Raw genomic sequence first — 144,179 nt, 5'->3', positions numbered from 1 at the left:
GAAGCATTGCTCTGTGGTCTATGCCCAACTACCAAAGCATCTCCAACACACACTATGATGACTATCCATCCAGTCAGTATGTCTACCCACCAGACAGCAGCTGGAAGCCAGTTCCAGTACGCGCTGAGGACAGCCACTCACAAGCTCCCTGAAGGCATCCACATCCAAGCCATAGTCCTAAAGCACATGAAAGCAAGGGGTGGAACAACTATTTAGTGTAACTCATACATGGTACAATACAAAATGAAAGAATGGGCAGAAGATAGGATCGTCTCAGCTGTTAATCTGATCAAAATGTTGTGATACTTTACTTTATTGACTTTATTATTTGTTTATTTAGAAGGGACAATTTCACGTGCATATTCAATACATGAATGTGAATTCAATCATGAACATGCTATGAACATGCCGGATTTAGCTAGAAGCTCATTTTCATCCACAGTCCCCACACATAAAAACTACTACAATACAATAACATCATAACAAACACAGAAGAGAACATACATACATTTATCTTTACGAATACCATACAGTACATAGTTTAAGCCTAACTAAAAACCTTTATACCTACTACGAAGTCTAATACCTAAAACAACAAAATAGGTAATGCCTAATTTGATATATTAAAGTTAATCAGTGTTCACATGTTTGGATGATTTTTAGCCATTGGTGTAGTTGTTTATAAAAGGTACATAGGGTGGGGCTTTCCCTTAGATTGACTGGGAGACTTGATGGACAGGACATTCTGGCCTATGATGGACTGCACACAGTCCCTCCTGGTGTCTGACCTATGATGGACTGCACACAGTCCCTCCTGGTGTCTGACCTATGATGGACTGCACACAGTCCCTCCTGGTGTCTGACCTATGATGGACTGCACACAGTCCCTTCTGGTGTCTGACCCATAGACTGTGGTCTGACCTAGCGCCCAGTGACTCTCTTGCTGTGGAGAAAATCACACACAGGAGGAGGAGCCAGTCACTGCCCCTACCTAGATTACGCTATTCCCTGGGTCGTTTGTGTTTTTTTCCCCTTGACACTCATATAAGGACTGTGTTCAAAAAGATAAACAGATCACCCCGGATATTTTACTCATATGGATAGGAAGCATCAACTGAAGGTGGCAATATATCCAAAGACTAACAAAATAAACAAATCACAAATCAAACAACCCAAAGACTACATTTCCAGGCTGTGCTCTTCGCACACTACATGCCCATGTCTTGACGGAGCGTGACATATTTTAGTAGAGACATTCATTTCAGACTTTTAGATTTCAGATTTTTACGGCAGAATTAATTCAATTTTCTCCAGAAACAGGCTGTATCAAATATGAATTAACATCATAATCAATGTAGAGCCATCTCCCTGGCAGAAAATCCTGGATGAGTTTATTTTGGAACATAATTCGTATATGAGGTGATCTAAGATCCCCCGGATTACAACACAAATAACAAAAACACAAATCAGTGGAACAGTGACCTCTAGCGGCAGTGACGTCAGACTTCAGTGGTCTATAACAGTAGTTCTCAACCTGGGGAGGGGGTCGCCAAATTATTTCAGGGGGTCCCCAGCCAAAAACATTAACAACCCCTGGTCTATAATAAAGAAAAGTGAAAAGTAGGGCATTGCTGTAAAAGACTTTCTCCAAGGTAAATACAGGTAAAAACTCCACCTGTGTTCTGGGCAGTATCTCTGGGTCAGCTGGGATTCTGGCCAGTATCTCACAAAGTACAATCCCAAAGGAAAACACATCAACCTGCCAGTCAAACCATGCAACACAATGTCAGTCAGTAATACACAAGGATATCGGTGCTGTCAGGCAGAAACCTCATAACTCCATGTTTCTACTTCTTATATATTTTCGTAAATTAATGCAGTACATTGTCATACAAGAGTGTCAGACAAAAGTAGTGAAACTAGCAGATCTAGCAGAGCTTACAACATTGTGAGCTTGGCTATTTTCACTTTCTTTTTAATTTAAAAAAAGGAACAGTTTTGGACATACAAGGTTTCCAACCGACAGCGACGTTATGTCATTTTCAAGATATGTTTATACAGTACGTAGGTTAAATAAAATATGTACAGTATGTGTTAGCAAGACACATGCATTGATCCATCCATTATTTGATCTTAAGTGCCATTCACACTGAACACTATAACCATAGATATTTAAAAAAAAAAAGATGCCTCATTGGCTGCTGCATTTCGTTGAAGCTATGTGTGTCGCCGGGAGGGCGGAACAATTTACACTCTGGGGCAGAAGTGCGCCGAAAGTGAGGAAGACACACTACGCCATGCTGCCACTGAAGTGACTACTAGCCAATTACAGGCGCAGCGCATCTTTTCCGGGACTTGTCAGACCTGAACATCCACTCTGTGATGGAAACTTGGCAAGCTTCGTGCTTCCGCTATGTTTCGCAAAGAATCTCGGGAAATCTTTTGCCCCCTCTCAAGAACACACACCCCAGAGCCGGAAGAGGCTTTACATAGACCTTTATATGTGACTATATATTAAACTATAAAGAAAACTATAACTACATCATTCACCATTGTACTTTTTATAGTCAGTGTGAACTCTGCCATCCGCTTGACTTGGAACGTTCTTTTAAACTATATTTTTATAGTTTTATAGTAGTTATAGTGCTCAGTGTGAATAGCCCTTTAAAGAAGAACCCATTTCCATATCTTCATATAATTTAGTTTAGTTACTCTGGTTTCTGAACTGTCCACTGAGACGAGGAGAGAGAGAGTACACAGAAATGGTACCATCTTTGAATGAGGATTAATGAGGACCAATTATATGAAAATGCATGAAGTGGTCCTTTAAAGGACCACTTCACCACTTTTCAACATCTCTTCATATAATTGGTCCTCACTAATGTTCATGATAAAACACCACCATTTCTTTCTACTCAGTCTGTGTCTCATAGGAGAGCTGTGGGCAGTTCAGAAACTCGTCCACCAGTGACATCATCGGTAGGCAGATTATTTTTTAAACAAGATTTCAGGAAAAGAACGCCTGCAGCTTTTATTAGCTTGGATGCCCCATCGATGATGTCAGTGGTGGATGGGTTTCTGAACTGCCCATGAGACATAGACAGAGTAGGAATTTCTTTTTGGTATTTTATCATGAACATTAGTGAGGACCAATTATAGGAAGAGAAGTTGAAAAGTGGTGAAGTGGACCTTTAAGCTTATCGTATCAGGCCATTACATACAGCCACATAAAACAGTGGAAAAAAAGTATTAAGTCAAACGTTGCATCATAACACAGTTTTAGTAAGTCACACTAATGAGTCCAAGGAGTTTTGTTCAGTACCTTGCGGTCATATGGCTCCCCACGGAGCATTTCAGGGGCCATCCAGAAGGCAGAGCCTACGAGGGACAGCTTTCTGCCAGGATCTTTGACTGGCGCTTCCACTACCTCCCTGGCCAGGCCGAAGTCTGTCAGCAGCGCCTCTCTGCCTACGAGGGACAGCTTTCTGCCAGGATCTTTGACTGGCGCTTCCACTACCTCCCTGGCCAGGCCGAAGTCTGTCACCAGCGCCTCTCTGCCCCGTGATGTCACGCTGATCAGACAGTTCTGGAGGACAGAGACAAGAAGATATGGTCTGGGTATTGAGTATCGTGAAAAACGCAATACAAATAAAATGTATAATTTATTATTATTATTACCGGTACTAGTCCATACCCGTTCTGGGATATGACATAACCAATCCAAACTCTCTCTCTCCCCCCCCCCTCCTCTTTCTCTCTCTCTCTCTCTCTCTCTCTCTCAGATAGGCGGACAAGATATACAGACGAATATGCAGAGGACACATTTCACATGTGTTCTAACTTCTTGTTTGTCTAGCTTAATGTTTATCACCAAACAGATCAACAAATAGTCCTGTCCTCACTTTACAACAGGGATTATTACAGTGGCTATTTCCTGCCAGCAGAGGGCAATGTACAACTGTGGAAATTGATTTGGAACATGGAGGCGAGTTATCATGGTTTTGTATGTTTCTACCAAGCCCCCAGAAGGGCTGGCCCAAGTTGAAGCGCTCGGCCCTACTGGTCAGAGCTGGGACTGCAGGCGGGCCCGTGCATTTAGCACGAGGAAACCCCGTGCAGGTGGGGTTTAACATTGAGCACTTCTTTGCACTTTTTGATTTGGGCAGCATAATTTGGTGCCCAAAATGGCACCAAATTTTGCTGCCCAAATCAAAAATCACACCTGTGTGACTATGAACTGAGCGGTGCAACTATACATTTATTTATAGTTACTGTACTGTGCTCTGTATACTGTATTGTAGTGTACTGTGCTCTCTACTGTAAATATCCAGATCCCCAGGAACGAGCTCAGGGTGCTGGCCGTCCCGTGTCCGAAACGGTCGAGAAATGACAGAGTTACCGCGTGGGGGTCCCCCAGTAGTAGTGCCACTTTACGCCAGGGCTCCACCGGGCGCGTTGCGTCTCCGTCGCGTCCTGCTCGCGTCATGACAACGTCAACGTCACACTAGAGGTGCTCCACCGCAGGCTTTTGAAAACTGCGCGTCAGCAACATTCTTTTATACATGACTGGACGCGTGCGTGCGTCAAAAAACGAACCGGGGCAATTTTTGAGTCACCGAACGCAGCACAACGCAACGCAACGCGGGCAGTGGAGCCACCCTCCATTGATTAAAAGGGAACATTCCCGACGCTGACAGAGACGCGACGCGCCCAGTGGAGCCCTGGCGTTACTCTGTGCTGTACTTTACTGGCCACTTTAGGTGTTGCAGCTGTCCGTGCTCGGACATACAGACAGACACAGAGACATACGGACACACATAGCTGCGTAATGGAGCGGAGGCTCCACTAAAAAATGCGGAAGTTCTTCCGGGTGCTTCAAAATGCCACTGAGCAACTTCCATCGAAATGAATAGCAGGGGCCCTCTATCCTTTATAACTCTACATTATGTAATTAGGATTCTGATTGTCCTAGAAGAAGTTACTCTTCGTATACAACTGTTGAGATGAAAGATACCAGGGTGAGAAGGATTCTAGACAAATCATGGGTTTGCTATGAGTCATAATCTTCCCTTTTTTCTAACTGTGTATGATGATTTCTATTGTTTTGCATAGATGTGTATATTTGTATGTCTTTAAATGTTCTGATGAATTGAAAATGGAGGACCCTTAATGTAAACAAGTCCCATTCTGCACATTTTCAATCAATCAATTCGAATGCAATTTTTTTAAATGTTGGTTTGTTCCACCCCCTCCCATCACAACTCATGTCCATTTGCACATAGCAGATAAAGGCGTCATGCCTTGTGGCCAATCATTATAATCTGTCGATAAAATGGTCGCCATTCAGCTTGAAGCCCACAGAGATGGCAGACAGGAAGCCCGGTAGGCTCGGCCATCAGTCAACACCTTCTCACCACACTAAATAATTCAGCCCTAACCTGGCTAATGGACAGTCCACACAACACAACAGAAAGTCTTAGGACAACAGCAATAGCATCCCACCAAATACCACTCCAGCTGATTAGTGTCAAGCTGTAATGGAAACCTACAGGGCACATAGCCCTCCATGGCACATGACTCACCTCCACAACAGTATGGTCAAGGTTTACTATTATGTGGAGAACTGTTTACTCACTCACCTCCACAACAGTATGGCCAAGGTTTACTATGTGGAGAACTCATCGTTTACTCATTGCTATTCCAATCTTGTGCACTTACTTTCTACTGCTGGTGGTACCTATTGTACTAAATGGCCAAATTAAGTAAATCTACCCTTGAGAGATTAATCTTCCATGATTCCATGATTAATCTTCCATACCATAAAGTTTAAAACGTATCATACTTTAACTACCCTTATTATGTGGAACTGAACTGTAAAATGGTAAAAAAGAAATACCAAGATTTGACCGATATTTGAGATCTGGTCATGGACTGGTACTATTGTTGATCCATGTTAGTTAAAATACGTAAAATACGTGTCAAAGTTCCTCTCAATCCTCTGACTTCCCCATACATTACTGTCCATACTCCCAGGAGTACCACCATGGCCATTGGCCAATAGCCACGAATTGCAGCACTGTGGTCAGAGGGGGCTGGATGTCTGCGTATCAAGAGGTTTGAGTCACAGACGGAGAGGCTGAAGGCTGGAATGCAGGGCAGAGGGAAAAGGACAGTGGAAGAGATGGATGGAGAAACAGTAGGAGAGAGAAGAGCATAAGATGTACACAGGCAAGCATCGAGGGACAGATGGATGGAGAGAGTGGTAGAAGACTGGAGGGGTTGCTTCTCAGGTGTATGAGTGTGTGTGTGTGTGTGTGTGTGTGTGTGTGTGTGTGTGTGTGTGTGTGTGTGTGTGTGTGTGTGTGTGTGTGTATGGGGTCTCAAAACAAGACGTGCTTATGAGTGAGAGCAGGCTGACGGGGGCACGGCTGGTTCTGGCGTCACAACATCTGGCCTCTATTACAGTAGCCACTAAAGGCTGTTTCACTCTCTCTCTCTCGCTCACTCTCTCTCTCTCTCTCTGTAGTATGTCACTCTCGGTTTCTCTTTTCAATAGTACTTTCCATTCAGTAGCCTGTCATTACGCAGCTCTGCTGGTGCAGTTCCAGTCCCAAGTCTGACCACTAAATTTAGCTCTGGCTTCTCGACTCGCCGCCAAGGAAAGCAACAAGTTTCTGGGAACTAACAAGGAATAGCACAATTGAAATTGAAATAGCATTTGGTCCTGCAACAGATTCAGGAATAGTTTGAGGGATATACAGTAATGAATATCAGTGTGGCACAGTGGCTCAATGGTTAGACAGTTGCCCTGGGTTAGAACATACTGGAACCTTCTTTTCCAAGTTGATGTGGGTTTCTTCCCATGTTAGGGCCATACTTCTACCAGTGCCTGTGGCTGTGACCAAGGCACTGGCCTCAGGGCTGGAGCTGATCCTCAGGCACTGCATGACTGAGGACTAGATTGAATATCCATATCGGGATCAATAGTATAACTTCAAATAATTGAGAATTAATAGAGAAAAGCCAAAATCAATAAGGAAGCATCCAAATTGATATTGGTATTTCTATTTCGTTTGTTTTGATTGACATCTGACTGTACTTGGGTAATTACACTCAGACATCCATGGCACATAACTGAATATTACTGCCTAGATTCAAGTAAGTCTGCATTAGTCATGAATCATCCAGAGCATCACTCATTTGATGTATATACATACAGTGAGTACATAATCATACTCATCACCATCATTATCTGTTTTTACGTCTGGAGACTCCCATCTAGGACAGATGTGCCTCCTGCTGGAAACATGGCTCAGATCTGAACCCATTTGATTTTGGCGTTCACACTCCATTGTGACTGCATGCCCTTGCAGACGAGAAAGACGTCGACCACAGGCAGTGTTCGAACCCACAACCTTCTGATATGTTCAAAAATCACACCTGTGTGAAGTGATCATCATACATCATCTCGTTCCGGCCAATCACAATTTGCGTCCTCACTTTTGTCTTCAATGTTTGTGTTTACGTAATGTTTGTGTTTACACAAACACTCAAAAATGGCCATTCATTATCAATGGAATTTAATGTTTGTGCTAGGACAATGTTTGTGTTTACACACACCCTCAAAGCTGGACATAGGAGGGGCTACCTACTGCCCCTCGAAAATAGTTTAGACTTAATTCCAGACGAGAAGTTAATCCTTCCATTTAGGCTTGAGATGCATGCTGGCATGAAGGCTTGTGTTGGTCCGTTGTACCTTCATATAAACTGTGCCATGTTCCTTAAAACAATGCTCTCACTAAACTCCAGCTTCAAAGCGTTCGAGTCCCAAAGCCCTGCATGGCTATGGTAAACACATGACAAATTCAACAACACTTCTTCTGTATGAGATATTATGAGAGGCCATAGATGTCATAGACATGCTGGCTCCCAGTTAACTGAACCACAATTCTTTCCAACATTGAAAACATGGGAACTTGAGAACTTGTGTTAATCCTTCAGCAATTAATCCCCACCATGTTTTGCTCATTTGGACTATACCCAGACCCGCCTGTGAGCAAAGCAATTGTTTGTTAGTGTGAAGATAAATGGCTACTTGACGGTTGCCAAGTATAATGGTTTCAGTACGCCGGGGATCTGAATCTGGGGGAGACAGAAACGAGACTTGGGAAACACTTTCACGCAGAAAGGGGGGGGGGGGGGGGGGGGGGGGGGGGGGGGGTTGGTTGCGGGGGCAATTACAATGCCACAGTTGAGAGTAGGGCCAAATCAAATGTCAGCCCTTCCCTTCGCTGACGTGGTGAATGTCAGTAACCGAGGACAACATAATATTCACTGGTCGTTTACGACTGAATGCGAGAGGGGTTGGGAGACAAATAGGAAAATCACAGGAGAGAGGGAGAGATAGATTGAGAGAGAGAGAGAGACCGAGTTAGAGAGAAAGAGAGAGAGAAGGGGGCGAGAAAGAAAATAAGTGAAAGAGAGAAGAGGAGGAGAGAGAGCCCAGAACCTGGGATATTTTTTGATGGAATGTGTTAATAACTTATGCTCCAATCTACATATTTTCAATCAAGAAAGAATTGTGGATCTGCTAAATGCCTAAATTGTAAATTGTAAATATTCATTTCAGTAGCCTATATGCTAGAAATAGATACGTTCTATACCATTACTGGTATTACATATTACATATGTTCTATATATTTTTATTTGAATAATAGAATTTTAGATGATAGATGATAGTGACAGTTGAACATTGTTTTCTTTCACAAATAAAGTTTTCAAATTTGGCCAATTTAGGTTTTATGATTAGTTCAATAGATACAATTTAAGACAGTGGGGAGAGAGAGAGAGAGAGAGAGAGAGAGAGAGAGAGAGAGAGAGAGAGAGAGAGAGACATGTTATTAGGGACCCATTCAATTTCCTTGGAACACACTTGAAAACCACTACATTGAAAACTGTTCAACATCACTGCTGTTTTGGAAGGGGCCTCTACTTTCTCATGCAAAGCGAAAATGAGACGGTGTGTGCGTAATGTGTGCTCATGGGCTTGGTGTGCAGAGAGAGTGACTGAGGGCTTCAGTGTCCAGTGACAGTCTTACCATATTAACATGACAATAGGCTGGTCTTGTTTTCCCTTATTCAATTACCTGGCAACTGGACCCAATTATATATGGTTCTGTGATTGATTAAATTACATACCGTACGTTGTTGTCTGCGTATTAAGATAATTACTTTTTACCATTTAACAGATAATACCGGTATATTGAAACCTGCTGGATTGTGCATACCTAATTGATAAATATATATATATATATATATTTATATATTGTTTAATATTAAAATGTATTTGTACGTTAGTATGTTTTCCGCACTGTCAACAGAGAATACTGAGTTGATCCATGTTGGTTAAAATGTATCAAAGTTCCTCTGACTTCCCCCTAAGTGACTGCCCATACTCCCCGGAGTACCAAATGTCATGGCCAATAGCCACACATTGCAGCAGTGTGGTCAGAGGGGGCTGGATGCTGAGAGGTTTGAGTAACAGACTGGGAGGCTGAGGGCTGGAATGCAGGGCAGAGAGGGAAAAGGTTGTGGTGGGGTTTTGTTGTTCGTTCGTTGCTCATTATACTTGTTGAGGTTGGGTTGAGGGGCTGTGTGCTCTATTTAGTGACCTGTTAATTATGTATCACGCCAGGGGATTCAGTCAAATGCCCCTCTAACCATATACTGTACAGTAGATAGCCTGTTAGATGGCTCAGGCTGTGAGCATACAATTAGAGTTACAAATACGTAATTACATTGATTTATTTTATGTGCAGACTGGATGAAACGTGTTTCCCATGCATCACCTTGTTAATAAATGTTTTGTTTTATTTTGTTTAGATATATCTTATATTTTCAATTTGGCTCAGGGGGGCATATTTTTGTAACTGCATCAGCATGGTCTTTTTCAGACAACAATTGTGCCAAATGTATGCATTTTACATTTAAGGTGTCGTTAGGGGATCCAATTATTCAGTTTGGAAGATAGGCATACTTGTAATCTGTATAAAATATACAATATCATATAGATAAAGATATTACATAGAAAATCATAGAGAAATATAAATGCTCCAAAGGGGGCAGGTACCTTGGAGTTGAGGTCTCTGTGGTAGATGTTCTTGTAGTGCAGGTAGATCATTCCCCTGATGATGTCACAGGCCAGATCAACCTTTTCTCTCCAGCTGAGGGGTGTGTCTTTCCTGGCCAGCAGCTCTTCCAGACATCCCCCATTCACATACTGGAAATGGTTCAATCACATTCTGTTATACAGTACAGTGTCACACACCCTCGACTCCAAATGTAATGGAACAGTCCAACCTCATGCTGGATTATATATACAGTAAATCAATCAAGCAAATCTATATTTACACATCATATTTAACACATTAATATGCAGAGCAATCTGTTGCCGTCGACACAGTGGACATACACAGAAAGGACTCCCAGGACTCACCTCTAGTATGGGGTAAAGTTTGTCCTCCTTCACACAGATCCCCAGATATCTAAAGGAAATGGGAAAGCTATTTTGAATATTTAAATCCAAATGTATTTTATTTAGATTTTCCTCAGACTGGATCAAAAGACAGACATCATGATATTTCACATATTGATTGATTGATTGAATTTTTTATTTCACAGCATGGAGAATTCAATACAAAAACAGGAAATCATCATACAAAGAAAGTAAAAAAGTGAAAAACATGTACAGTATGGGGAGAAAGGGATGGGGGGAAAGCGTAGACTTAATTTACAGGGACCAGTTTTGAATTGCAGCCATCCGTAGGTGCTCTTTGAGAGCGGTTTTGAAGGAGTCAAGGGATTCTTAATGGCTGTTGGTAGGGCGTTCCACATTTTAGTGGCATAGGAGCGAAATTAATTTAATTCCTTGGGGAATTGTAACCCCACTGGGTTACAATTGACAATGTAGGCATTTAGCAGACGCTCTTAATCCAGAGAGATTTACATGCCACGTGGTTTGTTGAACTCCCTCTGGTGTTTGTGAGTGTGGACTTCGTTGACATAGTATTTAGACAGGTACATGGGTATCTTGGTGGTGTAGCGGATCTTGTAGACCAGACCCATTGCAAGATGCTGTACTCTGTCCTCAACCCTAAGCCATTCCAGCCTATGAAAGTGGGCAGGGGTGAGGTGAGGTGGGTTCGGGGAGTGAGGCCAAGTAGTAGCCTGACCAGTTTGTTTTGGGAAGCCTTGTTTTAAGGGCGTAGTCGAAGAAACCTTGTACGAGGGCTCCTGTTAAGGTCTTCACGGTGTTTTTGTTGACAAGTGAGGAGATCCTGTACAGGAATCTTGTTCTTTGGTTGACCTATTTGATTATGTTGGTGGCCATTTTTTCACCGGAAAGATTTGCCTCCAGGATGGAACCCAGATAGGTAATTTCATCTTTTCATGTGATAATATTGTCACCTAGTTTAACTGATTACTAATTTGATCCAAAGAGAATGGATTATGTTTTTCCCAGGTGTAAAGAAGGTTTGTTATCAGCGAGCCAGGTGCAAATTCTACCCATCTCTGGTCTCCATGGACCAATTGGAACAATTAACCTGGAGGATGTTATTCAAGACCAATTCAATGCTTCACTTAAAGTGGGACAGTGACGTTGAATCCTAGGCAACGCTGGCTTCTACAAACACCATTTTTCACAGACACGGATATTACAGCCTCATTATTCGATTACTGTGGAGGCAGGATGCTGGGTGCCAGGTACCGCTTGACACCTCAGGCTTACACAATCACCTCTCTACGCAGGCAGCTTCGCACATGCACCATGCTGCGATATGCAACCTGCCATGACCTTGCTAAATGGCTAAAAATAAGATTGCTTAGGTAAACATTCCGCCTATCTCACTTCTTATCTTATGTAACCACTGTAGACAGTGGGAGCGGTGTTAAATTGCATTACCAAGGTCCCGTTTCATTTGTACTGTCACTGTAACTCTCACCGTCAAGAACAAAAAAGCTGCACTTCTGCGGCATTCAAAATTACAACAAGATAATGTAATGTAATATGGTACATCCAGTTTTCATTCTGTGGTGAATATTCCAGTCCATATGCTGAGAACTGGCTACATCATTTTAACTCATTTTAAAGATTAAGTTATAATCTGTATAACTTGTCCCCCCTCCAGACGGAGAGAGGTAATTGGAACAATGTCTGAACTACAGTCAACATGGTGGCTCAACGGCCGGCTATGACCCTCTGCTTTTAACGGGCCTGCAAATTAAGACCCGTCCTGGCCAGAGTAAGAGAGAAGGAGAGAAATGAGAGAAAGAGACGGTGACATGGTTGCAGCGAATCAACGTCTAGTACGTTTAGTAGCACACACCCATACGCCTAACTAATAATACATAATAATAATGACATGTTATAGGTCTACTGTTCTACTTCTATATATCGTGCACACACACACACACACACACACACACACACACACACACACACACACACACACACACCCCCCCAACTGTACCTGACGATGTTGGGGTGGGAAAGCTTCTGTAGCAGACTGATCTCTCGTACAATGCTGTCCTGGTCCACATCGTTCTTATATATTTTCACCACCATCACCTTACGACTGGTATTGTGCACCACCTGACAGACATACCAATATCAAAAGTTCATTTTTAATAGCAGTGGAGATTGTCCGAATGAATTGGGGGAGAGCCCGGTATACTCCGTGTCTCCAGTGAATCTGGGGCAGTGAGTGACAGTGGGAACGGAGGGTTACACTGTAACCCAGGTTCTCTGAGTGGAGAGACTGGCTCTCCACTACATATTATTCAATATGTATGGGAACTGACCCCACGGGGCAGTGTTCATGGATATCTCTTTAAGACACATCCTCTACTGTGGCCCTGCCCAGATGCCAATCAGCGGGCTATTTAAGCCCCATCTGTGCAGTGCCACTTCGATTAACTTGATTGACACGAATTTCGGAGCGGCTCTTTCGTGGAGAGCCAGTCTCTCCACTCAGAGAACCTGGGTTACAGTGTAACCCTCCGTTCTCTATCGTGTTCGAGACTGGCTCTCCACTACATATTATTCAATATGTATGGGAACTCTCTAAGACACACTGCGAGGAAATAAGCAGACCAGCTGCCCCCGCGGCAGCCCGAGGCAGTTTAACCTGAATTCCATCCGAGCCTATAAGTGGTGAGTGCCATGAGTCACAGGCGCTTGCAAAAATGCTCCAAAACTTCAGTATTCATACCAAGTAAGTAATACTCGTGGCCTAGGCGCAAGACGCCACCTAGGCCCTGCTGGCCCAGCACGATGCTAGGCCAGTGACCACCGGGGTGAAGGGCTGCTCAAGCCAGCCCGTCAGATGCCCGGCCGACCTGACCGGTCAAGGTGCCGGTGACCCTACCGCTGAGTAGCACGCAGGAGCGACTCCCACAGGGGGAGCGGATGCCACCACGTTCCATCGGTAGGACAGGGTGAATGTACTGTCGACAGAGTCGACCATGTCACTGCTGTGTAGATCTCTGTCAGAGATACACCATTCTACAGCAACCAGGGGGCTGTCGTCTCATGGGCAGAGTGTGCCTGCCTTCCAGACGACACTGGCACTCCTGCCTGCTTGTCCCTGTTGGATCACCCCTGTGATCCGATGGGACAGTCCAGCCTTCGACCATGGTCTACCCGAGCACCCCTGCTAAAACACACGAAGCGCTGGCCCCTTCACTAAATCCTTCTTTACAGACCTGTCCATACCAGGCAGGGCAGGAAAGAGGTGGAGCCATAGCCTGAGCTTAGCTCGCCCAGCTCTGCCAACCTGGGACAAGGTTCAAGGTAGTCTTTATTTGTCTCCCTTGAGAAAAAATTGTCTTGGAGACAGAGTCACAGCTGTATACAATTAGCATACACGTTCACATAAAAATGACATTTTTATGGGACATTTTAGTCTGTCAGAACGACTGGTCTTTTGCCTCTAAAAACAGGCCCCCATGGCCCCTCCAGCTTCAGCTGGAAGGATGAGACCATTCGTACCGGGGGCGGGGTCCTCATACCAGGGCCCCCGCAGGACACACACTGGTCATGGCCATCCTCTGTGGGCATGTGAGCTCCACATGCAGCCTGAGAAACCCCTGCTGTTTCCATCTCCTCTTGTCTCTATATAGATATATTCATATACCTATATTATTTATTATATGTGTACCTATATATACATACACATCTTGTATTGTACACCATATTTTAACTGTTCGGACTGTGCTCAACAGGGAGTGGGCACATAGTAATTGCTTGAACGTGAGGGGTCATAATCTACCCTTTGCAGAATCTCACAATGCTGCATAAACGAATCAAGGCAACAAGGTACCCTAAGACATCCCCATGACACGGATTCTCAGTGTGCTCTCTCTTTGTTAGGACAGAGTCCATACCAAATCAATGTCCACAGTTTGTTTTGTGTCACCAGCAGAGTTATGGACCTCTGGAAGAGGTTGTACATAAACTGCTCAGCCGCTCTGAGGCGCTCTAGCACAAAACAATCTGACATTAAGCACACTGGAGGCTTCCAAACTTTTGTATATCATTCCAGTAGGCCTACAAGTCCACATGCATAGTGTGTTGTTGTAGCCATTATCATACTTATAAGCATATAAGTATATATTAACCAGAACCAATTGTGACAGAGTAAGCAATTTAATTGCAGCGCCTGACACGGTGGGTCATCGGGAGTTTTTGTCTCCTGATCTTTGAGCCACACCGCCCTCTTGTGAACCATGAGGCACAGTGCAGTCTGGGCAGCCGTCCCTGACGGGCATCCCTCCTACACTATGACGCTCATGTCAACCTGTCAATGAGGAAGTTGGAACACGCTGGAATTGTTTGTTTACACTCTCTGCCGTGTGGTCTGGCCGGACCGCGGTGCAACGAACAACGAACGTAGATGCCTCAGAGTACACCGACTAGGTCAGCTCCTCTGGGTTCTACCCCGCCGGCCGCTGCCGCGGTGTACAGCAGCGATGACAGACCCGGAGGTCTCACCGCTTCTGCAGCCAGGGAACCAAGGCGTCGCCAACGTGGTCGGCTTCGCGCTTGGCTTTGGCCACACCGAACGCCGTCTCCTAGTTTCCCCCAACGTGGTCGGGTTTCACTAGGGACGGACGCACGGACAGGCTCTGCACTGCAGCTTGTTGCTGTTGTTTTTTCCAGTGGAGCTACGCGGCGCCCTGAGAGGGGCCGTCGAGACGACCGGCTCTCTTCTTACCTATGGTAAGTGGACTGTGTGCCACGCACTGCAGCTGTATGTTCTAAATATATATACATATATATTGTTTAATAATAAGTGTCAAAACTGCTGAGATACACGAAACGTCTGCTCGTGGAAATCAAAAAATCGAAGTGGCACTGCACAGATGGGGCTTAAATAGCCCGCTGATTGGCATCTGGGCAGGGCCACAGTAGAGGATGTGTCTTAAAGAGATATCCATGAACACTGCCCCGTGGGGTCAGTTCCCATACATATTGAATAATATGTAGTGGAGAGCCAGTCTCGAACACGATAGAGAACTTGTGTTACTTCACAGAACACCCACCATGCCAGCTGCTCTTCACTCTACAATCGCAATTCACTGAAAAAGTATGTACTGTCAAATGTGTCCGTGTCTTTTTTGTGTTGAGCGGCATTTTCTTCAGTTGAAATTGTGTAATTGTATTGTATTGTCTTAATCCCTCCTCGCTCTGAGAGTTTCAGACTGTGACATTAATATACTACATTAAAAGTCAAAATGATCCTCCCTCATTCCCCATTCTCTCATGTAACTAACCCTATAACAATCCCAATCCATCCATTGTACTTGCATCTCTTTCTAGCACGTTCCACCAGACACAAAGCCTGAAACTGACAAAATTTTGAAAACTCCAATGGAAATTTGATATGGGGGCTATGTGAGTTATGTAAGACCTGAGTGGGACATGGCTGCATAATGTGGCCAGCAGGCTCAGGCCTCCACTGCTGCTGCTGCTGGCTAGAGGGGGACAGTGGAATGAGAAACATGTCCCAATTAGGATCCTCAAACAAAGCAAACGTTGGTGTCGGCACCCATACGTAGGCTTCCTGGCACGGAGGACAGCTTGAGGCTTGAGAGGAGGCCAGACAAAGGTGAAGGTTAAGGTTGGGCAATATATCAACATTATATCGATATTTATTTGTAACATGAGACTTGACCATCTAGGATTTTGGATATGGTAATTATTGTGATATGGTATACGTGTTTTAATCAATGTTTAGAAAATAGTAGAAATAGACAATTTACAAGCTGACATATCACATCATGAAGCGATGTGAGCTCAGCTTATAGATCTGCTATTATCGTCATCGTTTGATGACATTCTGGTTGCAATACAATATTGTGACATCAAGGTATTTGGTCAAAAATAATGTGATATTTTATCCATATCACCCAGCCCTACTGATTTCTGCACCTCTACTTTAACCTTCCTTGAGAAGATATTTTTGAATACAGTAAGAGGTAAGAGTAAAAGGTCACAATATTAAGTAAGTCTTTATTGACAGTATATTTGTATAGTGTCTGAGAGTATGCATCCAAATTGACCCGTAAGGATTTTTTCTGTGCAGGGCATCTTACAGTAATAACCTCATATGTCCACAACAGTTACCTTTCAGAACTAAAACATCTAAAAAAATAGCATGCAGACCGGATATTTTTTGAGTGACACTGTAGTAGAACGAATTAGAGCATTCATTTACACAAAACGATAACATGAAAAGTAAGAGGTTTCTGCCCGACAGCGACAATAAGCAAAGCATGCGTGGTTTGACGATGCTATACCTTATAGACTTTGGAGAAGAAGCCAGTGCCAATGAGCTCGGCACTGAAGTTCTCCCAGAACTCAAGCTTGCGTACGGCGGTGCGGAGCTTCTGCCAGCGGTCCACTTGGTAGTAGCGGTCAGAGCTCTCGCCCAGCAACGTTGGACTGGCCGGCTCGGAGGACACATCCACGTCACACATCCTGGGGATGTCCGCTGGAACGTACGTACGTACGTACGTACACGCGCGCACACACACACACACACACACACACACACACACACACACACACACACACACACACACACACACACACACACACACACACACACACACACACACACACACACACACACACACACACACACACACACACACACACACACACACACACACACACACACACACGCACGCACACACACACAAAAAACATTGTAGTTTTTGATAATTGCATCATACTATGCTGACCAGATAATTACCTGCAACACAAAACACAATAGAGAGAGGCACTTGAAATGCATTTGAAGAGAGACTGTAAAAAGTGTTGGTTAGATGAAAGAGAAGCTAACAAAAGGCCTAATTTCAAATCACCCACCCATAACTATCTCATCTACCTTTCACTAGATGAGATTAACAAAGCATCTCCATTTTATGGGATGAAAACAATGAATTGTGAATAATGTGTTGCCTAAAATAGAGACGGTGAATATGGAGAGCAGGAGCTTGTCACTCAGAGTGTCCAGCCCAGTGTTTAACCCATTCTGACCGGGCACCCATTTTGGTGTCGGCATCATGTTATGCTTTAGCTATTGAAAAATAGCAGATCTACAAGCTCAAATCGAAGAACGACTGACATTTTTTTAATCTGATCTCAGGTCAGAATGGCATATAAACAAAACAAAAATGTACCGTAAGGGTGCTTGTTAATTTGCACAAACACTCAAACAAAACTACTAACATAGCATAACAACAAAATAAATAGATGAAGCTTCTAGTTGCGTACATTAAACTTTCAGCTAATGCTCTTATCCAAACAGATTTGCTGCGGGTCACCATGGCTGGGGAATCATCACATCTGACTTTTTCCATCAAAGAAAAACAAAAAACAGTATCAGAGTGGTCTGAACATCAGAGCCCGGGAAATGTATTTAATCATATGTATTTAAACTACCTTTTTATTGAGCATACAACTTTCCCAAGTTCACACACGAATGGGCTCAACCCTACGACTGATTGGTCACAGGATGATCTCTCTAACCAGAAAACCTTTCCATCACTACTACAACTATGTTTAGCCGTTGCACAGTTGTGACACTGTATTTACCTTGCTTAACGTGTCACTGGTAACTAAATGGATGCTCCTTGCACATCGTGATCTAGGCCAGCCTGACCCTGCATAGTTCCTTCAGGTTTTCATCAAAAGTGGACAGGCCGGACCTCAATTCCATTACAGAAGACAGCAGAATACTCCAGGTCCTTCTATTAAACTCCTGTTACCGGACAACCCCTCGAACAAATGAGCCACATCACCAGAAAAAAGGTGATCTTTATGGGTCTGTTCTAGTGCTGCTTTCTAGGCCCTTTGGGCTACAAAAACAATGTTATTTCTCAGATTAGCCTGCAGAAACAAGCAGGGTAATCCTGACCTATATTTACACCACAGAAGGCTGTTCTCCGACATCTAAAGTCACTTTGTTTTTGTCAGGACAACTGCCCTCTGGTCTGACAATAATGCTGGTGTAAAGCACGCGCTGGCACGCTGACACAATTGGCAAGGCTTTGACAATCGAGTGGGAATCAACCCTGGCTATTCATCGTGGGAGAGAGCGCACACACACACACACACACACACACACACACACACACACACACACACACGCCATTGTTTGCCCTGCACAATAACAATCACTTCACTTTGAGCGCATCTACGCCATACAGTCAGAGAGAAACGCTTACAGCGCAGCCTTCTCATCTCTCTGTTTCTCTCTTTGCTTCTCTTTTCCTCACTCTATTGCATGCTCCCTCTGTCTTTCTTTCACTCCTTGTCCTTCTCTACCATCTTTGTCTTCCACATCCTCTCCCTCTGTCTGTCTGTCTGTCTGGCTGGCTCATCATTTCTCCTCTTCTTCCCATCTTTTTTTCTTAGGTATTTCTTACTCTGTCTTGCTCTGTTCAGCAACTAAATCAACCTGTTATTTTTTTCCACAAAAGTGAACACCAACAAGAGTTATTAACTTGACTTTACGCTGCAACGTTTTACAAGTTACGGTAAAGCAAGGTGAAAGAATAGACTTCCTATGGTTAAGGTTTGCTATCACACACACACACACACACACACACACACTCACACACACACACACACACACACACACACACACACACACACACACACACACACACACACACGTTTGACCTGTGACTAAACAAACAGACTTTCAGAGGAAATATCACAGCCCCAGAATGACGTCTGCACAGCTGAAAAGGAATGAAAGAGATAGTAAAGTCAAGTTTGCAAGGAAGTGAGATTTTCCCCCCAGAGCTCGGGTCTTTCCCCCAGGGCTCAGGTCAGGGCTTTGATGTGTACGCACTACGCATATCTGTATTTGTGTGCAAAACTGTGCATGCGTGTAGTTAGACAGAGAGATGAGCACGTCATCTAGTGTCTCAGTGTGTTTACAGGCCCTTGACTTGTGATTGAGAAGTTGCACCAAGACCAGAGTCATTTCCTGGAACCTCATCAGCAGCCTACGTCATGAGAATAACTCACAGACATCTAAATATTTAGCAGAATTTGTATGCAAATTCATACTTAATAGCGTGTCTTCTTAAACACTAAAAACTTAACAACAAAGGTCTCACAGGGGTCCATTATTGGCCCACTCCTTTTTTCCCCTCTAAACCAAATATTGTCACCAAAAATAGCTGATCTACACGAAAACATCTAAGCATATGGCTTGCTGCTTAACAGAAATGGAGAAATGAATGCATTTTAAATATTTTTTTTAAATATAATTTCCGTGAACGGAAATGCCAGCTTCTTTACTCGGATTTCGGGAGGTGTAGTTCCAGACTCTATATAGCATTCGGAGATTGTGGAATAGTTGTCTGGCTATGCGAGACTATATATAAGTACTAAAGTACTTGAATAGCAAATCATATTGTGAGTCAAAGCTTGTGATATGTACTGCAATTTGTAGAAATTATACATCACACTTGGTTTTAACCACTCACAAGTTAAAACCAGTGTACACGTTTACAATGATTTCCCAAAATGTGTGCATATAGCCTACAAGCAAACAAAATGCACTCACACACACATACGATCCGTCCCCCTGTCTCACTCTCAACAATGCTTTCTAACAGATGCCACACATGTATGGCAAATGTACGTTCACCACACATGGCACACATGTATTATACCTTTGAGGAGAGTATGCCAACTCAAGATAGGATCTGATCATAGATCATACATGATCTATAAAAAAAGAATATCATTATTAAAGTTAAAATTAACACTATGGATTTGACTGTGTAGCTACAGTATTCCCGATAACCTGGTTATCACTCCAGCTAGACAACGGATATGAATAGATGCTCCAGCAGGCTTAAAGCACAATGATGCAGCTATGCTTTCAGTATATCATTAATCTCCCTTAAACAGCCATCTATGTCGGGACAGCTCTGGCTCAGCAAACCTTGTGCAACAGAACCCTGCACTTAAATTGCCTGTCAAGTGCCAATTCAGTGATAGGCTAATGGATACTTTCTAACTGCTTCAGGACCACGGGGCCACTGTAGTTTGGGGTCTGTGTGTGTGTGTGTGTGTGTGTTGCAGAGCAGGGACAGCAGGCAGAGATCATGTTGTTTTGTGGGTCAGTGTGAAATCGATAAGGCCAGGCTGGGCCAAACCAAGCCTGACCACACAGCTGCGGCTCCTGTCCTCGTTTTGCCACAGCCACAGTGGAATGACATTACAGAACATAATGTAACCTCTGTGTGGAATGAAATTACTGTACCTCTGTCTGTGTGGAATGACACCACAGAGCATACTGTACCTCTGGATCACGCCATTGAAGTACTGCCCCATTGTTGCCGGACCAATAAAGAATCACATACCAAATTATGTGATGAAAATCTGTTTTTCTGGAAATAATTAATTGTTCTATTTTTGCTTGCTAGCTTCATGCTGATTCAGCATTTCTGTTATGAAGTTTAGCTTTAACGGGTTTCAAGGGCCACAGAAATGTTACTTTGAGGGAGGGGGGACGAGAGCAGAAACGTTTGCGGTTATATGGTATTCCTGCGACATCATGAACAGTACCCTATAGCACATGCTGTGGAGTGACATGGCTGCGATTTGGATTTCCAACAGCCTATAGTTTGTGGTGTGGTAGCCCAAATCCAGACAAAACTTAATTATATACAGTACAGGCTGCCCTCTGAAAAAAGATAGAGCGCCAGTGGGAGAAATAGCTGAAGAAATATATCTGTATATATATATTACTAAAGAACTGGAAAGAAATGGGAAAAGAAAAGGAATGAACCTTGGGGAGAAGGGCACCCCCTCCAGGGCAACTCTGTGCACAATAGGGGACTAGTACTGTGTGCACTGTGTAATTTCACAACCTTCCTTGTACGACCAAGCGTCAGAGGATACCATTGACTAACAGCAGAGGATTCAAACATTAATCCCACATCATCATCCACAGTGCATTTGACGGGGTCTAGCCCTGAGGCACTGACCAGCCCTATAGAAGCCATGAGGACAAGCACCATCAGTCAATCAGCCTGAATCAATTTCAATTTCTGAATCAATTTCCATTTTTAACCCACTGTGGTTCTCAAAGTGGGCTCTGGGGAAAAAGAATAGTGACCAGGCACCAAAATACGGCTTCTTCCACAAATATAACAAACGTCTGAGTACTTTTTGGATCGTAATATCATTGCATAGGCTACCTCAACAATGCTCAAACCAATATCATATATTTACTTTATATGTTCTGTTCTCAAGAATTATGACATGGAGGTAAGTACTTGGTTACATAAATCAGTAACTTGGGGCAGAGGTTGTTCTTTGTGTGGGAAACTGTAGAGACAGAAACAGGAACCAACTAGACAGATGCGCTCCTCAGAGCACAGGTGTCCACCAGGTCGGGGGCCCGCAAAATTGGAAGGCAGTCATAATCCAATTGAAAAGGAATCTGACTGATGTCTTGATTACAGGACTCCAGAGATAATGTTTACGGATTTGTGTGAGTTTTGGACAGAAAAGTATCAAAAATGCAAAATGGCAAAAAGAAAATCTAGTCTGGTTGGGCCCTATATGGGGAGTTGCATCATGATCCAAAGAATCCAGGGGGATAAGAGTTGACCTACTGTTCAAGAGTTATAGACGCCTTAACAGACGACGTCACACTGATAAGCACCAGCATGCGCGCGCATACCGGCAGCACAAGAACCCTTCCTCTCATAAGATGCAATGGAAAAGTTCTAACTGCAAGTGTAAAAAATGCCCCATCAAACTTTCAGATGCTGTTTTTCTCCGAGTGTGGAGGAAGAATGATTAGGATTTTTATTGTGATCTCTCGCCCTTGAAATATATAATCCTTGGTTTCTGTTGTGTTTGAACAATAATAGCAATTCGAAACAGTTGTCCTCAAAACCACACCTCCAGTCGCTGTCATAAGAATGGGAGGTGCGTTCGTGAACACGGCAGCAGAGCCTATCGTCCCGCGATGGTGTCGCGCACGCAGACCTCTACGCTCACAACAGTCGCATCTGCGATGCGATGTGAGCTTGTATATCAGCTGTTCTCTGTGCGCAATACTGTTGGGCTTTGAAGTATAAATGTCTCCTAGGGTGCATCTCACTAGGTTGAATGAAAAAAAAAACAGCGCTCCCCAAAACAACAGGTTTGGAGATCTGTTGGGAATTGATTATATGAAACAGTCACCTGTGCCCAGTCCCTATGTTTGTAAACAAATAATTTAAAAAAATTAGGTTACAGTTTCTTTCCTTGGCCCTTCTCAAGATTAGCTGCTCACAGGCACACTGCCGGACAATCAGGAGTGAAAACAGGAGTGAAAACATAGTCTCCGACCTGGCGCTAATGAACCATTCTCCACCCACATGAATAATGGAATGGGCATTAGAGTAGATTACACATTTTAGCACCCTCTTTGTAAAAGACGGTAACCTTAGACCATCTTAAACCTAGTTTATGCTGTGTAAGACAACCCCTTTAAGCCAGATTGTGTGGCTGTGAGCCACTTGGCATATATACCTCCTCCTTTGGCTTGTTTTTTTCTGTAAAGTTGCTGTAGTTGCGTCCTAATTAAACATCACTGCCTCTGACACTTGTCATTCTCTTTTCAGTTTGCAACAAGTAGTAATCCGGCCACCTCCATCCCCAACTCAACCTTGTCCAAATCATCTAGTGTTGAGAAGTGAGGAAGGCGGTTCATCTGCACTGCCACCACCAGCATCTAGACTCCAATGGGGGATTCTCCCCATTAAAAGCTTATCTTATACATTCATTGTAAATGGAGTCTAATCACCAAAATGTTCTCTTTTATTCAATAAAACTGTATTCAATAAAACATATGCTTGCTGTATATAAAGTTCAAGGGCATGCGTCTGGATTATGCCCAAACATGTCCAAGTCTGACATCAGCGCAAATCTACGTTGCTAGGCAATGGTTGAGGTCAGGGCACACCGCTATGGGCAGATTAGGATTTTGTTTTTTTACACAACAAAAAACTGCTTGTACAGTATAAACTAAGACTGACCTTAAAATAGGGTGCATTTTGCATCCCAAAACGCAGTTTATAGTTAAGGGACGCAATAAAACAACGACCTCTGCATCCACGGGATGCACTACTGTACTGTTGTTTTATTCTAGTTTATTTTGCTAGCTTTAGTTATAATAATTTCTTCTTCTGTTTTCTAGATGAATATAACCACATTATAACCACATAAAATGAAATGGGAGTTAAATGCTGCAATTTGTAAAAATGGCAAAGTATGACTCCCAACGTCGTTGAACTGAGACTCATGAAATGTCCCTGGGACTCATCTAAAAGACCATCCCTGCATCCCAGGACTCATTACATTGAAAACCTATTTACATCAGCCTACAGTAGGAATGTCACTGTCCTTTGTCTGTCATAGTGTGATCAGGTGCCAAGCACAGTAGCTCACCATCTGCCAACAAATCATCGACTTTCAACATTGTAAAGGACTTGTCAACACTGGAGCACTCCTCTTACAGGGATTAATGATCGTAGGGCATTCTGAGAAACAATAGTGGTTGTGGAGGGTTACCTTATTTTATCTCCTGCTGTGTAGTCGCTCAGTTTATGTTAAAACACCAGTGACTCTCCGAGAGTAGAGCAGGAACACAAAATCATATTTTGAAACCAGGCATGGATCTGATTTTTATATGACATATGTATGTCTAAACTGGTAGGAATCACCACCATCAACAATCAATATCTTTAGCCCAATTTGCTTAATAATTTTTTTTTCCAAGCAATTAATTATCCCTTTAAAGCCATACAGACTACACAGTTATTAAATATTCAGTAAAAGATATTCGGCGACCAAGGCATTCTTGTTTGCCATTTGTCTGGGATGGAGGGGAGGGTGGGCGTGATAGAGTGTTGAAGAGGTCATAGATGATGAAAAGAGGTTACAGAAAATATGGTTAACACACAATGCGTCTCTGTCCTCCTCTTCGCAGTTTCTCCCATTGACAGCATCGGTTGGTTTAACCATGCAGGCAACCACAGTGTTTGTTCAGGTCAAGTTCTTGTTATCGTGCTAACGTTGGTGCTAACAGTAAACTCAAGGCCCCACCAACATCAGCATTCCTAAATGAAGCTCTCAGGGACGGCGCATACAGCCCTGCCAAGCCAATGTCTGATTTAAAAAAATAACTGGATATTATTTTACATGAAAAGAGCTGGATTGTCGAAGGGACAACAGCATGCTTTTTGTTGATATTGTCTGCATAATAACAGCCAACTACTGTACAGCAGCACACTGTAAATCATTGCTCTTAACAAGGGCAGGGAGGAGTTATGTTACTGGTGGGTTACACCCAAACCCCGCACAGAGTCAGACATAGCTGGAGTGTTTGAATTCACCACTCATACGTCAGTAACAGTTGTTTCTCAATTCGAACACAACAATGAGGAGACCTGAAGTTACCAAAGTACAGCGGACAGACAGTACACAAGACCTTCTGCGAGGTGAGAGCTTAGAAGCGAACCGTACACAATGATACATGTGATCATCATTGATTCCAGACTGTGAGGAATCCCATCCTTACTGTACAACTGCAGCATTAGAATTTCTAGTCTAAAGCATCTCTCTAACTATTCCTCAATCCCTTCATCCCTCAATCCATTAATCCACTCCTCCATCCATTATACTGAAGGCTACAGCACAAACTCTGCTTCTTTGACTTCTGTATAGCCTATAGCAGGCTGCTTTCCTTGGAGAGACAGAGAGGTAGCAAACACAGATGACTGGCTTGGAACAATTTACAAAGGTTTCACACAATCTACACAGCTACTGCAAACAGCTGCCTTGTAACTAAGCAGCTACTCACGAAGGGGATGCAACAATGCTACCACTTTTTCACATACAAAATGGTTTGTGAGCAGTGCACTTTCAGCATAAAAAGTAAGAGGCGAATATAGCAGAAAGACACTAGAATGAGCTTTGAGGAAACATTACTAAGATATAACCATTGTTCTCATGTAAACCCTAACGTTCCACTCTTTCTATTGTACTGTACAGTCAAAAAGTATCCCACCTTTCATTTATCAAGCCATTTTCATAATCCTACCTCCTTTTACTTTTGATTTACATTTTAATTCATGAATAGGCTATGATGTTTTGGTTGATTTATGTGGTTGTTGTCCACATTGTGAACTGTAGTTACTATTTGTATCACAATAAATAAGTGTGGTTCATCAACAGCTGAGGGTTCCCCTTTTGAAAAGGAGTCACATTTGGTAAACAAATTAGCCTATAATAATCAGATTTAACAATCAACGTATTTTACAGTTTACACATATTTGGTCCCTTACTCCTCCTAACTTTAAAGGACAACACTTGGGTGCCAGTGGGAAGCACTGCATTACATCATAACATCCAGTCTTAGATGGAGGATGGATGAGTAACAGGATACTTTCCTGACACAACAAGGTTGCACAGTTAGCCAGGATGCCGAGCTCAGGGTTTTCTAAATCAGGACAATGTCCAGCTACAATTCTACACACTTATTGCACGTTAGCTAGCCTACAGCATCTGTGTTAAGCTTATAAAAGAAAGAAAAATATATGCATCATACTTATTAGCCTACCATCAAACATCTGACATGAGAAACTATGACTGCAATAAATATCATATGAGATTCTGCTTAAGATGCAATCCATAACTTTTTTGAATGAATTAAAGATTTTAACCAATCAGTGTGGTAGTGTAATCTCCATGTAATGCCACGTCTGCTGTGGTTGGAGGTGGTCTCACTCTTCCATTGAAGATTTTAGACCATGGTTGACTAGTAATAAATCTTGGTTGACTAGTAATGACTAGAACAACTGTACCTGTAGCTCTAAGCTCTAAGAGGTGCCCACTGCCCACTATATCATATTACCATTTAAACTGTACATTTTTGAACGCTCCACAATTCCACTCATTAACTTGAGCTGGACTTCCAATCCTACAGTGCAGTGAAAAACTTGTTTGCAGCAACAAAAACACAATACTTACTCCAGTGATTTAACATGCTATTCATATGCATCTTGGGGAAGGGTCGGCAAAATATGCCGTCCGCTGACAATGATCACAAGATCTGGTGACCAGCAGTCACCAAGTCCAGACACTGGGGAGACACACATGCAACAGACAAACAATGAGCAAGCGCATACGCAGTAGGCCTACAACAAAACACAATTTGCTTTCATGCAGGCAACAAACAGGAACTATTCAACCACACCATACCATAGCCCACAGGTTAATGAAAATCTTTCTGTCAAAATGATATAGTAGCCCTATAGGCTAATTTCACCTGTTGCATTTTAGTTGCCCTCTCCCTCCCCGTTTGTAATCAATAAAGATAAGTAAACAAATGTTATGTTAAATTGAGTAGTGTAGTTAACTTAACAGAAATAGCAATAGACTATATGGACGGAAACAAATCAAACTATTTAAGTTAATACTTACATTCTGTGTAGGCTATAATGGATAAGTCCTTATTGCGTTTAAAGATGAAAAGTGCGTGGGCTGGACTAGGCTACTGCATTGCTCTATCTATATTTATTGTAGTTGTCTGTCTCTCACTCAGCATCGCAGCAGCGATGTTCTTTACCTCTCCAGTAGACTAATGTTTCGCAACAGCGAGCAACAATTTCCGTGCACTACTATCGTGTGCATGTGCAGCTTCAGAGCTTCTGCAACATCAATGCGCTGGTTGCGTGCTTGCAGCCGGGCTCCCACACACTTTGCGAAAGAAAAACACCTCGCTACATGTTTGATGGGTCGTCAAGCAACCAACCTCATTACGTTGGTAGTATTAACTCCGCCCACAGACAATATAGCGTATGAGCAGCCTACGCTTGACAGAAAAGGTAGAGAAATAAATAAATACTTTAGTTCGATCAGTGGTTCCCAAAGTGGGGTAGTCAGAGTTATTTTTGAACTCCTACTTTTAATAAGTAAAACCATTGCAAACAAAACAAACTAGTACAAACTATATATATATATATATATATATATATGTACACACACACACACACACACACACACACACACACACGCACACACACACACACACACACACACACACACACACAATTCAATTCAATTCAATTCAAAGGGCTTTATTGGCATGAGAAAACATACGTTTACATTGCCAAAGCAGAAAGAACAATACAACAATACAGCAATACAATCAAAACAAAAATTATGTACTTTGTCAGAATCTTCAATAGATCAACTTCTATGTACCAAGATCACTCGATGCAGGTATAGTGCAGGAATATACACAATGATTAGTCTTTACGGTGGTTGTGTTCCATTTGATATCCTTCTCCTATCACAGCAACTCACAAATCTTGCTGCTGTGTTTGCACATTGTTGTACTTCGCCCAGCAGATATGGGAGTTTTTTGTCATTGGTCATGTTTTAAAAATCTCCGTGTGTGGTTGTAATCTGTGGGAAGTTGTGACTCTGATGTCTTGGTACAATGGACAGATATAGGAAGTGTAGCTCGGTTTCCACTTCATTTAGTGTGCAGTGGGTGTGGGTGCATAGTCTGTCTTCTCTCGGGATACAGGTCTGCCTATGACGACACGACACACACACACACACACACACACACACACACACACACACACACACACACACACACACACACACACACACACACACACACACACACACACACACACACACACACACACACACACACACATACTTTTGTAAATGGCCAGCTTTAGCCTGCCTAACTGCCAGCCAAACTAGGTTTAGGGCAGCTATCCAACTCCAGTCTGCTGTTCTATAATTTGTGAACAACAACAAAAAAATCTGAACGTAAGCTATTTAGAAATTATACTGTATGCACTGTAATATTGTTTTACCCGTTTATAGAGAGGAGACAATATGTCATAGTTATAGATATTTTGAACAGTGTGTAGGCCTACAGTATAGTTTCAAAAGTGCTTGAGCCCAGAGCATATAAACTCCCACTCACAGTGAATGCACACAAACAGAAGACAAAGGAATTATTGATGGCCCAGTCATGGGCAAAACAAGAAAATGTAGTAGGCTGAAAGAGGTGGATTAGCCTAGGTTATCAAACATTAAACAAAGACATTGATTGAAACGCTCACTTTAAACCTTAACTTCACTGAAGACCAGGCATGAATTGTAGCCTACACTCTTATCCAGGGCGAAGGTGTGAGCTCGGATTAAGCAAAGTACAAGCATGAACTCTAGTCAACAAACAACAGGATAAACAGTCACACGCCTAGAGTGCAAGGAGAACAATGTAGTGCCTCAAATAAAGGATACCATGCAGGCAATATAACCTTGCATCGTACAAACAACATGCTATCTAAATTACATTCTTAACATCAAGAAAGCATGCAAAGTAACCAAAGTATATGTATAGGATCAGTAGGATGTGTGGAGCATTGTGCCGAGTGTTTAGGGAAGGCATAAACAAGCAATGCCGCCTACTGTAAACCTATTCTGCAGACTGACAATCAATCAATCAATCAATCAAAACACACGCACCACAGCACCTCAAAGGCCCTTAAAACAAGGCTCCAGACCTCCCAAAACAAACTGGTCAGGCTCCTACTTGGCCTCACCCCCCGAACCCACCTCACCCCTGCCCACTTTGACAGGCTGGGATGGCTTAGGGTCGACGACAGAGTACAGCATCTTGCAATGGGTCTGGTCCACAAGATTCGATACACCACCAAGATACCCATGTACCTGTCTAAATACTTCCTTAATGTAAACGAAGTCCACACCCACAACACCAGAGGGAGTGCAACAAACCATGTACAACCCAGATTCGGCACAAACAAGGGACTAAATTCTTTTCGCTCCTATGCCACCAAAATGTGGAACGCCCTACCAACAGTCATTAAGACATGTGAATCCCTTGACTCCTTCAAAACCGCTCTCAAAGGGCACCTACGGATGGCTGCAATTCGAAACTGGCCTCTGTAAAATCTGAATCCCCCCCACCCCCCCCCCCCCCCCATTTTCCCTCACTGTATATTGAATCTTTTCCCTTTTTTGCTTCCCATATGATGAATTCCTGTTCTGTACTTTAGCTACATAGAAATGTCTATTTGTATGTCTCTAAATGTCTGTATGTCTTTAAATGTTTTGATGAATTGAACAATGTGGACCCTGTTGTAAACAAGTGTAATGCTTAATTGGGTCGTCCACTCACAGTTGACAGTCTTTGTATTGAGTTTGTGCTTAAAATGTACTGTAAATTCTACAAACTGTTAATAAATATTTCAATCAATCAATCAAAACGCCTTATGTGAGTAATATTGGGAATTGGCCTTGGGTCGTCTGGTTTTTCATCTTAAAATGGGTCCCCTATAAACCAACCAAAGAAAATAAGAAATATGATGAGCTTAATATTAAGCAACACAAAGAAACAAGCAAAACTATATCTAAACCTAAACAAACACAAACACTATACGCGTCGCTAACATGTAATCTGACCAAAATAAGTAATGACGTTTACAAAAAGCAAGCTCCCATGCACATTCCGTGTGTTGTTAAATTATACCAAGATATTATTTTTTACAGGTTGATTCATGTAACTTTATCACGCGGCAGAGAAATATCTACTAGGCCTACAACTCGGGCAGAGCCAATAGACAGTGCTCCAAACGGTTTTGACCCATTTTCTTTTTTTACAGTCTATGGTTTTGACACACGCGGCAGCGCGTGCAACTATGACACTGACAGGCGGGGGCGGGACTTTATACGCAACCCTATCGGGATTTTGAATGACGCCTGGTGCGTCAACCACTCTGTAGTGGTTGACGCAATTTGACGCTACAGGTTTATTCAATTCAATTCAATTCAATTTTATTATAGTGTCAAATCACAACGAGTTGTCTCAAGACACTTTACAACCAACAAAGATCCACCCAGAGCAAGCAATATTGCGAATTTGCGACAGTGGCAACGAAAAACTCCCCTTTTAGGAGGGGAGAAAAGAACGTCAGGCAGAACCAGACTCTGGGGTGGGCGGCCATCTGCCTCGACCGTGTCGGGGGGGGGGGGGGGGGGGGGGGGGGGGGGTAGAGGGAGAGAGAGAGAGATAGACAGAGAGAAATAGACAGAAATAGACAGGTGGGCTCCGTGGAGGGGTCTGGTCCACATCTGGTCCACATCTGGTCGAGCTCTGTGAGGCCGGGTCCAGGTCACACTTCTGGTGGGCTCCATGAAGAGGCCTGATCCACGGTCACGCTCATTCAGTCAGTTGGGGGTTAGTATTAGAGGTCCACAGAACTGCGACGGGGAGGACGAAAAGAGACTCCGGGGAGAGATTCCCCGGATGTTGGATTAGTGGCAGGCCTTACTGGAGCCTATATAGTGTATATTACAAGTACTGCTGGGAGACAGACCCACACAACAATGTACGACCATGGTATCCAGCCAGACTTGGAGACAACTCTAGCTATAGGCTTTGTCGTAGAGAAAGGTTTTCAACCTAGTCTTGAATGTGCAGAGCGTGTCAGCCCCACGGACCGAAGCCGGGAGAAGGTTCCACAGCTGAGGTGCCTGGGACCTAAACGCCCTGCCTCCTATTGTAACTTTTGATATTTTTGGAACAGTAAGCATTTTTGCATACTGTAGACGCACTGGTGTTCTATTTGGTTTGTAAGGATCAATGAGATCTTTGAGATATTGTGGTGCCTGACCATTGAGAGCTTTGTAAGTAAGAAGAAGAATTTTGAACTCTATTCTGTGTTTGACAGGGAGCCAGTGTAGAGAGGCCAGTGAAGGAGTGATATGGTCTCTTCTTCTGGTACCTGTCAGCACACGCGCCGCAGCATTTTGAACTAGCTGTAGGCTTTTCAGAGACTTACCTGGGCAGCCTGATAATAGCGAGTTGCAGTAGTCCAGCCTTGAGGTAACAAATGCGTGGACAAGTTTTTCTGCGTCTATTTTGGATAGGATGTGCCTAACCTTTGCAATATTTCGCAGGTGAAAAAAGGCAGTCTTTGAGATTTGTTTGATGTGCGATTTGAAAGACATATCTTGATCAAAGGTAACTCCCAGATTCTTTACAGAGGGAGAGAGAGAGAGATAGACAGAGAGAAATAGACAGAAATAGACAGGTGGGCTCCGTGGAGGGGTCTGGTCCACATCTGGTCCACATCTGGTCGAGCTCTGTGAGGCCGGGTCCAGGTCACACTTCTGGTGGGCTCCATGAAGAGGCCTGATCCACGGTCACGCTCATTCAGTCAGTTGGGGGTTAGTATTAGAGGTCCACAGAACTGCGACGGGGAGGACGAAAAGAGACTCCGGGGAGAGATTCCCCGGATGTTGGATTAGTGGCAGGCCTTACTGGAGCCTATATAGTGTATATTACAAGTACTGCTGGGAGACAGACCCACACAACAATGTACGACCATGGTATCCAGCCAGACTTGGAGACAACTCTAGCTATAGGCTTTGTCGTAGAGAAAGGTTTTCAACCTAGTCTTGAATGTGCAGAGCGTGTCAGCCCCACGGACCGAAGCCGGGAGAAGGTTCCACAGCTGAGGTGCCTGGGACCTAAACGCCCTGCCTCCTATTGTAACTTTTGATATTTTTGGAACAGTAAGCATTTTTGCATACTGTAGACGCACTGGTGTTCTATTTGGTTTGTAAGGATCAATGAGATCTTTGAGATATTGTGGTGCCTGACCATTGAGAGCTTTGTAAGTAAGAAGAAGAATTTTGAACTCTATTCTGTGTTTGACAGGGAGCCAGTGTAGAGAGGCCAGTGAAGGAGTGATATGGTCTCTTCTTCTGGTACCTGTCAGCACACGCGCCGCAGCATTTTGAACTAGCTGTAGGCTTTTCAGAGACTTACCTGGGCAGCCTGATAATAGCGAGTTGCAGTAGTCCAGCCTTGAGGTAACAAATGCGTGGACAAGTTTTTCTGCGTCTATTTTGGATAGGATGTGCCTAACCTTTGCAATATTTCGCAGGTGAAAAAAGGCAGTCTTTGAGATTTGTTTGATGTGCGATTTGAAAGACATATCTTGATCAAAGGTAACTCCCAGATTCTTTACAGTGGCCTTGGAGGCCAGGGTAATGCCATCTAGAGAAAAGTTCTCATCGGCTAGCTTGTCTCTTAGGGGCTTAGGGCCGATCACGATAATTTCCGTTTTGTCAGAGTTGAGGAGTAGGTAATTACGGCTCATCCAACTCTTTATGTCTTTAAGACAAGCTTGAAGTTTGACTAATTGATCCGTTTCGTTCGGTTTCATCGATAGATATAATTGAGTGTCGTCCGCGTAACAATGGAAATGTATAGAGTGTTCCCTGATGATGTTGCCCAGAGGGAGCATATATAAGGAGAAAAGTATTGGTCCAAGCACAGAGCCTTGTGGGACTCCGTATTTGACCTTTTCACGTGTTGAGGAGCCATCATTGACATCTACAAACTGAAATCGATCAGACAGATAGGACTCGAACCATTTCAGTGCGGCACCCCTGATGCCAACCAGATGCTCCAGTCTCTGTAGCAGAATGTGGTGGTCAATAGTGTCAAATGCAGCACTAAGGTCCAGCAACACCAGTACGGAGAGGAGGTTATTATCTGCTGCAGTCAGGAGGTCATTTGTAACTCTCAGCAGTGCCGTCTCAGTGCTATGGTTAGCTCTGAAGCCTGACTGAAAGCCTTCTAATAAATTGTTGTTATGTAGAAAGTCACATAACTGTTTGGCGACTGCTTTCTCGAGAATTTTGGAGAGAAATGGTAGGTTCGATATAGGTCTATAGTTAGCTAGAATGCCTGCATCAAGAGTAGGCTTTTTGAGTAGAGGTTTGATTACCGCTACCTTAAAAGATTGTGGCACGTAGCCTGTCACCAAGGACATATTGATCATATTGAGTAGGCATGTACCAACCGGAGGCAGGACCTCTTTGAGTAATCTAGTCGGAACTGGATCCAGGGTACATGTCGTTGGTTTTGAGCAAGATATCATTGAAGTGAAATCAGAGAGCTCGATTGGAGAGAAACTATCCATATATATATTTGGGTGTGCGGCCATCTCTGAGACCACCATATTTGGAGGCAGTCCAGTGGGAGCCGAGAGTAGTTGTAGATCAATTTGATCTCTGATAGTTTCTATTTTGCCACTGAAGAACCTCATGAAATCGCTACTATTGAGAGTTGTAGGAATACGTGGATCAGTGGAATCGCGGCTTTTTGTCAGTTTTGCCAAAGTATCAAAAAGAAACTTTGGGTTACTTTTGTTTTCCTCTATTAGGGATGAATAATAGGTGGCTCTGGCCGTGTCGAGAGCCTTTTTGTATATTTTGAGGCTATTCTGCCAGACTATACATGATTCTTTCTGTTTGGTTGAGCGCCATTTTTTTTCAAGTTTGCGAGACGTTCGCTTGAGGTTTCTAGTTTCCGAGTTGTACCATGGGGCTAGCCTTTGTTGCTTTATTACCTTCCTTTTCAGGGGAGCAACAGAGTCTAGCGTATTTTGAAATGAGCATGTGACACTATCAACAAGTTGATCGAGTTGAGGAGGACTATATGTGTGGAGGTCCTCTATTTTGTTGAAGTATACTGAGTTGATGGCTGATGGAACTATCTCCTTGAATTTATTTACAGCGCTCTCAGATATACTTCTGCCAAGGACATTTTTGTCCAGTGGCGTATAGTCGATCAATGTAAAATCGAAGGTGATCAAATAATGATCAGAGAGGTCACGATTTTCTGGAAAAACTGTGAGGTGCTCTATTTTGATACCATAGACCAGAATGAGGTCTAGGGTATGGTTGAGAATGTGAGTAGGTTTGTCTACACACTGAGAGAAACCGATTGAATCAATCAATGAGACGAACGCTCTATTCAGGCTATCAGTTCCTATGTCCGCGTGAATATTTAGATCACCAATTAAGATGATTTTATTAGACTCGAGGACTAGACTTGATAGAAATTCAGAAAACTCGGATAGAAATTGTGTGTAGGCGCCGGGGGGGCGGTACACTGTAATGACTATCAGCGGCTGTATTGATTTCCAGCTTGGGTGTGAAAGGTTGAGAATCAAGCTTTCAAATGATTTGTATGTAGCTCTAGCTCTAGGACTAATTGTTAGGCTTGAATTGAAGATGGCAGCAACTCCACCTCCAACTTTACCATTGTCTCTAGGTATTTGTGCATTGGTGTGACTTGGTGGGGTGGCAGTATTTAAACTGACATATTCTTGCTCACCCAGCCACGTTTCCGTCAGACAAAATAGATCAAGACAATTGTCTGATATGATTTCATTTACTAATGTTCCTTTTTTGCGTAGAGATCTAATATTTAGAAATCCACATTTGATATTTGTATTTTGTGGTACTACTGTATTGGTTTTGATTTGTATCAAGTTTGTATGTACAGCTCCTATTTCCTTTTGTTTTTGTTTGTGCAGCCTATATGGTTTGTTCAGCCTGTACAGAGACTGTATAGTTTGTATAGTTCTGATTTGTAGGACAGGTGGGGTAGGTGGCTGCACTAGAGGAAGCACAGAGAGCTGTGTAGGACTGCAACTCTGCTTCCTGGTCCCAACTCTGGGTGGTCATAAGGTATCTATAAAATCGTCCATATTTCTAGAGATGAGCTTTGCACCGTCCCAAGTTGGATGTATGCCGTCTCTCTCTATCAGACCAGTATTCCCCTCAAAGGTTTTATAGTTATTTATAAAGCTCACGTTATTATCTGGACACCACCTAGACAACCAGCGGTTGAGTTGGCGCATACGGCTAAACATGTCATCATTAATCATGTTTGGCAGGGGACCAGAGAAAATTACGGAGTCCGACATTGTCTTTGCGTATGTGCAAACTGACTCAATATTTATCTTCGTAATCTCAGATTTCCGAAGTCGAGTGTCGTTGCCCCCGCAATGAATTACAATCCTATCATAGCGATTACATTTACTTTTAGCAATAAGTTTCAGATTTGATTCGATGTCGCCCGCTCTGGCCCCGGGGATGCATTTGACTATAGTTCCTGGAGTCTTTAATTTCACGTTTCTCATTATAGAACTACCGATAACCAGAGTTGTGTTCTTAATGACACGCCGCCGCTTGTGTTGCGGGGGTTGCGGGCCATCAAGTGGACCTGAAATCTCACTGTCAGACTCAACGGGTATATCAGTGAGTGGGGAAAAATTGTTTGAAACGTGAAGTGGTTGGTGTCCCGTGTGCTTTTGTTTACTTCCACGCTTTCGACCAGTAGCAGCCACCTTGGCCCAGCCGTCCTGTTTTTGCGAGCCCCGACCAGTCGCGGTCGATGGCGTTGAGATGCCACTCGACCGTGAATGGTGGTGGGCTCCCCGTGGTTGTGTGTGAGCTCGGGCTAGGCTAACGTTTGCACCGCTAGCTAGAATTGACTCCAACTCGCTGAGCCTCGCCTCCAGTACCGCAAACATGCTGCACTTGTTACACATGTCCGAAGCAACAAAGGCGTCAGGGCTGTAACTGTGCATATTGCATACGGCGCAGGAGAGAGGGCTGGAGCGAGAGGGAAATCCACCGGGAGGGAAGGGGTGGTGTCGGCGGACAGCCATCACAATCGCCCGGCTAATGCCGACAGAAGGGGACGGTCGCCCCGCCAAACAGCCAACCCGAGTAGCGATAAGATCGCCACAGAGTAGGATAGTTAACAGTGACAGTGTGTGTCTGAATCACAGCAGCGCAATACAATAATGTTTGGTGTTTGTCCCGTTCGTGCTGCTGACAACAATACAGCCGCCAGACAGCATACAGGCAACACAGGAAATGACGCAACAGGCTTACCGTCTGCGAAATGGGTCCGACGTCATTTATGGATTATCCCGTAATTTAATCTGATGTGAGTAAAGCAATAAACATTTATATATTATGATTTATTATGAAAAAGTGCAAAGGCATGCAGAGAAATGCATCTATGACATTCAGTCAGGATATGTGCCATCCATAAAATAGTAAATCCAGCATATACATTTTGCATTACACCCACAAAAACTCAATGAATAGTAACTTTGAATTGACTAATGCATTCCCTGATTAACCAGTCTGTGAAACACTGTATTTGGGCCGCTTTTCTTCATCTAGGCCTACACCAATCTCAAATATAGCTGATACAAGTTTGGAAATGGTTAGAAATAAACTTATAATTGAGCAGTATATTATTTATTATATATGTTACTTAATGCAGCATATAAGAAATACAAGACAGTGTCAACTGTAACTATATAGGCTGCCCCTACATGACAGTATCTGACTCCTGTTTCTTAGTGTGGAGTAATGATGCCACCATCTGGTTAATATGTGTAAACACAATACATTCAATTATTTACATAAGCACTAAAACTCAATATACTCCCGAAGAGTCGATCCTTGAACCTCCCCCTCCTCTATACCAAATCTCTTCCTGATAACAGCTGATCTATCTACAAGCTTGTAGATCTGCCTATTTCCACTATAGGGTTTGTGTGATTAAATCGACATTCAGATATTTACATAAATTCTACAGTCTTTCATATGACATTTGAGCTGAAGCACATATTATCCAGACAAAGACGCTTAGAATGAGTGCAACAGTTCAGATCTTTGGTTTTAGGCTATTAAGTATAGAGCATAGTACAGGTTAAAGTATCTTTAAATCATCAATCACTTTCTCTGTTCTCTAATGTTTAATGCTTAATATGGTGAGACCGATCAGCATCAGCAATAATACTAACACAGGTTATAGCTCCCTCAGGGGCTATAGTTGGCCCCCTCCTTTTTTCCTTCTACTAGCCTTCCTCAAAAATAGGGTTAAAGACACGTTGCGACATGTTGTGGCTTCACAGAACTATTCACACCCAGGTGCTCAGACCATGCAAAGCCTTCAACTTAAAGACAGTATCAAACTACATTGAGGCATCTATCACTTTGGTTTCACACTGTTCCTGTCATATTGTTCCCTGCTATGCTTGTGTGCAAAGTATATTTGAATGAAGCTCATTCTCTTTTTAATGGCTAGGGGCAAAAAGGCACTTCAACCATAGTATCATATCAGTGTATTTCATTTGTTTAAGCTCAATATAGATTAGTTTGGAGCGAGTGCATTGCCCATGGGCACCTGGAACGTAGTTGCTGAGAGGAGCACTGTAATATTTTAGGCACTTGGAGGACAATTACCCAGAATGGGATCACCAACATAACAATCACAAAACTGTAAGCAGTGCCAACTAGGCATATTTTCCTGACAATACAGTGTTCCTCACGATACAGCAGATATATCTTAAACAAAAAGAGCTAAGGAGAGAGGTAGATAAATATCAACATATCAGATCTATTGGATCAATTTTCGATTTCCTGAGAAGTAACTGTTTTGGTCATATACAGTAAACATTCCACCCGACAGCAACAATATATGACTTCACAATTTTTGCACTACCACCTAAGGATGGCAAAGATTCAGATTGCAAATATTCTGTTGAGAAAGACGTGAGAGAATTCTAATCTCAGTAGGCCAGTAAATTATCAATGATTTACTTGACCACATTACACTTTGACACCTATTACTTACTAAAGCTGTTTCTCAATCTCAACCAAATTCAGGTCCCAGTGTGAAACCAAACATTTATACCAGTGGTTTCCAATCCTTTTTCCTTGGAGACCTTTTTTGGTGCTATCCCTTTTGAACAGGAGTGTTTGACTGTACTCTGTTGCTATTTTTACATTTATGTTCAATAAACTATTCAATGAATCAAAACACACACATGTTTACAACTTAAGCCATATACTTCTGTGAATAGAGAAAATAGACGATCTACGTATTGGCGCGCTGTGAGCTTATAGATCTGCTATTTTCGAAACGTTTACAGAACATTTGAAAAACGTTTTCTGTATAGGTTGGACTTATATAAAATTAGGAATTTACAGACTGATGGTGGGTGAAAGCATGATTTAGTGCAAATCGTTTTAACAACAGTTAACAGTCAAGGCCTCATGACCTGCCCTTCCCCGGGGGAAGCCACATGTTGGGAAACACTGATTTATACTACCAGTACCAAATAATAGATAGCCTATGGCGGACACTTATCATCTAAACCTAAACATAAATACATGTCTGCATAGATACATTGGTAAACAACTGTGTGTATAAAATGAGGGCACTTGTAGTGGGAAAATTGGTTCATTAAACTTTCTTTTCAGAAATGAGCAAATGGCATAGGCAGGTAAAAGGCAGAAATCAGAACCAAACTGTTGATCCACTGTGGTGCCTAAAATAATAATTTTAGGCACCACCACAGATTGTTTGATCTCTTCTCGTTTAAAGGAAACGGCTATACTGGATTATTTCAGCAGCTGAGGTGACCTTGGGAGAAGTCGCTCCAAATGTCCAGCAACTCTGATGGCTTGAACCCGTTGACGATGACTCGTTTGGCGTATGTGCACCTGTCATACTCCAACCGCCTCACCTCAAACAGGTTCCTCAGTGTTAGGAAACTTTGCGCATATGCGGGAGTGACACCCAGCACGCGCAAACACAAGCCGACATAGACGTCCTCAAGGGGGATGACTCTGACGAACCGGGACGCCCAGGAGATCCTCGCTGCCAGGTCCACTGAGAACACGTACCCCGCCCCGGACACGTACGGTGGGAAACTGTCCTCGGCGTAAACATCCTCCGAGAGATACCACTTACTGTTCCTTCCCCGCCGCGGACGTCCATCCCGAATGACCGACCCAGTGATATAGCCCCGGCTGGGAGATCCGTCAAGAAGTTTGACGAGGTAGAAAACGTTGACGAAAATATCCGCATCCACCTTCATTGCATAGGAGCTGTCCTGGCAGTGCGTGGCGAGCCAGTGCATCATCATCATGGTCTTGACGGTCAAGTTTTGGTAGCTGTCCAGGAAGTCCATTTGGATAATGTCGCCATGTTCCCTGCTCTCCTCTTCCAGCTCACGTTGGGTGTGTTCCTGGATGCCCATAAAGAACATAGTAAGCGTGTCGCGGCCGGGTAACAAACCGGTCGCCCCCCATGTTTTTCTAACGATAGCCCTTGACTCAACATCTACCGGAGAAACTGGAATCATTAACACCAGGAAGGGGCTTCTGCCATTACAAACAGCAGGCTGGTTGAGAACATACTTGTACGTTGCGGGAGATATGACTCTAAATGCTGCTGCAGAAACAGGTGTTGGCTTTATTAGCACAGTGTGCGACTTATTGGATGTGATAACTAGCCAGATTTGCGCGGACAGCGCTAGTGCTGCCGAAACGGCAAGAAACTTCACCCACCTCCATGTTATCTTCATCGCAAACTTGAAAAGCAGTGTAGGCAGCAGTGTTTTGCGTTGATTCTCGGGGATAAATCACCACTGTTCATCTCTCGTTGGTTTCTTGATTATCCTGCAAACTTAAGTCCCACAACTCCCACTGTCCCACGCTAGAAGCCACGCCGCCAGCAACCAGGCCTTGTTTACTTTATCCATTGCATTCCGAATGGGAAACGACCCTTCATCATTTCCTGGCAGAGTTTCCTCCGAGGTGGTGGAAAGCCTGGTGAGGCGGCGAGGTTAGGTTACTGGCAGAGAGAGCGAGGAGCCACATTACTGACTCACTCAGCCCACTGATACTGATAGTGGGGAAACAAATAAATGTACTCATTACTGATTCATTCGATTCGGGTCTGAATTACACCACCTTCCCTCAAATCAGCGGACCCTAGAAGATTATTCATGAAGTCCCTTTGGATCCTAAGAAACGAAGGCACTATCACCGAGTGATTTTATTTATCCCGAGCCTAGTATAACTTTAGCTCAATTTTCAAAGTAGCTGGCTACAACCAGAACTACAATGTTCCAGTTGCTCACGGCTGTTCTCCTCCTGGAATCCCGTCAAACCAGCCAGACCGGTGTCATGGTGCGGTCATTTTTAGCTCATGAGTCATGACTGAAGCATGTAACAGACAGGCCTATCCAGTCAGGCAGTCACACTGCAAGGTGCAGATGTCTAAATCTATGGTGCATTATTCAAAGAGCTTTATATGCCAGAGTGATGCCGGGCATGGGTTTATAGGCCTACTACACACAACACACTTGTAGAATATAGACTTGTATATTTTGTAGTACACTTTGTAGCCTATTTCACAGTTTGCACCTTGAACCTATAGCCTGGTTTCCAGCCCATAGACCCCGCCCACTCGACTGAGCGAGCAGCTGGAGGCTCTCAGAGTCTGAAAAAGAAAAGAAAAGAAAAGTTACCATGTTTACCCAGGGTGGACTGGACTAATAAGCTCAAGAACTGACAATCAGGCTACCTTGAACCATTTTGATTATACCTGGGCTGGCTACTATTCTTTCATGGTGCCGCCATACACGGTGCACGATTACACTGACTGAGCTATTATGTGCCCAGCCTCGTCTGTTAATTATTAATCGTGAAGACATAACAAAATATAATTTGAAAATCACACCCGTGTGAAGTGAAGGGCACTCTTATCATCATACATCATCTCATCTTGGCCAATCACAATTTCGTCTTTTGTCTTCAATGTTTGTGTTTACACAGACCATCACAGCTGGACATAGGAGGGGCTAGCACCCCTCAAAAAGAAAAGTGCAATATCAAGTAGCCTAAATTAGGCAAATTATAAACTTCAATCAGTATTATGGCCCCCCACAAGTTTCCATCCACAACATAGATTATATGTTGACACTGAAAAAATAAAACGCACTTTACTTTTAAACAAACTTTCTTTTATTGTAATACGGTACAGAGAAACACCTGTTGTTCACCCAGTTATAAACAAAAAAATGGAAAACAAAAAATAAAATAAACTTAATTTACACAGGCATTCCTTAGGGGGTCAGTGGTTTAGTAACCTGCACTAGCAGGGATTGAGGGATAGACAGAAGGGGGGTGGGGTTACTAGATGTATTCATTTTCACTGTTTCCCCCCCTCAACATAGCATAGCCATAGTGACCTTTTAAAATCAATTGTAAATGGTCCCTTTTTGTTTGTTTTGAGCATCCATATCTTTTGTATTTATCAAACACATGACATTCTCTTGTTCCACAATATATGTACTGTATTCACATTTTGCAAAAAACAAAAACAAAACATAATCACCCATTTTATTTATATACTGAATAATAGGTCCTGCCTCGGATTCATAAAAGAGAAACATGTCAGCTTAAAAATGTCTTCCTATGTTCTTTTAAGTTTAAAATTGCATGATATACTACTGTAACTGCGGAGAAGTCCACGGAGGCGATTGCATTACGCCTTCAGGTCTCACACAATCAACAGAACATGAACATCATCCACATGAATATGTGTTCATTTATGTTTTCTCGGATGTTTTTTTATTTCATGCCTATGTATCACTTCAGATGGTGACTTGTATCGAATGATGGGTAAAGGGGCGAGGGACGGGTAAGGAGGATAAAGTGACATCAAGACAAATAAGTTGCACGAAGACAAACAAATGACATGTTAGAGAGGGACAACTTCTTGGAAAGCGAAGACGTCTGATCTGACAGAGTGGTGCACTTGAGGTAAAATCCCTTTCAACCTTTATGATAAAACATCTGGATTAGGATGAATGGAAATTCTGTACAAATCACTGTCAGCATCTGACTCGTACAGTTTAAACATTTGTATCAGTATTAGTGAAGATGTCCTGACACTAATCAAGACTTGTAAACAGCCTGTCCTCTCTGTAAACTCCAAAATGTGAAAGAAAATACTCTGGGTGTGTTGAATCTAGGGTGCCTTATTCTGTACACAACATAACGCCCCCTGGCTGCAATCAAGTGCTGCTGCATGGTAAGATGAGTCAGAAAGAAAGAAAATGCTTGGGTGTGATAGAGTTTGCTCTCTTTGGTGCATGAAAAGAATCTGCATGAGTTTTGATTTGAACTTCATTTAAGTCCATTTGTTTCACATCAATTTTGGCATTGACAGTATTACAACTGCACACAACCATATCATCCAGCAATGGATTGTGGGATTTGGAGTTGATTTAGAGTGGGACGTTGATCTGTGCCTGTGCTCGTGTGTCTGTCTATGAATGGACGGGTAGGAGGGGCCATCTGTTTGAGTGAGTGGTGGCGGCAGGGGCTCCTGGCAGTGGCTTTGGTAGCTGCAGTGGGATGTGTGGACTGGAACTTCAGCTGGCACAGAGGACAGAAGAGGTGGGGGCACGGGTTGAGGGGAAGGGAGGAGGTGGTGGTGGTCCAGAGTAGCAGCAGTTGGTTGGTCTATGAGCGTTTCCTCCTTCCCTCCAAATTTCTGAAGTTGGACGGCCTCATTTTCATCTCAGCAAACTCAATGGAGTGCTCATGGCCCTTCCAGTGGAACCAGTTAACTCCCTGAGAGAGATCAACAGATGAACGTAATTAGTGTATGCCGGAGGAAAAATAGTTAGGTTGCTCAAAAAGTCTGTGAAAGGACGTGAATAATGAGGACCAAGAACAATTATGGCTATTCATACTTGGGCATCATTTTACTTAATAATAATTCAATTTGGATTGCTTGGTTTTGAATGAGCTCCACATGCTTTTCAGACAGAGTGACAATATATAAAGAGGAAATAAATAGCTTACATGCTTGGTGCAGCAACTACAGTTCCTATCTTTGGAAGGACTATCATAAAAGCACTGCAGTATAAATTAGTCTCGTCTTTTTAACTGTACTGTACCTTGCTGTGACTATTGTCCCCATATCTTCCCATGAGGTTGACACGGTGGCAGTTCTTATACCAGAAGGCACCCTTGTACGACAGGGCACAGTTGGTGACTGCAATGTCATTGTCATGATCATATGTTGAAAATGGACGACCGTGGTGGTAGGTCATAGAATCACCTGTAGGGGTACACATTACACAAAAGAGAAAAGAAGTTCAACAATTGAGCTGCTGTATGATTTGTGGTATAAATAATTGTGCAATGTATGTAAAGAAGGGAGACTGTATGGACAGTCTATGGTAATCCTGAAACACCTCTGTAAATTAAAAGCATGTTGAAGAAAGAGCTTTTTAGGGAAAGGTTACGAATAGCACTACATTCTGCACTATTTTTATTTTTTACTACTCAAATACTGGCTCATTGGCCTTCCCATACCCAAACACTCTGACATGATAAAGGCATCACAATAGAAAATGACACTGATGTGATCACCCTCTCAATCATCTTTCAAAATAATGCCACCTGGACAGAGATTGGGAAAACGTGGCTTTAGTAGGCGTTTGGTTGTACTAACAAACTGCCTTTTTGTGTCTTAGGAAGATAAATCAGTGTGTGATTGCAGGCACTTACATCAGTGTTGCTAACATTATACATGGCTGTATGTAATGCATTGTAAATCTGGAGGTTTTAATGAACATTCTGGATTTGACTGTGTGCCAACTGCCAACTGAACTGACATCATCTTTACATCCACAATCAAGCTGAGTAACACTTAGGCCTTTTATTGCTGTTGTGTAGAAGTCAGACAGACTCACCTGCAGTGCCACTGTACCCTCCTACATGGACCTTGTAGCGCGTCCGTGGTTCTGAGATGGAGAACTTGTCATACTGTGCATAGGCTGTGTCTCCCTTGTCTCTCAGGTCCACACGCAGCTCGTACTGACCTCCTGCTGTGATCTTATGGAGAGTAGATAGACCTACGAGGAGAGTGGACAAGCCCACACAATGAAAACGCACTTACGTGTGAACAAACTTGGCGCCAACCCAAGCCATTCCAATCTAAGTGGTACATTGCTGAAATTCAATTCTGTACATCATCAACATACGTATTTATGACAATATCAGGGATATATTTTGTACCAGTTGTACAACTGGTATTGCATAATACCAGTGTCCACAAATGCTAAGTATGTTATTTAGATATCATGTTGTTTAGACAGATGCTATAGGTTTGAGGTTTACCTGTTATCGTAACTAGTTACTTTGTACGACTGATTCCTTTAAACTCTTATTACTTGACCAGTTACCCTGTCATTGTTTGATTGGGTTAATGCCACTTACTCCGATCTTGTAAGTTGATCTGGATCATAAGATTGAAAATGGCTAAATTGTTATATGTACTGTATGTAAATTTACTCACATACATAGTTTACCACTTACCACTTACCTAAAATAACATTATTATTTCCATGTGGACTGGTGTCTACTAGCACTCACCCAACCAGAATTCATCATTCATGTCTCCAAAGCCAGCAGTGTAGTTCTTCCAGTTACGGAAGAACTCCAGTTTCCCACTCTGACGTCTGACAAACACCTACAGCGATAAACAACAATCAAGCAAACAAACAAAAATATACTGTATGCAGTAGTCTACTGTAGATCACAAACTCACATATCAGATTGATATTAGTATAGTATTATAGGTTGAGTGACTTACAATCCATCCACCTCCATCAGTGGTCATGTCACAGTAGACCTGCAGGGGCTGGCTATCATCTCCACCCACGTAGATGGTGTATAGGCCTGATGCAGTGTCTCCATTCAGAAGGGCTTGAGAGCAGTCTCTAGGGAATCTGTACAGCACCCCGGCTGCGCACACGCACGCGGACGGACGGACACGCGGCCACACACACGCGCACACACACACACGCGCGCGCACATACACACACACACACACACACACACACACACACACACACACACACACACACACACACACACATTTACATTTAAGGCACTGTAGCTCAGAGCTCTTATTCAGAGCCACACACCAGTTTACTGTAACGGGCCGTGTCCACCGGAAAGACATTTTGCCCTTGCTGATGGCGGCAAGGTGCTCGCCTAAAAATGTTTCCAAGCCTAAAATAAAAGTTCAGGGCCATGCCTTTAGACACAATTTAGGCATTTAGCAGATACTCTTAATCCAGAGCGATTTACAGTAAGCAAAAACAAGACATGGTAATTCATGAAATACAGACAAGGACTTGAACCTGCACCTTTCCTATGTGTAAGAGCCAAAGTGGTTATATGTGTAATTCATATTTCTATTTGCCTTATTGCATTTATGTTTAATGGTGTTCAGCTTTACATGCTTAGACATAACTTTGGCAGTTGGTAAAGAGCGCCCCCTGAAGTTTGATTTAGTGTTTATGATGCGCAGCTGAGGAGGGGAATTAGTTTGGTTACTCAACATGAGGAAAAGAGGGATTTGAGACGCTAGTTTGACTCGTGGAACTCTACAGTTTTGACCGTGATTCTCGGGTATTTTTTCGTTTTTTGTGCATTTCCTGTACTGCAACATTCTTTCACTAAACTTCATCATCAACATCATCTGCCTTGTGGAGTCTTTCTGTGATTAGGCTACTGTGGTCCAGTTTCTACCTGTGCATTACGTGTCATCTCAAACCTGTGTCAAACTGGCGGATGTGGCTACTAGACATCTTGGAACATTATCTTTTGGAAACAAATGCCACTACACTATGATTGTAGGACGATGACTCTAACCACCATGCATATTGTACTCACTGGTGGTAAAAAGTGTAGTGACGAGCCTGCTCCTCTTGGGGCCAGCGATAGCCTGCAGTTTAACAGAGTACTCAGTGGAGGCACTCAGCTGGGCCATGTTGTAGGAGGTAGCAGTGGGGCTTAGAACCACTTCCTGTGGGAAGAAGCCAAACAGAGAACACAGCATGTTAGTTACTAAAATGCTGGTAACCATCCATCCATTTTTAGACTCATTTCTACTGGGTGTAAAGTAGCTACACCATCTCTGTATTTAGGTATTGTAGGCATCTACCCACCCTGACTGTTCCGTCAGAGGACTCAAAGCTGAGGATGTAACCAGTGATGTCAGCACGAGGGGCCCTCCAGGTGAGCATGGCGCTCTCTGTCTGGATGTTACCGGCTGCCAGGTCCTGTGGGGCATCAACATCTGAGGGACACACAGAAGAGTTGCTTACTGTTGGACATTCAGTTTAGATAAAACCACTGGTTCTCACGCCATTTAAATCCAAGGCTATTAGGCAAAATACTTCCACTATGTCCATGTTTTCAGACAACTGCTGGATTAGAAACTATAGCCAAAACTACATACCGGTGGTGAAATCAGTAGTGGTGGCTGCACTCTTAGCGGTGTCCCTCACTGCATAGATCTTGACAGTGTAGTGTGTGGCCGGGGCTAGGGAAGTCATCTCGAACTCCACAATGTTCCCTGACACACGCTCCATCACTGGGGCCACTGGAGAGAACACGCACACACACACACACAGGTTGAAGTAGGTACTCTCCACAGGGGATTACAAACGCATGGAACTTGACGTTTTGTATTATTGTGCAATATCTTTGTTCTAGTGTAGTGTTTCATGATTTCCATGGGTTTTTTATGATGCTGTATCATATGAAAGATTCCTCACAATCAACAAGAAGTCATTGATCTGAAAAACACTGTTAAGTAAATGTGGAATAAGTTTTGAGGCAAAGATCTGCTCCCTCAGGAAAATCAAAACCAACAGCAGGTTTGCAACATGAAACTAAACCAAAGGATACTGACAATGGAACATGAAATATTTTTTGCTTTTACTGCAGTAATCTCCCGCAATGTCAATCTTACCTTTAGGATTACATGTGTGAGACGTACTTCTGTGTATGCAAGGTAGATCAACTCACAATATGCTGTATCTACATGTGTTGCGTGTGTGCATTTGCATGCATTTGCTAGTGTGCATGCTTGTTCCACCTACCTGTGTCTGTGCTGTAGGTAATGACGTATCCATCTACTGTAGCAATGGCAGGCTGCCACAACAGTAAGGCCTCAGTGTCTGTGATGTTGACTGCAGTCAGACCACGAGGCTTGTCTAGAGCTGAAACACATAAACAAACACACACACACACACACACACACACACACACACACACACACACACACACACACACACACACACACACACACACACACACACACACACACACACACACACACACACACTCTTAATCCAGAGCGATTTACAGTAAGCAAGGAAAATACAAGGTAATATATCAAATGCAAGTAGTAATCTAGGATCATAGGTAAACCAATCAGTCGACTCTAAACTGATATAGATTTGGCATAATATCAAACGAAATGTATAATCTGTACATTGAAACTATACACACAATGCCAGGTCTACAAATGACCTGGCATCTGTCTACATAACATGCCATCTAAATTACAGTTTAGCCAGTGCATAATCCTGCAGTCAAGGCTAAGGCAAGTGCTACGGCAAGTGACATCACGTGACTTTATCAGGGATGGAGATCCCTGACGTCATAGTAAATTTGACCTGCTGTCCTGACTCCTGGCCCTTTACCCCCCCCCCCCCCCTCCACTTTTCTATCTGAACAGATTTTAGCGTCTTGTTGCTGTTCATATCACGTTTTTGTCACTGTGAAAATAACAAAAACAAACAGAAATGACCAAACCCCTTACCTGTGGTGACATTATCAGAGCCGGGCTCACTCTCCCTCTGACCTTTGACAGCAACGACAGTGATCTGGTAGGTGACCCCAGGGGTCAAGTTGGGCAGCTCCGTCTGAGACTCAGAGCCATCCACCGCCACTGTCCTTGGAATTCCTGAATATCAAAGGAAAAGACAAATCATCATGCCATCACATGGCTGCAAATGCATTGATTGATGTAAGGACATGTAGTCAGGTTGTCTTTAAAGTTGCCAAATAGGAACTCATTTCATTAGCATCATCTAATTTCAGCAAGATGTAATGCAAATTGATTTCCATTATTTGATGAAATTACCTCTCCCTGATGTTTCAGCAATGAAAAGGTAACTCAAAAATAAAACCTAACACCAACCACCAGAGGGCAGCATTGCATTATACACGGTTGAGATGAAACTCAATCAAATGATAATTCAAATTTACACAACAGGTATTTAGTCAGCATTTAGCAATCGTAATTCACTGTCTTAAATGTAGTTGTTAGAATATTATTTTAGAAGGTGTGAGCCAATGTTAATTTGTTAATTTGTGTACGGTTATATTTGTACACTCTCAGAGTTAAGTGAAGTGAGGATTGTACAGTGTGTACTCACCGCCATGAGTGGGTACATAGATGACACGGTAGCTGTCCACACGTGCCCTGGGCACCGTCCAGTGAACAGTAGCAGACGTATCGGTGACATCAGAGAATCGAATGCCCTTAGGGGTTCCCAGGTCTGGAAAACAACATAGATACAGGAGGAGAAGAGACCAAAATAGAAATCTACAGTTAGTAATTGTGTGCCAGCTTCTGAAATGAGCAGACTGGAATGCAGAACGTACAATATAAGTCACTGGACATCAGTTAAATGCCCAGCCTCAATCCTTTCTAGTGAGAATATTCCTGCCTTCGGAAAACACTTTTCTTCACATCATTAAGCAACGAGACAAGAACAGACACATGGATTTTACAGACAGACAGACAGACAGACAGAGAGAGAGAGAGAGAGAGAGAGAGAGAGAGAGAGAGCAAGACGTGGCAGACGGACAAAGAGACCCGAGGTGCACAAGGCTCATGGCGAGTCCCTGAGTCACAGCATCTTGCGTGACAGACCAAGGGAGATTAACTTGCCCCCGTTTCAAGGAAGACACAAGAGTAAGAGTAAAACATGATTACAATCAAAACATGCACCCAAGAGTAAAGCCATACCCCCAGGAAGCACAGGGGACAGAGACACAACCATTCTACTAGACAAAGACAACTTTCCCCTTGAAGAGATAGAGAGAGAGTGAGAGAGAGAGAGAGAGACACACATGGACCACATGGACCTGAGCAGACCTGAGCAGCCAAACATAACATTGTGGTAGGAACTAGACAACTGGACGGACACAAAACTGAATGGACGAGACAAAACTGTGAGTCGGGGAAAATCTCCTGAGCAGTTCTCCACAGAGTGGCAGGCAATCAAGTGTGGACAGAGTGTGTTTTACAGATACTGGGCCTGTTGGCGCAGCTCACTGATACCACTCAGGAGGAGCCCTGACCGACAGGATACTGAGACAGATAAAGACGACACGCACACAGTCACTGACACGAGGCAGACAAGGCTGGCCCTCATCAAAAATTCATGGATTTCCAGGGAGCCTTCCCATTAAAAGGCAATAATAACCTTCATTTCTCGAGATAAGTGTTTTCATTAGACCAGATTGCTGCTTTAAGTGCCTTGGACAAATACCATTACACTTGGTTATATCAGGTTAGTAAACAGAAACAGCTGCAATGACGGAGATAGACGGTAGACATGTTAAAACATTGACATTTTCACCTCTTGTCATGCTGTTATCATGAGAGCAGAATCTGCCCAAAACAATAATGATATGAAGAAAAAAAAGACTGCCATGAAACATTCAGTATTGGGCAATACAACAATTAAAAGCACCAGTTCATCATGGCAGTGATTTCACCAACGTTCGGGCCATGGCTGCCGGTGTGGTGTGACACCGTGTACCTGTTCTTGCCACCTCCGTAACAGACTTGGAGCGTCGTCCCGAAACAAGTCCAAAGATCTCAATTTTGTACTCTGTGTCTTCAGCGAGATCGGTGATAAGCGTGCTCCTTTCCTCACTGCCCAGGACCAGCTCTTGCGGCTGGCTGAGCTCGCCAGCTTGGCTGACCATTAGAACAAAGGTGTCAAAGATGTCCTCTTCGGCTGACCAGGCCAACCTAAAGCTCGCCAGGGTGATGTCGGAGACAGAGAGAGCCTCCAGCTCCGGTTCAGCCTCTGAGCGACAAGAAGGTTCAAGGTTTAAAATAAAGTGTTAATAAAGATTTACACCTCTCTGGAGCTCGAGAGCACTTTGACATTTGAGATGAAAAAGATAGCACAGTAGACAAAGAAAGGACAGCGATAATTGCAAGCGTAATGGCATCAGTGTCCAGATGCCATTTGTTGGATGTACTGTCGCCAGTAGTCGAGCAAGAGAGAGAGAGAGATAGATAGAGAGTAGATGAGTTTTACCCCAGCATGATATGAGGACAGAATCAGATTGAAGTCAGACTGAAAAAGACGGATATAGATTCAAGATTAGGAAGCATACATTTTGTTGCTGTTTTTGACCAGCAGACATTTGTCAGGTAAGTCTGGAGATAGTGAACCCTTCCTGATACAGCACATTGAATAATGTCAGAACCACTGTGGTGGATAAAATAAAGTTGTTTCTTTAAAGAAGTATGTAATGCTTATGCTCATTGCCAATTAACAGCATAGACTGATGCCATCTAAAACAGTTTAATTACAACAATGTACATCTCTGTCTGTTCAGAAGGGAGTGCATAAGCATACGTGCGTGCATAGTGATATAAGAATCTGGCAGCTAACTAGTTGTTGACAGTGTGCAATGGTGGCAAAGGGGAGGGAAGGGATGCTACATGGCAAGAATTATCGTATTACTTTAACTGCAAGAGTGTAAAAATGGGCCTGTAAGGGTTCACACTTCACAGTTAAAGTAACACTGAGGATTTGACTGTGTAAGGAGGACAGCAGGAGGAGGTCACAGCTGCTGAGAGGAAAAGCAGGAGAGCTGTGGTGGAAGTGTCTGCTATGCTGTGGCCCTTTTGCTCTACAGATAATTAGCACAGAGAAACTTCCGGAAAGAACTGCACCGGCAGTAACTTGGACGAGTAGATGGACCCCGAGTACAGCTATATGAGCCAGCTCAGTATAGCACCATCTCCTTCTGCAAACCTCAGCACTCATTAAACCAACATACACCAAACGTGAGGGTTTCCAAGGTCCCTGAACTAGACTGAACCCAGTCTTCATCTTTTTTTCTCTCTCTCTCTCTCTTCTGTTCTTTTTCATTTCTGAGGAGGAAACAGGCATAAGGCATTCGCTGTGAGAAGAACTGGGTGGAAATGAGAAGAGGGGGCAGACAAATCCTGCAGAGATGTCACTCTTCATTAGCCGCCAGGAGGCTTTAGCTGGTCACTGAGAGAGGGAGGGCCACATCCATCAAGAAATCTAACATGTGCTAAAGCTACTGATGTCCCCCCCCTCCACCCACACACATCATCACCACCACCACCATCCATCCCCCTCCTCCCCACTTCCCTCCGCCTACACCCCCGTCCCTCCACACCCCCTAGACCTTAGGGAACACAGTCCTTGCTCACAAAGGGGAGCCTGTTAGTGGCGGAGGTACAAGGCGCCAGCTAACCTGCACACCCTCCGCCAAGTCCCAGTTCCCGTCTTGCCCAACAAGCTCTTCAATAACTTTTACCAGGAGCCTGCTTGTGTTAATGTAAATCACAACAGAGAAGAGCACGTTGGGGGGCGGCTTTATGTGTCTCTTTGGGACTCCATCATTACTTTCACACTGCTGTCTTCCAGTTATCACGAGTTCTACTAAATTGCTCTATTGTCTTCCACCGTGGCATACTTCGTTTTTGTCATCATAGCCGTGACTCGCACCAACCCCCAAATGCAATTCAAACAAATAATTACAGAGTGCTTGTTGTGTCTGCAATTTGCGTTGCTTCATGGACCGAGTGATGCCAATGTAAATGTTAAGATGGTTTTCACCCGCCATTAGCATGCAGACAATGGGGCCGGCTTGAGAGGATGCCATATCCAGCATGGACCCCAGCGGCCCTCTGGCACCCCAACACCAGAGCCCAGGGGCCATGGCAGCATGAGAATGAAGAGCCGTCTCGTCCATGGGGGAACAGGGGACGCATACAGAAGAGAGCCCTCACACAAAGTGACAAAAGCTCCTCGGGCCTTTTTCTTCCTCCTCTGTCAATCCTTCTATCTTTCATCCTCTGGACTAATCCCCATCATGCATTGGGGGAAATCCTTAACGATACACACACAAATCTGGAGTGTTAATTTGGGTGCAGAAATGGGCCTGTAAGGGTAATCTTTTTCACATCGATACTGTACACCAGACAATTATTACAACCTTCCAAAAGATACATTATCTTACACCTCGCGCAAAACTAAAGACATGGCTTTCATCAAGGTGATGCTGAGGATGTCAGTCCTAAGAAAAAGCGGTGGTTTCTTTGCCAGATCTGAGGGACCGTGGGTCATTCCCAGATGAAAGTTCACCTTAAATTACAGGTATTACTGTTTCTTAAATGGCTTGACACACGCTCAGACGCCGCAGCCCAAAACAGGTGGCACAGGAATCTCCAAAAACAACAGCAAAGTTGTAACAGACCCCTGACGGTGTGTATAGTATGTTAAATATATGTGGTGAAATCCCATGCTGTCACTAGGATGATCAAAGTGAGAGGTCGTTCTACTACTACTTGTGGCTCATCTCCAGTCCACTGCACTGAAAATAGTTTCAAATAAAGAGCCCTTTAGAATGTCTATTGAGCCACATTTTAAAGCGTGTTGTTTGCAGCCCATTCATTGGGCACATTGCAATTCTCAGCATGTTAATCTTCAATAATGACTGTGATCGAGCGGGGGTGGAGATGGGGACAGGGGGTGGGACTGGGATGGTAGTAAATCGATGCACCTGTTGGGTCCACAGTGGTTTCATTACAACATGTGGGCCTCTCCGCTTCCAAAATAGACCAGGTGCCGCTTCAGGTTGGACATGTACCAACAGGCAGACTGACAGCTTAAGGCGGATCAAAGCGGATCTGCGGCAGGGCTAATATAAACTGAATGGGTTTTGTGTGGGTGGTGTTAGCTTTTCTCACAATCCCGTGGAATCAAAGGAAGGGATATGCACACAGCGAAAATCATCAGTGTTAATTTAACTCTGAGTGTGTAAAAATGGTTTGAGATGGACCTGTAGGATCCAGTTGGGTCCTGAGGATTTTACTGTGCACATGTGAAGGATGTATGGCTGATGAAAGAAAGTGTGTTGTATAGGAAGGATTTGCCTGGATGTAAGAGAAGGATAACTTCTACCACAGTGGCTGACAGTAGCTTGTCTTTGACTGATTGAGGAACGATTTGCTGCATAGACAGAAACAGAGGTGTTAGTTTGTAAGGCTACAGAGACAAACAGGTCCAGAGGCCTGGCTGGGTCTCTTATAAACAGATCTTTTTTTTTATCATGCTATTACATTTTTGACTATTAAAGGAGAGTAGCCTCCCCACATTTAAAACAACAACACTGGTTGTATCGCTATACCTGTGATGAAGTCTTAAGTGGATTACTGATCCATTTTTAAGAGAGTTTCACCTGTCAATGGCATTGAAGTCAATGATGAATAGAGAAGAAATGCAAGGTTTGGGGAGGGTGGGGATGGAAAAGTGGAATATTTCAAAGCAAAATATGTCAGTCTTAACAAGTCAGCAAATCTTTCCCTCTTAGAAATGATAAATTGACCAAATATCAGTTTTCGTGTCCCTCATTTGAGGTGGGGGCCTTCCATGTTATACGTGAATACAATGACTCGTTAAGTTGGACATTTTCCAAAGTGTTGCAGAGGCCAGGTAGAAGTTTAAGAGTAGGCCCGACTGCCACTATTGTCAGCGTCACTTCTCCAATACCTGTGATGGTGTCGGCATAGACGGGCTCTAAGAGTGACCCTCTGTACACCCCATACAGGTTGGCCCGGTACCAGGTGGACGGGGACAGGCCCGTGACCGGCAGGCTGCGAGCGTCAGCGGCCACAGTGTGGTTCTGCCACTCTGCGCCAGACTCCGCGTCCATAACCTCCACCAGAAAGCCCTCAAACGCCCCCTTCTCAGCCTGCCAGGACAGGGTGAAGCTGTCCCACGACACGTCGCCGAGCGTGACATCGGTGACCACAGGCTTCTTCTCCTCTGGGTGACGACAAGGATGTTGACAACATGGCACACAGTAACATCCGAAGAGTTAATTTAACTTCAGGGTAAATTAATAATAAATGAATAGAAACTCCTGATTAGACAAGACTATATATATATATTTATTTTTATTTTATTTATTTTTTACGCACAAACCTGAGACAGACCTGACGCATTGTGGAACAGTATACACGTGCGGGACGGACACAGGTATTAGAGTGTGCCCTGGGTTTTTCAAAGGTAATATTGCAATTCAAGCATTCAAGCAGCACCTGCAAAACCCTGCTACGGGAACATGCCTTAATTGCCACTCCCATAGACCTTTGTCTATGAAAGTCACAGCAACTTGCACCTGACCACATACTGTACCTGACCTGTATACTGTAGACACGTCAACAAACCTTGCAAGTGATGACATCAACACGACACTAAAGTGACTCAGAGTAAGCATAGGACATCATGGGACAACACAACTTGACACCACATGAAGGGATACAAAGGAGACATTAAACGTCGTGGTGACTGTGCATCAAGGTAGCATTATGTGGACAAGTACAGTAGTGCAAGACAAGTATGAGCACACAACAATGATCGGCATCGAGATTATCTCATCTCTGATGACACACACAACATACTGTACAAAGAACAAACACACATATACTGTAGCATGGTTTTCTATCCTCAACTAGAGTGTATGAGTCACTGCAGACAGTTATTTTTTCTCAAAGGATAGGTAACTGTAAAACTGAGGAATCAAAAATGTCAAAATTGCCCAAATATGTAGTCTGACCCGGGCAGAGGCCTTAATTGTGATGTCAGCTGTGGGCCGGGCAGAGGCCTTTTGTGGCGGTTCTGGACAATTAAAAACTGCGGGTCCGACCCCCAACTGTGGTTCCACACCCCCACTCCCTGTGGGGGTGTGGAACGCATGTGTCAAATTTGAAGTAGGTGGGGGCGAACGGTTCTCGAGTTACGTGGATTACACGTACAGACGTACAGTACACACACACACACACACACACACACACACACACACACACACACACACACACACACACACACACACACACACACACACACACACACACACACACACACACACAGACAGACAGAGACACATACACCATACACATACACACATACACATGGTCCTGATTCTTCAAAAACGAAATGCGCCAGAGTGTAACGGTGACGGAAACAGATATCGTATTTATCCGTCCGATCAAGCTACGTTGAGATGACGTGTTATTCAGAGAGTGGTGTGTACCACAGGTGCGCTGGCGTATCGCAGGTGTATGTCATACTGAAAGCAGCGGGTGCAAAGTGATCGGAAAAGCAACCGACAACCTCATCTGCATTGATCCACGCCCCATATCGTACCATAAAAGGCTTCAAGCATGACTCAGCAGACAGCAGTTTGTCTGAGATCACAGCCGCGGTCACTGCTATATCCAAGCTTACAATGGTGCGTGCTCCGCTGAAGCAATATAATTATAATTTATTTAATTAAGTTCGGGACCAAGGCGGGTGTTCACTCACACCTTTGCAGAGGTAAAACATATCCGATATTGAAAATATCGGATATGTCAATGCAAAAGTCGTATTTTCAGAGAGAGCGAGAGAGAGAGAGAGACGAGAGAGGGAGGGGGGCTGCATGGGCCCTCGACACTGTTGCGCGATAAAGAACAGTAGCCCATACATTCATAAGTAAATATATTATAGGCCTAGGCCTACCTCGTAGGCCTGGGATCCTCTTGTCTGAAGAAATTATAATCCAGTGAGTTTATCCAGTGAGTTAAACTATTCTGTGTGTGGCAGTGATCAATATAAATATACATTATTATAAATTCTGTCTGTGTGTCCGTCATGTTCACGAGTGGAGGTGAGCTGGTTTAAAACTGATATGACTGGCCGACTTTCAAACACGCTGCATTCATTAGGCTAATATTGGTCTTCTATTTTTTTATATAGGGCTAATTAGCCCTATTCATTTTCCAATGTGAATCGGATCGGCAGTACGCTGCTGTCTGCCCTCCGCCACACACACACACACACACACACACACACACACAGACACACACACACACACACACACACACACACACACACACACGCACCCCCCCCCCCCCCACACACACACACACACACACACACACACACACCGACAGTCTCCGTAACAAAACAATTTCATTAGGCCTGCCGCCGCCTACTGCAGGCATTACTGTCTACACTAAACTATGTTGGATTCGTACAGTGCAGAATGCAGATAAGCCTATGTTCTTATTATAACTGTGAATTTGTTTTTTAACATGCAGCGCGAGTCCGCGAGATCCGATCTACAAGCTCACAACCGTTGCACTTCGAGTAGAAGGCTGCCGAGTGAGCATCCCCAATCGCGCATGATATAAATATCCTAATAAATAAATAAAAAGGTGTCGGCTTGCGGGGCAGTTTCTGTATATGGGACTCTATAGGCTAACTTGCCTATAATGCATGCATTTAGGCATACAAGTGCACTCGGCTTTTATATATATATATATATATCGTTTTTTGTGCTGATTTTTTGTGCTGATCGACCAATATGTTGGGGGCACATGCCTACATATTTTATCTGAGATTTGGGGACTATTTATTGATTCAGCATGAAGACTAAAGCCTTCTGAATAAATCTATTTGCAAGTGTATGCTTCCGCAAATTTCTCCGCCACCTAAAGAGGTGGCGGAGGATTTAGCGGAGTTACCGACGAACCAAAGTCAGCGTCAAGTTCACGGCCATTTCCATGAATTCCAAATTAATGTGGGAAATCCACGTAAATGCCTTTCCGCCAGCGTCACGGCAATATATCAGCGGAAACACGTTGAAGAATCAGGCCCACAGAGTGCATTTATAGTTAAGATAGATAACAGATAATAATGGATTGGAACAATCTGTAAGAGCCTCCATTTCTGACACAGGTGTACAATGAAACAGACCCAGAAACAACCACAAGACTGAGCTGAACATAAGAACAGCAACAACCCCCCACAATAAAAAACAATTACATAGAGATTAGACCAAGGTGATATTTCACCTTGGGGAAAAAAAGAGATGAAAAGTGAATCGGTTGACATTGATCATTGCTCATTTGTATTTCAATCATTCCCCTTTACTGCTGAAAGAGAAGACCATCACTTTGTATGGAGTGGAATTATTCCCTGATTAACACTACAAAAAGAGCTGAGGCAAAGAAGCTGCCTCATTATCGATGGCTGCCCACAGCCATTGCCTCCATTTCACCATAGAAGAGGGGAGAGAGACTGATGCATATCCGACTAAAAGGAATTAGAAAGGGAGCAAGAGAACGGGGACGAAAGACAGAAGACGACATGCTGATGCATCTCGCGCATATTAATGGCCGTTGAACGAGCCATTAATTCTTGAAGGTTCGGCGTAGCCCACCATGTAGCGGGAGTACACCGTTCACTTCAAAAACCCGATGAAGAAGCCATGCAGACAGCCGTACCACACCCCCATAATTGGAGTCTATTGTGTGTGTCAGCATTCAGAGAGAGAGAGAGAGAGAGAGAGAGAGAGAGAGAGAGAATACAGTATGTCAAGGCCATTATGAGTGTCAACATTCAGAGAGGAGAGAGCAGGTAAAGTGTCAAGGCTATACCATTATCCTCTTTTCAGCCCCGCAGCGGTGGAGTGGTGGGCAGAGAGGAGAGCAAATGGGATGGAAGACAATGTGACGACAAGGATGGAGTGAGATGAGATGAGATGGAAGGGCTTTGTCTGAAGCAGCTGATCGCTGCTCATCAGTGCTGCTCACATGGGAGATGGGAGAATGTATCTATAATGAGTATATTGGCATTCTTTCTGGCCACTATACAGAGCATCAGCTGAGAGCTACTGAGTCAGCTTTTTGTGCACTGTAGTGCTGATAAGAAAAAGTGAGACTTTAAACTTTGGTCAAAATGTGAATATGTGTCTTGAATATTACATCTTTTTTTTTTTTTTTTTTTTTTAATAGTTTTGGGGGGACTTTTGTTATTATTTATCTTCATTAGACATTTATAACACTAGAGCACGGATTGGGTTAAATTACAGTATGTCCTTCACTTCCCATTGCATGCGCTGCTAGCTCTGGTGTATATAACCTTATTTCTTTACTGTAATAAATGTCTGATGTGGAAAAATAATCCATTCAAATTTGAAATGTCAAGGTAATCCCTCAATATCCAATCAATATTCATATATACCGCATGCATCGTCACTTCTCCTGCCCATGTTAAGCATTGATGGACAGCTTGGTCTCACTTCTGACCCCCTGCACATGCAGATGGACATGGAGATGGATATGTGTAATGGAAAGACCTGACATGGCAATCTGAGACATCTGCCCATTTGACCTCCACAGCAAAATCCAGAGTACAAATGTAACTCTCAGTAGTTTACCGTGTATACAGATAATGCAACCCTAAACTCTTTCAAAGTTAGTGCCATGTGCTACATGTTGAGGAGCTCAAAACATGTAGGACAGTCCATTCATCATGCACTGTGTCAGTCATGCAGATTTTTCAGAACAAAATAACCCAGAAAACAATCAATTTGTTAAATTACATGTTTCATTTCAGTTGTACTGAACCACTTCGAATGACAATGACAAATTATGATCAAATAAGCCTTTCTTGGCTATTCTGTTTAAGTTTGTAGGTCTTTTTGTGGCAACAATGACCTTAAGAGCCGTAGAGAATGAATCACTTCTTCTGGTTGTGGGTTGCTGAACAACAATGATGCAATTGAGCATGTTTGTTCAATTATTTGTGTTATTCAAATGTGTTATTATTGAATCTTTGCTTGCGCCATTATCATTCCAAATGTCCATTCTCATTCTTCTCTGAGCCTTCCGATTTGCACAAAAGGCTCCCCCTGCAAACCTCCCAGCCCCTGAGTCAGCCGATTAGCTTAAATTATGATAATCCTAGCCTTTGTTTTACGATTTCCCCGTATAAACAACAATTCTTTATCAGCAGATCTCTGCTCTGTGCCTGAAATTACTGCAGATTTTCTCCTGAGCGGTTTACTACAGCAGAGCCTTCAGGAAAAAACTGAAGTTCTAATCCTTTTGACGAACGATGGTTGGAAAACCCAAGTAGTGTGCCACGGCCTGAGGGTAAGGGAAGGGGTGGGTTTACGGCTGAGAAGGGGCAACCCTTCTCCCCTCAACCCTGTCCCCATCCTTGGTTCTTCAATCATCCCTCTATCCCTCCTCCAAACGTGTGCAGCATGCACTGTGTTTGCGCTACATGTCTGGAGACGATAAAGGATGCAGATTGGTGGGGCTGCGGATTAGAGGCTCAGCGATTTTTTTTGAGACAATGTTTTAACAGGAGTCTCTGCATGTGGTCCTTTATCTGAAGGGCCCCACAGTTCATCGTGGTCAAATCGCACAAAGCCAGAGGGGGAACAGGCTCACGCCAACAATTATCACATGAATGAGCATTGTGCAGAGAGCACACATGTCCTCATGGACAACCCACATACATGCACGCACTATGGATGAGTCTCTGTCTCTTTCATTCATGATGTTCCTCTCTCTCTCTCTCTCTCTCTCTCTCTCTTGCTCGCTCAATCTCGCAGACTGCCTTTATTGCAGATCACACGCACGCATTATACAGAAACTCACCAACTTTTCCCTCATGCTGTATCGGTTTTTGCCCAGAGGCAAGCAGTTACTGTATAACTGGAAGATTTACTTCAGATATGTTTGGCTTGGAGGCACTCTGACCGCAGCTCGAAAGAAAAAATCACAATCATATTATTTGTCTTTCCTTGTTTCAGTTAAAAGAAGGAAAAAAAAGTAAAATAAACCCACATGCTTCAAATGAAAATCTTCAGGGGGGGAGAGAACGTGGACAGAGAGAAGCGAACAATGAATTCAATTCATAGCCTTGGTTTGGCTGCCATATACTGCAAGAAAATATGAACCTATAGGCCTAGTTTAATGACGACTTGTCCCGAAGCCCTCCACCAAAATCTGAAAAGCTGATGGAAAACAGTAGGGTTTACGACGCTCTTTCTGAAAAGACCCCTGTGTCTTGCACATTTTACAGCACCCGTATGGAATATCAACAAATAACCATTATGAGGACAAAGTATATCCTGCCAAAAACACCATTTAGTTGATACTACATGAAACAGCATGAAGGCATGTCTTATCTTTGCTGCATCGTTAATACAAGCACTGCTTTGAAGCAATGTGTTTCGCTTTGAAGAAAAGGACATTGATTTCTTTTCTCCATTGACCTCTGTAAGCGAAGACGGAACGTCTAAATAGCACGGCAACATTCTGCGTCTAACATTACCACTTGAGGTTAACACAAATATTGCTTTGAAGCTCAAAAGTGGAAAGGCATTTTTCCCACAACATTGCTGAGACGATGACTTTAACCAGCCTGCTGAAAGTTTCATTTATTAAATGCCTAATAATGTACAGTATGCTCCTCCATGCAGGCGTCCGTTGTGGACCAAAATAGCAGATCGGAAAGCTCACAACGCGTTGCATCCGCACAGCATTGAGTTTATAGATCGGACACAGCAGGCTTAACATGGTACCTGATCAGCGGCATTGCTGTGTAATTTTAGTGACCAAGCCCCCCACCCCCACAACAACACTGACCTGTAGGTGCAGACATGGTGGCGGGAGCACTGGTTCTCTTGCCCCTCTCAGCAGTGATGGTGATGGTGTAAAGCATGCCCGGCAGCAGGCCCCTTAGGGACTTATTCTCAGAACTACCCGGAACCACGGCCTCTGCTTTGCGGCCATCGGCGGACACATACACCAGCCGGTACATATCGATCTTTGCCAGCGGGCGCTTCCACTCCAACAGCATGGTGGTCTCTGTCACCTCTGCCACTGCCAGGTCCCTGGGAGCATCCAGGGCTGAGGAGAGGAGCGGAGTATACAACTCAATGGTCACTGCATTGCTGAGGTGAAACAGTATTGTATTACTAATCTTAATTGATAACAAAAATATAGAGTAAAACTATGAAGAATATACATTTAAAATGTTGTCCTACCCTGGCTACACATCCATTATGGAAGGTCTTGTCAAACTAAATTTACTTATATTCAGAGGGCAGTTTTTTCAGTGGTTCCAGTGAGTTGTGAAATGTTCTGAGAGGGTCACAGACCAAGAGTGACTTTGATACATTTGTTATTTAACTCGGGAACAAAGAGTCACTTTGATACTTTGTTATTTAACTTGGGGACAAATTAAACATTTGTGTCACATTGTGAAACCAGTTGAGAGCCACTAACACAGAGGACTTCTCTGACTTGAATACAAAGTGTTCTTGTTTCATTGCTGCAGACGGGTTCAGTGAGTGATAGTGTTCTCACCCGTCACTGCATTGGTGGTGGCGGGCAGGCTCTCGCGTTCATCTTTCACTGCTGTTACACCCATTCCATATTCTGTACCTGGTCTCAGACCTGTGGAGGAAAATAAATAAAATAATACATTATATTAGGCCTATAGGGCTGGATATCAACATTTGAAGTTGCATTGATTACTCGGAATGACACGGAATGACATTAGTCGGATTGACACGTCAGGGCGGAACACAAAACCAGCCAGCTGCTTTCAGCTAATAGCTAATGTCTCTGCACTCAAATGCCTTGATTACTCAAGGCCTTTTGCCTTTGCTAATTGCTCTATGTTCATCCTGTCTGCTGTTGAACACCAGTGTTGGATAGGATTTGCATTCATAGATCTATACTAGCAGTGGTTCCCAACCTTTTGTGGATCAGGGCCCTCTTGAAAATGGGTGGGCCCCTTGCATTTGTAGAGTTGATTTGAATGATAAATCAATCGATTGTGTTACGGCTTGGATCAATGAAACAAGTATTTATTTAGTTCCGATTTTTCGGTATCACAACGAAAAGGGGAAAAAGCTATGACATAATTTTGCACATAATGTTTAAATATTAATGTTACATTATCATAAAAATATTTCTATTTGGGGGCTCACTTGCAATACCTGCACTGCCCAACAGTGGGCCCCGGCAGACAGGTTGAGATTGGCTGATCTGTATACCCTTTGGCACAGACCAGAAACGACACTTTGCTATGATACAACAGGCTTTTTGGTGGGTTCCTCTTAGCCTAAACAATTAAAGCCATTCTTAGCCTGAACGCCTCTAATTTGTTTATTAAGTCCCCCAGAGGTCACCACACAGCGAATCCTGTAGCATGAAATTACACCTAATGCCCAGGAAACTCATTATCAATAAAATCATGAGCGTGAAGGCAATTACAGATAATAACTGTGTGAAAGAACCGCTGAGGTGTGTACCGAGCAGAGACAGGGGGGGGGGGGGGGGGGGGGGGGCAGCTGAATGGGAAAAAACATTTTATTTGCATGGGACAGGGCTCCCAAGGACAAAGAATAGGGGCCTAAACAAAGGCACTATATTGCCTTTTTTCCAGAGGGATTAATCCTACCACATGACACATGGTATGAAAAGGAAAGAAATCCACAAAAAAGAACACGTCCGCGTCTCAATGCACAAACGTAATAATAGTAGGAGCAGCAGCACAGAGAGGTGACATTGAACTCTGTGTTGTTGTTTGGCTAAGATCTGGGGGGGATCTGGAAAGTACTAAGTAGTTATTATTTAGTCACACACTCTTGTTAACACTTTACACTGGTTAAATATTTATAAAAAGCACACACAGACAGGCGTTACCACTTTCAACCTGACCTGCAGTATTGATACTTTTACGCAAGTATAAAATGTGAGTACTGTGTGTGTGTGTGTGTGTGTGTGTGTGTGTGCGTGCGTGCGTGCGTGCGTGTGCCTTACCAGAGATCTTGGCCTGAGTGGTGTCGCTTGCTCCGGGGGGGAACAGCAGCTCTCCATGGTCGCCTCCAGACAGGGGCCCATACTTGATGCGATAGTTGTCCACCTGAGCCTGGCTGTTCCTCCACTCTAACGTGATGCTCTCATCCGTTACGTCCACCGTTTGGAGGTCCCTGGGGGCATCCAGATCTACAACACACACATAAACGGTAAACCCGCCCCAACAGGTTAACACCTTGTGGCTGTGATATCGCCAGCAACGAGTATAGCCCACAGTAAAATCTTCATTTGTAACTCAGAGAGCGTACCGATGCAATGTAACTAAAAAAGGACCTTTCTTGATCCATTTGTACACTCTTAAGATAAATGAACACTGTAGATTTTAAACTGTGTGCCCTACCTTGCACGCTGTCTTATCCCTTAACCCTAAACCCATTAGCCATATTTTACTATTTTTAAAAACATATTAAAACAGTTCAACTAACCGGTTGAACTATTTTGTACATTGACACATTGTGAGCTTGTAGATTGGCTAGTTTTTAAAAATAGTAAAATAAGGCTAATAAGTTTAGACATAAGGGGTGAGCTGCTGGCAAGATATGGCCCTGACTGTACATGTGTTGCAGTGAAGCACAGTATGGAAAAAGCTAGTGTGCTCAGTCAATCATCAGTCGATAAATAAAGGCAGACAGATGCGAACACACACAAACACACACAGCGGGGGACCTTCCTCCATAAACACACAGCCGTCACTAAAGTATGTGTGGCCTAGACTCTAGAGATCCCTGGTCAACACACAGACCACACCTAAAGACACCACAGCGTGTGAGTTTGCTTTTACGTCAACAATAAAGAGTTAACAACTGTGGCAAACATTTTCATGTAAGACAAATGATACAGCCGTTATTACATGAAAATAAACCTTGTTCCCCTCCCACACCTTCATTATGCTCTCCTCAGCTCACTCAAGCGAGCCGCTGTCTGTCTGGAATAACACGTCATCAAACAATGAATAGTTCCCCAAGGCCCTCCAAACTCATCTTCACAGGCAGCCATTATTGACACAAATAGCCATTTAATGTCACTTCGTTCACAGGTGTTGACAATGAAACTTGGAGTGAACCGACAGCTGAGTGGTGCGTGTACCACATTCAGTCCCCAGTTCGATTCTGACGGTCAGCCGTTCCATTTGTTGTAACACCCCGCTGACCTGATTGGAACACAACTTTAATTGGTATCCTTGATAACTGTGAATCCAATTGAGGATTCTTTTCTCAGAAATCTCCAGATCATGGAGATTCTGTGCAGTTCCTGGAAGTCAGCAGTAAACAACACTAGCAGGCAGCGCAGAACAGACTGCTTGAACTTACGCTTACCCAAGTTAACAAGGTACTGTTGGCTGAAAATATGATAACATTAGCTGTTCACACTCAAATATTAGCTCTATGTTAAAGACATAATGACGTAACTATCTACAGTACACGTATACATAATATTGGTGTGATATATTGGAAATCAATGCATTTATTAACTACTAAAGACCAAAAAGCGCAGTTCTGTATATTGCATTCAAAAGGCCCTCCAGATGACTTCCTAAACTAACGTGATGATGGTGTATTTTGGATTTGTGTTGTCAACTTGTCACCACCCTCTCTTACACCACTCTGCTGAGAAGGAAGAAACATTAGACATCCATTTATGTCAATATGGCTGCCATGGAAAAGTTTTAACACAATGTTATGTTAAAACATAGTTTTAACATAACATTCTAAATACATTTTCTGTTGGCCTCACCTGTGAGGAAGGTCTCATATACAGGGATGCTGGTCAGCTCTCCACGCGTGGCCATCAGGGCCACCTGGTACTCGGTGTCGGGGCTGAGACCTCCGAGGTGATGCTGGGTGTCCGTGGAGGGCAGCTCCACCAGGTTGCGGTCGGCCGGGTCCGCGCTGGGCCCGTAGGACACCTGCACCCCGTCGACCTGTGCCACAGGCTGGAACCAGTTCACCAGAGCTGTGTTGTCAGTCACGTCCCGTACCTCCACCTGGCTGGGAGCGTCGATCACTGGAGATTTGGGAGTACATGCAGTTAGCATAGTGTAGTGTTCTGTTTGGCTGAGACGGGGGAAAGGAAGTAGCCGGGGGGCCAGCACCAAACATTTGAGAGGGACATGTGATGTCACGCCATACTTTTTATTTGTGTTTTTTCTATTCACTTTGTCATTAAGGTCCACAGAATGATTGTGTTTTTGTATACCACATTATTATAAGTAGCATGTGACAGGTCAAACTAGGGGCTTTTCATGATTCTGAATCCATTCCAAGCATTAGTTTTGCATAAAAAAACACTCCATGGCCTAAATTCGGCCATATCCACTTGCCCAAATGTGCCCAAATGAGCTGACCTCATCACATTTGAGTGTTTTACATGCAAAACTAATGTTTGGAATGGATTCAGAATCATGAAAACCCCCTAGTTTGACATGTCACATTCTACTTAAAGTATGATGACATTTTGCTTTATAATGGTTGTCTATGGTGTGGTATACAACAACACAAAAATGGCCATAACTAACATAACTTCGCTTTTGGGCCTGTGGCTCCCCGGCTAAAGTGCTTCTTTTGCTTCATGTGATAACCTATTATGTACACCAAGGGTTCCCAAACCTTTCAGGCTGTGACACGCAGAAAATAATCATATTTGAACATGGTATCCTCCACCCTGACAAGCACATGGAATAGCGTGAAAATCAACAAGCTCACAAGTTACAATGCCTCGCAATGTGGGGCGTTGTGTGCTTGTAGATCAGCTATTTTCACTATTCTTTCTGCCTTCTTAGGTAATATTTGACAATTTGGGGACCGCCCTGGGGGTCTCAACCCCCGGTTTGGGAACTCCGATGTACACCACGGCTTGCCAACTCAGACTCCGCGTTTAACGCAGGGCTATCCGCTGTTCTGTATGGGCACGCGCTTGCCTAGATACTTACTCAGGCACGCCGCACCAGCCTCACCTGCATTTGTTACAGAATTGCACACTTCCCCAGGCATCTATGTTCTCCAAAACAATATAGCGTCCTGTGCCGGCCTGCCGGGGGCTAAGCTGGTACAGTAGATATTCATTTCAACCAAACTACACCAGGTGATGTCACTATAATTGGTTGGTTCCCCCATTCCCCTTCTCTTGTAGCAGGTCTGTAATTAATTAAATCACCTGCTGACTCATTCTCACTCAAGTGATAAGGGCAACATTTCAAAAAAATGTAATGTGCCATTTGTGGTATGATGTTATTATAGTATAAATATCTCCCAGGGTTCATTCCCTGTGGGAATGGAGCCCTTCAGGATTGGGTTCATGAATAATCTGCACGAATATATTACAATTACTTAGTCAATATTGGGAACACAGTGCTACTGAGCTGAAAAATGGCAAAAGCCCTCATGGATTTCAGCAGGTTATTTCAACTATTTACAGATCAAATCCCCGTGCCATGAAGGGCTCTCGTGAAATTGATTTGTCACATGGCAAGCAACTTTCGAAAAGTCAACCTTCTGCACCAGGCTGATAAAAGGACAAATCTGCATTCAAGCTTAACACAGATTTGTCTTCCAAGGAAGCTGCCACTGCGTGTCTCACTCTGGGGTAGTGATACCATTCTCCTGGGAGGATGGATTTCCCCGAGTGGTGTTTATATGACTGCCTGGTTGGTTACAAGGCGTCTCCTCCACTCGAGGTGGATTGGAGGGCATAGAGGATGGGAGGTGAGAGGGGGTCTTACTTTGCACAGCATCTCAGCATGCAAATCCCACAGCATAACGGTCTGTGTGATATGGCAGACTGAGTGAGATGGAGAACGATGAATCTAGCTACCCAACGTTTGTACTATATTGGCGTTGTTGTTGGGAACTTCTCAGGAAATGGAAGAAATAACATAATGGATCCAACATAGTTTTAAAGATTTTTTGTTGTTGGCCTTTATTGATCGCTATAGCTGGGTACAGTGATTATAGACAGGAAAGGGGAGAGAGATGGGGGAAGACATTCGGCAAAGGCCGGAGGGTTCGGGGCTCGAACTCGCGTCAGGCTGGATTATACCGGCCTAGGTGCCTGGACAAAACTCTGATGCTAAAGCAACCTACGGTATGGCACCCCATATCTTGCAAGTCTGCTCAGATCAGCCAACGCAGGGAAGCTGGAAGTACCTTCACTAAAAACGCCGGGACAACGTTCCACACGTCCCCAACTCTTAAGTTCTCCCTTCTGGCTACAAAACTATGGAATGCAATACCCATTGCAATCAGAACTGCAGATTCACTCCCAATCTTCCACCGTAGGCTGAAAACCCACCTCTTCGACCTTACAGGCGTATGCAAAGGCTCAACTTATCTAACTTATGTTTTATGTAGACATAGCACTATATACTATATATGCATAGTTTCATTATAGGTATTCCACTTAGCTTATGTATGCATGCATGATGACTATTTTTTATGTATAGTATATGATGCATTACCATGTTTTTGTTCTGTAAATCGCTCTGGATTAAGAGCGTCTGCTAAATGCCTAAATTGTAAAGCACTGTGAGCTTATGGTATGACGAAGTAGGGCAATGATTTACAAAGAAAAACAGTCAATTATTATAATAATGATATTGAGATATGTTTCTCTATGTTTCATGTCACTAGAACCCTTTAGTGAATGCAAATACAGTACACACAAGTCATAAACACAGTATGACGTTTAGGTTGTTCAACAGTCTCTTAGAACCTAGTAAAACAGACTGTCTCACAATTTACAAATGCTTCCACCGTACAGTCTGTTCAATGCAAGCACTGAAAATGTGCAGATTGTAAATTGGATGTCCGCCTCCCCCATACTTCGGTTTCGTCTTTGCAGTTGTGTAAATAAGTCCTATTGTTTAGCAGAAATGGAAATTAAAAAATATATTTATCTTATTTAAAAAAAATATATGACAAACAGATGACAGCTTCCTGTGGAGGTGTAGTAACAGACTCTATGTAGCATTTGAAGATTGTGGAATAGTTGTCTGGCATGAGAGACTACTTAGACCCCAACCTATAAAAGGTTGTGTAACCGGTCTCCGGCATTACAATAATTTACCATCCATTTGTGCAGAGGAAGAGGGGTTTCATAAGCGAGGGTTGTGACAGGTCGATAATGGCTTTCCCTTGCATATTTCTGTTTATTCTGGCACATTGTAGGGTACTCTCAAACCATAAATAAGCTAGGAGAGAGGTTGACCAAGCAATGGACTGGGAGCCATCTCCTAAAGTTAGTGCTGAGCGGGGCAGAATATTCCCACTACATATTGGAATCAAATTACTCAGATTTGTTGAAACTCTCGTAGGGGCGAAAGATAACACGGTCTCCAGTTCAGGTTTCGGTCATTGTGGACCGTTAGCCTTACAGTATTTCATAAAGAAAACACATGCCTCAGCAGCTCGAAGCAAGAGCAGTTTTGTAACGTGCCCCAGAGCAACCTAAAAATAGTCTGGCTGCTGGCAGCTGGTGGTCAGGGTTGCCAGCTGAAGTATAGTTTCAACCCCTCGTTTTCCCTTTCAAAAGTATTGATCCCCAGCCTGGAGTCGTCCTAACTGTTACACACGATTAGGCTGTGAAAGACGATTTAGCTCGTAACCGTCCAGTTAGGAATCTATTATGATTTTTTTAATGCCACCGCTGCTCAATTACAACTATAGTAATGAAAAACAAAATGAACGTATCACTCAGTGTTGACATGTTGGGATCATTTCAATAGGCAGACAGAGGGGAACTGCACAGTACGTGTGTGTGTGTGTGTGTGTGTGTGTGTGTGTGTGTGTGTGTGTGTGTGTGTGTGTGTGTGTGTGTGTGTGTGTGTGTGTGTGTGACTGTGTGTGTGTGTGTGTGTGTGTGTGTGTGTGTGTGTGTGTGTGTGCGTGCGTGCGTTCGTGCATGCGTGACTGCGTGCGTGACTGCGTGCGTGCGTGCGTGTGTGCGTGCGTGCGTGTGTGTGAACTGTGAAGAGAGAGCGAGAGAGAGAGAGAGAGAGAGAGAGAGAGAGAGAGAGAGAGAGAGAGAGAGAGAGAGAGAGAGAGAGAGAGAGAGAGAGAGAGAGAGATTAGGGCAGTGAGGTTCAGATTGGATTGCACTGAGAAGTATGCAAGTCCAATGAAGCTTTGCATGGTATGATGTCTGTTTTTCACATTTAACTTATAAAAGCTCTAAGCTACCATTTTGCTGCATGTATTTTCTGGAAATCACATCCTCTCAAGCTCCAGTGGTCAGAACAATGGTCAGAATGACGTTCCAGGGGTTTTGAGGCTTATTCCACAGCAAATGTCCCATGAATATGCAGATTAGAGTTGAGTTGAGACTGATGGACCGCTATGTTAATGCTGATGAAGTTACTGCCAATGAGGATGAAATTCTTTATCACATGACTATAGACATTTTTAATTACCTCTCTCTCTATCACTATATCTATCACTTTATAGGGCCAGTTTCACAAAGGAAATGTACGACCAGGTGTAAATGAATTGCGTATATGAGTATATTCCGTACGCTCAATCTCACGTGTCATTCACCAAATGATGATGATGTTTATGAAATGGACATTATAAACGAAACGAAACGTTCAGCACCAGATCGGGAAGCACTGCATAGCAACTTGCAGATCATCTTATTTTGGTTCCTTCACTCCTGGGGTTTTTATGTGTGTAATTTTTTTTTTAAATATTTTATGTTCATGACCAAAAACCTGTCGTGAAAATGTGGTCTCACTTCCTTCCTGGACTACGAAGTCACACCTCCATGCAGCCTCCCCCTCTCCACAAGGAGGGGAAGTGCACTAAAGCATTATGGGCATTGTAGGAATTCAGCAATCCAGTCAAACCCTGGTCAAATACACAGACTTCATTATTTTTCTGGCCATAGGGTGCAAATTTCAAATTGTGCTACGTTATCTACTACAAATACTATTAACATTGAGTGACTGCAGCAGGGCCGGTTCCAGGGGGGCCTGTTTCTTCCAGCGGTGAAATGTCCCTTTAATAAAGTTACTCTCACATGAGAAAAAAGTGAATTATACAGTTCAACATTATGACCAAATGCTATTAAAACTCTGCAAGGATATTATAAAAGCGACATGAAGCTCTTTCTACTGATGATTTACGCACTGCACCTAGCTTTGCAGAGGTAAAAATAAAATCAGATAATTTTCATCAGAGCTTTATTAATTGCTGGGGTGATTGATTCCCTCCACTGTCCCACTAGCCTACATCGGATTTGGAAATCAAATGGAATAATGGACATGGACACAGATTGCATCCATAGCGGACCAGAGTTTTGCCTTTTTATTGGTTACTGTCAGGATTAATCCGTCTTTTGGACTAAGTTCTAAACGTTGGAAAAGCTAGATTTCATCAGCCGTTTCCTCATCAAATGGTAAGACTTATTAGGCTATTCTGTGTGTGGCGTTCATGTGATCAATATACAGCAGCCTACATTATTATAAATTAATAGCACGACACAATGGAGCAGGATTTGTACCCAGTGACATTTATGGTGTGATAGTTCTTTTAATCATTATGTGAAACTTGGCTGAGTCTGTCAACAGCACTGAGCGACCTAATAATTCAGCTCTGGATGCCTACAAAATACAAACCGGTGGAATTTGCATCATGTTGCGTGTGTTGACAAACGTATACAAAAATACATATACGCAAGTGTGGATCCCTGTAAGCCATGGTCGGACTTGACATGAGAATGGACGTAGTTTACGGCCAAAGTCAAGGCCCAAAAAGGAATGATGAATTCCACACATAACGTAGAAATGGTCGGAAATGTCGGTACGCTCAAAATATTAGCATAAATTGCTCGCTGAATCTGTCCCATTATGTTTACTGACTCAGGTAATGGGATAAAGTCAGAAATGTTGTTCTTTGATAAATGCACAAAAGACAAGACTAATCCAGTAACGGATTACCTAGAGAGATGGGTTGTTGAAGTCCTTAAACCTGCATGTTGTCTAAAGATCAAGTCTGGATTTGCAATGAACTTGAAGAAACTCTCAGACAGCATAATTGCACCTCAAGAGTCACTTTAAATATGAAAGAACTCACTGGTGACAACATTCTTGGCGGCTGGGGGCCCTCGGTTGTTGTTCTTCACTACCTCCAGTTTGACCTCGTACTCCTGGCCCGGTCCCAGTCCAGACTGCTCAAAGGTGGTCTCTGGACGGCCTAGCGAGTTCAGAATCTCCCCATTCTCCTCTTTCTACCAATACCAAAACAAGAAAGAAAAGAAAAACACACCACCAGTCATTGTGCACTACAAAGGCCAGTCCTAGCAGAGTATGCATGTGTGTGGTAACGAGACGGCCAAATCATACTTAATAGCTTTCATGGTAGTGTTTGAACTTTCACTTGTGCTTTTATGTCCCACTAGAGCCATTTCTCAAAGGGTTATACAAGAACTCCAAAAAAAGGAAACAATTCACAAAACAATAATCATCTCGTACCATATGGCCAGAGCCACCGATAATGTCAACAGAGACAGAACATTTTACTTTTAATGCTTTTCAGTTGCTGTGTTTTTGCATGCATGCTGGCTGGGCTAAGCTATTTTCCACAGGATACCCCACCAATCCACGCATATGCACATTAGGCAATTATGGAGGCTGGGTGGGGGAGGTGGGGTATGCAGTGGGCCGTGTAAGGTTTCTACTAAGGGAAAATGTGGTTTATGATAGACTGGGTATTGGCTGTAAGTGAATTCAGCTACCTCTATCGAGTTTGAGTAAAAAAAGGAGCCATTAGCAGCCTGCAAAGGAATCATGGGATAGACTGGACTCACCGTGTTTCTGAAGATGAGGTTCCAGCCATCAAAGGGAATGTCCAGTGGGTCCCACTGCACCTCCACTGATGTCTCCCTCACTGACTTGAACTTCAGTCCCTCTGGTTCAGGAAGATCTGAGAGGGACATTGACAAAATTAGTCTGGTTGTTTTCTTTAGGGCAAAACATGTATTGATGGGGCCAACAAATTGATTGGATAGGACGCAGAACAGAATTTTCATCATACATTTTTGAGGGCCTATATCCAGCTTTTGGTGTGTGTGTGTGTGTGTGTGTGTGTGTGTGTGTGTGTGTGCGTGCGTGCGTGCGTGCGTGCGTGCGTGCGTGCGTGCGTGCGTGCGTGTGTGTAAACAAGTAAGTAAACACAAACTTTATCCTAACACAAACATTAAATGCCAGTGACAAATAATGGACAATTTTGAGTGTTTGTGTACAGTACACGAACATGAACATTGTGTAACACAAACATTGAAGACGAAGGTGAGGACGCACATTCTGATTGTTCGGAATGAGATGATACATGATGATGTGTGATGATAAGAGAGCCCCTCACTTCACACGGGTGTGATTTCTTTTTTTATCAAGTCTATCATTTTTATGCTGCCAGGGTACAGAAAGACTACTTCACTGCTTTTGTATTTGAAATGAAACACTTATTTGGACATATAAAGCCAAGAAAAAAAGACTAACAATCCAGCTTTATACCAGAAGGTTAATCTCTCACAGAATCAAGACAGCACCACTGCCCACCACTACGCCCAAACATGCAATAATAAACACAGAAGCACCCAGGAGGAATTGGACTAAGAGAGGGAGGAGCCAAACTGAGTTCCTGTTTCTACACAAAGTGTGTGTCACCGAAATGGGTTCCCAGGTTGCCAGAAGGTAAACATTGGCATTACATGGCCAACATTCACACGAGAGTTGTGACTTACTTGTTGCCACTCTGGCACTAACAGGAACACTCTTCTTATTGTTGAGGACGGCATAGACACTTATCAGGTACTCAATGCCAGGCTCCAGCTCCCGAATGGTGGCTAACTTCTGGTTGCCAGGCACGCGCATGTCCAGCTCCAGCCCTCCGAGGGCCGTGGGCACGTAGGTGATTAGGTACTCTGTCACTGTCATCTCATTGGCCCAGGACAGGTCCACGGTCTCTGAGGTGACCTCCACTACTGTCAGGTCCTTGGGTGGTGAGACTGTTGGAGAAGGTTGGACATTAGGGGATACCGTATGTATGGAAGAGAATGTCAAACTATAAAAAGGTTCATCTTAATGAGTCATTGTATATTAAAATAATAATAATCGGAACTAATATGATTGACTAATAATGTATAGTTATGTCACGTGTGTTTGGCACCTTATTTTTATCACAGGAAAAGACTGGTACTTTTGGCAAATCATCATTCTTTCTCATACGATATTCCTATATTTTGTCTTCAAGTACCCAATAGTTAGATGTGTTTGTGTGTGAAATTCTTTGTCATCAGTGAGCCCAGAAATATCATGTGGTGTAGGCAAGAAGGGAATAGCTTGGCAGTAATGGAAGGGAAGGATGGTTCTCCAGCAGCCTCTGGGATCATCTCAACTAGACAGATTTCAGATCAAATGAAATATGGCACCTATAATAAAGCGGATGAGCGAGTTCCTGTTGATATTATTTCACTAACACTATTTGGCATTACAGATGCCATTATATGAAAAATGAAAAACATGGGCATGGGTTCCTGACCAGCAGCGTCTTAATCTTAGAGATAAAAAAGCCTTGTTACAAAGACAAAGAAATGAAAAGCTCGATTGTGTGAGTGCGTGCGCCCGTTCGCGTGTTTAGAATATCCCTCCACAACTCAGAGCAGGGCAGATTTCCAAACAGTAGTTTCCGGAATGTATTTGAACATTAGCTAAGTGATTTAGCAGGGAAGTTGTTACATAATCTCAACCAAACGATCAATTCACTGTTGAATCAAAACCCATATGTCTTCTTTTGAAATCTGCATTAGACTGCAACATTATGCATTCATTGAAATGCTGCACAGTCAAGTAAAAAGTGCTATCAACTGAAGATGCTCCAGGATTGTGTTGATGATATAATATTACATATTGTGATATAATATTACATATTGCCTTCACTTTACACAGTGGAGCAGAACAAAATTAGATCTCAAATTCCTCTTAGCAACAATTCTACACATTCATAGAACATATAATATATATATATTACAGATATATAATCTGTAATCCATGCCTACTGTAATTTGTTTTTATATATAGTTATTTTGTTGTTGTTGTTGTTGTTGTTTGTTGTTATCTTTGTAATTGCTCTTCAAACAGTAAGAATAACATAATAATAACAATAATCACATCTTACCCTCTGAGCATTCCTCTCCGATGAAGCCCTCGTCACACACACACGCTCCATTCTCGCAGCGCCCCTGGTTCAGGCAGTCTCCTGGGCAGGTCAACAGGGAGCAATCTGTTCCACTGAACCCTTCGAAGCACACGCACTTCCCGTCCACACAGTAGCCCCTCTCCAGACAGTTGTTGGGACACGTCTTCTCACTGCAGTCTTCTCCTGCGAACCCTTTTTCACACACGCACATTCCATTCACGCAGCGCCCGCGGTCCAAACAGTCATTGGGACAGGTCAGTTCTCCACAGTCCTTGCCCGTGAAGCCGACGAAGCACACACACTTGCCGTCGACGCACTCCCCGCGTCCCATGCAGTCTTTGGGGCAGGTCTTGACGTTGCAGTCCTGTCCGCCGTAGCCCTTGTCACAGATGCATCGCCCGTTGACACATCGTCCACGGTTTAGGCAGTTGTTGAGACAGGAGAGCTCTCCGCAGTCATCGCCCTGGTAGCCCACGTCGCACACACACTGACCGTTGACACACCGGCCCCTGTCGTTGCAGTTGTCGGGGCAAGACAGGATGGAGCAGTCCTCTCCCTCGTAGCCTGGATCACAGATGCACCTTCCGTTGAAGCAGTGGCCCCTCTCACGACAGTTGCTAGGACAGATTATCTTGGAGCAGTCTTCTCCGCTGTAGCCGGCGTGGCACACGCACTGCCCGTTCACACACATACCGCGGTTGTTGCAGTTGCCAGGGCAGGTGAGCTCACCACAGTCCTCCCCGGTGAAACCCTCCTCGCAGTAGCAGGTTCCGTTGTCACAGCGGCCTCGGTCGTAGCAGTCATTAGGACAGATGAGTTCGGTGCAGTCGAAGCCGGTCCAGGGCTCGTCACAGATGCACTCGTCGTCCACACAGCGACCACGGCCCAGGCAGTTGTCTGGACAGTTGGTCTGGGAGCAGTCCTCGCCGAGGAAGCCCTCTTCACAGAGGCAGGTCCCCTCTATGCAGTGGCCGTAGTCGCCACAGTTTAGCATGCACATCTCGATACCACAGTCGTCGCCGTCGAAACCCTCGAAGCAAACGCACTTTCCATCCACGCAGCGGCCCTGGTCCTGGCAGTCGTTGGAGCAGTCTGCAGGCTCTGTGCAGTTGGGGCCCTTCCAGCCAGCCTCACACACACAGCCGCAGGTGTCAGCACTCCAGTTCCCCCGGCCATTACAGTAGGGCTTGGTGGCCACTTCACCTGATGGAAGGCAAGGAATTATGCATTATTAAAACAAACACATTATGATCGCAAATCAGTCACTTACCAACTATAGAATAAAATTATTATATTTCATCGCTAAATTAATTAATTCATAGGTAACAATAACCAGAATAGAAATATTCCAGAATCTAGATATTCCTTATGCCAGATGATTGCTGCTGGCTTAAAAATGAACATAATCATGGATGCCTTTGCTCAAAATGCAGCGTCATTTGACCAAGTTCATACAGTAGGTCAGTCATAGGATCGTAGGACTGTTCCCATGCACATCCAGTCTGCTAGTGCTAACCTGTGACTTGTGCTCCGCAGCATGCTGTCCCACTGCTACACTGCTCCCTCAGGCCGGACAGCTCTGACTCCAGCATCTCCAGACGGTTCAGGATGTCCTTGATGTCGGGCAGATGGCTGTTGTCACAGGCGCAGGCCTGCTTGGGGATGTTGATGCGGTGGGTGAACACGATCTGATTCTCGCCATCCATCGTGTGCTCCAGGTGCTGCTCCGTGTTCTGCATATCCGAGAAGGGGCTCTTGTGCTTCAGCGCCGCGGGGCCGGGGGCATCCGGTGCGTCCAGGTCGACGGAGCAGAGCGAGCTGGAGGGGACATTTATGTTGTAGACGTGGTTGAACACTACAGGCTCGCCTGGGTGGGGCAACGTCAGGTTCTCCTGAGCCTTGGACGGCGCCAGTGTCTCCCTGCGGTGGCGGATGATCCGTTTGACCAGGCCAGCGGAGGAGAGCTGGAACAGCAGGGCTGCAGTCACGCAGCCTAGGAGGAGAGCTTTAATCCCCATGGTGGGAACCCTGATACTGGGGGACTATAGTGAAGCAGCAGCTGGTAGGAGAAGGGAGTCTACTGTAGATAACTAACCCTCTGTGGGATGGAGTCCTTGTCCTTGAGCCCTGCGATGAAACAAAAAAGAAAGAGTAGAATAACAATGAGAACAGCACTTCTAATAATACATGGAGTGGCGTTCCTGATTTGTTTGCTCTTTATTGAAATAGTTTGGTGCATTTCTCAAGGACACCTTCACACACTGTTGCACGAATCAAACCTGTGGCTCTTGGTGCACGGGCCAATCTCCCTAATCACCAAACTGACTGTTTATCCCTTTATCCCTTTATGCCAGAATAGAGAATACAGAATTGTATTCTGTACTCGATGTATGACATCAGCAAATTCAACACAAATGAGTCCATGCTGGATAAAGAACACCCATTATTACTGCAGCTGACTTCTCTGGTTTGCCCTTGCTGTTCAGAACAGTCGCACACAAACCTTCACACACACACACACACACACACACACACACACGCCAGGGACCCCTGCTGCATTGAAATGTCATAGTATCCCACTAAAAGCAATTAACCTTCCACTGTTGCCCCAAACAAAAGACCACCTCCAATATATAACCCTGTTGCTGCCTATACCTGCCTGCCTGCAACCCATTGTATCCCCCCTCCCTCTCTCTCTCTCTCTCTCAGACTGGAGGAGACTGACACTCCGTGGATGACATTGGAGGCCATTCTTTTGACCATTCCTCTCAGGACCGATAGTGACAATTACGGGCGGGGGGGGGGTGGGGGTAGGAGGGGGGGGGGGGGGTGTCAGGGGGTTCTATGTGTATGTGTGTGTGTGTGTGTGTGTGTGTGTGTGTGTGGGGGGGGGGGGTAACCTTGAAGCTATGAGCTTATTCTTCTTGACCAGGTTTTTTTTCCTCATGACAGGCGGCTACGAACAGCAGGCAACACCTGCATGGTGTGGTGTGTGTGTGTATACACACGCGCACGCTTGCATTCAGCCGTCCGCATGACAACGCATGCATGCATGCACACTTTGCACAGACAGACACACATACTCACGCACGCACGCACACACGCACGCGCGCACACACACACACACACACACACACACACACACACACACACCCCTATCTCTCTTCCACGCCAGACCACATCCCGAGCTGACAGATTAATACTGGTGAACAGTGTGACCATCTGCAGGGGTTCCTGTGAGCACAGTGAGTCCAATAACTTCCTCCCTGCTATTCACAAACTGGCAGATCAGCATTCTCGGACCACACTTCCAGCAAGCGATGCATTATATGTAGCTCAAGTCTCCCCCATGCACACCTGAGGTTGGTACTTGGCCATTTTCCTGTTCCATGAGGCATGCTGTTTCCTTTTAAAGTAATGGTCTGCAGAAAAATGTGCTGAAGCCGATCTTGTGGTATGGAATCCGCTGTAAAAGTTTTATGTTTTTCTTACCCTTTGATCTTACATGAGATATGCAGGTTAGTTAAAAGCATGGCCAACAACTTGTGGAAATTACAGTTTGACGTTTGATGTTCTGTGCCATGAGGGGAGTTGATTACCTTTGTTGTGCTCCTAAAATGTGTTAAAAAAAGAACTAATGATTCAAGACACATCAACACTTTTTGAAAATACCTTATTTTAGAATTACACTTTTTTTGCTGAATCATACTTTCTGGAATAATGCAGATGAAATTCTCATTAGAGGAAGCTATATAGCCTTCTAAAAAGGATGCATTTCCCACACATGCATCTATTAGGTTCTTGAAATTAATTTACAATGATACCACAATTAAATCAGGAAAGCTGACGGACAAAGAATGTTACTGCAGGTTACTGCAGCATAGGCCTACGTACATTCAGGCAGCAGATGACTTTAGAAGGCAGACAATTATCATGGCATAAAGACGTTAACATAAGATTTTGCAAAAGTATGACAAATTCTGAAAAGCAGCACTAGTTTGCGGTTTGCGCTACCCTATATCTTATACCACAGACATGCACATGCTGAAATGACTTTTTGCGCAAGACAGGCAGCAAGTGTATGAATCAAGTTTTAACATTCAGCAACAGACTTCCTTTCCTTCAAGAAGTCTGGATGGTGTGTGCTTAGATCGCCTATAACTGAGCAGCAGTTTTTCCACACTACCATGTCAAACATGCTGACACTAAGGATTTCCCAGCCATAGCGTAACCAGAGTGTAGTTTGGCAGAGCTGGGAGGTAATAATAACTACTGTCGGAAAGCCGTCATGTCAGTCTGAATAAACACAGTGAAATGAAAATCCACAGCAACAATCTCAAAACACAGCAGCTGTGTATTTCGACCGGACTTAAACTCTTGGATTGGGGTAAATTTAGCCACTTATAAACGCTCTATAGTTATTAAACTAATACTACTAAGACCAGGGTTGGCTTTGTTGATCCGTTCGACTCCCTCTAGTCTACACCAAATCTCTTGGAAATCTATCTATCTATCTATCAGCTGACAGCGAATCATGTTGCAACGCACTGCAAGTTTGTTGATTGTCTATTTTCGGCATTATGTTCTCCTCAGAATATGGATTATAGGGTAAATGCAAAAATATGTTTTTTTTTTCCAGCGCCACCTGGTGGTCACCAGTTTAGGTTTTGGTTGCCAATTCGCCCATTATAAAAAAAAGAAATAAATTGTAATTCTATTATGCATGTAATGTGCATGTCATCACCTGTACACCAGATCAGAGGAATTTTCTAAATATGGATTAAAAAAAAGGCATCCGGTCCATAATTGGCAATACGACGTCTTGTCGTTTATGGCTCTTAAACTGTTGAGACCTGCTAGTATAGTGGAATTTAGAGGACAGCACACAGGCAAAGGGTATAGGTCTGGTCAAGGGATTAAGGAATGAACAAAGTTGGAGGTGTATCATTTCTGTTTTTTGTATCTTCCACTGTCTTAGTTAGCGATATGCCTGCATGTTATGATATCGACACTTAAATTGTTGATGTAGACCGGGGGGGGGGGGCAGGACAGGTAGTATCTCTGCGAGGTGGAGGCACTCTGACATAGCAGATGCACGCGTTTAGGAAGCCTGACGGATGAGCTTTATTTTGGAGGCACCCCCCCATTGTCCCTGATTAGACAGGCAAGGATGAACGTACTGGAACAGTACTGATGTGGCTCGCTGATGGAAGCGCTAAGTGAGTGAGTGAGTGAGTGAGTGAGTGAGTGAGTGAGTGAGTGAGTGAGCGAGTGAGCGAGTGAGCGAGTGAGCGAGTGAGTGAGCGAGTGAGTGAGCGAGTGAGCGAGTGAGCGAGCGAGTGAGCGAGTGAGCGAGCGAGTGAGCGAGTGAGTGAGTGAGTGAGCGAGCTACACCTCCACATCTCACTCTCTTTCCCAGTTGAGTCAGTCACACACACACACACACGCACACGCACACGCACACACACACACACACACACACACACACACACGCACGCACACACACACACACACACACACACACACACACACACACACACACACACACACACACAGTGAGTCTCTCTGCTGTGTCTGAGCATCACAAACCAGGGATTAAATCAACAAAATAGCCAGAAAATTGCTTTGAGTTTGCTGTTAGGGTTTTAGTTCTGGGCTGATGGTTGGCTTTCTCACTTTAGAAGCTGGCTTCTCTCCACATGGCCCTCAGAGGGAGGCTGAACCCCTGAGAGACCAAAACAGGCTTTGTGCAGAAAGTCTGTGGCTCTGGCAAAACTCGATGGCATTATTCAGAAATCGACGGAGAGGAAACCACACACCAATTCATGACGAGATCGTTCAGTTTCAGCACTGGCTACAAATCGGCCCTGTTTAATATGCAGAGAGATACCGATAAGAATCAAGTTTGTGCCGTTTGGATCATTTTAGGCCCTGAGAGAACCAGACACCCCACACTGTTTTTTTTTTATTTAGACTTTCTTCAGTTCCCCCCGTGGCCAGAGCTCTATGCTAATGCAGCCGGTTCCTGGCACTTGTGGAGACGGACTTGACACAATTTAACTGCTGCTGCTTTTGTAATTTTGTCACTTGTTTTTTCGCTCTGTTGTTAGCTTTTCAGACGGACGTTAAGCTTGTTAGCCGCCATGTGGTCCAATGTGAGCAGAATTTAGCCAAGGGAAACCTGCTGGCACGCGGATCTAGTGTGGTCAATCTAAATTAGCCCTTGTATTGAATGAGTACTGAGGCGACACTTGAAGTTCTACACTTTACACACTGGAGAGCTGGAAATGCTTCATAGGTCCCATCGGAGTCCATTTCAAAAGTGCTTTTCGCCTTTTTTGTAAACACCCTAACTTTATGGTATGGTATCATTGCTCTAGTCTAGTACACAAGGAAATGGCTATGCCAAGCTGGCTGCCTCTAATCCAACCAAGAGATTTCTATACACATCATAACAAATGGGGAAACCAGACAGTGCAAACCAGTGGGCAGTGGGGAGCATGGATGAAAAACATTAAGCATCATAAACTCCATTTACTACATATATCTGACATAAAAACTAAATCACTTCAATCCAAAGGATGACATTACCCCAAGCAAAGTTAACGGCTGTGCAGAAGAAACAGAATCAAACTCAGATGCAATTCCCATAGGTATGTCTCTTTACATAAGTATCCATGTCATATCCCTCTGATTTTCCCATTAGTGTAATGCAAAAACCACAGTGCCTCCAGTCTAGCTACACCATCAATAACTTTTCCCCTAACAGTAGCAACAAGCATTCTCTGGCGTGTCCCTCACTGGCACTGCATACTTTGTCTTATTTTTTCACCACCATATTGCAGAAGTGCAGGGATCCTAATCCTGGAATAAATCAAAGTAATGCATTAATTTAACTCAAAGAAGAACCAAGAGGATCGGGACAAGAGAAAAGCCAGGACAGTCCAGTCTGCATATAAACCACGGTAGGTTGACATCTCAACGTGGTATTCTGGGGTTTGTGTCAAAGTTCTAGCTCTTAAATCCAGTGGTTCTTAACCCATTCTGACCTGAGATCAGATTCATACGAGGTTACCACGGGACACACACTGGTCTGATTAACCCATTCTGACCTGAGATCAGATTCTAGAAATGTCAGTCGTTCTTCGATTATTCAAAAATAGCAGACCTACAAGCTCGTATCGCGCCACTCGGTGGCGCGATATGAGCTTGTAGATCTGCTATTTTTCAATAGCTAAAGCATAACATGATGCTAACACCAAAATGGGTGCCCGTTCGCACTGAGACCTGCGTTGACCACATCATAGCTCACTATATTAAAAAACTAATACCATAAACATCTCACAGCCCGCTTTTGGGTTGTGTAAAACTGGTTGGGACACAGTGTTTCCCTATTTCACACTTCTAAATCGCATTTATTTGACCTACATTTAAATATATATATATATATTTCAAAACATACATATTTTATTTTATTTTATTCCATCAATACAAAAAAAAGTAGTGAAAATAGCCTATAAGCTCACAACGTGTCGCGCGACACGCTGTGAGCTTATATATCTGCTATTTTCACAAATTTGGGTCCCGGGCATTTCTCTTTTGGGTCTCGAGCTAAAATGTCTGGGAACCACTGGTTTATATAGTTGACTGTCTCAATCATTTGCTGTTTCAAAGGAAATAATAATAAAAAAAAATCCCTCACAACTGTTTGCTGGATGATTACTTTCCCAGCCGCTCATCCTTCCTGTCTCTCCTACCCCATCTTTCAGACTAGTAAGTATTTTTTTTTTTTTTTTTTTACTTTTAAATTGGTTTTAGTGAAGTGCATGGTGATTGATGAAGGGCTGTGTGTCTGTGGAAGATTGCAGACATCTGACGCAGAAGTCAGGATTTGCTTTCAAACCTGGCCCAGACCCGCATGCTGTGAAAATGTGATCGTCAGCATAGAATACCTAGGCCTATACTAAGACTCCACCATATGGTGGGCTCAGGATAAGTCAGAGCAGAAGACAACTGCTTGCCAGGCGTTCAGCAACGCTGATCGCTGAAGACATACACAGCATGAGAAGGACAATGTAAACCGCTAGCCATATCCATAAAGCCGGTATTATCAATTTAGCAACATGTGTTACTGTACATGCCTTTTAAACAAATGAAGATATGGAAGTGCAGCATGAGATATTCAGTAAGATCTACTGACATAGTCGACATAGGATAATAGGGACAGTGTCAAAAGAGACATGAAGCAAACATGAGGATATCTCTGCAAATAAACAAACTGAATAATAAAGCAGCATGCCCCACTTGATGTGTAAAAGTTGTAAATATTCAATGACTACAACTACAACCCCGGTCCCTCGGCTCAATGTTAAACAGGTCTGATAGGATACATGCACTTTTCTTTTCATTTCATAGGAATTTATCAAGCATGCCTAGTTTTGTAGGTCATCCATGACAAAAAAAAAATCTGCTTGCCTCCTTTGGCAAGTCTAAATCTGGGTCGCTGGTAAGAGACTGAATGAAGGGGTATTGTCTGGGGCTCTTTTCACCTTGAGGTGCACAATATTAATGTCACGCTGCTTACAGTCTCCCCAGAACTGTGCCAAGGGGTAACCAGAAAATGGGCCTCAATCAGAGCCACTCACTACTTTTACTACATTTTAGATACAGAAAGACAGACAGACAGACAGACAGACAGACATTACACTTACATTTTAAAAGGTGAATCTTCATACCTCATGGCACCACAATAACACCAATAACTTGGTATTAAATGTAGTTAATGTGCCTATAACGGTGAAAGAATCCTTCAACACATGCTGTGTCCTGGAGCAGGTGAGTATATTGATCTGGTCCTGCGTCTTCTCCAAGGTCATAATCAGAGAGATGCTGAGCACTACGGCGGCATGCAAGTTATAATCATCAAACATAGAAATGGATTTCCAGGAAGGGACATAACGTGAATCGACTGCTCGACACACGCTCAATGATACAGTTGTTGCTGGTTCTCTGCATGGGTTTATCCCATTCTGACCTGAGATCAGATTCTAAAAATGTCTATTACATCCTGACAGTTTAATTATTAACCCATTCTGACCTGAGATCAGATTCTAAAAGTGTCTTCGATTTTTCAAAAATAGCAGACCTACAAGCTCGTATCGCGCCACTCGGTGGTGCGATATGAGCTTGTAGATCTGCTATTTTTCAATAGCTAAAGCATAACATGATGCCGACACCAAAATGGGTGCCCGGTCAGAATGGGTTATTTCCCTTTCCAATTTTATCACCTCATTCTGACAGTCTTTCTCTAGCTGCCTTTTATGACCCATTGCTGGGATAGTCCATCTGAACATGACGATGATATAAAGAAGGAGATCAGTTATAGCCACTGCAGAGATTTGACCTTGGCAAAATAAGAAGCTAAAGCGATCAATATCATCCCTTGTTTTATGGCAGGAAAATCTCTTTGAACGAGTCAGAATAGGCTATTGCAGGAATGGTGGTAAAATATGGTCGTGAACTAGCTGTGCCTTGACATTGGGACACAGCCCATTGCCCCAGGACAAGCCCCCCTCTCACAAGACCTGCTCCCATTTATTCTGTATGGCCTGGACACACTTCAAAGGCCATGCAGTTAACTGAGTAAGGTCAGTGCACCCTGCCTGAACCCCACACAAATCAGCACGTGTACACACACACACACGCACACGCACACGCACACACACACACACACACACACACACACACACACACACACACACACACACACACACACACACACACACACACACACACACACACACACACACACACACACACACACACCCCTATCTCTAATGTGTCCATTTTGTAAAGTTCCTGGGAGCAGAAATTGGACCAAACTTAGACCTGGGCTTCCGTTTGACTATTAAAGGGACACTTCACCCTTTTTGCAAAAAAATATATGTTAATGTCGTTTAGAAGCTTTAGAACACTTTCCTGGGGGTCTTTATGTATGTAATATGTGGTTTTAGATATTTTAGATTGTAGCAGTGAGCCTGTTGTCTCTGATGTCATGGACACTGGGCTCACTTCCTTCCTGGACTACATGTTGTCTCAGTAAGACAGCTCTCCCCCTATCCACAAGGAGGAGCAGTGCACCAAAGAATTATGGGAATTGTAGTCCAGGAAGGTAGTGAGACCAGTGTCCATGACATCAGAGACAACAGGCTCACTGCTACAATCTAAAATATCTAAAACCACATATTACACACATAAATACCCCCAGGAAAGTGATCTAAAGCTTCTAAACGTCATTAACATAATATTCTTTTGCAAAAAGGGTGAAGTGTCCCTTTAATAACAAATTGTTCCAGATCTCATCTACCATAGAGGTAGAAAAACTGATGATTAAATCCTTGAGGACATCAGCATGAAATCAGAGACTCATCAGATATTTGTGGTAATCATAAGATTTTTAAATAACTAGGCATGTGTGTTCATCATAATATATATATATAATGTACAGTATAACCCAGTAAAAAATACTGGGTTAAGGAGTTGTAATACAATACCACTTCAGGCAACTCACTTAAAATGTGGGGCAAACCAAACTTTTCCAATTCCAAGGTTCCGATTAAAGGTGCTAGCATTCAATAAATTAAGCGTATCAGTGTTTTCATTATAACCCACTCTTGAAAGGACGCACAATGTGGTGGTGCAGGAGTAAAGTACGACAGCGTAAACAGAGTCGACAGGGGTTTGAATCCACCGCGTGCCGTGGCGCATCCAGCTTGGCTCAGCATGAACCCATTTGGCATGTTCGGGGGAGGGATATGCCAGGCAGGGAGGGCCATCTTTGTTGCTGTGCTATAGCGAGCTCTACAGGCTGGGGTGGCACCTGTCAGCGGGGGGTGTCGAAAGGGAGGAGTAGAACGGAGGTGCTACGTCCTCCCGGTGGGGGATCCTTACTACAGTAGGGTACAGTAGTAGTGGCTGGTGGGGGATCCTTACTGGCAGGTGAGCCAGTGAGACACACACCCATCACCATCAGAATTGAAAACATAATTTGAAATTGAAATGAAATGAGAGGAATGTTGTTGTTTTGACAGTTGAAAAGACCGGTTTCATCAAACCATAAAGCGCTCTATTCTGTGGCCCGTCTACCGCGACCCCGGGGGCTCTGAGGATACAGACAGCAGGGGAGTGGCAGGGGTTAGCGTGTTGGTGTCTGATAAGGGGCACCGGCGAGAGGGGGGAGGTGGAAGAGGGCTGTGACACCAGCAGAAACAGCTTCATGACGGATGGCTCCAAGACGTCATTTTGCCAACACTGAGTGCTATCCCACTATAGCACCTCGGGCAGAGTGATTGGAGCCTGGCGGCAACATATCGGACGGATATCAGTTGCACCCTCTTCCACCCCCAAGCAAAAAAAATCTCTTTATCCTTTCTCGGAAAAAACCCCCCAAAACACTCCAAGGAAAATGAATGAGGCAGGCTGTTGTCGGACATGGTGGGGGGGAATCGTGGAGCACAGTTAAAGTTCAATTAATTTTTTATTGCATTGCGATTTGAGTCATGCCTGGGCCATGAAACCCATCAATATTCTTTATGGCTCTGCCTATGTCATGCCTGTGTCTCACACTGCTGTTCTTGCTCTGTCCAGATGGAGGGCACGGACGCTATAGTCATTGTTCATGAGGGTTTTCATTGTGCTTAGTTGCAGGTGACTCACTGTTTATTACAGTATATCCTTCTGGTGTGGTGTCGGAGGCTGCAGGTTGCTCTCCTCCTCTGCTGTCTTTACAACAGACTGAAGCTGACTTCTCCAGTCATAAATATCCACATGGACTCAGATCTACAAGCGCACAAAGCGGTGCAACACACCATGCTATGAGCTTGTAGATCAGCAATCTTCGGTGGAGATATTTGGTGTAGAGGCGGCATAGAGTGCTGGGGTCAATGGAGTATACAGGGTTTAAGTAGTTAACTATTTTGCTCTCCACTCTTCTGTGTTCCTCTCTTCAGCATTTGTTTTGCAATTAGTAGGCTATACACTTAACAAAAGTAACTGTCTGTCTGGCAGTGATGTAAAGTTACTCAGAGATCAAGTTCGGAGAGACGGCTAAACTTACATAGAAACTAACACCTCGGCTCTCAGGTAATCAGCTGCAAGGTGAGAGCTCTGCGGGTTAAAAGAGCCTTGGGCTGGATCATTTTTCACAATTGTTGCCAGAAGTGACCATTTGTTCATGTAATTGCTACCCATACATTTCCTAAAGTGGCATTAACAGTAGACACAACATGGTCATAATTTCTCTGAATCACAGATACATACAGGTATACAAGCAGTGAAATGTTGATGTGGCATGCTCAGCAGACTACTGGATACTGGATCTAATAAAACAAATAAGATACAATAAAGTTGACTAGAGTACAGCTAATGAAAGACAGGTACGGGTAAAAACTCTTCGGCAGCAATGGGGATTTATGTGTGTGCAATAAAAGTGTTTTGGAGGCTTTATGACTGTCAGTTTCCTTTAGTGGGGTAGTCAGGGACAAGCTTGATCTTGTTGTTGTTTTTGTAGCAGTGCAAACTATCAATTCACACCAGAGAAAGCCCCTTTTGTCTAGGGAACGCCTCAGAAGTGTGTGTTGTAGAGAGCTGCATGCTAAGCCATCCCTGACTGGAGTGATAAATTCACACACAGGAAGCTATGTCTTTCTCTGTCCGTGGTACTAGTTTCTTTTCCTGAAATTGCGCTGACTGCAGCTAAAAATACTGCGTTAGTGAGGTAAAGAAGTGGCAGCAGAGTTCAGCAAGGAAATCTGGACATTTGAGAGGAAATCTCTGGAGTTTTAGAAGGGGTTATTCAAGGCTTGTCTCAGACTTTTCCCAAGGCCAGTGAAAGAGACCATTTAGACTAGTTTTGTGCCTACTTCCCTGCATATTTTGCTATAGATTTATAGCTCAGTCTATCCTATCATACCAGGTAGTTAAAATATTTTTCTCTGCATTGCTACTCCAGAAATGGAGGCGAGAGACGCGAGTGTATTGGCTGTGTTATGAGAACATCTGTTTGTCCTTGTCTGCATTGAAAGCCTAAAGCGTGTTGGAAGTCCAAATTGAGAGTACCATCCATTCAGACACTTGTAGGACCCCGGCGCACCCCGCTGACCCCGGCCCCTGAGGTCGGCACTTTACTACGACATCTCCCGTTTTAGCATTTTGCCCCAATTTGAATTGCGTCTGCCTCTCTCAATGGCGGTACCCCCTCCCCCTATGTTGTTCAAGCAACATTATGGCTCATGCATTCCAATGCACGGGGTCACTGGTGGAAGCGAAGGCCAGTGTCTGCCACATGTGCTCTTCTCTTGGCCGCCACCATCAGAGGGGCCGGACTGACACAATGAGATTCCGGAACCCACATGCAGCCCAAGAGTTGCACCCCCCACCTCTCTCCCCTAAGCATTAGCATCATACAGGACATCATAACCCATCTGGAGACTGTGAATCACTTTGAATCATTGGATTTGGCTGAGAAAGAAGGGGATGTCTTTGTTTCGTGCCAAGGATGAGTCTGATGGGGACTTTCTGGAAGCCTTGTCTTTGCTCAAAACCAGAGAACAAAATAGACAAAAAATGTTTGTCAGTATCAATTGACAATCCCAGCCCCTGACAAACAAAGTGACAAAAACACATCTCATAGTTGCGGCATAGTGTGGCATATTTGTTTAGTTTTGTTAAGGAGAGTGGTTTGTAAGACAATTTCACAAGCCGGATCGTCTGTGACTTACAGACGAAAATAACAACTTATGCCAAAGCGCTACAAATGCCGAACTCTCATCTATCATCAGCAGCACTGCTTTGTATATGTTATGGGTTGCTTCTCTTCAGGTACTGAGAAATCCCTTTGTTGGAGCATCTGCCTGCCAGGCGGTCGTGTCCACCAGGCAGAAAGAGTTCAGGTGAAATGGTCCACAAATATATCCATAAATTATAACATACCACTGGCAGAAGAAAAACGTATGCAATAAAAGGTCCAGACACTTCAGCAGCAGCCAAAAGCAATGTTAACATGTGTGTGTGTGTGTGTGTGTGTGTGTGTGTGTTTGAATAGGTTGAAAAGGAGATGACATTGCATGTCCAGCCAAAATTCAATCACCTCCTGGTCTTCCTGAGCCTCGCCAGGCACGGGTCACCATGAATACCCACAATTATTGTTTCCTCTGGATCACCAGCCGAGGAGCTAAGTGGGGTTAAATACAGTCACCCTCTCGTGGAGCATTGTAGGACATGTGGGGCATTGGGGGATAGCAGCTGTCCAAACAAAGGCGTGCTTCTCACTCATCCTCACGCTAATGTGTTACTGTCAGTGAGTGCATGGCTACCATGCACAGAATCATATACAAAACATTTACACGCGCCGAGCCTCCGGCAGCTACCTATTAGTTGAAAGTGTGCCGACTATGGTTAAGACTTAGGAGTACGGCTGTCATGAAAGTGGAAACCTAGCGTGGTGTCACATTTCAAAGAGCAAACGTTCATGTGCCACACTAAGTTCACAGGAGAATTCATCAATAAAACAAAAATGCCTCCCGAGAGAAGTAATTGAATCAGTCACAGATTCTAAAATATGGATGGCTCGTTTCGCTGGGATCCTGTCTCATCCTGATGCGCAATCACCATCCAATAGATGTTGCCCTGGTATCCTATGGGTCTCCTCCCCTTCACCCCAACTCACAGCTCCACGCACACACCCACTTCTTCATCTCTGTATTTTTCCCCTCTCAATCGATCCAAGCTTCAGTTTGTCCTTCTGTCACTTTGTCTTTCACTTTCACTCGCTGGCTGTGTTTCTATCGACCTCACCATATTTCTATCACTATCTATTTCTGTCAGTCGTTTCTCTCTGACTATCAGGGATGTAATCTCTCCATCCAATGAGGGCTCCATTGAGTCATCCAGTAAAATCTTTGCTCAGAGCAACTCTGATGCTGAGGAACAAAATCAGCGATGGTTCTACCAGATAATGAATACATGTGTAAGGCTGGCTGACCAACCAGCAAGCCAGCCAGCCAGCCACTTAGTCAGCCATGCAGTCAGTCTTCCAACCACTCAGACAGCCTATGGGCTAGTCAGCCAGTCAAATATCCAGCCACCAGTTGACTGACTGACTGACTGACTGACTGACTGACTGACTGACTGACTGACTGACTGTCTGTCTGTCTGTCTGTCTGACTGACTAGAGACCAGCAGCATCTAATGCAGAGCAGCTGTCTGTCTCCCAGGCTACAGTAGCCTGATGTCTGCTGGCACATAAAGCAAAGTGGGAGCTGGACGTACTCCGGGAAACAGCATGTGTACACACACACAAACACGCACAAGCACATGTGCAGTTTGTGCACACGTCGCACACGTACACACATACACTAATGTTTGCCCTCTCTTCTCCTACTCATCATGCACAGAGGGACCAATGCATAGATAGAATTATTCAGAAGGAATATGTGTAACTATAGATCCCTAAGGAGTCAAAGATGCTCTTCCCCTCTGCTCCAGCACTACAGTAATGAGCAAACAGCCGACGGAAGCAGAAAACTTTCACAGTAAAACATAATGGGAGCCCAGGTGCATGCAATAAAGACTAGAATTAAGTGAGCTTCAGAAGCTTGTGCCTGTAAAACATACAGGCGCAGACAGCAGACTCAGCATTGAAGAGTGGAATTAATCTCATTATTAGTCTACTATACTACTACTACTGCTATTACTACTACAACTAACAGTCTACTATCTATTTTACTGTGCGTGAAGCAAAAAAAATCTAAAGAACTAAATTATTATTCTATCAAGATAAAATAATAATAATAAAACAAATACAAAAATTATGAAATCCTTCCTATAGTGCTGTGTAAAAGTTGTCCAAATCACAATCGTCTCGGTACCCAATGCATCAGCCTTTCAGGGATAGCATCATGGAGTAGCGTCCGCACACAGGTAAAGAGAGACACTTACCTTGCTCAGTATTCACAGCTGCTCCAGTGATGAAATCTACTTTGCTACCAAGAAGAATAAATGTTGGAGGGAGGGGGAAAAAAATATTCTTTTTATTTTATCAGCCAGCCTCAGCCTAAAAAAAAAAATGTTCTGGAGATTGTGTATCTGTATCTCTCAGAGCACTGACAGCTCTGTCATCTTTCCCTTCTGTTCTCCCAGCGTTTATCCCAGTCCACCTAGGGGGAGAGAGAGAGAGAGAGAGAGAGAGAGAGAGAGAGAGAGGGACTGGCTGATGCTCATGCACCCAGTAAGGAGACGGGGAGAGGAAGAGAGAGAAAGAGAGAGAGAGACAGACAGACAGGGAGAGAGAGCAGTCGGGAGAGAGTCAGAGGGACTGACTGACTGACTGACTCACTGAGTGAGGGAGTGTGTGAAAGGAGGGGAGGGAGAATTCCCTTTCTCTTAAACAGTAGTCCTCTCTGCGGTCAGACTCCACTCCCCCACCAACCCGTCTCTTAAATACCCCCCCACCCCTCAATTCCTCCCTCCCCACTGACTGGAAGCTAAGGAGCTGAAATGGGATGCCTCAAGGCTGGCTCTCAGTGAAAGAGGGGAGACAGAGTGGGAAGGAGAGAGAGAGGGGGGGGGGGGGAGACCGACAGACAGACAGAGAAAGAGAGAAAAAGAGGGAGAGAGAGTGGATGAATGACTGACTGTCTGATGGAAAGAAAGAGGAAGAAGGTGGGGAGAGGAGGCGGGGAGAGGGGGCATTAACCACAAAGTGGAAGAGCCAATGGGGGGTATTACTTTGAGTGAATATGGGAGCTGCATTAACATGGCGTTACAGAACCTAAGCAGTTTAAAAGCGGAAAGGAACGGAGCCTTAATGGTGTCCGCCTTCCACAGTCGCTCCCCGTTCACTTGAGGGACAAGGACAGTGATCACCACCCAATTACTGGTTTGGGATTGTGATGACATGATGCTGCCCAGTGATGGTTTAGCTGTTGTTGTTGTTGCTAACAGCCACTGCGCTGCCTGAAACCTGATGCTGTGCATCAAGCAGACCTCAGCCCTCTCCATGGAGCAATCTTCCTGTCAGTATACACAGCTCTTGATTGGAGCATGTTTAGAGATCAGCTCCATGGCCCTGTGAGACTCTCTCCACACTGTCTCCTAGCTCCCAGGTAGAGCGGAGCGCAGTGAAGAAGAAGACGCCGGCGGACGTTGCAATTACCAGTCATTCTGTGCCACGGCATTTCAAGTAAACAGGCCAGGAGAGCTGCTGCACCTAAAATAAACACAGGAAGAGATCCAAGATCTCAGAGGAGAAAAATCCATGACTGCCGCCTGGCTTCCATCCATCCCTCCATGCTTTTGTTCTCAGGGGAAAAGGCTTGCATGGATTTCAAAGGCCAAAGAAAGATGAACATCGGAAATGTTCCAGGAGTGAGCCATATGCGCAGTGGATGCAGCCGCAATCATTAGCTAATCACAATGTGACCCAGCCGAGCTGGTCATTGGACTGCAAAGGCAGTGTTTCAGATGATGCTGCTGATATTCCCATGGGTGATGTTCAAGCAGCCATTGACAAATAAATACCCTCCTTCTCCATCAGCCACGCCTGATGGATCATAACATAGAACATGACGTTGCCTTGCAGGATAATTAGACCGAATCATTATACGAAGATTACAGTATGTCAACCACTTTCAAACATTGCACTCTTATTTATGGCATGTGATTATAGGCGAAAATGTTCTAACGTTAAATAAAAAAACTCACAACACGCAGTACAGTAGCACCGGCTACTTTCACGGTGCGCACTGCGACACTGTCGTATGACAATGTATAAAAACGGGGCTAAAGTGGGTAATCCATTGTCTGCACAGTGGAGAGACTCCTATAGGGGTCACTGAATAATATTATCACACTTTGAGGCATTATAACGGTGGCATGAAGTAAACAATTCAATCTGCCGTTTACAAAACAACTAGGTACGGTCTTTGCGGTGGACAAATGATGCCTGCAGCTATGGAAGAGAATGCAACTCAGATCCAAAGCCCCAGAGCCACACACACACACACACTGATAAGCATCAGCAAGTGTGTGGCGAGCAGTGCTCTATACCGAACCTCGCCTATTCTCTGCAGGGAAAATGATCCTTGCCTTGTTCCAGAGTGCCAGTGGCCAGTCAGGCAGAAAAGATCTCCTCTAATCCTATATATAAAGCACAATGGCACATATGTAGCATAGCTATCGGGTGATAAAAAGCATATTCAATGACTCAAGGGCCCCTAAATTCATTTCCATTCCTGCTTCCCCATGGGATGGAGGGTTGGGGGGGAAAGAGGGCTGGAGGAAATCTGTAGTCTACTCAATGAAAAAGATCCTTTTTAATGACTTCTGGCTGTAATGATATCATTTAAGAGATGATACTCGAAGGCACTGGCTATGTATAGAAACCAGTTTTAAATGAGCATGCCTATCTGCGAATGCAAAGAGGGGGGGTGGAGGCAGAGTCCCCGCCTTGGTGGGAACACGCACTGCGCATCTCCATCTGTTCCTCTTCTCACCTTCCTGTTGCTCTGTCTCTGTCTCTCTCTCTCTTTATCTTTCTCTCTCTCTCTTTCCCCTTCACAACATCACAGGGAAATTGCTGTGGGAGTTCACTCCCCTCCCTGTTTGTGAAAAGCATACCTGTTCACTGACTTTTCAGAGTCGAGCCGGCAAGCTGGGTTGATTTCCCAGCTGACGCCAGTACACGCATCCTTCCCCCTGTCATCCAATTTCCGCTGTTCAAAAACTCAGGCTGCTTCGCCTGCTCGCTTCGGGGAGAAGCGGTTCCGTTTTTCCATTAACGCACAACCGTGTTCTGCCTTATCGACTGTCATTTAACATGCGCGCGCCTCGATAAAGGCTAAAGAACAGCATGTCAAGTTACAGAGCGCAACTATTGATAGCATGTTGCATAAGGTTGGAAAAACACCCCCATGGGGACTGCAAGAGAGCCCACATTTAAGAATGCATTACCTATACTGAACACAACCCTGAATTAACTAACAGTTTCTCTGCCGCAAAATTGCCATTAAATCAATTATGAAACACCATATAGTAATCTAATGGGGGGGTCGGTGGCTTTCTCAGTTATTATAACTCGCCAGGGGGAAATTTAATCGGGTGGCGGTCGTGGCGACGAGAGAGGGAAACGGAGGTAAAGGTTGCCTGCAGCACATTTAATAAGGTCTCCTTGCCACGCTATAATTGGTGGCACCCAACTTGAAGGAAAAAGAAGATGGGAGGTGAGACTCTGTGGGAAGTGAGATATACGTCCTGCCAATGACAGTGAGACCTAATTATACTACAGAACCCCTGCAGCCGTGCTGGATGTCAAGTTGGGCGGCAATAAGAGGACGCATCACCACACAGTGAAACGGTGGTCCATTTAACTCAGAGCTAAATGAACACCACAGATTAATATACCCAACCGTGTGTGTGTGCGCGCGCGCGCGCCGCGCATGTGCGTTTGTGAGCTCACAGGTGACCTGGAAAGACCTGTTTACCTCATTAAAAATTAATTGCCAGGTAATAAGGGCCCATGATCCCCTTCTCTCCCTCTATCTCTCTGGCTTGCACCCCCCCCCCCCCCCCCCCCCTATGTCTGTCCTTCATCCATTATGCAACAGTGGAGGCGGGACAATGCGGGTTAAATTCTCAGGGGACGGGTCACTTGGACCGAGATCCAGGCTGTCTCCCCCACACACCCCTATAATCTACAGTCGCCAAAGAAGACCTCGGGCCGTTCTGCAGTGAGACAATAGCACAGGTGATTTGTGAAGTGGAGAGAGAGTATACGCAGGGCAGAGAGAGGGCAAGCCGGATTTACACTTACTATACTTGCCCAAAAAAAGCTAGATCTATAAGCTCAGTACGAGTTGCACGCCGCACGCCGCACCAACGTATCAAGGCCTTAACTGTCCATGAGCAATGAGCCTGTGGCTACTGCAGGTTAAACAAAAGAGAAAAGGCATCCTATTAGCGGTGATCCATAATTCATAAACAGGGAATAAGGCTCCACAAGAGATGAGGTGGGTTGGGATGAAGAGAGCTGGGGAACAAAGCCTTTTTTTGCCTTGCACTCCACGGCTGTCTGCATAGACTATTAGGATATTTGGGTGTGAAATTTAGTCAGTATAATCCAAGATGATTAACAATAGGGCAGTGGCGGCCTTGAGGTCAGACAAGAGGGTTTGAGACTGAGCTCTGTTTGTATGAGAATGATATGCAACTGTAGACAGACCTGAAACTCCATTTCTTTCTAAGTGATTTCTGTTCTGAAATGCTTTACATCAAGTCATCTTTAAAAGGAATTGGCAAAGGGTTGTATTGCCTTAGCATAGGACCTGAATGACCTGCTGCTACCATTAAGATTTAAGATTGCGTTATTCTCACCTGAAGAAAGCCTTGTGTAGACAAGAAAGACAAGAAAGTGCGAGAGAGGGGGGGGGGGGGGGGGGGGGGCTATCTTGGACCACACACAGACACAAGTGCTGCCTCCATCTGTATAAAAAGTAACTGTCCCCAAGCACTGTCCAGGGCTTAGTCCCTGACCTCTGACCCCCATTACCATTGTCTAGGCAGCGTTTGTGTTGCTACAGTTGGTACCCGGTTCACCATCTCCATCTCATGCATTAGAGAAGGACTGCTTCCAACCATCTCAGAGCTGACTGTGTGAATGTATCTCTGATTGAATTCCACAGTGAAAGTAAGGAAATATCCCCAAAAGTCAAAGGACCCCCTACCCCTAGTATGTGCCATTCAACACAGCTTCTTCACTGTTGCTGCTGTAAAGTTGATACACTGTTCATTGTTACCACTGCTACTAAGTTCCAACCACCAGAGACCACACACACACACACACACACACACACACACACACACGCACGCACGCACGCACGCACGCACACACTACAAGTGAAGACACTTGTATTGACAAAATGTGCCGACTACACAGCTGTTGTTGGTCTGAGGATGATGAGACGTCGTAGAGTAGATGAGTTTGTTGGTGGTGTAAAAGTAATTACCTTCAGCGAATGCCAAGAAAACTAAGGACGTTTTCTTGGCATTCACTGTAGTGCGCACGTGCGCGCGAGCACACACACACACACACACACACACACACACACACACACACACACACACACACACACACACACACACACACAGATGGGATGAGGTAGACACAAGAAACGATGATCGTTTCTTGGTTGTCATGTCACTCAACACTGATGACATTTATAACACAGCAAAGGCTAAATTGTATGCACAGACTGTGGACAAAAGTGTATTGGTAATTTTCTACGAGTGTCTTAACTTTTTGATTCATACACTTGATTAACTGTGAGGAATCAAAACCAAGTCCAAAGAACAATCATTTTATGCATCAAGATAACCGGGGTTCAACTTGATGCACCAGCTCTACAATCAATACACCTCATGCCATGAGGACAGGATTTGACATGTCCCAAATGACCAAACGGTATTTGTCTGTGTTGTTTGTGTCATTTGTTCCTGAATCCTGACGTCAGACTGTTGTAAGGCACCAAAATAATTTACAAACAGATGAATTCAGAATCTATCTATCCGGGTCAACTGTTAAATTAGTAAAATTACCACTGACGATGTCACTGTGCTCATAGCCAGGTAAAACAGCATGTCATCAAAGCATTGATATGACATGTTGATTTCAAAGTCTCATGTTAAGAAAAAGAAAACACCACCCCCTCATCCATCCCAGCTTTATATTGGTATTGTAACCATTACACAGTGAGCGGCGCCATCTTCTGTAAACAGACACATGTCTAAAAGAACATGTGAAGTCATGGAAGCCATTTCCTCCATACCAGCTGTCCAGAAAATACTCAATTCAATTCAAGTTACTGTATATCAGTGGACATGGAAAGTAACTATCCCTTAAAGCCAGAAAAACAAAACAAAACAACATTCGTATCAATACAGTATACAAATCTCAAAATAAGAAGCCTGATGCCACATGAGATGGTGTTTCAGCCTATATTTATTCATGTTTTTAACAGTGGTACACATGATTGTTTTTTGTTTGTTTTGAATCCTTTCTCCCTTACAAGGAGTACTAAGAGATTGTTGAGAGGACGGTTAGAATGGTGCATGTCTTTACCCGGGTTAGGATGGTTCATGTCCTTGACCTTGATCAGCCTCACTTGACTGTTGCCTTCATGTCTGTAGGTCAGAAAGATGAACCTAGTCATTATATACTGTAGATAACCCATGATGGCTCCTCCAAACAGTTCACTCTCTGACTCTCAGGCTGTATTTTGCGTGTCTTAAGTACCAGGTCTTATTACCTAACTTGAGTAAACTAAAGACCTGGAGGCGTCCAAAGAGCCTTGATCACGCCTCCAGGTCTTTAGTTTACTCAAGTAAGTTAGATAGATAGATAGATAGATAGATAGATAGATAGATAGATAGATAGATAGATAGATAGATAGATAGATAGATAGATAGATAGATAGATAGATAGATAGATAGATAGATAGATAGATAGATAGATAGATAGATAGATAGATAGATAGATCTTTATTTGTCACTGCAACGTGTACAACGAAATTAAAAGTGTCAACCAATCAGTGCATTATATCACAAAAACAACATACTGTACAAGCTAAAACAAAACACACATGACTTCTTGTTATTGCACAACCCCAGCAGCACTAATGCACAAACATGTAATTTCAGCACAATTTCGCACAACAGTTAAGACCTGCTACTTAAGACACGCAAAATACAGCCCTCAGACTCTAATCATGGTCTAATCCAGTGCTTTAGTTCTCAAACATTTTCTTGTCAAGGATAGGAATAGGCTGCGGACCCCCATCTGGATTTCTTTGTGCCACCCCTGAAGAGAAGATTTATGTAAAACAAATGAATGAATGAGGTGAACATCCCCACTAAGCGTATTGTACTATTTACAGAAGTGAAATCACCAGATTTGTTGATGATTCATCATATTCATGTTTTAATTCAAATCAGTATCGAATTGGAGCTTTAAATAAAGCAATTTGTCTATGCAACGAATGTGTCTCCATTTGGAAACAAAAAGTACATGCTATTAAACCTAGCACAACATTACAGCTTGTCCTACTACAGTTCCCTGAGAGCAGAACATGGAATGTGTCTGATGGTAGTAACTTAGCGTTGGGGACCTCCAAGGAAGATCTGACCTCTGAGACCTGCCCATGTTTACCAAGCTTCCCCCGAGAGTCACAGCAAGGCACCGATGACACAAACCTGTCCATTCTTCTAGGATTAGTTAGGCCTAGTACAACTTGTACAATACAGTATGTTCAAGGAATACAATAAGGATTTGCCTGTCACATCCTTATCCTTACTGCATAATGGTTGTAAGCACAGAACAGAACCAGAACTGCTCACACTGTGTGCCTGATCATTACACTGGTAAGAACATTTTCTGCAGTCTTTTTCTTGTCAGTTTTCCTTTGTTTATGTACAGAGCATTCTGCATTCAAAGTCTCTTCTCACTAGGCTGTGATATTGTGTAATATTAGCTCACGTTTTTTTTTAAGTGAAGCAATTTGCAGATCGTCAAAAATGCACAAAGGGAAAATAAGGATGGATTCCATCTGACAACATGGATCCCATATTGATATTTCACCATCAAAAGTAAAACAGAACATTGCCTATTGTCTTGCTTTTGAGTCCTTTTTTAGACTTTTCTTCTGCATACATACACGGGGGGAGGGGGGCTTACAGACAATGCAAATCTTCTCTTATGTGAGAAAGAGATGTATTCTGTCACAATCGAAGCATTCTGCTTCTTCAGACAGACGTTGGCAGATACCTTGGATGGGGAATGGGGGAAGACATCTTATAGAGACAGAGCCTATAGTCAAAGCTAGACCACAAACTCCATCACGACACGGCCCCATTCAACCCCTAGTATCCCTTTATGGCTGCTTTACCACAGTCTGTCTGGGCAAAGGGTTCAGGCCCGTCTTTCCCTCCATTGTCTGTGATCCAGGGGACATGAATGCGAAGTTGGGGCACAAACAAAGGGCAGATCGTGGGTCTATGGGGGGGACAAATGAGCTTAGTTTGGGTAATGGGAGGCAAAGGAAAAGAGAGGTCCGAGGAGCATGGAGGCTCACTCTGAGGCAGTCTGAGCCTGGAATGAGAAGGAGGGAGAGGAGACCTTTGGGACCAACAGCTGAGCTTCATCTTCCCACATTCCTACCTATCCATCACTGCAACAGAAACAACTGAAACAACAGGAGGGTCTATCCATGCTGCACATGGAGAAAGGGGCTGCTAAAGAGCAGAAGTGTGTTATGTGGTTTCAAAGAGAGAAGGTCTTTAGCTAGTACATTCTTGTGTTTATTTAATTTTAAAGCATATTGCCGGCATTTCTGGTCACTTTGGACAGGAAATTGAGAGTGGATGTCTTACATAGGTCATCTTGACTTTGTGCACGGTAACTGTCTGCATCTATATGAGTTTTCAGGGCACACTGCATGTGGAAACGACATCAAACATCTCTCGTTCTGAAAATTAAGCTGTCAGTGTGAGTTGTGACAGCATGCTCACACCATGAGCGTATGTTTTATTTTGTCCCCATATCACGTTTAATACAAGATTTCGACTGTGGAAACAGATAAAAAAATAATAATAGATGGTTTTGTGATATCCTCCAAATGTCACAGAAAAATTCCATTTGAATGCTTTTCTTCTTCACGCTACTCGCCCTCTCACCGGCGTTCCTCAGACCTGATATTTAGTTTTTGCATCTAAAGCCATTTCTTTGTACGGCCCTACCACCAACGCACCCCCCCTCACTCTCACCCTTCCCTGTCAACTCCTCATCCCCACTTCCCTCTCAGCGGTGTGACCGTGGTCTCTAGTGTCAATAATCTCAGAGAGGGGGGCAAGTTGTGCTAGAGATATACCAACAAAATGCCTCCATTTCTTGCTTATATATTATATAATCAAAATGTACACCCAGATCATGCATAGATGAATGCGCATACTTATCACTATACAGTAAATGCACTTTCAGCACACATGCAAACACGTAGCTGCTCAGTGCTCACAGACTAAAGTATCTGTTCATGCAGCACGCACGCACGCACGCACGCACGCACGCACGCACGCACGCACGCACGCAATTATCTGACACCCGAAAAATACAATTCCCTGTCTGTCCATTCTAATCTGTGCTTAGTCATCTTCTAGCATCAGTGAGTGACATTATATAGCAGCACCATGTTATAAACAGATAAAAATATATTCTATGCCTGGCTGGATTAGTTTGCAGATGACACACACAAACACACACACACACACACACACACACACACACACACACACACGCGCGCGCGCAACGATCTGACTGATGACCACGGGTGACCCGGGGACCATGAGGCGGTCCGACATTCTGACAGGCAACGTGCGAAGTGACAGGAGATGAGCTGCTGAATAATGGGGCCCTTGTCAAACCTGTCTCCCTGCTCTCCTATAGAAGAGCCTGCTCTCGCCACCATGAATACATGGCAACAGCTGCCCAGCACCCCCAGTGATTGATGCTTACCGTGGGGGCAGGTTGACAGCAGGGTTGTTGGTGGGGCCGTCCCTGCAACGTGAAATGTACTTCTTGTTTTCAGCCGTGTGTCACAATGCTGCTACCGATTCCACCTTAACATAAACGCGATCAAGTACAGGTGGAAGCCATAGCTGGGTAAATTTACACTGTCAGACGTTTTAAAATCACTGGTTATTTCTCGGGTCATTGAGAGGCTTCCAGCAAAATGGGGAACAGTTTAAACACTTACAGTATATAATATTTTTTGACAAATCTTCTCTTATGTGCATCTCACACAAAGTTTTTTTGAATGGATGTGCATGGTCAAATTTACATATCAATTTGGGGGGGTCCTTGACATGAAAATGTTTGACAACCAGTGGTTTAGACATCTTCATTTGCTGGTCGTGTATAGAGAAATGTTTCTGCAAATCTATTGAGGCTTCTGGAGGACATCTTGTAAAGTAACCGCAGTGGCAATGAATTTTAATGAGGGCCATTCTCTTAGAAATACAATGGAAGAGGTGCTTTTGAATGGAAATTGAAGTATGGGGATGTTAACTTTTATGGCTTATCTACACTGCCAGCACAGCAGTGAAGATGACGGTAGGGAATCCAGGAGAGAGTGATGTACTCATAGCTCCTTTCTCTAATTCTCCCTCTCCTCCACTCTTTGGATACTTCATTGTTCGCTGATCTACACAAGCGCACAACGCATCGCAAGGTGACATGTTGTGAGCTTGTAGAGCTGCAATTTTGAGTATAAATGAATCTCCTGTTCTTTACCTCCTCCTCAATTTTTCACATGACTCTTTCTCTGTTCCATTCTACTGTACCTCTCTCACTGCTTCATTCTTCCCCCTCTCTGCATTGCTATTACACTAGTGCTATGGTGAAGGCTCAAGGTAACCTTTACTATCCCTTCAGAAACATTCTGCCTGACAGGAATAGGATAATACTGACAGATAAGAAATAAATTAAGAGAGATAATACAGTCATCTGTACTCAAACACACGTACCGAAATCCACGTAGGCCTATACACAAGCGCCATCTGCGAGAAGTCACTTACACATGCACAATGCCAACCTGGCAATTGTAAATACATGCACGCACGCACGTGCGGGCGCGCACACACACACACACACACACACACACACACACACACACACACACACACACACACACACACACACACACACACACACACGCACACACACACACACACACACACACACACACACACACACACACACACACACACACACAATAAAAAACAATAAAACAGCATGCCTGTTGCGATGGACAGACGAGAGTCAAGGGTCAGAAGGCTGTGGTCACCCCCAGGGAGCATGTGGACACAATAGTTTTCTCCCTGGAAATAAAAACGTCTGGGTTTCCGAGGCTATCACAATAGAGTACAATTATGAGTCAATTATAATTATGAGAAAATAATACATTAATAATGAATCACTATTTTGGGCATATAATTAATAGGTTAAAGGGTAAAGTGACAATAGCAGATCTACAAGAACACAATGTGTTGCGATGCATAACACTGTTTAATGTATACATACACATACACGCATACATACACACAGTATGTATACTATGCACTATAATGCTTCTCAATGTGCTGCATCACGTCCTCCTCCCCTCCAACCTACTCCTTCTTTCCTCAGTTCTCGCTCTATCTTTCCTCTATCTTTCACAATCGTCTCATTTTGTTTAATAGATCATTTAAATGTATAGAGGTGTGGACTCTTACTAGTGAAATGCCCATTATTAGTAAAGTAACCCCATCCCACCCGGATTCCTGTGGAGAGGTACACTAACTGGATCCCTGGACACAAGTAAACAGTATGTAAGTTTATGTAAGCTTACATCGTCCTACATACTGTACATTTAGATCTTGCAGCATCTTAGTGTACTATATGGGAGTTGTGTAACCACACAATTAAATGAATTCTACAAGTGTACAAATGGCCAATTGGCTTCCATTTGTACACTCTCAGAGTTAAATAAAACACTGGATTTGACTGAGTGGTAATGTTTACTAATGATGGGCGGTAATTATCCCCTGGTGACATCTCATCTCTGCGCCATATGGAGAGGTCCTGATGGCTGAAAGTATTAGGCTAACCTCCAGGTTGGCGTATAATTGTCAAGCCGTTATCTGACCTTGGAGTGAATGGAAACCATGCTGAAACACATCAACAGGCACACATTTTGTACTATATGCTCAGTCCCTTTATCATTGAATCACACACAAATATTCCAACTGGTGTGGTGAAGCTTGAACACTGTGTCTCCGTTTTCTTCCATAATAAATTAATAATACACTGATCGCTTATTTTGACGTTTTTACATTTTCTCTACACCAGAACTCCACTTTCTTTATTACGTGACAAGAAAACAATACAAGTGAAGATACAAGGTTTCTGACCGATTTCTGACCGACGTCACAGTGTCCTTCACTCCACTCAGATTTTGTGAATTAATAGAAGCATTTATCGGGACTCAGACAGCCAGATTGAAACCGGGACAATTCTGGCCCAAAACAGGATGTCTGGTAAATTAACAACATGTAAATACCGAGCCATCACCACCATGCCCTCCTACAGCATATTAAATACTATAACAGTTAATTATATATGTATTATCAAATTCCCCACACAGGCTAAAAGAGACCCACGTTCTGGTCCAATTGTTCCAAGTACGTATTTAGACCCCCCTGGGCCTGGACAAAACAACCCCAGGTGTCAACCCACACAGCTATTACTTGCCAATTGATTTAATCCGACCCTGCTTTGGTTGGCCACTGGAGACCAGGCTGTGTGGGGCCAGAGACACATGGAAACCAGGATGTGGGGGCCAGCGACACAGATGGCAATTGTATAAGCCGCAAGGAGTGGTGAATTGGCTTGCTTTACCAGCATAAGGATACCCAGAAACAACAGTCCTACAGGTTGATTTGGTAACTTCCACTTATGGCTCGAGACACTGGGCTCCCTACTGTTCGGCAGTCTCAGTGGAAAAACCTAAACTGCTAATGATTCATCTCTGCCTGAGGAGGGTTGGAGTGCAGGAAGGAGTGGTAAGACGAGAGATCGGGGTAAGGACGGAGGGAGGGAGGGGTGTAGGGGTGGAAGAAGGGTAGCAGCCAGGTATATGGAGGGAGTGAAGAAATGAGCAACTCAATAAGTGTTTATTAATGATGAAGTATACTGTTAGGATCCAGAGACCACCCTGGGAATTTCCCGAGTTGTTCTGTCAGTTTTCAATTTATTTGAAGAATAAAAAAACTTAGAAAAAAGAGAAACTGATCTGGAGCCCTGTGGTGGCGGTTTATGAACCACAAATGGGAACATGAGTTACACATTCTAATTAAATTCACCTCAAAGCTTTCCAGTAATGACAGCATGTCAGGCTTAAATGGATTCTAATGGAATCTAATGAGAGGTTTGAGGTTGAGATGCTGCGTGAAACCATATGGATATACTGACGAATGAAGGTTAGTTTACAGCAGGGTCGCCAAAGGGTGCAAGGGAAATGACACAATGTTGGTGACAAGTAAAAAGAAAAGGATAGAATGTAGCAAGATTGTGAGGGTGGGATGGAGGGTTGTGGAGGGGTTAATGACGGGGGTTAATGACGTGGTTGTCTTTGTTGTCGCTCTGACAACGTGGTGGTATGTTACATACATGCCATAAAGTGCACTGTAAACTGTTGCGCCTTCTTTGTCCTTTGTTCAGGGTTGACTGCAGGTGTGGCGGTCACAAAACCTAAAGGAAAACTGGCAGAAAGAGACTCACTCTGCATAAAATATTAAGGAAGACTCCTTAGACAGAGACTAAGAAAATAGTATTTATTTTATTTTAACAGGCTCATAAAGTTCCCTGTGCTCGAAGTGAGGGGTGCAAACCACCTTTTACTCAACATTCCAAGACACATCTCTATGGCTGCTAGTTTCCAGCTATAGGTAATGTTATATATTTTTGTTTATTTTATATAAAAATAAATTAATACAAAGGTATAAGTGGCAGTCGGCTCTACTTTATTTTGTCTTCATTAGATGTCTTTAAATCCATATGACCATTTGATGTTTTATGACATAATATAATAAGGCCTATGCTTCAGAAAAAAAGGGGAGAAATAAGAACACAAAAACACATACACACACATTGTATAGCCGAGCGTATATTTAACATATGCAATAATTGACCATTTAGACACACGCTTATGCTGTATATACAGTATATTACTTGAATATAATCCATAGAAGAACCGTCATTCAACCTTTCCATAATGCAAAGGCTCTCAGTCACTACCAATTGACCAAACCAGTACTGTATGTGTATACAGCGTTCTGGGCCAAGCATCTCAAACACTACTCCTTCCAATAGCCACCATTTAACCTTTATTTAATCAGGTTAATCCCGTTTCCAAAGGAGACTTGATGAAGACAGCAGGAACACATTTATTTTCAGACGGCATAACAATAACAATAAAACACGTGCCGCCATAATAAGTAACAGGCCAACCTCAGAAGAAAAGTGATAAGCTTTGCAATGTACCTATAAGTTATACGAGATACTGAAATGATCCCAGCTCGGACCACATTGTAAATGTACAGTATATGTATTTAACCCATTCTGACCTGAGATCAGTTTCTAAAAACGTCTATTACATCCTGACAGTTTCATTATTAACCCATTCTGACCTGAGATCAGATTCTAAAAGTGTCTTCGATTTTTCAAAAATAGCAGACCTACAAGCTCGTATCGCGCCACTCGGTGGCGCGATATGAGCTTGTAGATCTGCTATTTTTCAATAGCTAAAGCATAACATGATGCCAACACCAAAAAGGGTGCCCGGTCAGAATGGGTTAAGCATATTGCAGACATATACACAGAATAAACAAAATAGGTTCTATGCAGATTCATTTTGTGTGATTATATTTTCTGAATTCTCTTTTGCGATCGATTTTCTTTTTTTATCATAAACTACAGTCAAATATTCAAATCAAGCACACAATTCACCAGCCTACACCAATCATAAGCTTAACTCATCTCTGAAGCTCCATGCTGTCAAACTGCCATTGCCCAAGAGCTATAATACACAAAAAGCTATAACGGGAATCAACAGAATATATTGATCACTTCTCTGACTATGAAACGGTGGATAGTAACTATCTAACTGAAATGCTGGCCTAGTGACCAATGAACTGACTTGCTGATTCACAAATGAACTGACCAACTTAGTGAATGACTAGTTAACCACTTAGACCCTCTATAATCTGTAAAGCAGCGACTGACTGACTGACTGACTGACTCACTGATTGTCAGGATAAACATTCTCCATGGTGCTCCTTGATTCCAGGATTATCACTATCAGTGAGATTTAGCAAATTACATTCACTCAGTGGGAGAACGAAATGACTAACTAACTAATCAAATATACCTGGTCCATTCATTAGAACGATCAGCAGCACATCTTCTGTCTAAGGCAGCTGGCTAAATTCCAGAACGACAAGAGTAATCGCATTTTTGTCTCCACCAGGCCGAAGGCATGTGGGGAGAGTATGTTTTGCACTCCGTCCGTCCGTCCGTGTGTCCGTCCGTGTGTGTGTCCGTGAGCAGCTAATCTCGGCCACCGTTAACCCGGTCGATGCCAAATTTTGCACACACACTCCCTGGATGCCAACGATGAACCTCTGCCCCAAACTTTCCAGAACGGCCTGTTATAACGCCACCAGGAGGCCGCTTTGTGCAAAACAAGTTTTTGCACAGTACACCTACAGATTTTGTCCAAACATCGCGCAAATTGGTACACATGTCTCTCTAGAGCAGGGGTCGGCAACCGGCGGCTCTAGAGCCGCATGCGGCTCTTGAGCACTCCCCTGGTGGCTCTCTGTAGCATTACAAAAAAATCGATGAAAATGTATAAAGTTTATTTTTTCACATTTTTATTTTTCATTTATGGTTTCTGTAGGAGGCAAAACGTGACAGAAACATTCTTAAGTTTCCCAAATTTGTAAAAATGTGTAGAATAAATATTAAGTTTCAATAATGTCAACTAAAATTCGCGTCATAGCATGCGACGCATGCTGCGCGCCAGACACTATTATAAACAAACCGGTGGGTGTGTGAGGCTGGTGCCTGCTACGCTATGGCTTCTACAGGGAGAAAAAGAAAGATAGCAGACGAAAACAGAGGATTTAACAATTCGTGGACAGACGCTTATGCCTTCACAGCCAATGCAGATGGATTTCCTGTATGCTTGATCTGCAGTAGCCCATGACGCAACAGCAGCCTGTTTTCGCAATCGCAGTCCAAACGTGTATATAAACATTCCGATTTCAAATATAAGGTCCTCGCCACATGTGCCACGGGGGTTAGAAATTGGCTGGTACAGTGATTAGCATTGCTGCATCCCGCGTTGTTTAATAAAAAGCATTTTTATCCGAGCGCCCCGGCTACTTTTCTCAAACGGGGTTGGGAAATCCACAGTTGCACACCGGTTGGGGGCGCGTAGTTGAAAGCCAATGGCAAAATAACAGCTCGGATAAAAATGCTTTTTATTAAACAACGCGGGATGCAGCAATGCTAATCGCTGTACCAGCAACATTTTAACACCAGTGGCACACGTGGCGAGTACTTTATATTTGGAATCTGAATGTTTATGTACACGTTTACAATGTAAATGTAGCGATTGCGTAAAACAGGCTGCAGTTGCCATGACGCACCATGGCTAAATCTGCAGTGACAAACTTATCAAACAATAAATAAAACGTGGCAAGCCGTTCAGACGGTGACTACAGTATATGAAGGAGTCATATAGACGTTGAAGGAGTCATATAGACGTATTATCTCCCGTGTTGCAACGAAACTATAGCAGCAGCCAGCATGAGTGGTGGAGTAAGCTGCGATCCACTTCTTAAAAGTTAGTTTGCTGACTTTGCTTCCTTCTGCTTTCTTCAGCAGTTCTGCGACTGCAACAGCCCTCTTTCTCTCATTCATGCAAACTTAGCATGCTTTCCCTGGAAATGTCTTTCAACGTTACTTTTTTATTGTTTGATAGTTTGTCACTGCAGATTAATAAGCATACAGGCAAATACCGATATTGTAAACCTCCCAAAACACGACACACTTGTGTGGAAAACATGGAATGCTCTTCCAGACAATTACGGAAGCGCACTCGCCTATATTAGTTTGCATTGCACAGTGCGCTCAGTGCGCTATTTCCGAACGTGCCCGTAATGAAAGTTAAACCATAGCGCACTTTTTATTTTGATAGATAGGCTAATATCCACTTGCAGCCCTTTTGTCTTCATTATATAAGCATTTTAAGGCTTACATTTTTGCGGCTCCAGATAGATTTTGAATTATTTTTTTTGGTCGAAAATGGCTCATTCAACATCTTGGGTTGCCGACCCCTGCTCTAGAGCCATTCAACGAAACCGGTCTTTCAGATTTCTCAGACTCCATCCTGATTGGTTAAGATTGGCTTCCAAAGTTCACAGGAGTGCTCAGTTTCAAACAAAATGCTGCAAATCATGAACACATCGCGTGATTTCCGTGAAATTGTGCACGCACATTCCCACTAGGCAGAGGACGAAATGCCACATGAACAATTTCAACTCAGCCTCAAGGTGGCGCTATAACTGGCCGAAAAGTGTTTTTACCTCTAACTGCACGGATCTGTGGATAATTTACTTTTGTTGCCCTTTTATCCAACCACCAGATGAAGGCAAGCTGCAATGTCCTACATTCCTATCCTGGTGGAGACCTGTGCCCAGAAGGGCACTTTTTCTAGTCTGTTATCATTATATACATATTTGATAAAAGCTTGACAAAGCTGCAACCATCCATTCAGAAAGTCCCATCGTCTGAACTCTGAATACAAGCTATTATCATCTGGCTAATGGTTAAGTGCCCTTGTGACAGGTACAAATTCTCCTTCATTCCTGCTTCCATCCGTGACATCACTATTAGCAGGAGGAGGTATAGCTGAATTACAACAAGCTAGGGGGCTTGGGTGGTGTGGATACTGATCTTTTGTGTTGTGTGTTTATATCTTTAGTTTTTATTTGTTACATGTTTCTGTGTTGTTATACTTGATGTAACACATGCCCATCTTGGGATATCCACACTTAACATTGACCTTCATCACAACCAAATTAACTCACACATTACCAGCATTCAAGATTGGAAGATTCAAGACAGTCAGTCAGTAACAGAATTTTGCCTTTGACAACTCTCAGCCCCGCACACGCGCACATGCTCGTCATCTGACCACTCAATCATCCTACACATGACATATGACACCATGTTGTGCTCAAATTTGTGTAAGGTTTCAGGCCTATCTGACCCCCACTGACTTCTATTGTGTATGCGACTATGCGTCACATTTCTTGTGCACGCTGCCAGCCCAGTAGGCCATGACAGCACACTTTTTGTGAAATTTGTGAAAATGTAATAAATAAGCAAGTAGGTCAGAGTGGCTTATTGTTGATATCGGGCCAAGAACGAGGATGTCTATTGTCTATATCTATGCAATAGAACCCTGGGAGTTGAACACCTACAGTGTCATCAGCTCCCAGTACACTACTTAGTTACCGAAGCTGAGTTGCCGCCTTGCCGGTGCCTGGATTTGAACCCAGGAGCATGTGGTTCAAAGGCGATTGATCTACCGACGCAAGCTTTGCCCAAACATGAAAACATATAACGTCACAAACTGGGCACATGAAATCTCAGATCCACATAAAACCACACTGTTATTTAGACGCTTGTCTTGTTATTATTCCAGTCACAATTTACTCTTACAAAACTTGGAACGTTAGCAAAGCCTGTCCATCTGTATATACCACCAACGTGGCTCTGAAACAGTCAGATATATGCTTGGAGAAACAGAAGAAAAAGAACACGATAAGGAACTCTTGTGCTACATACAGTGCTATGATAATAATCATAGGCTCTTGAATGGGCGCTTTGGCTGGAACAGTAGCAGGAATGTAATGGTTTCCATGTGTGTGTTTTAAGTGTGTGGCAGATGTCTGAACATACGAAGGAGTCATCAGTCAGACAAAGGCATGCATGTATGTCCTGGGTAAACATTTCCACTCACTGCTTGATATGTTTATCAGGGTGTGTGTGTGTGTGTGTGTGTGTGTGTGTGTGTGTGTGTGTGTGTGTGTGTGTGTGTGTTCATCCATGTACCGTACACCTACATTAAATGCCTGCATCCATCGACACTTGCAAGCAGAGTGTCTATTTGTCCAAGTAGCCATTTGTGATCCAGTGAATGTAAATGCATGTGCACATCCGTATGCACGTCTTTACGCTTATACACAACCTGGCTCTGCAGAGACGCAAGGCTATGACCCCAGCAGCTGTAGCAGATACAGCCACAGCAGCACAAGCCTGTAATTACAGAGGCAGCTTATGTGTGAGAACGCAGAGCCTACTGGGTAATTTCCTCTAAGAGCACCGGAGGAAGCATGGCTCCTTTGCCTCCAGCACTTATTGAAATGGATCAACTGCAGCCATTCCTGAGAATGAGTAGGCCGAAAAAACTCATTCGGCTGATTGCATCTAAGTGGAAGCAAGACAGGGACAATCACAACTACTTCAGCTAAGATCTAACTATCTTACAGAGGATGTGTACTTGTCGGTGGAAACATGCACTGTGTAAAGAAGCTCCCCTGACAACAGGCAGTGAGATATGGCTTCCATAGATAAGAAAATGGGGTGAAGCAAAACGCATGCAAAAGAGTTTTTATATAGTTGCTGAACTATACAGTATATAAATGCCCATTGCTAAAATGTTGTCTTCATAGTGCACAGGCCCTCTGGACTGGCCACAGGAAGGATTCGATGCTATAGACCAAATTGGTATTCTGCCAAAGTATGATGATGATATGATGTCCCATTTACGTCAATCTAATAGCAAATCCTCCTTCAGATACCATTTAATAATGCATTACTTAAACAGTCCAGTGTTGGTCATGTATAAACTATACATTTGTTCTTGTTCCCTGGTGAGGTTCCTTACTTCCTTCCCTGAGACAAATTCATGAGACTAATTGCTGTATCTGCCAGATGGAGTGTCAAACTGCTTTTTTATATTCCATAACGTTTAACTATAATTGGCTAGGATATATATATATATATATATATATCATGAATTCAATGGCCAATCAGGCCCAATTTTTAATCGCTTATTGAGGGGCCTCTATGGAGTCCACCGTTTGTCATACAAATGCTATTTTACCCAACAGCTTCTTTGGGTGCCGGCAGGTGCAACCAACGACTTGCATCGCTGTAACCACACTTAGCAATCTCTCAAAATGGTCTACAGTAGTTTGACTGATCAGCAGGATGCCACACTATGCCACTAGCTGGCTGCTCCATTGATATTTGTCTCCACCAGGCCGAAGGCATGTGGGGAGAGTATGTTTTGCACTCCGTCCGTCCGTGTGTCCGTCCGTGTGTGTGTGTGTGTGTGTGTGTGTGTGTGTGTCCGTCCGTCCGTGAGGAGCTAATCTCGGCCACCGTTAACCCGGTCGATGCCAAATTTTGCACACACACTCCCTGGATGCCAACGATGAACCTCTGCCCCAAACTTTCCACAACGGCCTGTTATAGCGCCACCAGGAGGCCGCTTTGTGCTAAACAAGTTTTTGCACAGTACACCTACAGATTTTGTCCAAACATCACGCAAATTGGTACACAGTCTCTCTACAGCCATTCAACCAAACCGGTCTTTCACATTTCTCAGACTCCATCCTGATTGGCTAAGATTGGCTTCCAAAGTTCACAGGAGTGCTCAGTTTCAAACAAAATGCTGCAAATCATGAACACATCGCGGGATTTCCGTGAAATTGTGCACCCACATTCCCACTAGGCCGAGGACAAAATGCCACATGAACAATTTCAACTCAGCCTCAAGGTGGCGCTATAACTGGCCCAAAACTGTTTTTACCTCTAACTGCACGGATCTGTGGATAACTTTGTATGCCAACTCCCTAGAGGCCAAGGAAAAACCTTTGCCTGGAATTTCTCACATCTGCTCTTTATAGCGCCACCAGGAGGCCGACATATGTAAAACACATTTTCTATTATTACTCCTTCAGATTTTATCCAAATTTCACGCAAATCGGTACACATGATCTCCATAGTCATGTGATCAAGACAGGTTTGTTTGATTTCTCATATTCCATCCTGATTGGCTAAGATTGGCTTCCAAAGCTCACACGATTCGTCCATTTAGAAAAAAGCCCACAAATCACAAACACAGTGTGCAATTTCCATTACATTATACACGCACATTTTCACTAGGCCGAGGACGACATGCCACAATTTATTCCTCAAAATCAGCCTCACGGTGGCGCTATAACAGGCCAATTCCTGTTTTTAGCTATAACTGCATCGATCTGTATACAACTTATGTATGCACACATGGAAAAACATTGTACCTGCATCCCTCCAATACGAACCTCCGGCCCAAATCTTCCTCAACAGCCTGTTATAGCGCCACCATGAGGCCACAACCTGACCTGCCCTGGTGGAGACCTGTGCCGATTGGCACTTTGTCTAGTTTTATATCAGTTTGGAGAGACATATAGCAGCAGTCATGGGGGTCTCTCCAAACCGAAATAAAAATGTAGTATCAAGTAGTGAATGATATAATTTACATCCCCACCCTGATTTGTGTTCCCATGGACGGCCCTGTACAAAATGTAATTGATACAAGGCATTATCATCCATTTTCATTATAGCCTTTCCCTGATCATTGCCCTGTTCTTTTTCATACACATGCAAAATTGCCAAAACAATGTCATCACATGCACCACACAAGACTAATTCTGAAACAAATTCATCCTCAATGGATACGCAGTCAGAAATTAATGTACAGCAGAATTGAGAAATATATTTGAGAAATGTTGATGCAATTAAAGTTGCCTATGTGATGAACATAACAGAACACAAATGTGATGTTTGCGATTGAACGGATTTTGCTACGTTGCTACTGTATTTAGCATGCCTCTATTGCCAACAGAATGGTAAGAATAGAACGAATTATCAATGTCCATAATCATAATCTGCATGGTCCATGGGCATTTCTTTTTAATATATATATATTTATTTATGATTTTGTCTCATCACAAATCTTTGATCAGAACTAAGCGTTGGTTGGTACATTGACAGGGGTTGTTTTCAACTCTATGTCCAAGTTCACAAAGTTGATTGACTCACCTTTGGTTTGGCCCCTTCAAAACATGTTGCACTGTGAACTGTTGTACATGCAATGGAACACATAGACACAAAGCATGCACGCACGCACGACGCATGCACACGCGCTTGCACACACACACACACACACACACACACACACACACACACACACACACACACACACACACACACACACACACACACACACACACACACACACACACACACACACACACACACACACACACACACACACGCACGCACACACACCAATAAAACCTGAGACACATCCCTTAGGAACGGAGCGGCTGCAAAGGGGTCACAACCTTGTCTGAGAAACCTGACAATTTATTGCAGGTTAAAGCTGCTCTCTCAAAAATATACAGCCACCCCTGACCACCGAGAGTTCATTGGGACTAATGTCTTGGCCCCTAGGAACACCACTGGTCATAAAATACAACAGGAGAACTATCTGCAATGTGTTCGTTATCTAATATGCTTTTAAGGAGCATGATGTCATGTTTCCATACGATGCACAACATCCTGGTTGGAGATGCATGTTTCAGTAGCAATAGCAGAATATAACGTATAAGGCATTTCTTCCTACAGCTGCAAATAATAATCATAATAATTGCACATTGGCTTTTAAAGTGGGTGCCGCGGGGGTCAGTTGGTAAGGGGGACAAAATTATTAGCAGATCAAAATGCACACAATACATCAAAGTGTGAGCCATTTCGGAATGCCTATTAGAATTAGTATAGTACTACAGTATAGTCTATGTTCTCTCATCAGCGCCCATATAGGTGGGGTTTGGCGAAAGGGCCTTTCTGTGTGGAGTTTGCATGTTCTCCCTGTGTCCCCCAGAGTATAGGTACCCTCACAGGTACGCTGGGGCGCCTGCGAGGGGAAAGGAACTGGCTGGAATAATGCGTTCCTTCCTACTGGGGTAACCGCTCCCCTGTCAGGTGATAAGAAGCGGCCTGCTCACTCCTCATGCATTGAAGGAAGCATGAGCTCAGTTCGGGGCTGTCCCCAGGTTGGCAGAGGGAGAGCAGCGCCCAGGATTACAGCTTAGACAATTGGCACCGGGTGAAAAAACTGGGTTACAAAAACATGGGATAAAAATGTAGAAGAAAGAAGAAGAAGAAGAAGAAAAAAAAATGTATTGCATGCATGCATAGAATGCAGCTGTTATACAAAGCTGTCAGATATACAAGAGCATTTATTACAATAGAACAGTGGTTCTCAAACTTTTTCATTTTAAGGACCTAATAACTCTCAAAGTTATACAGACCTGTAAGCGTAAATAGACCCCACTGAACCACTGCAATAGAACAACTACCAGAACAGAGCCAGTGAGTATAGTACTCGATTTGGGTCAGCTTGGAAGTAGAGTAGCTTGCAAAGGCCTCTTTGGGACTAGCCGCTATACAAACATACTTTATCTTATCTCTTGATATGGCAACTATTAAAATAGAAAATAGATAGAAAATATCCAGCCGTAAATAGACGGGGTCTAGTTGGTATGTATTCCCATTAGGGTACTGTTAATGTTATGTTCCCTGCAACATGTACAGTACATGCAAACACGCAAGGTCGCTTGCACGCATCCGCCTGGGTGACAGCAGACTATGGGCGAGCGCTGGCGTTTTGGCATGGGGGTCAGATCAACATATCCGCCTGGGTGACATCGGACTGCTGGGCGAGCGCTGGCGTTTTGGCAGGGGGGTCAGATCAACATATGGAGCGTGTCTTGAGTGTACAGGGTTTGATGAGGTCAACATGAATGTCAGAAAAGGTCAGCTCCATATATGGAGATCTAAGGGTGACAGCGGGGGCAGTGTCTTTAGTGTGATGAGGGCCCAGGGCCTGTTGAGAACGTAAATATTGATGACATCAGGGATCTCCATATATGGGCTTAATTGCGACAGCAGGTCGCATTTACAATGACATCAGGGATCTTCATCACTGATGATGTCATGTGATGTCATAAGACCTGGGCACCATGGGCTTTCCCGCATGTATGGGCATTTTGAGTGATACACTGACGGACAGGAAATGCACGATTCCATAGTTAACTGCGCCCTTCGGTCGCAATAATTCTTTGCGCATAATTACGTGTTATACATTGTGAGATCTTTGGCCAATGGGGCTCTAATCATGATGAAACCCGTGGCCAAATTCAGAGTCATACGTCATAGATGACTGATGTCACAGGGTGTCACATGATGGTCTGAGATCCACACGTTCCACCATGTCGATCTAACATCCATACGAAACACGTGTGTTTTTGTTATTATCAAATGTTTTTCCTTCATCAACGTTTTGTTCATGTGTGCTGTTGCATGGTGGGAGATGGTGTCATCTTAGATTTATGCCGTATAGTCGGAAGACGTTATGCAAGCTAGCGGTTATTTGGTTTGGAGCAGTCAGGACTCCCACATGACATCAGGTGGGAAATGGCAGCCATGACTACCGACAGCAACAGAAAGCAACACACAAACACACACACACTCGTGCACACACACACACACACACTCGTGCACACACACACACACACACACACACACACACACACACACACACACACACACACACACACACACACACACACACACACAGTCAGTCAGTTCCAGGCAATGGAACAGATGAAACGGAATGATGAAGACATCACCATCCTTAAAAAAAGCTCCAATTGTTCAAATGCGAAGGAAAGCAGATCCACTACTACGATCTAAACAGCGCAGGAGAACAGAGAACTCTACTAGCTAGCCAGACTGACACGTAGGGACAGATGGACGATTGTTGCTACAACATAATCAGTAGCCCAAACAAGATAAGGAAGTTTGGACTTATGTGCAAAATTGTGTGTGGATGGGAAGGCAAGATTTCCTGATAGGAAGAAGAAAGGCAAATATGAGAGGGACCCCATGGGGACCCTGCCCGGCCCCTAACAAGAGAGTGAATCCCTCTGTAGAAGACCTTTGTATTGTGTGAGAGATAAACCACTGACCTCCATTCTTCCCCTTCACGACCCTGGGATATTTCTACAAGCCCAGCACAAAGCTGGACATACATCAGGATCCTTGGCCTGTGCACCTGACTGCAGCATCCCACAGTACAGTAGTAAATTGTACTCTGCCACACACATGCACACCAAAGACACTCGCTCACTTGAGAACACTCTCTCTCTCTCTCTCTCTCTCTCTCTCTCTCTCTCCAGGGAGGCCCTAAATAAGAGTCCCATGAGGTTTGGCAGAAAGCCCAGAGGGGATAGAGGAGAAGACAGGTTCAGCACCTGGGATTTTTAAGAGATGGAAGCAGGTGGAGTTGAATGTGGAAGCAAAGAAAGCAGTGCCCCTGGTTCAACCTCAGCTTCCAGCAGGCCTCCTGATGTCCTTTTATGTTCCAGCTCTTGCTTCCTCCGTCTACAGAGTCTGTATTGATCTGTCAATCGTTACATAATACTCTGTGATGGAGTTGAGATTCTGGCCACGGATGGATGGACGCACACACATACTGTAGTGTAAAATATACAGGTACACACGCACGCAGAACAGCCATTTTAGTAATGCTTTTAAGACCTATCCTCTGGATTGTTTCATGTTAATGCCATGAAATGTTAAATAAATAAACACAAATCTAAAAAAAAATATATATATATATATGCATGAACTGTGGAGGGCTTTGGAGCCATACATCATACCTCTACAGACGTGGTTCTCAAAGTTTTTCATGTCAAATTGATATATGATATGATGTGCAGAGCCCCATCTGAAAATTACTTGTGCCGGTGACCCCCATAAGAACAAATTGTTCACACTAAAATTGATATCGATGCTATATTAACTAGTTTTGCTGGAGACCGCCTCTAACCTCCTCAAGGACTCTTTGGGTCTCTGTGGACCCCACTTTTAGAACCACTGGAGTAGTTAACTTGGTTAGTTAACTTCTGTACTGTAAGTTCTGCAGAAGTTTCTCTCACGATCCAGACGCTAAAGTTTAGGGATGTGTTGTTGTCGATATTGTCTCTAGCCTAGACAATTTCCCCCCCGACTGCCCATTCCTGCATTTCGCAACTCCCTTTCATTCCGTTGTGAAGAATAGAAGTGAATTTCAATATACTGTCAGCCTATCTTTTTGCCTTTTTAGTATGTCCCATGAGAGCCTAGGACAGGAGGTTTTGGGTATCAGCGCGAATTCCTGTTGTGTGATTGACAAGTGCTGCGGTTCTGTAATCTCATTGCATGGCTGACTGGGGAGGTCCAATAGAATGAGGCCTATACATTGGCATGCAGCAGAGTCCTAGGGATTGAATGCTGAAGTTTCCATTCTCAATTTCAAACTCTGCAAGACCACAGCAGGACACAAGACAAAGGCTTTAGTGTGCGAGGGTTTAGGTGTAAAAGCAGAGAGTGTAACAATCTACGTGTATAGGCTTACCTTTCTCTCACACACACACACACGCACACACACACACACACACACACACACACACACACACACACACACACACACACACACACACACAAACATGGGCACACGCTCACATGCGTGCACCTGAAATATAGACACACACCCCTGCACTTAGGGGTGTGTGTCTATATTAGTATCATATATAGTATAATTTCTTCATTCAAAGTCCTTACATTCCATTGCCCTCAAACTGGAACCCCCAACCAAGGTTATTTCAATCCCTTGATTGGAATCCTCTCTCCACCTCCCGATGTTATCATGAAATAGAAAACTGAAGATACTGTACTTCCTTGACTACCATTAGTCACCGGTATAGCCAGATTCTACCAATCAAAGGCTTCCAAAGCAAAGCTTGATGGAAACCAGTAAAAAAAAAGGTCCCTGTCCAGTGAAGCGTGGCCTGATCGAGGGAACCTTTCGTCTGAGAATGCAATGTGAAGGGCCCCTTTCTCTGCAGGCTGATTCCCCTCCATGATGACATGTCATCCAGCGAGGACGGATCACATAATACATTCCCCATGTCCTGTGTCAAATAACCTTTCAACCAAACCATCTATTCCTCCCCCATTCCCAACAACAACTAGCTGCATTGTGAAACCATTTATAAGAGTTAGTAATCTGGAATGAGGCACAAAAAAAAAAGAAATATTATCTGACGTTGTTCACTCGCATCCTCCTTCCTCTCTGTAAGGTAGACAAAGAGCCATCTTCTTCTGCTCATCCCTTTGCTGTCGGGCAGAAACCTGTATCTCCAAATTTCATCTTTTTGTTTTTCATTTTTCATAAATTAATTCCCTATTTTATACTTAGTCGTATGATAGTGTCATGCAAAAGTAGCAAATAGCAATGTGCAATATTTCCGCCTATAACAAGTTAACAACATTACATATAGGGACGGCACCAGGTTAAAAGTGGTTCCGTCTGCCAGTGGGTTTTATAATAACAACCACATTGGAATGGATGCATTGGAACACGGGTTCTTTTGTTCCATTTCACATAACGTAACGGTTCTGGACATACAAGGTTTCTGCCCGTCAGCGAGACATGCAGGAAAGGAGGAGGGGATGTGATGAATCGGGGGGGGGGGGGGGGGGGTCTCCATCACCTCTATCATGTCTCTCAGACACGTTCATACTGAAAGAATTCCCTCTGGACAGGACCGCAGCCTGCCTGTAATATACAGCCTGTCTTTGGCGTGGGCGTCCACAGACATATCAGGCTATATTGGCTTCCTAAACCTATTATTGTATCAGTGCTCCGCTGGCCATTTATCTCAGTGCAATCAAGTAAACTGCTGGACTAACACCTTTGTGTCTCGTAGAACTACCATCATCTGTGTGTGTGTGTGTGTGTGTGTGTGTGTGTGTGTGTGTGTGTGTGTGTGTGTGTGTGTGTGCGTGCTTCCGTGCGTGCGTGCGTGCGCGCGCGCGTGCATGCGTGCGTGATCACAGGATAAGGTACAAAATGAACCCCGGTTCATTAATTAGATTGTAGCATACCATAATACAATACTTGAATTTCATCTATAATAATAATAATCCTTGACCGCTTGCGTAACCATGCGTCCATATTTTGGGTGGGCTGTATGGTGGTGTGTGGGGATGGTTGAAGGTGACGGAAAGCTTCTCTATGTATGTATATTTATGTCTTTCTTTCTTTCCCTTTTGATGTTTTTCACCTTAAGAACCCCTTTGAAAATGAGACGGTTGATCTCAAGAAGGTTATGTATTTCAATAAATCAATGTCTTTAGGCTATGTGTTTCTGCTTGGCCTCCCATGAAGTCCTTGTTTTACGATTAGTAATGTATATCTGTAATAAGTCCAATTATTTTACATGATTCTATAAAAATAAATTATTTTTTGATTTGACCATCTTGGAAACAATGAAAATCTGTAAATGCTCACAAAATGTCATGCTGTGACCTTGCAGATCCGCTGTTTCTGCTATTCGACATACATCCACACCTGACTTACCTGCACGAACACTGCTGCACAACCTCCGTGCTCTTGTGATGAACTATCTGCTTTGTCCCCTCTCAGACAGACAGACAGATCTTCTGTACTGCCTGTCGCCCTCAGTGTTCATTGTGGAAGATGATACTAGAGCATTATGCTACTAAATTACCAACACAACTGTAACCGTCTTTGAAATGGATACCTACTACACCCAGGGGAGACCTTATATACCTGAAAGTCACCAGGGCCTTCAGCTCCTCTACAAGCTCACAACATATCACGTTGTGATGCCTTGTGATCAAGTAAGCAGCTATTTTCAGTGGGGATATTTAGTTTAGCCCGTGGGAATAATCAAGTATTGGGTTTAAGTGTGGTTAAATGGGACACTTGCTGCCAATTCCCTCTTCAATCACTAAGGGAAGTACCCTCACTAAAAACGCCGGGACAACGCTCCACACGTCCCAGACTCTTCTCCCTTCTGGCTCCAAAACTGTGGAATGCACTTCCCATTGCAGTCAGAACTGCAGCATCACTCCCAATCTTCCGCCGTAGTCTGAAAACCCACCTTTTCAGACTCCATCATGGCCCATAGCATTTACCCTACCCCCATAGATAGTATTTCTGTAGACTTAGATAGCATTTGATACAGACTTACAGCACTATAATTGCATTGTATGTAGTCATAGCACGTTATAGTACATATGTATAGCATAGTATAGTATATATGTATAATTTATATGTATAGTTTCATTATATAGATATTCCACTGTTACGTTCTTAGCTTACGCATGTTTCATGATAAATGCTTTTTATGTGATGTATTCCCATGCTTTTTTGTTCTTGCTTAATGTACAGTAAGTCACTCTGGATTAAGAGCGTCTGCTAAATGCCTAAATTGTAAATTGTAAGTGTTTGGAACTTCTTCGGAAAAACCTTCCCATGGTCCCACACAGTGAATCACTATGAGTTATACAGAAAAACCTTCCCATGGTCCCACACAGTGAATCACTATGAGTTATACAGCACCTTTACCAGTCTTCAGACCACTCATTCACACACACCGCAATGGCACAACACTGTTACACAATAGGCAACCATATGCACAAGGCACCAAACAGCTCATCAGGAGCAGTTAGGGGTTCAGTGTCTTGCTCAAGGACACTTTGACATGCAAGCCAGGAGAAGCCATGGATTGAACCGTGAACCTTCTGACTCTCAGACTGTAGACGGCAGCTACATCTCCTGAGCCACTGCTAAAGTTGATAACCCAGGTTCAGGTGTTAAGACCAACCTTCATGTATCCCCTACATACATATATATTCTTTTAAATATATTTTGTATCCCACGATTTTGTAACCCATTTTTCACCCCTGTGTCAATCATCTAATGTGATCCTGGGCTCTACACACCCTCCACCAAGCTAGTCCCCATATATGGGGAACAAGGGGAGAGCAACGGACTTGATACATACATAGATCAATTGTTCACAATCACCACCACATAACAGAGCCACGTGACAACTGACCACTTCAGAACAGAGCCATAACAACTGACCACTTTAGAACAGAGCCATGTGACAACTGACCACTTCAGAACAGAGCCATGTGACAACTGACCACTTCAGAACAGAGCCATGTGACAACTGACCACTTCAGAACAGAGCCACGTGACAACTGACCACTTCAGAACAGAGCCATAACAACTGACCACTTTAGAACAGAGCCATGTGACAACTGACCACTTCAGAACAGAGCCATAACAACTGACCACTTCAGAACAGAGCCACGTGACAACTGACCACTTCAGAACAGAGCCACGTGACAACTGACCACTTCAGAACAGAGCCACGTGACAACTGACCACTTCAGAACAGAGCCATAACAACTGACCACTTCAGAACAGAGCCATAACAACTGACCACTTCAGAACAGAGCCATAACAACTGACCACTTCAGAACAGAGCCATAACAACTGACCACTTCAGAACAGAGCCATGTGACAACTGACCACTTCAGAACAGAGCCATAACAACTGACCACTTCAGAACAGAGCCATAACAACTGACCACTTCAGAACAGAGCCACGTGACAACTGACCACTTCAGAACAGAGCCATAACAACTGACCACTTCAGAACAGAGCCACGTGACAACTGACCACTTCAGAACAGAGCCATGTGACAACTGACCACTTCAGAACAGAGCCATGTGACAACTGACCACTTCAGAACAGAGCCACGTGACAACTGACCACTTCAGAACAGAGCCACGTGACAACTGACCACTTCAGAACAGAGCCACGTGACAACTGACCACTTCAGAACAGAGCCATAACAACTGACCACTTCAGAACAGAGCCACGTGACAACTGACCACTTCAGAACAGAGCCATAACAACTGACCACTTCAGAACAGAGCCACGTGACAACTGACCACTTCAGAACAGAGCCACGTGACAACTGACCACTTCAGAACAGAGCCACGTGACAACTGACCACTTCAGAACAGAGCCATAACAACTGACCACTTCAGAACAGAGCCATAACAACTGACCACTTCAGAACAGAGCCATAACAACTGACCACTTCAGAACAGAGCCATAACAACTGACCACTTCAGAACAGAGCCATGTGACAACTGACCACTTCAGAACAGAGCCATAACAACTGACCACTTCAGAACAGAGCCATAACAACTGACCACTTCAGAACAGAGCCATAACAACTGACCACCTCAGAACAGAGCCATAACAACTGACCACTTCAGAACAGAGCCATAACAACTGACCACCTCAGAACAGAGCCATAACGGCCGCCAGCTACAAACTTCAAACCTGAGCCTCGTCCATCTGCACCTGTACATCCACGTGTTAATAAATCATTTAATCTTTAGTATAAACTCTCAATAGTGGATCCATTCAAAGTCCAGTGGGATGTAAACCTTTGCCCCCTCATACGTCTTTGTGTTATAAAGCTGTCTCAACAGCCTGAGAGTATATCTCCATGCAGGTTGCAGTGCTTAACTGATCAAGATCAAGGCAACCAGATATTGTGCCTGACAACATGTCCAGTTTGCCGAATTACTTTTGTGGACTCTAGATCATTCACTGACTGCGGACATGAGTGAGGAGGTCATAAAACCCCAAATGTAACCACTCCAAACCCAAATTGGCCTGTGGAAAGGAACAGGGGAAAATGTGGATTGCCCTACCAATTCCACCAGCCATCAAAAACCATCCTTCAAAACCACCATAAAAGAGCACCTGTCTGCAATTTGCAACTGGTCCTAGACAAGTCTTCTAGCTTGCCAAAATAAATTACCCCCGTTTTTCTGTAAATATACTTTTATTGTAACTGTAGGTCACAGATTACTATGAAAACCTGCATATATGGCTGTAAGTCCATCACGCCTCGTGACATCACACCTCGTGACACGTCACGCCACCATATATGGCAGTGAGTCCAATCACGCCTCATGACACGCTCCATATATGGCCGTCTCCATACATGAAGATCACGACACTGACTCTGGATACATGGAGAAGACTGCATCATCATTCATCACCTTGATCTGCATATATGGCCGTCTCCATACATAAAGATCACGACACTGACTCTGGATACATGGAGAAGACTGCATCATCATTCATCACCTTGATCTGCATATATGGAGCCCATGAGCAACTCTACATCTGACCTCAAACCCTTAGATCGCCATATGGAGCTGACCTTTTCGGACATTCCATACGTTGATCGATCCCCATCCGTCCGTCCTCTTCAATGTCTCTCTTTTGACTGATACCTGTCCATTCAAACTCAGTTCTCAACAGGGAGTGGGACCTCATCAAACCCTGTACACTCAAGACACTGCCACCCTTAGATCTCCATATATGGAGATGACCTGTTCTATAACATTCCATGTTGATCTGACCTCATCAAACCCTGTACACTCAAGACACTGCCCCCACTGCCACCCTTAGATCTCCATATATGGAGATGACCTGTTCTATAACATTCCATGTTGTTCTGACCTCATCAAACCCTGTACAGTGTACACTCAAGACACCCCCAATGCCAAAAGCACCAGGGCTCGCCCAGCAGTCTGCCGTCACCCAGGCGGATAAGCGCACGCAAACCTCGCCATTTAGGGCGAGGTTGCTTCTCGCACTCCGGGCGTCTTACTGGTTGTAGTATTGTTATATGTCTTGATGAATTGAATACACAGGGCCACAATAGAAATAAGACCTCAGGGCTTTTGTGTTAATAAAGTATTCAATCAATCAGTCAATCAAGTTTGGTTTGTTGTTGCTGTAGCCATCATGGTGCACAGCTAAATCCTTAGTGTTAATTTAACTCTGACAGTGTAAAATGGATTAGGACAATCAGGATGTATTATAGTAGTGACGGGACATGTAACTGGTGAGCTCGATCTATACATACATATATACACGTATATGTAACTGTAACAGGTGGGATTTACCTATAGACAGAATGTTTATAAACAAATGTTCTGTGTAGAATATCAATGGATTGCTATTAGCTACACTAGAACTTTAGCTATATGCCTATAGTTTGTCAACCTGTGGATATTTACTGTAGAATAAAATAATATTTCTAATAAACAATCCGTTGTTGTTGGCGATAGGATCTACTCTCGCATCACATTCGTAAAAAAATAGTCAATGACAATATTATAATTGTACTGTTCTTCCACATATTAGGTTAATGAATAATATTGCTCCAATGTAATTCTGCCGGCATCTACCCAGAAATACATTTTTGGCTGTGGCGATGTCATGAAGATTTGGGGTAGCGCCCCTCAAAAAGCATTTGGATGTGGTAAGATAATGGGAATGTGAAGAGAAACAGCCAGCAGTGGCTCAGGAGGTAGATTGGTCGCTTGGGAAATGGAAGTTTCCGGTTTCAATCCCTGGGTTTGTGTCGAAGAGTCCTTGAGCAAGATACTGAAGTGCTCATATGAGCAGGTTGGTACTGTACCTTGCATGGTTTGTGTTTTTCATTGAATGTGTCTGCATAGACAGATACTGAACTGCTCCTATAAGCAGGTTGGTATACTGTACCTTGCATGGTTTGTGTTTTTCATTGAATGTGTCTGCATAGACAGATTTGCAGTGGGATCCTTTTTTTAATCATAAACACTGGTGCTCAATTAATCTGCACACATTGATTCAGTATAGATCAACTGATATCACGTCTAGGGCCCAATTACAGACTGGAGATAACACCCCCCACTAGGCTATTGGAGGATATAGGAATTGCATGGATCAATCCCAACCTTCGTCTGACAGTGTCACTGACTACAGTAGCTCTGTCGTATGGCGTCGTATATGACCCCATGACCTGTAACCTACAATAACGTTTTCCACTGTCATTAGCAGTAATTCGATGCCACACAGTGGGTGTTAATGACACAAGCATGGCCACTGATATCATAGACCACTATCTGACCTTTACCAACATCATCACTTGACCATTAACCAGGGAGGAGTTACTAGACTGTAGCGCCGATTCTCCATTCTCAGGCATGTCCTCTCAGTATCATACTTTTTCTACAGTGTTGATTCAGGAGCTTTGAAAAGGATATGATCAGAAAATACTTTCATAGCTAAATTAATACTCATTATAAATGCTACTATTTATAATGAATGTTCTGATATATCTATATACTTGTGTTTTGTGGTATTTTCATTGTGTTCTCATTGAATTATTTGTTATAGAATCTGCCACAGTGAAGCCAAAGAGCTTTTTTTAAATATGTATTATTATCATTTTCTGTTGTATTCTGGTTGTACTCGATGGAGCTATATTATGGTCCATGTCATGGCATGAGTTCAGCAGTGCAGAAGCACTGCAATGAAATGTAATCGAGCACTACTAACAGTAAATATAGCAGTCAGAAAGTGTGTTACGGTGAAACCCTGTGGTCTGGCAGAGTGATGACTGTTCTGCAACTGAATAATGCAGGCGTTTGTTCTGTGTGAATGAAACTGAGCTGGAACCAAACTAAGGGCAGCTTCACTGGCAGTTGATCCAGTGGCAGAGTGCCGCTTTCTCTGTAGGAGGAGAGAGGAGAGGAGAGGAGAGGAGAGGAGAGGAGAGGAGAGGAGAGGAGAGGAGAGGAGAGGAGAGGAGAGGAGAGGAGAGGAGAGGAGAGGAGAGGAGAGGAGAGGAGAGGAGAGGAGAGGAGAGGAGAGGAGAGGAGAGGAGAGGTTTCTAACGGGCACAGACTGAAGAAGCAAAAAGGCGTCAGGTCGTAAAGTTAGCAGTTGATTAAAAAAAACACAAAGGTGTCATTTAGAACCACGGGGATCATAACAGTCCGTACCTGTTCCACTCTTTACACACACCTGTGTGTACACAAATGTGCACACACACACACACACACACACACACACATCTGTGACACAAGCCCAACCCCCCTCCCAAAGAGCTTATCGTGCCCATGGAAACGGGAGGCTGAGCAAAGCGCTGTACTAGGTGCCCCCCACCAACCGCTTCCCTTCCCTCACTGCTCTCATTAATTGGTTGCCAACAGCACTTGACTGTAGCGAGTTGAAGTCCCCCCCCACACATCCCCCTTTCGCCACTCCACCCCAACCTCCCAGCCCTTCAGCGTGGCGCTTTCACTGGTGGCAAAAGTACTCCAATTCTTGTTTACTTAAGTAAATATAGTATTAAATACCACAATATAAAATTACTCTGTTACAAGTAATATTTTTTTTTTTCTAAATTTGTCAAACTTTTTCAAAAATAACTGGTCTCTAGTAAAATGTGCAATATTTGCCTCTGAGATTAGTGGAGTATAAGTATCAAAATTGGAAATACTCAAGTAAAAACAACAAAAAAAACACAAAAAAGTACAAAACTTGAGTAGTTGTATTTATTTTCTTTAGCTTGAGTTCCAGAGAAAGCAGAGGGCCAGATGAGCCAGGGTTCCAGAGAAAGCAGAGGGCCAGATGAGCGAGGGTGCCAATGCCAGCTCCGCGAGCGCCAAGCCAAATGGTCCCAGCATGCCTCAGGGGGTCGTTTCTATTTGCCGTGATTAGATAGCCGTTATATGTCAGACAAGAAATGCATTCACTCGGTCTCATTTGCGATTTCTTTATATATCCGTCTCCCCGTGCCACTCGATGTTTTTACTTCTCCATTTCTCTTACTTTCACTTGCTCCGTTTCTCTGCTCTTTGTCGCTCGGCCCTGCATATTTTATTTCTCTTTCTCTTCCTCTCCGTTTCTTCTCTTTCTCATCCTCACCCTCTGTCTCTCTATCTCCCCATCAGCAATGTGTCTCTTAAAATTGGCACAAAAAAAATAGGAAATTATTTTATCCATTAGTCCCGGTTGTGAAAGTGTGTGCGTGTGCGTGTGTGTGTGTGCGTGTGCGTGTGCGTGTGTGCGTGCGCGTGTGTGTGTGTGTGTGTGTGTGTGCGTGCGTTCTCATCCGTTTCTTCCTCCTAAGTAGGTCACTATGTTATTCAAGTCCAGCAGGGGACTGCGGGCTGCTGAAGGCTGTCAGCCGCATGTCTCGACTCACACCACCACCACCATCAGTCCTCCACACTCTACAACCACTGCACAGGGACACCGTAGAAGATTAGAACATCATGGTGGAAAGAAAAACAGAACATCACTAATTGAATTCCATGGACCAGCAAGTGTAACGTGCAGAATAAACAAAGATAACTTGACCTGGTATTTCACTAATATTGTCCACAGCAGGACCACTGCTACCTGATATTTTCCTCCACGCTGGCCGTGTCTGCTGGTGTTTGTATATTAGTTCAAGGAATGTAGTTCACTCTAGAGCCCGACCGGTGCCAGATTTTCGGGTCTGATCCTGATCTCGATTTTGGAGAGTATAATATATATAAAACTTGCGATGTTCGCCTACGTTTGCTTACATGCCAAAAAGTAGGGATTACTGGTTGAAAATGGTAAAAATATCAGGACAAATCGGCTGCATAATTTCTGTTACCGATCGGACAAACCGATATATTGTTCATGGTCTAGTTCTAGTTCAATGCTATCAACTACATACTGTATGTCACTTTATCTGAAACTGGCGGGAACTACATCATCTGCCCTTGGTGAACGCTCTCTTGATCTTTTCTGGTTGAATCCTTCTCTGTCAGGATCAATTTACAGACAAATACCCAATAGCAGTAGGGGGTATTGGGGGGCTAGGGGTCTAGGGGTAACTTTGGGGAATGGGAGCCATGACGAAGCCAAAACATGTCACTCAAAGCGGACTCCAATATGTTATTTAAGCAATAAGCCACGAGAGGTCTCAGGTTATCGGGTATTTTACAATACCCGATACAGCCATTGTAAAATACCCGATAAGCTGGGGCCTCGAGTGGCTTATTGCTTTTCTAAAACGGTTACAAACATATAGCAATATTAACCTAATAAAACTATTACATTCACAAAAGTAGCTACGCTTTGCGCCACCAGAGCGAGCCACACCACTTCCTTGTTTTGCTCGGCAAGTAGACTATGTGACGGGAGAATAGCGCTTGATGTCTTTACGGAGATGCCTGGAGCCACACATTCACAGTCATATGAGCCGGGCGGTGATTAGACGCCCGCACGGCATGGGTTCGTAAGGCAATCAAGCGCTCCCCTTCCCCAGTACAGCTACAGAGATGCGGAATCAGCTGCGAATGATATAAAGTGACGGTAACCAGCCAATATGAATCAAGTATTGGGACTAACCGTTTTAGAATGAAATATACAGTACATGGTAGTTCCTTCTGCCACTGATGCAAATTCAGCATGCACGCATGCATGCATGCAGGGATGTTAGTTGTTTCTTTTACTAAAGGGTGTAATAATTTGGTCTTTCCAAAACCAAATCAGTAAACAACAAACAAAATAAACAAACAACTAAGATCCCTCAGTTGACTTCCAGGAATGCAACAAAAGAAATGGGACTTCTGCAGTACACGTTCTGTCTCAGTCTGCAGTGTTAATCGATTTATATACTGTAGGTTATCCTGCATGCTGGAAGAATCCACGGAAGCTACTGTACCGCTATAAATGAAACTGCTGATGCCGCTGTGAGTAACCGCCAAGGTACCTGTTATACTGTAGCTGCTAATGACTTCTGAGGTGCTCATCTTTCACCATACTGCGTTTAAGTTAAAAATAGAGACAAAAGAGTGCAAAAGTAATCCGTCTCTGTGCAGCCATTAAACTATCATGTGATGCTGGTAAGAAGTAGGAGACACATCCTGCACATTAAGCCCTGTGGCTAATGGATGCTCATGAACGTGCTGCATGCTGTAGATTAGATTTAACTTGTCAATCTCTTTCCCCTACACAGCCAGGAGCTGTCAAATATTATGTGTACACTATCACAGTTTCTACAACACATCTGACCCACCACACTGACGCAGCACGACTACAGTATATGTTTCCATCACTGGGAAGGAATTCATCCTAGTCAATATGAAATGCGTACACATACCTGGACAATAAAAGCTGTTTGGCATTAGGGAAGGTACGGTACCGTATCCATGCCTGAAACCATTCTATCGTGACGGCTCACATAATTATTGTCATTCATTTTTCTGTGCCTACAGTAATGGATTACATTGGCCTAGATATAAACACAACACCCTGTGGTGTGTTTATGAATCTCTCTATCCTTTTATAAACATAACTGATACTATTTATGTACGTTCACATCACCTTTGGCTTTGTATAATGCTCACATTCTTTCATCTCGAGGTAGAAAAAGGAATTCCCAATTACCATGATATGTCCCTGGACCAATTCCTATGTATTCACTTTTTTGTATAGTTTTATTCTATGGAAATGAAAATAATGGCAGCTGTCTTCATGCCTCTGAATTCTTGCTTCACTTAGAAGGGAGGAAATAGCATTTAGACCAGATGGGAGGGTTTTGCTTAATCAGCAAGCCATTCAGATGGCAAAAGCTGAGTTGCCAGACACATAATAATGTATAAAATTTGCTTTCGAAATACTGGTCAAATGAATTAGTAAATAATTCACCCTGTAATGGGAGTGAGACTGGGACACAATCTGAATCAGGTTTACTCTACATGTGGCTATCTGATTGATTTGAAGGTATATGCACAATAAACAAAGGCAGACATCCAAATAACGCTGGATTATGGAAAGAATATACTGTATTAAACTATCCATTCTACAGTAAAACAAAAGCATCTCAGCTATATCAACTACATTAGATACAGTGCCAAAATCTAATTCATCACCTCATAATCATGTCAATGTGCATGTACAGATAGTGTTGCACAATATTAGGAAAATATGTGTATTGCAATGACTATGACTCGCGATAAGTAAACAAATATTGAAGTATACATATACTGTCTTTCTGCTTTAGGTTTGCTGCTAACATAGAACCCAGACAATGAATATAGCCTACTGTATGCATAGTTGTACACACTGAAAACACACACTTTTAAAAGAAAGAAATTGATTATATTTCCTTTTCAACAACATAGTTTTACTGAAAATGATGCATTTGGCTACAGATGCTATTGACAATGAATATATACCACCAGCAATACAGTTACACACCGGCCCGCTATTCCCACTCATCGCCATTCCGACTCGGCACATTACTAACTGTGTCCCTGAAACTTCTAATCTAAACAAAAGCCTCCTATACATGGATGGTTAAGATGTACTAAAAGCCGGAAAAAAAAGGTTAATTAGTAGGACTCCAAGTGATGTATTGATATTCAGAAAGTACTACAGTATACCATTTATTGAAGTTCAAGCAGCCTTTTGTGATGTCTACTGTATCTATTGTGCATGTTAATATTGTTACTAGAATGTTAATATTGTGATGCAGGTCATTTGTTTTATTGTGCAGTTCTATAGGCCTAATGGCTACCAAATGACCTACTTGGCTACATGACAAGATACACAGCTCCCCAAACACCTACTAGTCATCAAAGCAGACATGGAAGTCAAGAGGAAATGAGAGCCTAATAACCTGTGGACACCTCAGGCAATGGACTCCCCATTGGTAGAGTATGGCCTACAGGTATGCCAAGGTAGAGTGGGGGCTAATTCACCATCACCAATCAAATATGAGGAGGCTACCACTGCTGTGCGCGTGTGTGTGTGTGTGTGTGTGTGTGTGTGTGTGTGTGTGTGTGTGTGTGTGTGTGTGTGTGTGTGTGTGTGTGTGTGTGTGTGTGTGTGTGTGTGTGTGTGTGTGTGTGTATGTGTGTGCGTGTGCGTGCTACACGTGCGTGAAGGGGGGTGGTGGGGTTCCTCTGCCTGCAGGCTTCACCCAGGCTTTGTTTACTCTGTTATCTTTGGCAGCACAAAAGTCTGAGTGAGCCACATGGATCATAGTTCCTTCGCTAGGGTTCTACCAAGCAGCTCATCATGCATGTAAACCTCATTACATATTCAAACGGGAGCTAAATCTCATATCTTGAGGGGTGTGTGTGTGTGTGTGTGTGTGTGTGTGTGTGTGTGTGTGTGTGTCTGTGTGTGTGTGTGTGTGTGTGTCTGTGTTTGCGTGTGTGCGTGCGTGTGCAAACACACATTCGTTTCACCCCATCCAAGAAGAGCACATTTCCCTAACAGCTCTGCTCATCCCCCATTTAACTTCCTTTCATCTTGGTTACGCATATCAGTTTCTCTTCAAACTACAGTACACTTTCACTGTTAACTGATACAGCCAAGGTTATTGAAACGCACGTAAAACTGGAGGACATTTCAGTCAAGGTCTTCAAGAGGAACAAGTGTTCCCAGAGGAAATGAGGGTGTTTACTTTGACTATGAACAGACCCGAGGAGAGCGGTACTAATCCTACTGGGGTGAAAGGTCAAATTCTGGAGTTACACTTCCTTGGACCAACTTTGGATGTTCACCCGGCCTCGCTCAGTTTGTGGAAGCTGATGATGCAACAACTTCTGTGTGACAGTGAGCTTCCATGATCAGCCCCGTTCCCTTTGGGACTACACAAAATAAATGAAAAGACGTAGCAGTCTTCTTCAGGGTGCTATGTCCAAATGTTGCTAATTTTCTGTAATAAAACTCACCGACTACTACTATGAGTTTGTGACTGCAATTCATTCACAACTGATTCTTCCCTGTGTTCAGCACCTCCCTGTGCATTCCTTTGACATGCGGCAGTGCGGCACCTTAACTCAATTAACTCAATACTCCATACTGGCAATAAAGTGATTCTGAGCTGGAGTTTTGAGCTTTAAAAATGCACTAAATTATGGATGACCATCTGCATGTTGTACATCAACATACAGTACCCATCATGTACTGTAATTTCACACTATAGTTCAAGTTCAGTAATAAGAGAACTTGGTGCCAAACTTTAAATAGCTGTAAACTGTGCTGTGCTGCTGTTCAAAAAGCTTACTGAAGCTTACTTACTGTAGTGATCCTATAGTGACCCAATTTTTACTTGGTTTGACTTGGGCAAAAAAGTTTGAAAACCACTGCGTTATACCATACACGGTTTTATACTGATAAACTGCTCCGATCATATGCTTTCTGTAATCACAAAACATTCTAATCTGTACTGAGCCGATAAAGGGACAGATCAAACCCTGTTAGGACAGGTGATGCTTAGGTAAATTAGTTGTGGTGATAATGCGCTTGTTTGCATGTGTGGTGGTCCAGGCGGTGGCTGTGTGGGTCTATCTGTATCTAACCCTCACCTCAACACTCATCCTCCTAATCCTGTCCCCAGACAGGCTGATGGCAGATCAGTAATGGCTGCGGTCTGCAGAGACCCCCCTCTCCACAAACAAGCCTCCTGCCAGGGACCCCCTCCTCCCCCAGTCTTATTTTGAAACATCTATTTGCTGACCATGCAGTCTTTTTCTTTTCCTAATGGAGTGGGCAGTCATTCTTATTGTCTTTATATAAATACAGACAGGAGGAGGCTTTTGAAATGACGTCATATGGCAGGCTGAGGCCAAGTCTATGGACTTTGTTTAGGGCACTGAATGACGATGTGAGACGACATGTGGCCAATATAAATACATATCGTGACTGGCTTTTGAGGGGCGCTAGCCGCTCCTATGCCCAGCTTTCCGGGGTTTTGTGAGCACAAACATTGGCTTGCGATTGGCTGATCCCCCCCATAGCAATTCTATTGGCTGAGCAAAGTACATATTGAAGATAAAAGTGAGGGCAGTAAATTGAAGACGGAAAATGATAGGAGTGCCCCTCACTTCAAACGGATGTGATATTATAACACATGCATTTATGTCTCGTAACGTATATAGCGGCATTGAATCTGCAATGAATGAATGTCCCCCATGACGTCATGTGGCAGCCCTCACTTCACATGAGTGTGATTTATTTTTACAGCAAAGTCCTCCTAGGCTCCTACACTGGCTACACAGTCCTACAGAGGAACATCTTCCCACCTGGGTACAGCACAGTACATCAGTGTCTTCTCTTGGTCGCCATACTGTAGGTGTAAGGTCCACTGGAGGAGGTTTGAATTTTAACCACTTTAAACACAATACTAAATCTTACAACAAATAGCAGAAAAAATATGATCTACCAGCTCACAACACATTGTGACATTCAGAATCGTCACATTGTGATAATTAATTATGAGATTGTAGGTCTGCTATATATTTTTAAATCTTTACAATTTTTGACATGCACAAAATAGGGACACAATGTTAAAAGCTAGCGTATGAATGGCACCTGAAAAGGCAGGCAGCATTACTCACAAACACTTTCCAGGCACACATTTTCCAGCCGATTATAGGGATTTGAACCAGTGACCTTTCAATAACAAGCCTTCTCTAACCTTTAGGTTCTCCAGGTTAGCTCAAGGGACCCCATGCTGCTCTCCCCAGACATCCATAACATCTAGAACCTGACAGACATCTAAATCAGCCAGAACACACAAAGCGTTCCATACCCTTGGATCAATTTCACCTCCTGACATTTGGCTCTAAGAGACGTTGATTGGCTGGCTGGCAAATAAGAAATGACACTTCAAGTCAGCAAGAAAGATTGAAATTGAGAGTGGAATCACACCCTTAGACTTGAACGCAAGAAAGAGCAAGCCCTGCGTGAGCGAGAGCACAGATCAGACTGGCTATAAGTCATTAATATGGCTGCAGCAGTGCAGTACTGTGCACTGTGCTCATTAAAAGTTCCAGGTACTAAAAGTACATCTGGAAGGACTGGGGGCTAAGTGACCTTTGGGAAAAGCTGTTCTTTAAAAAATATAAAAATAAAATAAAACCAAATGGCAGACTTTTTCGCTCACGGAATTGACATTATATATTAAAGTGTCTGACAGCTTCTGTTCTCCCTCTGTCTTACTCTATTTCTCTCTCTCTCTCACACACACACACACACACACACACACACACACACACACACACACACACACACACGCGCACACACGCACACACGCACACACGCACGCACACAGTTCAAAAGAAAAAGAAGCTTCACTGGCAATTGCATGGTAAAATCATATCTATCTTTGTATTTCTCTATTGCCATCTCTCTCTGACGAACAATTCAATTATTTATTGACAGCGATAAAGATCTTTCTGGACTTGCCAAAGCATGAGTAAGTATTAAAAGATGCTGCTGTATACCACATCTCAACTAAACACATACATGACAAGGAGCTGTAAATGGCTGAAACGGCGCACCGGGCGCTTTTCTCAAGGTTTTATTCACAGCACACACATCGGCTGGGGATTCAATATCATTCCGGAGGCATGCTTGGAATTTCTATGAGGGGCTTCAGTGAAGCCCCCCCACCTCTCACACGCCATCCGTCACCTCAATTCGACACAAATCTCACTCAGCGCCTCATGGTCGTCATCCCCGCCACATGCCACCATATCACCATCCCGTTATTATAATCCATTGTTTGATAAGCACACAGCAAACTCTCTCAGATCAATGTCTGATCACACTGCACACACAGAATAACATATTGCACTGAAAAACCTCTGCGTTGAATGTAAAACTACAGCTAAGAGCCTAAGAGTTTTAATCTGCTAATCCCAGGCAATGAAAATAAAGGGGTAAAACACAGCACACATGCAAACCCTTTTTAGGAATGCACCTCCATCAGTAGAAAGTTTGATTGAATACTGCCAATGTGCTAAGTGTGCAGGTGCGTGAGCGGGAACACACCTGCACCCACCTAAACTATGCATAATTTGACAATTCATGAAAACATGGCCAGTACGAGACAAGCAGATCGATAGAGTCTGCATCGTGGCATTGTGGTTTTGTCAGCTTGATTAGTGTCCTAGGGAAAGTGGGTTGATGGGTACTGGATAGGCATGACAGCATCAATATTGCATAAAATCAGACATCCAACAGAACCTCCCTTCTTTTATGTTTGAAAAAGATATAGGTCATATTCTCCTAATACTTTCAAATGAGACCAGGCACTTTTTTCAGAAACAGTTTGATGCAGATCAATAATTCTACACAACTACCCAAAACAACTCTAAAAAAGTGCTTTGCACGTAATTTCACAAACAATAAATTACCACCGTACAAACAAAATAAGCAACAACTGAAAATGAAACAGCTGGTGTATGTATGCCTCATAACTTTGCTCGTACAAATGCATGAAAAGAAAAGAAAGGTCTACCTTGTTCAGAAGAAGCCAGAGCACTTCAATGGCATTGTCAGTGCTGTACAGCTGAAGGGTGCTTGTGATTCCCTATAGTGAAGTGAAGCAGATGTCACCACAGACACCTGCTCCTGCATCCAGTCTCCTCCTCTGCCTTCCTCCCGGCCTGCTTTGCCCTGCCCTCAGCTCTCGGGGGTCGATGTCCTGCCCCAATATAGACCCCATCACTCATCCCGCCACTGGCATGCTATTGTCTTAAGCAAGTCCCGGATTAATATGAGCGAAATAAGTCATTAAGCCATTTTCATATTATTCTTTACCATCAGTTGGTGAATATAATTAAATGCTGATCAGGTTCGATGTTCCAGCAAAGATGATCTGTATCGCTATGAAAAATAGGAACATAGCTTTGATTGCTTTGATGAACGTACTGAAATTAGGAATATAGGCAGGGGAAAAAACTAAGGAGATTACAGGCTCTTTACCAAGGGACTGGCAGTGGGGGCTGTGCGTGGGGGGGATGCACGCTCATGGCATTGGCCGGCCATCTGTTTGGTATGTTTTATGTTGGGCTTTGCCATCAACACCCACATGATTGACTGGCAGTTGGGTAATCCAATCTCTGCTGCCACAGGCATTGGGGGGGTGGAGGGAGCAGGCCTAAGCTTCTGGGTGGTAAATGATATCAAATCACATGGCTCATCGACTACAGAGCAAGCCCCAGCATTTGACCATGCAAAGGGTTGAGGGCAAGGTTCTTTGAGTCTCCACAATCTCTACAGGCTGACTTGACCAGCTGGGGGACCCGCTTGGAATTCAGGGCCCTGCATGTGACGACACATCACACTATTATTCAATCAAATCTATGTGAACCATTCCTCCATATTCAGCGCCAGTGGGCCTACTCCTTCTTCTGTATAGGCATCACAAGGTGATAGATTGCGGTCTTTAATCACGACATGCTCAGCAAAGCCATGAGGAATAGTGACCTACATTCCCTCTTCAGCTGAATGGCAGATGTCCCTTGTGTTCTTTACTACAAAGTAGTGCTCATTCTGTGGTGATTAGAGCTGCTCGCCACGCAATTCAGAGAGTCACTCACTTCCGCTGCACGCAGGATATAATTTGAAGTATTAGTAAATGTGCATAGCTGCATCTGGAGTGGATGCACTGCATGCTAACTGTATAACTGTGTAACAATCTGTCCAAGTCGTCCTCGGATGATCCCTCCAGCAGCAGTCTCCTGTCATCTCAATCCTCCCATACATCTGGCCAGCTCAGCAGTACTTTCTACATGTGTCTTTCTTTAGTAGGTAGATAGGTGGGATGCTCCCGGACCGGTGTCGGTGTGGCACTGACCGGCCAGCCTCATTCTCCTATACTATCTTCTCACTAACTACACTGGTAGCGCTAACGTGCTAACATCCGACCGGGGAAACTCAGGTGATAAGAAGCAGCCTGCTCACTCCCCATGCATTTAAAGAAGCATGAGCTCGAGTTCCAGTGTTGTTTTTGGCAGCAAATTTCAATTTTAGTTTTCACTGAGTTTGAGTCACATGTTTTAGTCACCTGGAATGTGTTAGTGTTGGTTTAGTTTTAGTCGACTAAATGTCATGAGATTAAATGTGTTTTGGCGGGCCTTGATGCCGTCGTAAAAATAGCCGATCTACAAGCTCACAACGCGTCAGCGCGACGTGTTGTGAGCTTGTAGATCGGCTATTTTCAGCATGCAACCAATTGTAAAATTACTTAGTCCCTTCCTGACATTTTAGTCTAGTTTATATTTCTTGACGTAATTGTCGATACAGTATATTTTGTCTTAGTTTTATTCATCGTAGCTTAGTTTTTGTCAGTGAAAAAACCTGGGGCTCTCCCCAGGTTGGCAGAGGGAGGGTATTGTATCCCAGGATTACAACTTCCAAAAATGGGTTACAAAATCATAGGAAAGTAATGAGACATTATGAAAAGACAGGTGTCTTTCATCAGATTAAGGTATAATAAAACTGTTGGTCCAGAATACTGCTTTAAGCCTCCTATTTCTGCAACCACACAAAATCAAGCATTCACGTTCTCCTTTATGATCTTCCCTTGAGTAGAATCTCACTATTATAACCCTCCCTGCTTACACAATTACAAAATGGGTGTGTACCCAGTATCCATGAAAATGACTGGGATGACTAAGAGTATCTAAAAAGTCACGTTGTTGTAACAGCATCATGTGACTCATTGTTTGATGTGGCTGTACTTCTGTTGTCTTCACCTTTTTGTGTCATTCTGTGAGTGCCAGTCGAGACATCACTGTATTCACCAGCTGCTGGATGTGACAAATGGCTGAACTCTTTCATCAGTCTCATGCAGGTCATTACAACAGAAATCTGTCCGTGCAGAGCGCTGACTAATCTTTGGGTGGATAATGTAAAACGGTGGATAATGTAAAACGATCACGATCATGTTCCTCATTTTACTTATCCTGCAGAACACCTGTGAAGCTGTTCCCGGCCATTAATGCAAGGTCAGGTTTCACTGTGCTGCTGAGCAAACTGTACATGGACACTCATACACACATAAGTGAGACACATATACAATAAAGATGCACACACGTGCCTGTAACACAGGCATTTGTACACACACAGTACCATTCAGCAGCATTTTATGTTTCCTTCAGCCTGCAGACTATTGGAGACAAGCAAGAACCACACAAGCTGCAGAAGTCTTGGACGGGGACAACCCAAGACAGGAACAATATTGTTGGGAATGCATGCCTCACCCAGTTAAAGTATTACAGAGTAGTTTTGCTGTCAGAGTACTTGCTGTACACAGTGCGGTAACTGTTGCCACAGTACTGCTGCCAACTTGCGCATTCCGCACAAGTAGGCCATGTATGGCCTACTTGTGCGCAAGCAGAGCACGCCATGAGGTGCACTCACCACTGCTGGTACGACTGGATGTGTCCTCCACAGACACAACCCCATGGTCATCAGCAACACACACAAACCAAGTTTGAATGTCAATCATTTAGACGGTGCCCAAGTTATGCTCGGAACAACGTCCACCAGACAGACAGACAGACAGACAGACAGACAGACAGACAGTTGGTTTTTGAATTTATAGATCATAGATAGATATAGACTAGGCAGATGCCTGTTGGGAACGATGCCCATTGGGAAGGCATGCTCCCCTGGTTATGTAATACCTGTTGTACCTGGTAGCCTTCTGTCTGTATGTGCCTCTGTTTCCCAGCTGAACCCAGCCTGGAATCAGAGGAATCATCTGACTCTTCTTGGCAGAGTTTGGGAAAGCTTTGGTGACTTCTCTAATTCATGGCGCCATTAAGTACCTTCCCCACAGACTAGCCTCTGCCAGTCTGGGGAGGAAGGCGCAGTCCCCAGCCACTCCCCACAACAAGGACAGAAAAGGAAGAGGTGCAAGCTCTGTGCCCCTAAGGACAATAGGGTGTAAAAACATGTACGTCACCGAGGGGCGGCGTCTGAAAAACTAGCGGCGCCATTCTTGTGGGCTTTAAACTCTAGCCCACATCACTCAGAATAGAGTGACGGTGGTATGTTTTTGTAAATATTGAGCTCGTTCTTGGCGACAACATAGTGAACCAACACCAGGATGGATAGAAAGAACGTCGGGCCCAAATACCTTACAAGGAAAATGTCATGAACAAACACGGCTGTGCTTAGATACTTTGTTGAACGTTATGCCTGTGCGCCGTACAGCCGAGATCCAAGCCATTCTACATCATTTTGTAAACTCGTCAATCTGGGTTCCTTGATGCTGTCTCCATGCTGGAAAGTTGAAAATCCAATTCCGTTTTCTGGCTCATTCCCATGACGTGACCTGCTGTGGCACTTATTTACTGAGCAAGTCTTCACCATTGTGAGGTCAGTTTAAAAGAAGCACAACAAAAACAAAAAAAGGTTAAAACAGGCCGGCCAAATTTATTGAACACAAGAACGGTACAATGTTGAAGAATACATTTACTCAACATTGTATTTTAAATCTGTAAAAAAAAAGGTTTTTGAAGCCAAACTGTTCAACATTTTATGTAAGATAATTTATATCAGCATAATAAAAACCTAAATGAGGAGTTTAAGCCATATTCAATTCAGTATGAGGAATCTCTTGTGATAGTCTTTAGTTGGATAAATTGTTTTTGGCATTGCAGGCTGTTATCATCCTTGTTAGTGCATGTCATTGGTGTCACGACAGTCACTACCCAATCTGCTGAAGCAGATGGTCATTTGATGAAACAAATAATTACCCTCCATGCATTGTGCATACTGGGTAGGGGTTATATTAGCCAATAAAACGAGGTTCAGTCATGCAAGAGGCCTGTTATGCAGTTCATATGCCTGTTAAAAATCATTTAATAGCAGGGTGTTTTTAATGCTTCCTGAAATGTTGGTCTGACTTAGCAGAGCAAAACGCAAGGCATGCCCCCTACAGATGCACAAACATGCTCTACCTCCGTTATTGGGGGTTTTCAGCGTTATTAGCTTTGTTTTGTTTTCATGAAAAAAGATCATGACATTTCAGGTCATAACATTCCTTTTTTTTTTTTAACCAAATAAAAATTTCACCATTATCCTTGTTGTAAATGTACAGAAATGTACCAACAAGAAAACTCAAAATCTAACAAGAACAAGTAGAAAAGTCTGGATTTGACCTTGAAAACTTCAACAGGACATGTTAGCAATGTTATCGGTCTCAATAGGTTGACATGTTGTGGTCTTGACAAAGTGAATCACTGCTATCTGTGTGAGCAGTTGCACCTCTGACAGCAAACTTCAGAAGAGGCCATAGCCATACACATAAACTAATCTTATCTCCACAGCATTATTTCCTATAGTAAAACATCTATCATTCTTTACAACCTCACAGCACGAGAGAGAACAAAGCAACCCAATATGTGAAGTGCTCTCACCTTGTCCAGCATGTGGAGCAATTTCAAGATACGGCATTTGTTTGAAATCACTACGATCTCTTCTCCAATTCCATCTTTTTTTTTTTAATGCCTGCAGTGTACTCGCATCAGCATTTCTTTAAACGAGCACGAGCGCAACACACACATATATGCACACACACATGCATGCACGCACACATGCACTGTATGCGCTATGCACGCACACGCAATATAATAAAGGACTGTTGTTGCGCCCCAGGGGGATACGTTTGTTATCTGGAGAAGCCCAGCTTGTGTTGCCACCAGGGGTTCCCCACCACCGCCATCACAGCGCCAGAATTTCAGCCTTTGTTCGAATGTGGCCATCCAAAACTCATAAAGCATCCCTATGATGGAAAGCTTATGTTTTTATAGGCATCGCAAGATTAAATATTTGGTTGCCATGGGGAACCCGAGCCACCCGAGCATGCACCCTGCCTCCCAGAAGGTACAGAGAAGCTGTAGGCTGGGGGCCGTGAGTGGTACAGTTAGACAGGACCATTATTCATGTCTATGTTAGGATGTGATGAGTAGGCATCGCTTCATGTTTCTGGCCATCTCAAACAGGAAAGAGTGCAGTTCTGGAACCATCACGCGGAATTCACCCTCGCTCTATCTCACAATACAACAGGGCCCTCAGCGCTGCTGACAGAAACATTGCCGAATAAACCATGGCAATGACTGTGATTGCTTATGCCATTGCACTTCCAGATTAGATTATATCGTGTTGAAGGAAGCTATGAGCACGTACTGTTTATTGTGGAACACGGATACGGTGGTTATGGTGCAGTGAGGAGAAATGAGCAGTGACACATGCTCACAGAGGAGTATCATTTCAGGGGCTCATTAAAATGAATGACGAGCCCTGGATTGGATCAAATGTATTTATCTATGGCCGATGGGAGGACCAAATTGATTGACCGTGCTCAAAGAATGGGAGTTTCAAAGGAAAATTATTGGCGTTTTGTGTTCTTTGATAGACTGCTAGCTATATTGCCACTGGAAAATTAATTTCCATTCACGGGTATTAAGGGTCCTTTGTTGCCCTTTATTTCTCAAATGAAATGAAAGGGGAGAATTGGATCATGTTTCATTGAAAGACAATGATGGATAGGACTTGCTCTGTTCTTAAGTGGCTCTGAGGTCTTGGAAAAAAAGACCCAGATATATGGTTAATCAAGTATATGCTGCAACCATTGTCTGCCTTGTCAGACCATGGTGCTTTTATAAGTGAGTCGAGACATTCTCATGAGGTTTTCTGCTTTATTTGTGGGAGCTCTCAATCATTTGAGTTACAAGTAATGCTCAGTGACCCAGACAGCACAACCTTATTGTCTTTTTCCCCACAACAGTGACTTCATGGTTTTATGAAATTATAGGCTCTGGCTCTTACGCCTAGGAGTTCGTCTTACATACAGTAGGTAAGAACCATTTCAAAGAGCTCAAATTGCTTCTAGTGGAGTCACACTGTCCAGGCTGACCATGGTTCAAAGACTATTCATGGAAAGGTCCCTAAGGCTGGATACAGAAATATAACTAACATTTAAATATCTGACAAAATCATGGCAGTTGGACAAAGTGTGAATTACTGTAAGTATTATCCATTTATTTATCAATTAATTAATTAATTAATCAATTAATTAATATTTTATCCTGTGTTTTATTTTGTTTTATTTCGCTGACTACCACTCATTTCTGTTTATGTGAGAGGATCACAATGGAAATGAGGTCCTGTGTACTATGACTTGTGGGTTATTTGCAGTTGAATCTTTATTTTTGTCTCACACCCTAGGACCGGAGGAGACTAACCATCAGTACTAGATGAGACATGACCTCTAGTCTACATGTCTAAATGTCGATCTAAATGTCTCAATAGAAGAGCAGGAGGACAAAAGTAAACCGCCCCAATTGTATAAGTCATATTGTATTAACATACGGTAATTACATTTTATTCATAAAAAAGGTTACATAGTGCCGCTTTAAGTAAAGGTCTTTCACACAATTATTTCACATTAATTGGAACTGTTGTTTGTGCCATGAGTAAATCCACACAGAACAAAGACATGCAGTAACTAGAAAGATGCAATTCTTGAAAAATTGCAAAGTGTGGTTGCCGCAATCGCTAATATAGGCCCCTCCCACAAATTGTTCTAGCCAATTACAATGTCACGTCACCCCTATGAACATGTGTAAGTAATTTGGATGGGATTTATCACCCCAAAAAAATTCATTTTTCTGCAACAAACGGTTACATTGTTGTCTCCACCAGGCCGAAGGCATGGGGAGAGAGTATGTTTTGCACTCCGTCTGTCCGTCCTTCCGTGTGTGTGTGTGTCCGTTCGTCTCTGTGTGTCTGTCCGTCTGTGGACAGCTAATCTCCGGCAGCCATACTCTGCACACACACACTCCCTGAATGCCACAGCTGAACCTCTGCCCCAAGGTTTTCACATTGGCCTCTTATAGCGCCACCAGGAGGCCGCTTTGTGCAGAAAAATAATTTGGACAGTACACCTATAGATTTTGTCCAAACATCACGCAAATTGGTACACAGTCTCTCTAGAGCCATTCAACGAAACGGGTCTTTCAGATTTTTCAGACTCCATCCTGATTGGCTAATATTGGCTTCCAAAGTTCGCAGGAGTGCTCAGTTTCAAACAAAATGCCGCAAATCATGAACACATTGTGTGATTTACGTGAAATTGTGCACGCACATTCCCACTAGGCCGAGGAAGAAATGCCACTGGAACATTTTCAACTCAGCCTCATGGTGGCGCTATAACTGGCCGATTAGTGTTTTTTCCTCTAACTGCACGGATCTGTGTAAAACTTTGTATTCACACTCCCTAGAGACCAAGGAAAAACCTTTGCCTGGAATGTTTCACATCTGCTCTTTATAGCGCCACTAGGAGGCCGACATAAATTCACGCAAATTGGTACACATGATCTCTATAGTCATGTGATGAAGAGGGTTTGTTTGATTTCTCATAATCCATCCTGATTGGCTACGATTGGCTTCTAAAGTTTTCAGGAGTAGCCCACTTTGTACCCATTTTGTACAAATCGCCACAACTCCTCAACGCAGCGTCTGATTGCGGTGAAACTATGCATGCATATTCCCACTAGGCTGAGGAAGAAATGCCACTTGACAGTTATCAAATCAGCGTCATGGTGGCGCTACAACAGGCCAAGTTACACACACACACACACACACAAAACATGTTTATATTACTCATTACTCATTTTGCCAAACATCACACACACTCCTATCGTCCTGGTACTTTTTCTAGTTTGCATTTGCGGCGCCCCTATGGATGAAAATGGAATTGCTTTTGGCTCTGTGTTGATTAAACCAAATGAATGAGTTTGAAATAGATGCCAACGCATTTTGAAGTGAATATTTTACTGAATGTACACAATCTAGTCTATTGCTTTTGTTATAAAGATATTTTTATTTAGACAAACGTGTCATACAGCTTTTCTTTTTTCCACAATAATACAAAAAACAATGACAATACAATACAATTAACAACAAAACAACAAAAACACCCCACCCACACCCTGTACAGCACAAGTTCCATCTTCACATTTGCATGAATGAAAACATGACACAACATTCAATTTAGTTACCACGGTGCAATCTAGTCTATTACTTTGCTGATTTTTATCCACATCTAAACTGCTTCTCATACAGATTTACTGAACTATTTAAGTAACATGCTATTAGGACTCCCCACAACAGTAGAAACATTAGTCCTCAGGTTGCAAGGAGTAAATCAGTGGCTCTTGCAGTTACTGTAATACTGGAATTCTAGTTACTGTAATACTGGACTTCTAGTTACTGTAATACTGGAATTCTAGTTACTGTAATACTGGACTTCTAGTTACTGTAATACTGGAATTCTAGTTACTGTAATACTGGACTTCTAGTTACTGTAATACTGGACTTCTAGTTACTGTAATACTGGACTTCTAGTTACTGTAATACTGGACTTCTAGTTACTGTAATACTGGACTTCTAGTTAATGTAATACTGGACTTCTAGTTACTGTAATACTGGACTTCTAGTTACTGTAATACTGGACTTCTAGTTACTGTAATACTGGACTTCTAGTTACTGTAATACTGGACTTCTAGTTACTGTAATACTGGACTTCTAGTTACTGTAATACTGGACTTCTAGTTACTGTAATACTGGACTTCTAGTTACTGTAATACTGGACTTCTAGTTACTGTAATACTGGACTTCTAGTTACTGTAATACTGGACTTCTAGTTACTGTAATACTGGACTTCTAGTTACTGTAATACTGGACTTCTAGTTACTGTAATACTGGACTTCTAGTTACTGTAATACTGGACTTCTAGTTACTGTAATACTGGACTTCTAGTTACTGTAATACTGGACTTCTAGTTACTGTAATACTGGACTTCTAGTTACTGTAATACTGGACTTCTAGTTACTGTAATACTGGACTTCTAGTTACTGTAATACTGGACTTCTAGTTACTGTAATACTGGACTTCTAGTTACTGTAATACTGGACTTCTAGTTACTGTAATACTGGACTTCTAGTTACTGTAATACTGGACTTCTAGTTACTGTAATACTGGACTTCTAGTTACTGTAATACTGGACTTCTAGTTACTGTAATACTGGACTTCTAGTTACTGTAATACTGGACTTCTAGTTACTGTAATACTGGACTTCTAGTTACTGTAATACTGGACTTCTAGTTACTGTAATACTGGACTTCTAGTTACTGTAATACTGGACTTCTAGTTACTGTAATACTGGACTTCTAGTTAACGTCCAGTCGTGTTCTTTCTTTAGAACCTTGAAAGAAATGTTTCCATTGTGATACGGATAAATAGGAACTCGAAGTATACTTTGTTACTGTTAGTTTCAAT

At 43.5% G+C, this 144,179-nt stretch overlaps 3 protein-coding genes across 5 annotated transcripts in view; all 3 read right to left on the bottom strand.

Moving 5' to 3' along the window:
- Positions 1–27,343, bottom strand: part of LOC310871539 (dual specificity testis-specific protein kinase 1) — a 29,817-nt gene extending 2,474 nt beyond the window's left edge. Inside the window, exons 1-9 of the mRNA XM_083783118.1 lie at positions 27,077–27,343; positions 26,624–26,735; positions 16,861–17,054; positions 12,531–12,652; positions 10,496–10,544; positions 10,130–10,279; positions 3,323–3,586; positions 1,676–1,759; positions 91–177 (exon numbers count right to left, since the gene is read on the bottom strand). Of these exons, the coding sequence (XP_083639244.1) occupies positions 91–177; positions 1,676–1,759; positions 3,323–3,586; positions 10,130–10,279; positions 10,496–10,544; positions 12,531–12,652; positions 16,861–17,054; positions 26,624–26,654 (981 nt within the window). The 5' untranslated portion in view covers positions 26,655–26,735; positions 27,077–27,343. The remainder of the gene's footprint in view (positions 1–90; positions 178–1,675; positions 1,760–3,322; positions 3,587–10,129; positions 10,280–10,495; positions 10,545–12,530; positions 12,653–16,860; positions 17,055–26,623; positions 26,736–27,076) is intronic.
- An 11,481-nt stretch (positions 27,344–38,824) lies between these two features.
- Positions 38,825–39,906, bottom strand: b3galt8 (beta-1,3-galactosyltransferase 8; the record flags this gene model as incomplete). Its single annotated transcript, XM_083784103.1, has 1 exon — positions 38,825–39,906. One exon carries the CDS (start codon positions 39,904–39,906, stop codon positions 38,944–38,946), a length of 963 nt encoding a protein of 320 aa, XP_083640229.1. The 3' UTR covers positions 38,825–38,943.
- A 1,421-nt stretch (positions 39,907–41,327) lies between these two features.
- Positions 41,328–90,810, bottom strand: tncb (tenascin Cb). Of its 3 annotated transcripts, XM_083783708.1 has the most exons (23): positions 90,416–90,810; positions 75,936–76,546; positions 74,399–75,622; positions 72,966–73,229; positions 72,030–72,145; positions 71,297–71,450; positions 64,968–65,237; positions 63,177–63,362; positions 61,713–61,802; positions 60,990–61,253; positions 54,049–54,324; positions 50,041–50,313; positions 48,646–48,768; positions 48,027–48,170; positions 47,302–47,421; positions 46,656–46,799; positions 46,363–46,493; positions 46,088–46,220; positions 45,000–45,151; positions 44,780–44,876; positions 44,098–44,259; positions 43,297–43,460; positions 41,328–42,967 (listed from the first exon to the last, which is right to left on the bottom strand). In XM_083783708.1, the coding sequence occupies exons 2-23, from the start codon at positions 76,435–76,437 to the stop codon at positions 42,857–42,859; spliced, it is 5,100 nt and encodes a 1,699-aa protein (XP_083639834.1). In that variant the 5' UTR covers positions 76,438–76,546; positions 90,416–90,810; the 3' UTR covers positions 41,328–42,856. The 3 variants fall into 3 exon arrangements, with proteins under 3 accessions (XP_083639834.1, XP_083639835.1, XP_083639836.1); XM_083783709.1 differs by lacking the exon at positions 54,049–54,324; XM_083783710.1 differs by lacking the exons at positions 50,041–50,313; positions 54,049–54,324.
- Positions 90,811–144,179: the final 53,369 nt, after the last annotated feature.

The sequence above is a fragment of the Protomyctophum parallelum genome (assembly GCF_964188405.1).
Source record: "Protomyctophum parallelum genome assembly, chromosome: 15".
Lineage (NCBI taxonomy): Eukaryota > Metazoa > Chordata > Actinopteri > Myctophiformes > Myctophidae > Protomyctophum > Protomyctophum parallelum.
This window is presented reverse-complemented; position numbering and strand designations above follow the sequence as displayed.

Excerpts from the sequence above, each read along its gene's own strand:
- tncb (XM_083783708.1), bottom strand. The coding sequence starts at position 76,437 with ATGGGGATTAAAGCTCTCCTCCTAGGCTGCGTGACTGCAGCCCTGCTG. Across the intron at positions 72,146-72,965 it reads TAGTGCCAGAGTGGCAACAA|ATCTTCCTGAACCAGAGGGA; the intron begins GTAAGTCACAAC and ends TGTCCCTCTCAG. Across the intron at positions 61,803-63,176 it reads CACTCAGGCCAAGATCTCTG|GTCTGAGACCAGGTACAGAA; the intron begins GTAAGGCACACG and ends TTTCCTCCACAG.